A 111,620-nucleotide genomic window follows, 5' to 3' on the forward strand; every position below is an offset into this window, starting at 1 on the left:
CATCTCCAGACAACTGTGTACAAAGCCTCTGCACAGCACTGGGTATAGTGAGCTGCTTGGCACTGCTGCAGGTTTACCCTGGCCATCACACTCCCTGGCCTCTATTCTGCACCTCCTGCCCATAAGCCATTTCATAAGCCTCATGAAAAGGGCTTAAGTTTTCCTGTCAGCCTAGGGGTGAGTGAGCCATTGTGGGAATGATCAGATTCCTCTCCACTCTTTCTGGGGGAGATGTGGGCTCAGTGATTTAGTGTAGGGTGACCTAGACAAAAACAGTGCATTTGTTTTTTAGAAAGAAACATAGAAAGGACATTTTTCTTGAGAAAACCTTTGACTGGAAAGAGTTGTTTTAAACTTTCTGTTTGAATCCCTGCTTGCTGCCCAAATATAGTCACAGGAATGGCAAGTAGGATAAGGGAAGCTTGTTTCTTCTGTTCTTCTGTATTACTACCTAATGAAACATTCACCAAAACACCTGGGGCTGATTGACAAATAAGAATTTGAGTTTTTAAAATAGATATTTAAAATTCTTTTTTTGCTACGCAAATGAAACATTCCAAAATAGTCTATCAAAAAAACTTTACCAAGGGCTTGGGACACCCAGGTTCAGATCACTGATATGGTTTTCCTAGAGCAGAAACTTCAGTGTCATTTTTCTTTATGCATTGACTCCCCATTACAGAACGCTGCCTGTGCTAAAGGCTGCTTTTGCAGTTTGATCAAAAATTCCATCCTGGACCTGAACTTCCTGCTTGGTGTTTCACCTCAACCACTGCACTGTGTGAGGGTGACTCAGTAACACTCAATGCAACATTTTTAGCTGGAAAAGAAAGTAAATGAATTGAAGAGCTCAAAGTGTGAATATTTATTGTGCTGATTTGTTCAATACTATTGTGTCTCTTTTTACACTCCTTTACAGGAAGTCTTATGCACCTGCCTTAGATAAAAAGGCTTTAAGAAGCTCAAAATATTAATCTTAATGAAGTTAAAAGAAAACACCTACAAGAGGGAGAGATTTCTGTTTAATCTGATGATAAAAAAGATTTTAACAGTTCCTAGAACAGAATATAATTCCCTAATGCAATAATTTGCCAAAAGTATGCTGAATTCTCTGTCACTAACAAGTATTTGAGAAGATACCCATCATAACTTTAAAGTAACACTACAGATTAACCATGTACTGTAAGGTTGTTGCAGGAATAACTGTGTTGTCTTGTATAAATTATCATGGTGGTCCCATATGATTTGAAAGCTTTTCTATCTTTAAACCAAAATATGCTTCATATAATGCAAGGTTATATATCCTGCAGGACTCTTTCTCCATTTTTACATGTATCTGGAACTTCCCTTAGAATTTCTGTTCATGAGATTAATTATTTGAGATTATTCCCACCTGACATTTTTTTTCTGACAGTTATACATACACTGGGGGTGTCATGTGAGGGCACATAAGGTGCCTTGCTACAGCTCTGGGTGCAGGCGATCCCAGATCTGCTGCTGTTTTGGATGTCATTGGCCTTAAATTACTCAAGGGACAGAAAGCTTAAAGGTAGAATTTCTTCCACTATTAATACAACAGGACACTTTATAACTATGGAGCCCCAGGCAGAACTGGCATTTAATGGCTCCAAAATTCAGGTGTGCTATGAAGGAGGTTTGGTATTAATTTCCTTAGGGGTCTTACCTCTCTTTCTTTGTTGTATTTTTATGTGCTCACTGGAATCTCTGATGTTTGAATGAGGTGGGTTTACTGAGCACCTGGAAACTGGTTTATGATTTCTGATGCCTTGTATCCTCGTTAATTGACAGTCCACAGCCTTCAGCCCTTCTGGTACCATGTAGTTCTGCCAAGCCACATTAGCTCAGCCTTACATCTCCTGGCCCGTGCCTCCCCTGGGGGACAGAGCGACCTGTTCAGCTCCCAACACTGACAGATGAAGGTAAACATTTTGGGATAAGCAAATCTAATACTCTGTATTTGCATACCTAGGGAAAAATCAAAGTCAGCCATTCATCTCTCCTGTTTGATAAACACAGAAGCTGACCAGGCTGCACTGCATGTGGTTCCCCTGGGGATTGTTTTCATAAGACTTCATGTGAGGATTTTTGTTGCTGTTTTTGAAAACATTTTGTGGTTGGATTGCAAATGTGATGTCCTCATTTACAGCCTTTCCTGAACCATAAATCAAGGCATATGTAATTAAATGAAACAGATAGTCAAAATCTTGCCTAAGCTGTTTATTGAGCCTGGAAGGGAAAGAGATGCTGTGGTTTTACGAAAATCAAATATAAAAATCCACTTATGAAATGTAGTTGTCAGGGTTCAGGTACAGTGGCAGTGATGCATGATAGCAGGTAACATTGTATACTGTCTACTGAAGAAACCCATTTACTCAGGCAAAAAACTGCTTTTGGGACAATTTGCAATTAGAAATGAGAGCTGTTCAACTCGCTTACGTCTGTGAATTTTTTTGGGGGGAGTTTTTTTCCATGACACAAAGTCAAAATTTGTCTTGCCTCCCCCCACCTCCAGCATTTTTTCTAATATTAATTATAAAAGGTGGAAATTTTTTTTTAGAATCAAATTATGTGTCTCATCTTCCAGGCTTCTTTAAACTTGATTTTTATGAAATAAAACTACCTTTCAAGAAGAGTGTTGTTTCTAATTGCAAAAAGTTTGTATGAGAGGAAAATCAAAATGTTAATCTTCTTGCTGCAAATTTTTTTGAAATAGATGTTTGTGAAATGTTTTCACCATACATTTATGTATGTACATAGATATATGTGTCCATGTCTGTTATATTTATTATACAACTATTAATGCAAGTAAATAGGGCTTCCTGAGCTCGTTCTTCCCTGAAGTACTTTTTAACTTTAACCAATCCAGCTTCATCTAGTCCACATTGTGTTCTTTGCAGCTCCTTACATTCCTATTTTGCAAATATATCATGAGCAAACTTCTTAAAATCATGGCAGTGCATCCCAGGATAGGTTTCTTTCTCTTTCCTTGTTCTTGTATGCTTGGACCATGCACACCTCATTACTGTTTGTTGGAATCTGCACATTAACATTAATTCACTACCCTTTTCTTCACCACTGCCTTCTACTTGTTGCTTTTTAAATGAAAAAGGGATTGTTCATAGCAGCTGATGCATTCTGGATTGCCCTTGCTGTGGACATTTCCCCATGCCTTGGCCATCTGTGCTTTCAGCTCTCTTCTGCATCTAAGGAAATCCACACCTTTGTAGCTTCTGGTGCCATTGAGCTGCTCTTTTGTAAAGTTGATCAAGCCCCTCTGTAGCTGTGGATATTGAGATCTCTTTAAGGTTGTGGAGTTTTGAGCAGCTGCAACTTTTACTAAGGTGAAAAATCCTATATGGGTTTGGGGTTGTTTAATAGGTTAGTTGGTTCAGTCGCAAGAATTTCCAAATGCAGGATAGAATCTGAAGTGGCACCTACCACCCCTCAAGGTATATGGAGCTGATCTTTCAAGATTAGCTTTTCCAGAAACCACTGCAGAGATGTAATTGGTGCTGGGGGTAGAAAGATGGGAAGTGTTCACACGAGTCCTCTTTCAAAGAGATGGCAGCAATGAGAGCCAACTCATACTTTGTGTCTCTGGAAGTGCCAGCAATCAACACTTGCTACTATCAGTGAACTCAAGGTATGTTTGGAGAGGTTATATTTTATCATCAGTTCCTTCCACAACAGTGATGTGTAGCTGGAGGATGATGAATGGAAGTTGTCATGATAAAGATTATATGGGAGGGTGTGGGACAGCTGGGGACTTAGCATGGAAGTGGCAAGTGAGTTAGAATGACAAAACTGTTTGTGAAATTTTCCACTGGTGTTCATGCTATTTCAATCTGATTTTTAAATTTGCAATGGATTATAAAACATATCTTTAAAAAGAGACAGTGCTCGAACCTTCTCCTTAATAATCAATAGGATTTTATAAACTTCATCTGATTACTAATGAAAGTTATCAGCTGTCCTCAGATTCCAGCCTTACTTACAAAAGCATGTAAGAATCCTAAAGTTAAAATTTCACACACAAAATTTGTCTAGTTGGTAGCAAGCAAAATTATACACCAATTAAAGCTTGGGGCAGAGGTGTTTTCTAGGTACTGATTAAAAATGAGATACTGTCAGATTTATTTTTTTTTTCCTAAAACTGAGTGCAGCAAAAAGTTCCCTCTAAGATGGAAATTTTGCAGTGATTCTATCCTACTTATCTGTTGGTTTGTGATTAACTAGTATCTAGTAGGCTACATGCTGCCTGACACTATTTATCTGTGGGTACAAGCAGAATTCTAGGCCAGATAATAACTGATGTTTAAAATACAGATATTATTTGGCTTGATTAAAGGTTTTGTTATAACGTATAATTTTTTAGAGATTCAGGCTCTGGTATGAGATATTTTGATTAGTAGAACCTGTGGGTCTTTATGGGAATTAGACAAGCAGATTATGTCTTAGAAATTAAGGAAGTTAAATTTAATTCCCTCAGTGATGAAATTTTTATACAGGAAGGAAATTGCATATACACATGTTTTTTCACACACAAGTGACAAAGGCTAATATAAAATCTGAGTGCTACACAGAAGACTGGCTTGAGGCTTTTTCTTCTAATTCCAGAAAAGTATATTGAAATATATTTTGTGTTCACCTTTCTAAAGATCAAAGTATGCTTGTGAATCACAGCACTACTTGCTCAAAGGCTCAAGGCTTTGCTAGGACAAAATATCATCTCAAGCTCTGCAGGGAGAGTTGAAACACCAGGAAGCCCCCAAGCCCTGTGCTTCATCAGGTACCAGATATCAGATGGTGCACCTCAGAGATCTCCGTGTACATGTCTGGCCAGGAGTGGGTTGTTTCTCTTCATGCATTTACAGTGTGCTTGTAGCACCCCAAAGTGCCAGAGGCTTTAGTGCTCTTGCTGTGATGACAGGTAGGCAAAAGGGCAGCATTCACTGAGGCCATGCCTCAGAGCAGCTGAAAATCCAGCTAAGAATAAAATACTTAGAACTAAGCATATGTTGATGTGTTTTGCTGAACAAAGATTGATTTAAGTAATACATATAAATGTTCCGTTAAACTTGAGCCTCTTGTCCAGGCTAAAAATGATCAAAATAGCAATAATATAAAAAAATATGCCGAGAAGATGGCTTCAAAGAGATGTGAATTGAACTGGCTAGTGATTTTTTACCTATGACCAGCATGTTAACAATGGAGGTAACTGCTAGGAAACTGTGCACAGCCTGCCCAGCTTTTCTGTTTTAGCTCACAGCAGAGGAGGTGTCAGGCTGCCACAGTCACAAGTGCATCATCATACTTCACCAGCTGTTTATATGTAGTGTGTCTGGAGCAGGTTCTTGGACTCCACTGGACTCATTCCAGATCTGCTCTGAGATAGGAATCAGCTTGTACAGGCCAGTAATTAGTAATTTCAGCTTAGTCTGTCTTTTTTGTTTCTTAATTCTGCCCTAAGAACCAAGCCAAAACGCTGTTAGAAAAATATGTGATCAACCTAATTTGTTCCTTAATAATTTTGTGTATGTGGGAGTTTCTGTATTTACCATTTTGTAGGTGACAAGCAGCAAGAAGCACATGGAGTTCTGGCACCATGTTCACATTCAGGAAGGGAAATGCCATAGATGGAGGGAGGAGGTCAGGAAGGGTGGGGAGAGAAGCAGACCACATTCTGAACATCGAATGCCCAGAGGCCATGCAGCAAAGTGGTCCAAAAAATATTTGTTTGTTTGAAATATTTTAATTTTGCTGCAAGTATGGAACCCTTAAGGTAATTTTGAAAAATAACACTTTCAAATGTGAAAAATAAGATTTGTCTTTTCAGTTAAATCTAAACTATCTGAAATGTCTTTTTTCCCTTTCTATATCTATTTCATATTAAACATATCGGTGAATTGAATTTAAATTGCCAGTTTTCTTCTTGTGAACAGAAGTCTCTTCAGGTATCAACTCTTGGTAGTTAATAGGATACCTGACATAACATTTTCATGTGATTCCAGTTCATCACAGATCAGAGCATAACATCTTTTGACCCTCCTGACCTCTAAAAGAAAGCCATTAGATGAACTCTAGATTTGTGGCTTACCTCTATTTTCCCCTGCATAGCCGAAACACTTCCACTGATAGCTATTATCCTTAGCTGGCAGTAAGCAGCTTACTTACTAACTCCTTGAAGATCAATGGCAGGGCCTTTAAGTGGGTCTGTGTTGTACCAATATAGAGCAAGAAGCCCCAGTGCAATGTGTTTTCATCTCTTTTTCCCTTATTCTGAAGGAGGTAACTTGCTGTGCGTTGTTGATTCAGCTGGAGCTCCTGGGTGGCCCAAGTGCAGTTGGTCACAGGTAGATGTATTGCAGCAGTGCAGACAAAATCCTGGATTATTGTGGTATGATTTGTTCCAGGAAAAAAGGTATATCCTACCAGCCAGCACACGATACATAGAAAATATTCTTGGCCATTGGTACTACTTTGATGCCCAGAAATGGGAGAGGACATGACAAAGATGCAATGTGGCAATACTTGAACAAAGAGGAATGTCTCTCCAGCTATTTTCCAAGTCTTTTTCTGTTTTGTTTCTATTCTGGCTGATTCCTGTGCATTTTACCGTAGGATTTATTTTTATCAATTGATGACATGACAATTTAATAGTGTCAAATGTGATACATATGAGCATAGTATCAGGATAGAACTATTACTGTTCTTAATACACTGCTTCCAAGAAAATCTACTGACCTCTGACTTGATGAATTCAACATATCCAAATGGTGGATTAAAATCACCACCTATCAAGGCACGTTACACACTTTACTTCTCTTGTACCTTATCTACTCTAGCTTACCAAAGAATCCCCCATCACTCTTGGACTTTCATCACAGTACTGTGTATACACCTGCAGAACCTGGTCTCACTGTGTGGCAGTCTCATTGTGAAGGTGTTCCATCCTTTTGAGGAGATGAGCACCTCTAGGTTGATATTTGAAAGCTACTATCTAGCATATCAGGCCCTTGGATGTTGTGGGATTCACTTGTAGGGTAGAGCACTCTAGACAAAAACCCCACTATTTCTTACTCCATCGTCTTATTATATGTATTTGTACTGCTCAAAGAGTAGGGAGTTAATATTCAAGAGAAGTCAGTGCTTAATTGCAGCCTTTGGACATTACTAGTCCAAATAGTCTAGAACAATAGAATAATGCAGCCGTCAAAGGAAATAATAGATGTACTTCATTCTGAAGACGCTCCCTAGTACCTACCAAGACAGGAATCCTAACCTGCTCTCTCTGTCTTAGCCGGTAAAACAGCTCCCTCTACTGCAGCCACATCAGAAGTCTTGTCCATAACAACCTGTCTGCCAACAGTACCTTTATGATTTTTTCAAAGAGCAAAATAGCTCTTTCAAGGCCCACTGAGATGTTGAACCGTACAGCTGAACAGGTTTTGTTTTCCACTTGCACCTTATACCAGATTTTGACAGAGATCATTCTCTTGCACAAGAAAATCTGTTATCTCAATGCTTTGATGACAGTAGTTGCCAAATAGCTGACAAATGTTTTTATCTACACACTTGAGATATATCTAAACTTTGTTTTTAAATGTGGCTAAAAGTATCTGAGATAAGGAATTTGAAATATGAAACCTGTTCAAAATAGAAAAGAAAGAATTATGAATGAAATCTGGCCTTGCATTCCAGACAACAGAAATTCAATTTCTGACCCTTGGCTGATTGCTTCATGTCTCCAGGATGCATTCAGTATTCTCTTAGAAAACTGAGTAGTTTGAGAATAATTCCTAATGATTGTAGAAGGCTCAGAAGCATTAGAGAATGTGATTTTGAAAAACAACAGGCCCACAACAACCTGATCTTGTGCCTCGGTGGTAAAATGTTGATGACAATTAGTGCTTGGTCCATTAAAAAATCTCAGACCCTATTGTTGCTTTAATGCTATTGGATTTTCAAGAGTATTCCCTGAAAAAATATATAAGAATTTGCACATGCTAATTCTCTGCAATATAAAAACAGACATTAGTTTTCAAACTGTCTTTAACCTATAATGTGAATCTCCTTGGTCAAATTGGTTTTCCTCTTCTTGATCTTATCTGAAATACTTCATTGCAATTTCACACGCAATGGGATCTGGAATACAGAAGTACACATTACACTATGGAGGTAGATAAATGCTTTGAAATGTTTTGAGACAGTTCCACAAAATAAAATAGTCTGTACTTTTTGCAGAACAAACTCAGAAAGATGATTTTAAAAGATTTTCCAAAATACTGTCATGGAGTAGATCTTTCCTTAAGCTTCCTGTCTGGGTCTCAAGCAAGCAGAGAAGGCAGATCATTCTCTTCCTGCTCCCCTAGCACAGCTGCAACCAGTTCTACTGCCGGACTTGTGATAGGCTTGAACTTGAGCAGACTGGCAGCTGACCCAGGGGAACCTTCATCTGCAGATGTGCTGAAAGGTGTTGAGAGAGCAGAGCCTTTGAAAATAAGTGATGGAAAGCATTAGATGAAATTCTGATACTTCAATTGTTTGTGGGGTGGGAGAGGTTCATGACAGAGACTGATAAAAGAGAAAGAAACAAAAAATATGTGGCTGCTTTTCTATGTCCCTTTCAATCAGCAGAGGTTCTGTGGGAATGCAGAACTAAGCGTGATGCCAGCTCCTTGTCAGTTCTGGAAGGAGCTGGAAACAGATGTGTGTCTATGAGTTGGGACACCTTGTGTTTCCTTACTTTTTAGTCAGTCTAAGTAAAAAGTCTTGCATTCTGGGCCTCACTTACAAATAGTTCCAAATCAGTTTTGCAGGAAATGGCCCCTCAAATGCAGAGTGTAGAGGCAGAAAGAGTGTAAGGAGGGAACGTATATGTGTTCCTCTTCCATCCTGGCAACTGGTTATTAGACAGCTCTTTCCATACACAAATTCTGCAGAAGAAATTTGATGCAGCAGCATCAATCCCCATCACTCAAGAAGGATCACTGGACCTGGGCAGAAAAAACCCAGAATGAGGAGAAAAATGCTGAGATTACACAAAGGATTCTTAGAGCTAGACATGTACAGTGTTATGTGACAGTGGTTGTTGCAACCCCAGGAGCTGAAAAGACCACTGACTGTCAGTGCTGAGCAGGAATGGGAAGACAAGAAAAAAGCTGTTGCTAAAATAGTTTAGGATATAAAACAATGAGAGGAGAAAGTCTTTAAGTGGGAGGAAGGAAACAGAAAATAAATAAAAGATTCTGCACGGGAAGAGTGAATAGAGAGTCTGAGAGGTTAAGAGAGATTAAAAAGGGGATTCCATGCAGAAAGAGCTGTGTGAATATGCAATGCAATCCACTTTTTTTCTCCAGAGTAACTGTTTCCATACCAGTTTCAACTGGCTGACTAAATGCAAATTATGTGCAGCTAGCGCATAAGGCCCCTGCTAGGACCTGCCTTATCAATCAAAGAGCCTCAGTTAGGCCTGTAGCTTAAACTGATAACTCCACAATATTGCTGCACAGACACAAGTCCAGTGTGGGGCAGCTGTGAATAAAAGTCTGAGCTGAGTGTACAATGAAGATTTAATTTGTGCATTTACAGACCATTTATTGCAATGTGACAAAGCTGTCAGCTGGAGCTACGGGCTCCTAATGTATTACAGATAGTACTTAACCGAGAAAAAAGGCTAGAATGATATTGTAGAGCAAGGAGGAATGAAGTGATGTTTTTGTGGTCCTTACAGTAAATAAATGGGTAACAGGCCTTGCACTTCCTGTGCTACTGATTTTGACATGAAGAGTGGCCAGTGAAGCCGTATTTTCTGCTTCAATGCAGGGAACAGATTTGCTGTTGGACTTGCAGAAGGTCATACAATGATGTCAGTGATTCATAGTAGCAGGACAGCGGTCTCCTGAGAGCAGACATGAAATCTGAATTTGCTAACTGGAAATAATGATATTGTGGTGGAAGGCTCTCATCTCTTGCCAAAGACTCTTAGTGGAAGCTTGTTCCAAACCATGTTTACCACAGTTGTCTCTTTTCCTTTTGCTCACCATGATCCTTTCCTGGCACATAAAGATGAGAAGGATCATGCAATTTGCCACTTTACTTGTCCAAACAACAAAAATTCTGGAAATTCTGACTTTACCCAGAAGAGGCTTTGGAAGAAACAAATTAGCTCTGTTCACCTCAGTAGTGATTAAATGTCAGTAAAACTTTTATTTATGTGAAATGAAACTTACTGACAGTTAGACCCTTATTTAAATCTCTTCTGCTGGAGTACATGAGAATTGGAGTGGGGCTCCTTGCTCCTGCAGAGGGAGGTTGTGGAGACATTGTTCGTGATAGACGCATGGAGACAGAGCACAGTTAGGGACTTGAAGGGTTGTATAGCACAGACTTCTCATCTATGCAGCTTTAACAAGATGTTTTACATTTTTATGAGACTTACTTAAGCAAAATCAAATTCAGGGTGCAAAACCTTCAAATGTTTTGAAATGGGAACTGCTCAAAATGTCCCATTTAGTTTGTTTTGATCATTGTTGGAACCTAGCAAGAGGTTGCTGCCTCTGAAGTGATTCAGAGTGATTCAGAACAGATAAATATACTCGATACTCGATAAATATTCCAAATGTTAAAAAAAACCTCCTTTTGTTTCTCTGATGCTTAATAAGGCTTGACATGCCTGCAAGCCTTACTTGGACATCTTTATGACAGTCCTGTTCTTATAAAAAAATCCCTTACTACTTCTTACCTCCTTTAGCAGTTACATGAACTTTGAGAGATTTATTTTTGTTGTGGTTTGGGTTTTGGGGTTTTGGGGCAGCAGTATATTTTGTGTTTGATTTGTTGTATTTTCTGGTTTCTTTTTCCCATGAAAAATGAGAGAACAAAAAAGCTGGGTATTTTATTTACTGGAATGAAAAAGTGAAATCTAGAAAGTTGCTAGTCAAAATGAAAAAAAGTAGGTTAAATTTCTTGAAATGTTTTTTCAGTAGTTTAAAAACATTGCTTCACTTTGATCTTTTAAAATGCCTGCACTTTGTACACAGAAATCAAATTTTCAAAACAAAATTTCACATTGAGAAGAAAAACAAATTTGAAAAGCTTAGTCACACTTGCACATATTTTGATGTTTTCCTCCTCCAAAACCTGTTCTGTGCCAGCAAAGTTAACTTCATTAGAAAAGCAAGAACAACCTTTAGAACATGATATCTGTTTTGTCCTCATTGTTAAAGGAGGATGCCAAGGCTCATCACATTGTATTCTCCTCATTCTTTGTACATTAATGTCTCTTTTAACTATGGTCCTGGAAAATCAGGAAGCCTGCCTAAGGAGCCCAGCAGAAGGCTGTGTGATCTAGAGGGTGTGTTAGTCTGCACGGTTCAGAAAATAATCAGCTCACATCCTGAAGTATGAAATTTGTTAGCTGTGCCACCTGCAGTAGTGAATGCTGCCCTCTGACTTGACATTGCATTGCATACAATAATTTCACTTCAGATTTATGGCACAAGACAGTTTATCAGCTGAATTTCATCTGGATGAAGGCACCACTGGCATACTGGGCAGCCAGTATCTATCTTTTCCCTGCTCTGATATTCCACCACACAGGCTGGAGAATGATTAAGTGGTGAATCCTACAGTTGTGTCAGATTGTGCAACAGTACCGTAACACCATTCACTTCAATGACACAAAAGCTGTATTGTGCTGTTTGAAAAACTTGCTCAAATTCTAATTCATACTTCCCATGTGATTTTATCAATTTCCTTTTTTTTTTTTTTTCCCTAATTATTTTTAAAACTTATTTAAAAATAACTGTGAAACTTAATCACCTAGACAGGTTGTAGAGTCTTCTTGCCTGGAAAAATTCAAAAGCCGTGTAGATACAATTGTGTAAAGTGCTCTGGAAGACCCTGCTTTATCAGGGAGGCTGGACTAGATAAACTCCAGCAATCCTTCCCAACCTTACCCATTTTGTACATCTGTGAAATACAGCTGCATGCATTTCTTTTTTAATTTTTATCTTTTAAAGGTAGAAAAGGCATCAAAAGCTCTTTTAGTACAATATGCATATATGGATTGAGATTATTTAGGAGAGTAATGAAAACATTTTAACTGAGCTGTAAAAGTCACCATGATACAGGAATAGATCTGGTCAGTACTTTATGACTGGCAGACTAACATCTAGTCTGTACCACCTTTCCTTGTGGCTACATTGCAGAATAAAAGATTAAGAGAAAGATTAGGTTTGGATTTCTCAAGGGATACACATGAATACTCTTTAGCAGCATGGAAAATAATCATATTTGCTCTTACTGCAATGAAAGTTAAACATAAATGGACTGTGTTGCCCTCAGAAAAGACAGACATTGTATATCACTTCAGCACTTGTTCTGATCCACTGGCTTGGACAGCTTGCTCATGATCTGCTTTTTTCCAATGCTCAGATTTCTGAAAACAACACAAAAGAAGAGGAGGAGTATTATTTTTAAATGGATCACCTTCCTTGTGTTTTTACACCATTTCAGGTGTTGATCACAATGTAATGTTAAAGTATATATACATGGAGGTATAGGACAAGTATAGCTCTTTTTAAAACTCATCTAGACACAACAGGTGGGTCCTGTCACTGCTCCCACAATATGTAAAATGGGTTGTGTGTGCTTCTGAAGCAAATAAAAAATATGTCAGAACAAAAGAATCCTGAAAGAGAAGTAAGTTCCAGTTGGAAGTCTGAGTTTGTTCTTACAAAATCAAAAGTAAAGCAAAGAGCTGTGGAGGTGTAAACTGGATTATATACAGGATGTGGGCTGTAATGGGGCAGCATTGGCAAACTGTTCTCTCATCCTCTGCCCTCTTATGACCTGTCATTATGAGACATGAACTATATCATGTGTAACTGTATTACTGGGGAAAAGAAAGTCTCTTCACGCTTCTGTTTCACCAACACAAGATTCTGGATTAGGTGTTGTATGTAGGACAGTAAAAGCAGGCTTCAGCAGCAGCATGTGTGTGTCTTATGACAAAGAACAAACTCGACTGTGAGGCCATTCATCATGATCAGTAAACAAGAAATCTGTTGTTATGAAACTGCTTACCAGAATCTAAGAAGCACTGTAAATTTCAAGGCAATCTTTGGCCACATCAGCTTGACTTTTTCTAGGCTTTATGGGGTTAGGCTGCAAGCATGGAAACTCATGCACCGACTATGCAATGGGAGAACTTTCTTATTGTTCCTGGAACACAGCAGAAAAGCATGCTGAGAACTGGAAGAACAACTTAGCAATAAAAAGGTGAATATGACAAGCAGCTCCCAGGGTATGAGCTTTCAGGAAAGGCAAATGAATTCCTCACCCCATCTGGTCTGCAAGTGGTGGGTAAACCTCTAAATGAGTGGAGTTTGGTTAAGAATTCAACAGCTGGAATCTCCCAGCCATCAGAATCATATGTCCATATTTTATCTCCAAAATGCCTATCCTCACAAAACCTGAGAAGCAGAGCTCTCTGTAGAATATTGTATTACATTAATTCCTGAAACCAGAAGTATAGCAATTACAAAAATAAATAAATAATAAAAAAAAATTAACAGCATCTGCTGCAGTCTTCAGGTTGTTTTGGACATTTCCTGTAGCATGCTGAACAAGGTCATGATGATCTTTGCTCCTGAGGTTCAGTTAGACTCCATTCCAGCATGGAAGGCTGGCTTGGCACAGGTATGGCATTTAGTCTTGAACCTGGAGTTACATCTCAGAATGCATCACTGGCAGAAATTATTGGCTGCAGAAAGCAGAAAGGATAAGCAAAAAGATCCTGGTATAAGCAAGTGAAAAATCAGTGTTACTGACTAGAATTACATTTATGAATTAACAGGCTGGAAAAGCCTGACATTTCTCTGGTATGTCTAAGTGGAAAGTTTGCTGCAGATAACCCAAGCTGACACTGATTTGGCCAGAAAATGCCAGACTAGTGTTTTCCTTGTATAGTATAAGCTGCTCCTGAGCTTTTCCTCCAAAGTATTGGCTATGCTTTTCATCAGTATAGGTTGGCATGACTTCTTTTTCCATCTGCTTGGAGGAGGGGGGCAGGATGGAGTAAATATTTTAGCTTCTAAAAATAAGCATCCCAGTTCCACTGCCAAAAAGTTGGAGTCTTTCACTCGACAATAGTATTTAGAGTTTCCATTTGCTTTGGCTTCCTCCTCTAGATGCCAGTGTTGTGGAAGGATATTACCTATAAGAACAGTGCAGGTTTATGTGACTGAAAGTTTATGCCAATCCAGCCAGCCAGCAGAGTGTGGCACCCCAAGGAGAACAAGGTGCAGGAGTTTAAAGAACAGAGTGGGATAGGAGGGGATGCTCTTCTTAAGGCATCGAAAATTCAAGGTGAAAAATTCAAAGAGAAGTAGTTTCTCAGTGCAGCCCCTGTACATCATCGCAAATGCCTGCTCATTGTTTGTGGTGGATTTTTTCAAAGGCTGCTGCTCTGGCAAGTGCATGGATTGGGATGATTGGTGGCATAATGACAATTGCAGTTGTGAGCACTATCATCTGCCACCAACTGAACAGTAATTAATAAGGTCTGCCCTGAACAATTCCACTGGCTTGTTGTATGCTGACATGTGCAACAAATTCTAAAGGGAAGAGACACTCCGTCTGGGGTCCCACCCATCCATTCCCCCTCTTCTCCTTCATCTTCTCACCCTACTTAGAAACAATTTTTTTTTCTTTTCTTTTTCTTTCCACCCTCCTCTCACCCAGCAAAGGTTACATTGTATAAAAAAGACTGCAAAATATTTTTCTTTTTGTTCTATGTTTCCAACAACGTTATGGACTTCATTGGTGTGGTATAGAGCTCCATTAGGATCCCAGAAAATTGGATTTGTTTATGTTGATACTTTGCAGCTATAAGAGTTCAGTGTGTTACTGAAAAATACTGGTTGCTTCGCTTTGTAAGTGCTGCCCTCTTTGCTGGGTAATCACCTTCTTGTATTTTATTACCTAGTTTGAAAGTCTCATTTTACTACAGTTCAAGAGATTATGTACCAGAGATAAAGGAAAATATTTATTTACTTTAATCTGAGGGATTCCTTGTGCTGCTTCTGGGTCAAATTCAGGGAGACATATTTTTTGTTTAAGTAGAGATCCATTAAATTATCACATTTTCAAGATAACTTCAAGGTGTGTTACCTTGTGATTAGTGCCAGATCTATATGCAGTATAATTAATGATTATCATACAAAGGGCTACATCAGGTGAAGAACCTGGAGCTTGGTGTAGTTATCATTTTCAACGAGCCTAAACTGAGATTCCCTACAAATAAACATGATGTTCAAATTCTGAATTCTGCTATAGTATGTATATCTAAATTAATTTGATAACTTATTATCGTCTAATGTCCCAAGTAGACAAATAATTTTATATCTCTACAGATGTGAAACTCAGAACAGTGTTGTGTGTATTTCTCTCATAGCCTTCTGTTCTGCTTTTCTATACCCAAAGCCAGCAACATTTGAGCCAGCTTCAGGAAGCAATAAAGCCATGGAAAAGTGGCACTTAATTAAAATGAAGTTAAAAGTGAGCATGAATGGAATTAAATTTACAACTGTTCTTAATCATGTTGAAGTCATTGTTTTGCATTGATTTTATCAGATGTACCAGGTGTAATTTTATCAGACGAGTCCCATGAAATCACAGATAATGGGTTATTCCATGACTGCTTTGTAGAATTTGGAAACAAGTTCTATTGACCCACTTCCGGGTCAATACTGAATGAGAAGGAAAAGACTACCCCCTTTTCCCCTCAGATAATTTAGGCAGGAATTAACAGTCCTGAATTTGGCTACTTTAAGCAAAAGTGAGAAAGTACAGAGTATCAGTGAGGAAGTGCAGAATATGTTTTATATGCATGTACACATACACGTATATGTGTGTGCATTTTCTTTTTTAGCAGTAGTGACTCATGACAACTGGAAACTTGGCACCTTCGGTTACTCCAGGTCTGGCATTGTGCCCACTCTTTGCATAGAATGACTGAAAAGCTTTTCAATTTCTCCAATCCAATTCAAAATGCAGCAGTTGCACAAGTTGCCACATGTGTGCTCTTAGGAAGTCTCAGTGCAAATGGAAATAGACCTTGCCACGAAACACAGACACTCATCATTGGTGATGCTGAGCTCCCCCACTTGGAGAATGGTTAGCTGTCTTGAAGTTAATTTACAAACTGATCAAAGCTTTGAAATGGGGCTGAGTGGCTAATCCTGTTTATTCCCTCATGCCATTTGAAATTAATTGGAGGAAGATCAAAGGATGAAGATTGTTGACTACTACAGGTAATAAAAAGGCCTCTTGCTCTGAGATTTGTAAATCCCCTTTTCAATAGAATAAATGAGAACTTTTTAAAAGTATTTTGGATTCTCATGGTATATGGATGCAGCATAGCAAAAGCTCCACCAAAACCTGACATTAAATAGTATACTTAAGAGCATCCACTAACTGTATAAAGAATATAAAGGGGAAGACCCTTGGAAGTTCATTATTTCTCATGATATGTAGCATAGTACAAATGGTCGGACTGGCTTTTTGTTTCTTTTTCTGATCTGGACAATGCTGGACACTTGAGTCCCCTGAAGTACTGATGGAGTATGAGCAGGGATTATGCTGGAGATTTGCAGGAGATTGCAAATCTCTGGTTTGAACTAAAGTTTGAGACTTAGAATTATTCACCTCTGAAGATTGTATTGCCATGAAAATAGCAAATGGAGAAATTGAAACCTCCACCAAAAAAAAAAAAAAAGGTTGCAATGTCAATTAGACTGCCAGCTGGAAATCCTTCTTTTAGCAACAGGAAGGGTTATGCTAAGTGAAGCCACCTCATTCCATATGAATTAAATGTTGCTGGGTTTTTTGCTACATCTCTTTTGGTTTTGGTCATTCTTAGAATCAAAGAAAGTGGAAGATAATTTTATTATAAACTTCATAATTATTTGCAGCAGGGGTTTTAGTACTGGATATATCTCCAGAGCAAACATAAATAAAATCATGTTTTACAAATTAATTTTAGAAGGCAAGGACTGCACAGCACCCATTACAATGAAGTCTCAATGCTGGTGAGGACAATTTTCACAGTGAAATCAAGTAATTTTTTGTGATACCAGGCAGAATAATACATACAACAGAGATTCCAGAAATCTTGTCATATTAAGAAAATGTAAGTGGCTTATTCTATATGCCATGAGATAGGAATATTCCATCTGCCTGCACCCAAATGGATGCAGACTCATCTTTCCAGTTCTATTCTACTTGAGACACTGACTGCTCAAATGGCTTCTGTGGCTCATCTTGGCAGCTTGGAAAAGTTTGGTTCAAGGGTCCCATTTTTGTTAACACTGATTCTTTTCATGGATATCTCTGTGGTCCCTAGTTCCAACCAGAGTCTGAGACAGAAGTTGTGTATTAATGTTCCACAGCACAGGCTGGGGTTTTCTAGCCCAGCCAGATGCTGTAAGTCTTGGAAGTCTTGCTAAAGAGCCTTCACATATCTGCCAGCTCAGTTGTTGCTTGGTTGTCTACAACTGTGGAGGACTGGCTGTGAAGGTGTGGATGCCCCTTAGTAGGCCTCTGTTCACACATTCAGATTTAGATGGTTTAGTTAAGATTTAGAGAGAAAGATAAGATTTTTTAGATACTTCCCCAAATTTTAGTATACCCTCTCCACTTAAGATTAGTACTGGTAGGTTGCAGTGTGTCATAAGAGTGGAATGGCACAAAGCTGTAAAGGCCAAGATTGAAAATGGATTGTCAGCTGAAGGGGAAACACTGGCTGTGCTTCATCTCTTTTACCCTATAGCTTGTTTTTAACTTTTAACAACCATTTTTTTCTGGGTAGCTTTTTCTTGTGCCAGATCCTTTATGCTGGTCAGTGCACTGAGAAAACAGAACTCATCTTTTCCATGCCTGGCCCTTTACTCCTATAAGGAGAGGGCTAATGATTGCTGCATTGAGAGTTAAAGAAACTTGAAGTACTTCATTTTTCCCCACTGTTCCAAACAATTGCATAGATAGTATACTGGATTGTGATACTAGCTTGTTACAAAAAATAGTGCTCTTATTTCTTTATTCCAATGTTTTTTGCATCTTGTATCCAGCAGTATGCCTACTGTTAGGCTGCTGCTGCCTGTGAGGGTTGGAGTCTTAAGTGCTGATTTGTCATGTAACACCAAGGATAAATGAGTATGCACTAACAACTATAGATATATGTAGCACTAAATTCTGTGACATAACAGGTGTACACCTTAGAGGAAAGATTAAATGAAGAAAGCAAACATTTTTCCATAACCCAAGTCTAGATGGTAACAGGGAAAAATTGTTTGTGCCAGCCCTTCTTCTCTGCCTGCTTTCATTTTACTGCCACAATTTTAGTACCAAACATAACCCAAACCTTTGGAGTGTTTAAACTATTGGAATAAGATGTTCTTTCATGTTTGGTTTCCATCTGGGTCTGGAGGCAGAAATGCCAGAATACCACAAGACAAGCCTCTTGCATGCTATTTCTGATCATGGATAGGAATCTGGCCTGCCCCCCAGAAGGGCCTAGATGTGTTACAGCATTAGCAGGCACCTCCCAGAGCTCTGGGAAGTAAAGCAGTGTCAGACCAGATCCCTAGACTGTATTTTCTTGGTTACTGGGTACATGCAGACTTTCCTGTGTAAATGTAGGGCAGCACTTGAGGACTTTGCAAACACAGCACTGTGCTGGTCTGTGGCAACTTCTGTAAGCAGATAATGAAAAGTATTGCCCAAAATGCCCAACAAAGGTATGTAGATCTCAGCTGTTCTCAATTGTTGTTCAGTTTATAGCTCCTTCTATGCTGTTGTTAAAGCCAATAAATATATTAATATATGCAAGAGGACACTTCCATGAAAATAAAACCAGCATTTCTGAAAACATGTGCAAATAAGTGGAAGTTTTATGGAGTATGAAGATAATAAGTAAGAACATGTTTTGATGTTGGTTATGTTTGTTAGCTTAAGACCATTCTTTGGGCTTCTGTGTGCAGCAGCAAAATCCCTCAATCTTCCCTTACCCTGACAAAGTGCCCTCATTAAGGGATTAAATATGTTATTGCAATACTATTCATAATGTATACACTTTGCAGCCCCTCACATCTGTTTTCTGCACTATTTATCCAAACCTTGAGACCCTTATTCAAATTTGCCTTGGAGATAACAGGACAGGATACCAAAGGGTTCCTGGGCTGAGAGGAAGTGGCAGAGGGTTGGTGTAATGAACTAATTAAAGACTTCATGCTCAGACTAGAGAAATCCAGAATGCTGTGATGTGGAGAGAATCACAGGATACACAGTTACCCCATTTTTAATGACACAGGCATGATCAAAGCCACCTGAACATTACATTCCAACAAACATGCCTCTGCCTGATCAACCAGCTTCTGATAAGTGGCTGATGTTCTCAGCCACACATTAAGAGAGATGGCAGGTTTTATTTGGATGTGAGGAATGATGAGGAACCCAGGCTGCTTATGAGAGCAGAGAGCTTGCTCTCAGCAAGGTACTGGCAGGCCACATGTGAGTCCATCAGACTTTGCTCTCTTCTTTCTGGCCTCTCAGTTGTTTGATTGTCTTGGCTCAAAGACCTATGATGGCAAGGTAAAATACAGTATGAAGGTGAACTCTGTGTTCTTTTCATTGTGTACTTTTAGATAAAATGCCTTCCCATATCACTTCTAATAAATTGAGCCGAAGAATACTCATATGCATGATTTATTATAGAAGTGAGCTCAACTGCCTAGATCCCTGGGTGTTACTTAGGTTTCATTTCAAAAATTCCAAGAGATAGAAAATTATACAAAATGTCATCGCAGAACAATAAACATACTTTATAAGAAAACAGTTTTAATAATTTCATGTATCTGTTCACCTAGAGATGTGTATGTGCTGTATAAGGTGGCTGAATTTAATACAAACTTTCAAGTCCAAACCTCATTAATTTAAAAGTTGTAATTATGAAATAAGGTTTTCTGGGTACTTTTCAGGTGTTACATTGTTGAAGTCAGTAGATAACAATGAATCTTCTACTGGAAATACTGCATGCAGTTCTATGTGACAGCTAAATATCACTTGTGAAGCATGAGTAAAGTGAAACAGGAAAGACATACAAGGTGAGAGGTAAAGAATAAAGATACATGTAGTAAAAGGAGTTACAAAATGCTGGCTATTTCTGTGGCTAATGTGAAAAGGAATTTGATCATAAAATATAAAAGCTTTTGAGCTGCTAGGCTTAATGAATTAGAGCCATACTCAGAAGGGATGGCTGTAGCAAACTCAGACTCTTTGTGGCCTGACAGTTGGATACTTAAAACAAGTGTGAGGGCATTTCAGCTGTCTAAACATTACCCAGTGTTTTGTACAGATCTTAATGGAAGAGATTTTTATAGAGACATTTGAAGAATTTTAGGGTCACATGCTCTGCTTCTTTGTCTGGCTAATGTCACTAGTAAATCAGTTCTAAACAAATGACTATTTAAGTGTGTATTTAAAGAAATGAGAAGACTTGCCAAAAACAAGAGATTCAAAGTTTGGAAAAAAGTTGGAGCTTCAATCTGCAAGAGTAGATTTACCAGCCTCCAGGCTACTGAAACTTCTCCCTGGCCATCCCTCAGCTGTGCAGTCTAAGTTGTTTTGGCAACCAAGTGCTTTTTCCTATTACAGACCAAAAGACAAAAGGGCATATGATGGGTCCCCTTGGCTCTCACATCCTGTAGCAGAGTATGGGCTGATCTGAGCCTGGGTGTACTTTCTGCATGACCAGAGCTCTTGCACACTCTGCAGTGCTGCTGGCTCTGCTCCTCTGGGGAATATTGGCCTCTGCTCACTCCATGGTCATGGCTGCAGTTGCCTGACAGCCCTTGCCTCCAAAATGTAATAAGGCCATGGAGTGTTTGGGAAGTTCCTGTCTCTGCTTCAGAGCACTCAGAGCACAAATCCATTTTCTGTCACTGTATCAAAAGCTCTGTTTGGTTGTGAATTTAGGGAGTAATATGACCCCAGAGTTCTCTGACTTGGAGATACACTAGAAACAACTGGAATTGGCTGTACCCTGAAGCTTCAGTGGAAAATCCCTTTTGAGTTTGTTCTGAAATTCTGCTTTCTTTCAACTTCTTCCCACACTGTATCTCCTTCATTTGTAGAGGACTGACTCAAATGTCCCTATTTGAATGCTGCTGAACTAACAGAAGTTTGATAGCACAGATGGGAGCAGATCTTCAGACACTTTCCTGTTTTCTGACCTGGGCACTATGAAGTGTTTGACACTTTTCTCACAAAGTGAACCCCAGCATAGTGGCCTGATAAGAATTACCTGAAGGCCAGGGAATGGAATACGCTTAGTTTAGCTGGAATTGGCTATTGTAGCAAACTATAAGCTCTACATTTCTGGGGGGTGGACAAAAGAGACTCAGGGATGAACCCAGAGATGGGCTACCAAACACTCTCACTGCAGTAGGAATTGTAGCTATTTGACTACCTCTAAGTCTCCTGCATATTTCCTGTCAACTGTGCACAGAACCTCTGGAGAAGGTTTACTTCCACTTGTGGAGGAGCACTGATTCTAGTTTGATTTTGATTGTCACAAAAGAACAGTGTATTAGAAGCTGTACAGTTTTCAGTGTGCCAAATGGCATGGCTAGTGTCAAAAAACATTAATTCTGTCCCTGTTTTTGGGGTTTTTTTCCTGGCTTCTCAGGTGACCATGAGAGTTTTGACTTTCCATTTTTTAACCTTTCCTCACATCTGAAGTTGCACCTCCTATGTAAAATACTTTAACCTCTATGGATGAGAAATACAAGACACTGGTTCAAATGTGTAGCATTATAGTCATATTAATATCAAAGATGTTGACATGTGTATAGTCCTCTGTATCTGGACCAAAGAACATTAGGACCTGATCAAAGATGTGGTTAGCTGGGTTTTCACAACCCGCCTAAAGCTTTGTCCATCACTCTCTGATGGACGTAAGACATCGTTGAAGGGTAGGAGGCCACTTCCTTATGTGCTTTTACCACTTAGTGATCTGAGGAGAGACAGTGGCCAGCATGAATGGCCGTGATGAGCAGCACACTCTGCTGCCTGTCACAGTCACAGGTTAATCAGGGTGCACTAATTTGTGAGAACATTAATAAATACAAATCACTCTCTAGAGGGCTGCAATATATTATTTTACCTCTCAACAATAACAGACCTTATTATCTTTCAGGGAGAACCTCCTGTCAGGGCAATCAAGGATGGACACTTTTAATGAAGACAAATGATCTCCTTCAAAGGAGCGGCGAGCCTTGATTTGGTTTAATGGCTCACTAGTACGAAGCATGGATTTAATCAGAGCTCCAGCTCCTGTCACGCATGGGCCTTGAAGTCAGGTAATTGGAGGCAGGTGCTAAGTACAATTTAAATGAAATGTCTAGTTAATAAGGACAGTTTAAAACATGCAATATTTACCCCTCCCCCAAGCCCTAGTCCTCTCAGGGACATGAAGGCAGCCAGCTGTGCTTGGGAACCAAATGACTTCATTTCTCAGCGTCTTTCACGCTCAAAATACTGTGCTGCTACTTTAGGCTTGCCAGATGCCCAAGTTGAAGTGACCTTTCAGACAACATGGGCAACTGAGGGACTGTTAGAGCTCATTATGCTTTGTTTTGTGTCAGAAGAGGTGACTGAACCAAAATCTGGACAGGCATGAGGTCCATAAGATTCTGGCTCTGAAATATCTGAGAGTCCAGTGAGGGAATAAGGATTAGAGTACTTTACCTAAATGGGTATTGCCCCTAGCTGTGGATCTGAATGTTACTTTCCAGGCTGTACTGTGCATTTTAGATGGACACAACTGCTTTTTCAATATTGGAGGTTGTACAACATCCAATGCCTCTCATATTGGAAACTGAGGAACCTTCTAGAGAACATCAAGGCTCCTTTCCTGCATACCAACATGATACATTTCCTTTTGGGAACACAATCACAATTTGTATTGACATTTATCTTTTTCCTTTTTAGTGGTGATAGGGCATGAAGGAAAGCATACCCTCTGAATTTTTAGGTGCCAGCAAGAAACTTCCTACTACTTGTGGCCTATGTGCCATTTCATTTGGAACCATGTAGGAATTGTCAGCATCACTAATTCTGGTGCTTTAAAGAGAAGTGTTTTGCCTTTTTTTTTGTCTTTTTGCGTCTTGAAAACTTGGTCATGGAGTCATCTGCTTATGAAGTAAAAAATTATTGTGGCTGAGGAAGAAAATCTGAACATATAACTTTGAACAATTGGAACACTAAAGAATAAAAAAGAAATGCTTATTTTTTTTCATGACTCCAATTTTCTGAGAATGGCCTCTCTTATTTTCAAGCATTTGATGTCAGCAACACTAAACCTTATAGAGGGTAAAGGGAATTATAGAAAGTTCAGTGAATATCACTAATACATTCTTCATGCTCTAGGTTTACAGACATGGATCAACAAAAATCTGGGCTTTAAATCCTAATTATCAGTTACTTAAAAGTAGGATTTAGAAGGCTAAAGCATAAGAATATAGGTACTACAGGATCTCCTTTGTCTCTTTTAGGTGTTTCTGGTATCCCTTGAAACTAACAGTTAAGAGTAACGAATTCATAACAAACCCAAGATTTTACTTCTAAGGGAGAAAGTAATTAGCCACTGGGTGTGGAAGTATTTTCCATTAGCAATTTTTTAAACCCAGACTGGAATGCAACTAAGCCTGAAGGGACTACATGACTGGGAGAAACCACAAATCTTGACTGCAAGGAGATTTCTGTGATCAACTGCTGTGAGACTCCTTTCTTTGTCAAGGGAGTACATACCGGCAAACAGGGACCATCGATGCAACTAAGGAGTCAGATATTTCTGTGCGCTATCTTGGGATGGCACGTGCTGTTCTGCTTTGCAGGAGGGCAAGGCAACAGGTAGGGCTGCCTGTCTGCAGCAGGACTAAAGTAAGTAAACCTGAGCCATGGTAGGTAGGTGCACTTATTTCTGAAAGCATGAGAAGACAGTGATATTGGAAATTAATTTCTCTCTATTAATACTTCATTACAACAGGACCATTCAAGATAAGTTGGCCTCTAAGGAATCTTTTTTTTTAATGAAGAATTAAAGTAATCTCTGGCTCAAAGTGCTTATTGAAGTGCTTGGAAACAGGAATTGTTCCTGGGGGCCTCTACAGTTTTGTCTAGATTTCAGGAAACCAAAGAAGCTTTGGCTTTTCAGATACATTTTGAAATTCATTGTTGCTTTTTTTTCCCCCCGTTCATTCTTCTTTTCCCTTCATCTGATTTTTTTAATTGGGAAAATCATTTTGAGCAGTAATTAAGAGATGAGAAATAGAGCAATATTGTGAAGGCAAATGGATCAAGAAAAGAGTCAGAAGTAAAATACGGGCTTTTTAGTTTGGAAGTTAGTGTGCAGCTGATCAGATTCCTGCTACCCTTCTGCTTTATGGCTTGAATTCCTCACAATAGCATCAAAGGTGGAAAATTTCCCATCAGTTACAAAACAAATAAAAATGAAAATATTCACATGGCCTTTCAAGTTCATAGCAACATTGTGGTCATGGATCTGACTGCAGCGCAGGCAAGAGAGTTGCCAGCTATTAGAATTACTATGTAGTTGCATTGGGTACCAGAAGCAGTGGACATTCAATAGCATGGGCTGCACCACAAACTGAACAAGGCTGGCTGTTGTGTGAGCAAAGGCATTGTGTCAGTTGTGATCCTGTCTGCCTGTAGTGAAGGAGAAAAGCAATGTTCTGTAAATGGCAGAGGTTTGTGCTTCTAATCCCAGAGTCACATGTGTGTAAGTAGAGTTTGTCATGACAATGGATGCTGATGGGAGGGTGAAAAGAAGGGTAATTTGATTCTGTACTAGATGACAGTGTGTTACACTGTCTACACTGCCTTTTAAATGTTGGCTGTTTCTATGTACCTTTCAAAATGAGATGTCTATGGCAGGAAGAGAAATTACTATTCTGCCCGAAAAGGAAGCATTGTAAATACAATGATATTGTTTTTAGTCATTGTCCCAGCTGAGGAAGAAGTTCCCCGAAGAGGTGTTTGTGATAACTATATAGGTCACTTTAGTTGATGTAGGAAAAAAGAAAAAAAGTGGAGAGAAAGCCCAGGCTGGAATTGTATTTCCCCCCTCCTTCTCAGAAATAAGAATTAGGACCATGTAATCATGAAGTGGTGAATAATTGGTGTGTGTTCCATCTGCAGTCATGAACTTCTCAAAAGATATACACAGCTGTTAGAGACAGCTCACACCTTAGAATGAGGATATTCCAGTTTAGATTGGAAGTTATTTTGATAGGCCAGGAGGAAAATATAACACTGATAGCTGCAGTGGACAGGACACAAGACTAACTAGGGTTACCTGCTGAGTCACAGGAATAGCAGTGCATGAGACTATCTCCTGAGCTGAATCACCCTGTGACCTCTGTCAGTTTATCAGGGCTCCAACAAGTGTACCCAAACTGTTTGTTCTTTTGCATGCCCTTGACTGTGGTGTGCTCTGTAGGGAGCAATGTGCAATCTATTCCCAGCTACAAAGGACAAACAGGCTCTGCTGTTCTTACAGACAATGATTGCTTCAGTACAATGTCATTTGTGAGAGCTGGTGCAAAAAACCAGCTGCCAAGTTTCCCCATTTGCAATGTTTCAGAAATAAGGCACTAGGGCAGTGGTTCATTGATACTGATCAGGATTCACTTTCCCAGCTCTGGGAGCTGTTTACCTTAAGGCTAAATCATTTTGTCTCAATGTGTGCTTCAGTGTCTGTAAAAAGTCCATAAATAATGCTCTCAGAAGTGAAATGATTTGAAGCCCTCCATGAAAAGTTCTATCCAAGCCCAAGCTGCCATAGTCAAACCAGCCCCAACAATACCTCATGGAATGTGTTCCTTTCATGTTTGTTCTGGGACCATGGGGAACAATGTCCTTTCAGGACAATAGATGTCTGCAATTCATGGTGAATTTCCTTTCCTTCTCTCATTAAAATCCATTCATTTTCAGCTCAGCCTCTTCATTCTCAAAAATCCATCTTGGATATTTGTCAACTTCTATTCATCTTACTTAGTCTGTGCATCTAATCTCTTTGAGTCTGAACATTTCCTCTGATGGCAGAGTCTTGAGAGTGCTATTCTGCCAATTGTGATGCATTGAGGAGAGCCTCTTGGCAAGCTGGCTTATTCTTGGGAAATAGACATATTAGAGGAGTGAGACCTCAGGCATTTATACTGTGCAGGACACCACAATGCTCAGCACTCAGTAAAACTCAGAAGAGGACCGCTGCCTAGAAAAGCAAAATGCTTACTGGCAAATGTTTTTTCAAAATGGGTATGGAAAGCTGGCTTCAGTGCCCAGTTTAATTCAGTACTCCCTGTGAAGTCTCAGGCAGGCCATTTCATATGAGTATGTAGTGTGGAAGGCAGTAACACAAGCTTGCTTCTTGTGCATGTTACTGTATCTGCTTCCTGCTCTGACACATGTTTCAGGTAGAGGAGAGCAGAACTGTGAGGGTGCTATTCCCTAGCAGTAAGTGAGAAAAGATTGAATCCTTTCAGATAAAACTGTTCAACAGCAGAAATCGTAACAGCTTAGGCCCACTGGTAATTCAGCAGCGTTTCATCCACTGACAAGGAAAGAGTCCTCAGCTCCTTACCCTGTTCTCTTGAAAGGGGAAAGACACTATACGTGACTGGCACTCAATCAAGAGGCTTCTATTGCCCTAACTCCAGAGATCTTTGAGAGCTTGGTGACATCTGGTGGGAACTGGAAGGATCACAAGCCTTTTTGCAGTGATGACTGCAAAAGAATTTATAAAAACAAATTTTGTAAAACAGGCCCCCCCTCCCCCCAAAGCAAACAATGAAAATTTATTGATTTTATGCTCAGAATCAAAAGAGTACAAAATCTAAACATGATGTTGTAATGATACATTTTGAATGCTGTATAGTTCTGAGATCAAAGGGCTTGAAATGCTGGTGGGACATAGAGCTGAAATACAAGGAATTTGTCACTGGATTTTTGCAAGAATGTAAATGGTCATCTTTTTATCAGTCTAGTCAGAGTATCAGTATAAAACCCAAATTGTGCAGGTCACAAGTGCTCATCATGCAGCTCTAGGCCCTTGTGATATAACCAGTCTCCATCATGTTGAAATTTGCAAAAGAAACATATAGTACCTTAGCCTGGAATGTAAGGTTGTGGATTTGTTCAGCAACGCACTAGTGAGCAGTTAGATATGTGTGTCCAGAGGTAGGATGAGGTGTGAGTCTTGAAATGGGCACAAAACTTGAGTGAAGGGAAAGGCAATGAAATTAAAGTTATATTTAGGCTAATTCTGGTAAGGAAAGAGGAAGGGTTTACATAAAGTTCAAATTAATTATCCTGTTTGATCTGTATGAATATGTATGTGAATGGGTTTTCCCTTTTTTCTGGATCTTTTAAATCCCATAAACATAAGCCCTATTGCCTTTCCTCTCATTTTTGCAAGTGCACTTTTTGGATTTAGCTGTGTAAAGTCTGCAGTTTCCTTTACAAGATGGAGCAAGGAATAACTGGCAAGATTTTCTCCCAGTGTGTTTTAATATTGGAACAGTATGTCCCCTGAAAAACAGAGCATTCCCTGCATCTGCCAGAGGTTTTGTGAGATCTTCGAAAAGGCAGAAAAGTCTGAAATGTTATTAATCAATCTCCTTTTTTTCTTCCTCCTTTTTTAGATTTCTAATGGGAAAGAATGAATTTAGGAGGGAATCAGTAAGATGATGGTCAAAGTTTTCAGGAGCAATTACAAAAGCTACATCATAGATCTAGCTGCAACTGAGAATCCAGAATGTGGATACACATTGAAGGATGCTGAAGAAGGACCTTTCAGACTTTTCTGTTACTGGTAAGTTTAAGCAATTGCAGCCTGTTGCTGCAGCTTATTTATCTTTTCATCCTTTGGTAAGAAAGAGCTAGGTTAGAGGACAAAGCAGGGTGGATTTTCAGCCTATCAAGTCCAAACCAGATGCCCTCTTAACTATGTAGGAGAGAATTTTTATTCTAAAGATTCTGACTGTGTGCTTTGAGCTGTGCACACCTCTCCCTCCCTTCACATGCCAGTTCATCTCTGCAGTGATGTCATGATGTGTAGTATCACTGCTGATAACCTTTTTAGCAGAGCCAGTTGTGCACAAACCTTCATATATGAGGCTGCTTGCCATTGTATGAGCTCTGTCCCTATTGTTTCTGACAGCATGAGGTGACCTAATTCACTCCAGTGGGTCCATCACACATATTCTCACTGGGTGATTTCCCCCTCTGACAGGCCATTGTCAGCACCAGTCCTCCTAGGACTCTGCAAGCCCTTTCCTCTCATGTTCATGCAAGCACAGAGCTCCACACAGATGGGCCCTTGCTGAAAGCTGGTCTGCTGAGTGGGCGTTTGCATGGGCATAGTGAGCACACGGCATGAACCTAAAGCTAGCTGGGAGAACTTAGGCCTTCAACACGGTAGACTGTTTGAAATCTTTGGAGTTTAGAGCTTAGTAAGACCGTGATTTTAGCTTCCCTGACCAGTGCTGGAGCTGGATGAAGTTCTGCTGACAATGAGGAGTTCATGGAACCATTATGACACAGTGGTAAGCTGTTAAATCCATGCACAGAATGCTATATACATGACATCTTTTGGATCAGAAAGATTCTCCTGCCCAGGAAGGAATGAAGGTAAAATCCACACTTCCAAAGTCTCTTCTAGCTGTAAAAGGACACTTGGTTGAATATTTTTGATTCTGTTCTGAAGAAAGCAGTGTCACGTACATGCACTCACATGCAAACACACACATTACTGTGTCTTGAGGACTGAACTGATGTCTGATTTTATTGTAGATTATTCTGTGACTTAGTAGAAGGTGAGAACAAAAAAAAAACAAAACATTGCTGCAAAAAGTTAAAGAAAGGTAGGAATTCTCCCAGCTAGCCTCATTTCCTGCATAATTTGTTGAAAATCTGTATAATTTAGCAGCCTGCTCCCATCGCATCCACACTAATGCAGATGCCCTTCCCAATCTCTTCAGCTTTCTTACATACCAGTATGCATCATGTGTGCTTGTGACATGGGATGAATTTGGAGAGAGTATATTCTAACTCTTACAGAAGTTAAGACAGCAGCAATATACAGGCTTGGTGCCCTCCGCTGTTACAGAAGTAACTGAGAGTCAAAAGCAGATCACTCACATTGCACTCAATGTTCAAAGAACAGCCAGACAGGAAAAGTGCTGGCATTTTAGAGGGTAACTGTGAAGAGAATTGAACATATGTAAACTCTCTGGCTGAAAGCTGTGGAGAGGACAAAGCTCCTCTATGGGGATGTAAACATGGGAGTAATGGGCACATTACCCCCGTCTCTGCTGTGTAATGATTTTGAAGCAAGTTGGACTGAAGCTACAGAGAGCAGCAGCTTTGATAACTGTTCTTCTTTCCTGCCTGAGGCTGTAAAACTTCAGCTGGCTACAGGCCATTGATCAGTGAAGTCCTGACCACCTGGAAGTAGGCTAGCTGCTCTTTGAATTCCTCAAGGACTTTACAAAAAACTGGGAGTCAAGGTGCATGACCAAAAGTGAGGTGTGTAAACCTTTTGCCCTATTAATGGAACTACTAAGAGGGGAGAACTGTTGGCAAAGGAAAAGGAAAGGGATATTTTATTGACTGGATTTTTTTAACATACCTACTTGTGTTCCTAGTTTTTGTTCTTCTCACAACTCCAAGGAAGTAACTGAATTTCATCAGCTGCTTTGATATAGCTCAAAGCAGTGTTATGAAAATCCCAGGAGGATTCCTAGGATAATTGAACCTTTTGGGCCACTGACAAAGTTTGGCAGAAGAGCATAACCCAGCAGTCACCCAGCTCTTTGCAAAGCATTTAAGTGAATGTTGATGAGAGGAGGAATAGGTGGACAAATCTCCGTATCACTGAAAATCTCAGCAGGAGCTGGCATGGAGTGCTCTGGAAAGAGATGCTCTTGCCTAGAGCAATGTTGCTGTGAAGGGGTTGGGTATTTGCATTGAGCTGAGAGGTGTGGTCATCCCAGTGCTGCTGGCATTCCAGGCTTTGTCTGGATTCTATCTTTGGGATCAGTTTTAGGTCTTTTGATCTAAAATTGCTGTCAAGCAAAAAGAATGATGCTGAGTCCATGCTAAGTGACTCAAGTTAGGTGATACTAGCAGAATTTCTAGCTGTGGAATACCACTTCATTCCTACTGAGTTTTCAAATAATACCTTAGCAGAATCCTACTTTTACCTTTAGTGAAATTTTCCCATAATGATTCAGTGCTAATTTTCTAATAATAGAGATAGATATATGCTACATGTATCCTAACTCACACACAGAGGTGAAGGGGAATGTGCGGTAACTGAAAAATGGAGGCATGAAGAATATTTCATGTCTTGTATTGTCTTTTACTTGAATACTCACTCAACACTTCCCAAGCATTACCTGTAACTCATACATCTTCTTTAAGAAAGCAAAGCAATAGACAAAGAAAATGAGGCATGATATTGTTAAGGAACTTGTCTTAAAATGAATTATAAATACGATGAGGAGAAGAGCCCAGGAGTTCTGGAGAAATATGTGTAGTGCTAATCCAAGTTAAATAAACTAACTTTTTATTTCTTATATCAAGTGAAAGTCAAAATTTCCTGTGAGTTATTCTAATATTTCAGCTTAAGGTTAATAAAAAAAAAAAAAGGTCAGAAAGCATTGTCTGTGTTCCTGTTGAATACTCAGCTACAAGTTTTGCCTGCTTTCAGTGGATAAAAAAGGGTGGAAGCAGCATAGGTTAATGAAAGACCAAGGTTCAGTTCCTGCTTCTGGAACAATGGCAGCTTCCTGACCAGCATGAGAGTGTCATCAGGATGGTTCCTTTGATGACATGGTGTTAAACCTGCAGTAAAATCTGGAGCAGTAAAATAAAGAGCTGAGGGAAGTTTGGGATATTCTTACAAAGACTCAGATTTGGGTCTGTTGTTTCATCATTTCTGAAAGTGTGAGCTAAGTTTCTGTCTGCCATAGGGGTGCTTTTGCATGTGTTACCATTTGTGGCAAGACTGTAGGCCAGGCGTGCTTTCTCCTGATGTTGTAGCCCAAGCTCCTGCTTTATCAGCACTTTTGCAAATACAATAACAGCAGTTTACTTGCACTCATGGTGGGGATTTGCTTTGTGAACACTTGTGTTGCTATAGCTACATTTCCCTAATGTTCATTATTTCTCATAGTGTCCTTGTCACTTATCCAAAGGTGCTGGCATTAGGCAAGCTCACAGCATGTTGTTTCTGCCTTGGGAACTATTGATAGGTGTACTGAATGAGCCAAGAGGTACTGCAGCTGGTGCTTTGCCTGGAATAAATCTGCTTCAGCCATGAAGGAAGTGGTAATGGAAGTAGTTAGAAGCTTTTTACAGCAGTTCGATGGGAAAGGAAAGCCTACAGTCATTGGCATGTCTTTCCAAGAGTGTTGAACAGGAAGGAGAAGAAGGGATTGTCATCTCTCAAGAGAACAAATGCAGGGAGGGGAGGCAACCTCACTTAATTGCTAGGTTGTGTAATGAGCTGGGGTGCTGGACAGCTACTGTATAGTCCCCATTGTGTCTGTCGCCTGGTTGGGGGTGTACTGCTCTCAGGCATTTTAACTGCTTTTTGGGGTTTTGTTTTTGAATGGTTTAATGAGAAAGCTAAATAGCTGTATAATTCAGAACAGGATTGCAGAAAGTTCACTGTCCCTCAGGCGTGAATGTGTAACTGGTGCTGTGCAGAAAAGGCAGTGAATTCTGAATAGCCACTTACTTCATATGAGAAGATACTGAACAGTTGAGACTACGTAAAAAAGTAGAGATGATCACTGGCAGATATTTCAGACTGACATCCAATATATGCTCCATACTATGAATCTTTTCTTAATCACCCATATTGTTTTCTCAGCCTCAGTCAGTCCTTAAGTGGTATTAAAACAGCAGCTATCACTTGTCAATAGGCACCAAAAACTCTATCTCCTAATTTCAGTAAGCTGTTGGATGTATCTGTTGGATGGAATTTTATAATGTCTCTAAACCAGTACTTGTATATTAAGGCCACTGTGATGATTAAGAAATTGGAATTAAGAAATGTCTGTTGTGTAAGGAGAAGCTGAGAGAGCTTGGGCTGTTTAGCATGGAGAAGAGAATGCTCAGGGGGATCGTATCGATATGTGCAAATTCCTAAACAGGAGGGAGAAAAGAGATAAAGAAGCAGAAACGGATTCCTCTTAGTGGTATCCAAAGACAGGACAAGATGCTATGGACACAAACTAAAATCCAGGAAATTTTGTTTAAACATCAGGAAAAAAACTTTTTACTCTGATGATGGTCAAATAGAAGAACAAGTTTCAGAGATATATCAAGGAGTGTCCTGCTTATCTTCCGACACCCTCCGGCATCGGGCGCCATCAGGCCGGTCCAGCCGTAGGCACCAGAGTTGCCTCCAGCAGCCCTATTGAGCGCGAGGCGCGCCACCTTCTCACCCTCACTCATTCGCCACGATCCTGGAGATACCCAAAACCCAAGTGAATAGGGTCCTGAGCTCAAGGTGACACTGCTGGGAGTTGGAGGGTTTAGAGTGGGTGGTTCCCAGAGCTTCCTACCAATCTCAGCTGTTCTGAGGTGTGGTTCTAGGATCCAGTGTTAGTTGTTCCATGCTGTTGGGCCTGGAGAAGCATGAATTAGGTATGAGGTTCTGTTACTCCTGGTGTGCACAAAGTGACCAAGAAAAAACCGATTACATCAGTATGGCAATACAGAATACTTCTCTGGTTTCACAAGCTTATTTCTGACCCTACAAAGCTATGCCTGTGCAAGGTAATATGCAAACCACATCTCAGTGTTACATGTCTTTCTAAGTGCTGTGCTCTTCCATCACACACATTACTGGACGTTTAAAAGCTTCATCTAATAGTGGACTCTAACTCTCAGTCTGCTTAGCCTGCAAGGGTGAGCTCTCTTTTCTGTGTAAAGAGCTCAGCTGACTTCTATATTTTGTAGTATTACAATAATATTTAGTCAGGTTTGCAAGCAGTAGGTCGGTAATCTTCATGTTGAGTCCAGTTTTGTGATTTAATAGCTGTGGGAAATACCATTGTCCTTCACTAGTAACTGAGTGTTTTGCAGCTGGAGTTGCTGTTCCTATGTAATTCCAATAAATAAGGCACTCAGATAGTGCAAAGTATCATGTAAAGTACTATTTATTACTGCTAACACTGTACAGGAAGGGAGAATAGTCAGATGTTGGGAACTCTGACTTGTGCAGCACCAAACTGCTGTAATTTCTAACCTAACTGCATTACAACACCAAACAAGCCTCCAGTGTGGATGTAACACAGCCTTCAGACCCTGTCTGTGGAAGGGGAGCCCCATTTTGGTCATTTGTACGATTATGTTGTTTTTTCACAGGAAGACAATTCCATTCCGTATTTCTATTACCCAATAGAAAGAATGTTCCTGAGAGAGCTTCTTGCTGCTTGCAGGTATAGGCAAGAAGTCAGAGTGGCATAATTCCAATTAGCAAGTGGAATCTGCCCACGAGCCCCCTGTTACATTTATCTGGCTGTGTTTATTCTGCAGCTGAGACACGGAGTGGGTCTGTGCCAGGGCAGGAGCTTGCGATCAGCCCTGTCACAGCCGCGATTTGCCCCTAGATGGCAGCGATCGCTGCTCTTTGGCAGGACGAGCCCTCTGCAGCTGCTCTATGAGCTTCATCACAGGAGGGCCTGTTGTTCAAGTGAGGCTATGAACTTCAGCTGAAAAGACCAAAAAAAAAAAAAAAAGAAAAAATTACTGGCTCATATAAGAAAATTAGATTAATTTTCAGGCTTTCTAAAAAAAATTAAAGGAAACATGATTATATTAGGACAAGTTGCTGCTTTTTAAAGTCAATTATTTAAACCTGACAATGCTCTTGTAACAAGACAGTAACATTTTGTCAGGTGTGGGTATTTTCAGGTATCTTTTCTGTTGCAAATGGTTTACTAGAGTACATAGAGACATCAGCATGAAGCAGTTCTGAGTCCATGGAACTCAATGAAGATGTTATATAGAAAAATGTGGGTACCTGTTTTCCCCTACACACATGATTTTGTAACCTTACAGCTATGCAGTGGTTGTCCTTGCTATACTTGCTTTTCAATTGAGATAAAATGGTAGCTGTAAAAAAACTTAACAGCAGTCTCAATGCTGGAAAAACAGTTACTTCTCCAAAATATGATTTTACAAGCTAGTCTGTGGACAGAGCTACTGTCTGAACACAGAATTTGACTGACAAGATTTTGTGCTACAGTAGGAATTTGAAAACTAGCGTATGTTTATTTGTTTGGCTTGTTATGGCAGGCACTGTCTTCAATAATCATGCCTTTTCATTCACATTTGTGCTGCAGTTTGTCCTGATTGGCAACCAGGTGGTAGAGCACAAAGGGTTAGCTCAATGCCACTTCATTCAAGTAAGAAGAGTGGCCAAAGGCACAGACTGAGGTTCTCTACCATAATACATCTCTTGCATATTAGGATGTGCGCAAAGTCCAGTCAGCGCACTTTATATGCTAAATAATATCTCATCAGAAGTCATACAAAGCAGTATGAGTCTCTTTTCTGACTGAGGAAAGATAGTTTTGTGTGTAGGCAAAGAATCAGAGATTTTATCATCTGTGCTTAGTTCCCAAGTTTTTCAAAAGTCTGTAGACCTTGGACAAATCACCAACCACCGCCTCACTTCCCTATGAATGAAGTAGGACAATAGATTTTCCTTCCTTTTCAGTTTATCCTGACTTGTCAAGTAGTGTGAGCTCTTTAAAGAATGGGTTATCTTTTATTCCAAATGAATGTGTATCAGTGAGCCTCAATCTCCAGGGAGTTTTGCATGAATAAAGAACACAGAAGTGGGGCACTAAGTTGTGCTCTGTATGTGTGTGTGTGTGTGTGTGTAAATGCTTATCAGCTGCTGGATGTGGCCAGATTCCACTATACATCATCACAAAATCTGCCTTTAGAGGAAGTTTAAAGATAAGCCCCTACGAATAAAATACTTTCTCTAGAGTTCATATTGGTTAATAGTTAGGTATTGCAGCTGCTTTTTTATTTAAAAAAAATGAAATTAAGCAAATTGTTTTCAGAAATCTTTTTAATATCTCTGCAAAACAGGAAAAAACTTAAGTCAAACAGCAAACACATCTTTCAAACAACTGCAAAGATGATGCAAAAATAGTGACCTATGAGGATTGTCTTCTAAATCCAGAATACTTGTTCTAAGCCACAGAAAAAACACCTTTGCATGAAGTACAGGAATATTTTCACTAGGATGCTTATTAAATTTTTGTGGTACAAAAGAAGAATTGTGCATTCATTACAGTGTAATGCATTGATTGCCTAGTAGTACATGTGCAGTAATTAAAGTCAAAGTGAAAGGCCAAATACCAAATGAAGGTAACAAAGTTATGAAAAAAAAAATGGCTGTTGATATTTGACAAAATTGTGCGAACAGTCCTTTGTATGCAGCGTAAAGATAATAAATGCAGAATGTATGGAGAGTAATGCTTTGAGGAAGGACCAAATTCAATGAATTTAAGAAAAGACATTGAATTCTGCATATGTTTATATCAATATAACTCCAGGGTTACTCCTGGATTAGCATTTAGCATTGCTCTGGAACTTTATTAATATGCTTGAAATTAGCAACTGGGTCACATAATTAATTGCATTTTTATATTTTCCTGCCTCCAGACTATTGAAGGGCAGAAAGAAAAAATGTGTCTTGGCCTTAATTATAACTGTATTACAGTGGCTTTTCCTAAAAGCCATACTTAAATCTTTATTTAATACACCATTCTTTCTGAATTATAAACCTCTAATTTGTAATAGGTAATAAAATAAATAGGTATTTTATTTTTTTGCTTCAACTGCAGTTTTATACCCAATGTCTCTTAATATTTTCTCTTTAGCAGAAACCAAATAAGTTTTAAAATATGTACAATTTAGATTGTTTCCATTTCCTATGTTTACAAGTTACTCTTCTAATGCACATCTAATCACTTCTATATGTCACCTGCTAGATAAGGACTTAGAAGTACTATTATGGAAACAAATACAATCTTACACCTTGAACAGCAGATTTCTGCTCAAATCCACCCACACAAACAGAAACACTTTTTACAAGAAAAATAAACTGTACAGAGAGTTCTTTAACTTAACGATCTGATTCAGCCCCTACTCAGACCAGCAGGATATCCCATATTTCAGATTGTAGGTAAGAATGAAAAGACAGTCAATCATTGTAAAGGATTAGGGAAAGATGAAGTTTATGTGTGTACCACAACACACACATAGTTGTTTCACCTGGCTTAGCATTCCTTTTTCTATGGATGTAGAATGAAAATACTGATGCTATCTACATCTGTTCATATTGCTGGAAAAAATTAGTCTTCCATCCAATTATTAGAACACTCTTCCTTTGTAGAGAACCAGGCTTTAAAGGTATCCTATTTTTTCTGTCAGTTTCTTGATTTAAGATGTCTAGTGATAGTGGTATAAACTCATGGGCTGGAGTAACGACTGGAAATGGTTCTACATTGTTCAAGCAGCCAAAGGTCACCAAATTGAGTCCCTCCATACCAAAGCATAACTGCTGGAGTAAATACTGTTTTGCTGTCCAGAAGCCAATAGTGCACGACAATAGATAAGGGTCAGCTAATCTTCCCCTAACACCAACAGAATCTTAGATCTTTATAGTTGCCCTCTGGATAGTAAAGCTAATTCCAAAGGCTTCTATAGCCTTGCTACAGCCCCAACATATATTCCTAGCAATTAATCTGTTCTTACACAGAATGCAAAAATAGTCCCTAGCAATTTAACACAGCAGTGTTGCAGTGCTGGCTGCCTGTTTCTTCATCCTTTGAGCCAAGAAATACATTACTTATGCAGGACATGTTAAGCAAGGTTTTAAAATTTGAAATCAGGGAATTCTAAAAAAGCATGTAATAACACTTGTCTGCTGGCTTGACATCTCTTTAAAGTAGTTGCTGAGCAGTTCCTGGAGTCCATGTGGAAGAGCAACAGGAAGACTCATATTGTAGGAATCATATTCAGTAGGAATCCATTGCTCGGAGGATCTGAAGGACTTCCAGAACAACTTCATAACAGAATAAATACTCATCCTGTGTGTGGAGACACCGGTGTGAAACACCTGGTTAGAGTCAACATAAATTATAGACAAAGAAGGATGGACTACCTGAAGTTGTATGGTTATATATGCTTATAGCATCAGCGTCTTTGTCATATGGATACAAAACTTACATATTTAAGAGAATCCTTGTTCTTTTTGTTCCATCACTGGTAAAAGTACAGGAACACTGTAATTTAAGCATGTGCTCAACTCTTATTTAGGACAGTGAAGGTTATATATTTGCTTAATTTTAGTTACTGACTCAATCATTACCCTGAAGAAAAATATATCAAAGCATATACTAAAATATTTGCCTATAGGAAGAACTTCTTTTAGTCTTCTCTTGCTTTTATTCTCACCAACTGTTTTCTCTAAGGTGAGTTACCTGCATCTTGTCTTCCTCTGTGTGAAAAATCTTCTCAGGAGTGGGTTTAGCTAGGAGTAGAAGGGTTTAACTTGGTGATGATAACTCAGCAATAGCAAGAATTCAACTGAAAGGTGTAATTTTTCAGGGTAGGGTTTATAATAAATCACTGTTTCTGTGATAGTTGCTTTTCTTCTTGCTTTAGAAAAAGAAAGGGGGGTGCAGTATCTGTCCTATATTGCTGCTTTGCTTTTGTTTCACTTATTTAGTAGGAGACAAATTTTCATATTTAAAACTAGACACCACTTGCCTAGAAGGCCATTACTTTCCTCAAGTGAGAGCACTAAAATGATATTTTAAGCCCCAGATTTATCAATGCATGGGGAATTGTGCCACTGATTGAGGCTTTAAGAAAAATAATAATCTAATTGCATATTTAGAACTTACCTTAGTTTGGATCATGCCAAAACGCTGATCTCTCAAATCTCTCACTATCTGCTTGATGTTGAACTATCAGAAGAGAACAGTTTTTATTTGGTTGACATGCATGTTATAAAGAAAGATTTAAGCATATTCATATGGGCAAGCTGTGACAGTTCTTTTAGAAATAGTATATTTGTAGTTACTTACTTTGTTGTTTAAAACAATGAAAGCTGGTTTATTCTATTTTGTTAGAACAAATTCTTACAGGATCTGTTCTGTTCTAAGAGGTTTCACCATGTTGTTGACATCCATACCAGTTTGTAATACTTAACAATGACCTGTTTGATACTTACACATAAATCTTTTTCTATATGGCTGAGAAGAATTTCAACACACAGCAAAACTCCACTTCTTCCAATGCCAGTGCTACAGTGAGCAACAATAGGTCCTGTCCTGTGAGCTTTTCTCATGTAACAAATAAATTTTACAAGCTGCTCAGCCAGTTTGGAAGTATTGTGCTCTGGCCAAGTGATAAATTGCAAGTGACTTATAATGCGCTTTTCTTCTGTCTGGAAGAGAGAGACCAGAAAGGTTAACAATTATCAGTTCCAAAACTAATTTTCAAGGAATTCCACTAAAAATTTCCTTCAGCCTCATTCTTAAAATTGGTAATTTACAGTTCTTTAGCTTTTCATAATTGACTAAATTAAAGCTTCTTTAGGTTTCAAGAAATGAACTCAGAAACACAAGACTAGAAAATTTATGTCTTATGACTTTGACAAGACACTGCAGTAACTCTGTTGCCTTGAAAGAATGTAGTTATGTCATCTGTTGGTTAGAAAAGAAAAAGAAAAACATATTTTAAATTAGAACCATTGCAATACTCTTTGCTAAAATTGTTTTTGTAGCTAAGTTAAGCTTTACTAATAGAAGAGTAGTAATATGAGAACCACTCTCATATTATCTGATATATCTGTAAATTTATCTGATGGCTATCAGATATAAAATAATAACTTTATATCTGATAAATATCTTATGGCTATCAGATATAAAAGAATAACTTGTGATTAGATTCTCAATATGCAAATCAACTAAAAATGCTTACAAGAATAAATAAAATGTAGATAAAATAAAGAGTTATATTAATTGAATGTTCCTGGGTCATCACTTCTTGTTGCCAGTTCACAAAGTCATGTTAAAATCTGAATGTTAACTACCTGGATTTTTGCAATCAGAAGAATTTGGATGTAAGCATGCATTTATTTTAAAGTGGACCAGTGGCTTTCTTTAGTAGTTTGCTACTAATTCAGTACAAACATAGAAATCTTACATGTTCATTGAAACAATCACATTTGGTGTTCCATCTTGCCATTTTAATAGTCTTTTGAAAAGACTTGTATCAAATGCTTTACAATGCTTCACACTCAGTGACATAAGGTGAATTTCCTCAAATAAAAAAAAAAAATTGTTACCTTGATGGAAAAAGGCACCAAGTTCAGTCTGCCACAGGTTTTTTTAAATTATTCCATCAAATAATATGTCCTACAGATATCTTTGCAAAGCTTTACTTAATATCGAGGCAAGATTGATGGACTTACACCTGCCCTGTTTTCCCTGTTCTTCCACCTGGATTCTGTATTTGTTCAGTTTCTAAAAAATGCTGCGAGATTTGTAGTTTGATGTGTGTTTGTGTCTTTTCATGAACAATAAAAGTATCATCTGTCCTAAATTCTAGGATGAAAGCCACCTTCTTTCCCTCTTTCTATCCAACCATCATTACAGAATTTGAATCCACTCTGGCATGGATGTGATTTGATAAGAACAGTAAACAATTCTGCAAAACACTGAACACACCAGTTCTGTGATTATTAGAGGTCTTGTTTTTGCAAGTTCTTGTCTAAATGTATGTAATATTGGATCCATTGCTTATGTAATGAGCAAAAAAGAAGCACCTTCTTAACCTTAATTTCATGCCTGTTACTCAGATTTTTACTTCCCTAAAAAATACTGAGCACATATTACGGAAGAAGCAAACAATGCTACTTGTATCCACTCACACAAACTACATAATCAATTTAATCATGTATGAAAGTATTAAGTCAACTTACCTGCTTGTTGATAATTTCTATTTTTCTAATTATGTAGTATTCCATAATCTGGTAATTGTGTAGCCTGAGATAGAAATTGGCCAGGTCTTTAGAGTCATAGGGAGATTCAGGCCAGTATCGATGACATTTGACTTGCCCTAACTCCACTTCTTTTGTCATCATGGCAATCACATCTGATTCACTCTCCCAGACCATTTGCCAGAAATCAGCCATAGTGGATGGCAGAGGCCCTTGGGTTATAATATAAAAGTGTTCCTCTTCTCCAACATTCATTCTAATGTAGCTTGCATTAATGTAGCCATTCTTTTCTCCCAGAGGAACCCGTGTCTTATCATCTGTACAGAAACAGAAAGATGCTATTTCAGCTGTGGATCTGAAACAGAGTTCTACCATCTCCAGCACTCAGGATATAGGAAACCTCAGTCTTTTCAGAAAAGTATGCCTCTGGATTTTAGAATACATTTGACTAGTGGTACTAATATTAATCATTGCAAGTAGGAATTCCCACAGATAAATTGCATGGTTCATTGCAGATTTATTTTTCTTAAGGTACTAGTGTAACATTATGAAAGGCCTTCTAATTACTGTAGTATTGTTTGCCAGTTTTCCGAAATAGTGTACCCAATCCTGCTTTTCATGTATTCATAGGAATGTTGTCACTGGATATTGGTGTTGCAAACCAGGAAAACCTTTAAATATATATACACTGCATCACTGATCTATAGAGATGCTACAAATTTTTGCATGTGTTGTCCTCTTGCTGCAGTTTAGAAAGACATCAAGGGTCCAGAAAATTTTCTTGTGTTTCTCTGATGACTTGTTCACCAAATGTATGTTCTCATTTCTGTGCATACTTACATGGAAGGATATCTCGGTATCTGTTTTTGTTTTGGTTTTCTGGTGCTTTGCCAGTCCTGCAGTCATCTGTTGGTTTCACATGTTCTAAAGCCTAGATCAGAAAGAAATAGTCAATCCATGTTGTTCACATCCTCAACAGACAACTTCTACAGTGTCAATGTGAACAAACTTTACTGCTGTATATAACCCAAGACAGGCAAATAGACTTCTTACAGAAGAAAATCAGTACATCATTATGTAAACTTCTAGGCAAGGAATTCAATTTGCTTTGTATTTTCTTTGCCCTGCACAATATTTCTGCATTTTCAAGTGATGTTTCCAACCCTCATCCTCAGACCCCATCATTACAAGTGCTTGTTGTATACTGCTGTATTATAGATGTTTGGAATACTCTCTTGGGCAAATGCCAGCATTTATGGTTGATAACACAATGACTAAAGCACTAACTATTGCACTATTAACAGTGCAATAATGACAGTGAATATTTTTCAGTGATGGAGAAAGGGATGGATATAGGGAACACCACCAATGATATTAAGTGCGAATCATACAGTCATTAAGAACTTCACAGCAAATTTAGGGGATTTGAATGCAGTGTAGTCAGAAGCAGAAATGTGCAAGTTCATTTCATTTATATTTTTCTGTTACCTTGACATTTTTTTATTCTTCTGCCTATTTGCTATGCATTGCACAATGCTCAGCCATCATGCTCTGCCACTATACATTCATATGAAGTACATGTGACAGTTCTTGAACACTTTCATCAGTTACTACTGCTTTTACTCAGATAAAATATCCAATGGCTTTGGTAACCAGCACTTTACTTATTAGATCTATATGTTTTGTGTGCAGATGTGTGGCTCAGCTTACAGTAAGCTATACCTATATCAGTAATGGAATGTAATGAATGGAAATTAATACATGCCCTTGAGCCTTCAGGGAATATCAGCAAATCCTACACACTTGAGCCTGTGGGATTTTGTGCCCAGAAAGTTGGAGATATAAAGGCAAGTGAAATAAACTGATAACATTGCAATTACTACGGAGAAGTGGCAGCAATCCATTTCACTGGTAATGAGCAAGTCCTTTAAAGGAAATCCAGTATACTATGTTGAAGAATTACAGAATAATCTGTTCTTTGGGAATTTGATGATAACTGCATACTCTGTTTATGTTCTGAAACAAGAGATTTTACAAGCCTTCCTAATTTTACAATTTTTTCTTGATTTATATGCAATCAGATATAATTATGTGTTTTCATTATCTATGGAGGTACATTACATTTTCTTTGTAATTTCACTAAGTCTCTGATCATAACAGCATCTTGTGACAATGAGTTCTGTGGATAACTGGAGTGTTCCATTGTGTGGAACATTTTCCTTCCAACTGTTTCTACACTAGTGAAATCTTAGCAGCATGGATTTATTTCTTACGTGCAGCCCCTAGGATAGTTCTTAGGCAGATGTTCAGCAGAGCTGAGGGGTAATAGGAAGAAGTCAATCTAGAAAAGTCATTCCTAACCTACATTATGAATGTTACATTCTTTGTTTTTCTGTCATTCTACATGGGCAGTACCTTTGAACAGGGAACAGTTTAAGGCTGACATGTGTGGAAAGAGACATAAATACTGTACTGTCACCCAAACAGCAGAGTAGAAACCCCATTTTGGCAGGAATAATTGTCAGAGAAAAAGAATTCAGTAAAGATATATAAGCTGAACTCCCATACTGTATGCAGAATGCTATTAAAAGTCACTTTCTTAGCTGTGCTGAACTGTTAGTTCTTAAAAAGTAATCACAGTTTACCATAAACTCCTTTAGCACCTCTTGATTTTCAATCCGCAGCTGAAGGCCTTGAATAAGACCTGTTATGTCAGTCCTTGGATCTATTCCACTCTGTGATGGTTTCAAGTTAATTAACTGAGTCAGTTCATCTCCAGAAGCAAAGGTTCTGTCTATGTATCAACAACAACAAAAAAAAAGCAAACAAAAAACCAAAACACAACAACAAAAAACCAAGAAGTTTTTAATTATTATTGTTCATAGTGCAGAATCTTGGCTTTAAAAACTAGGGAGCTGCTGTATGTGTATATATTTTGTTGCTTATATTATGAAAGTGAAATATGAGAAAATGGAAGAAAATATTTTCAATTTACTTATGTTCACAGCAGAAAGAAGAATAAGTCAACATCATGGATACAACCAGCACTGCATTTCGTGTTGTTTGGAAGCAGATCCAATTATTGCAAGTTATTTCCTCACAGAGTTTCTAAATACAGTCTGTTCTAAATAAACTGTCCTTGCAGAATTGGAAACTTTAATGCTAATTTATAGTGGTATAGGATATTCTGGCCACATCTTCACAGAGAATCATCTTCATGTTTCCAACACTTCCATGACAATTAGTATTGCCACACTACACTGCTAGAAATAATCACAGTAAATTCTTCCTTCCCAAAGTAAGCAAATATATTGTTCTTGTCATCTTAACTTACACTGCCCTTCAAGAACAAGATAGGAACTATCTTTGATGCACCAAAGTCAGGATTCAGTTTTGCTACTTAGCTCATCCTGAAATGTATGTTCTGATCCAGCACCTGACAGATTATGAAAATAGATAAACATTGCATCTCCAGAAATATCACTACTATACTGGAATGATAGAAAAACTTTTGTTCTCATGTTGAGTAAAAACAGTAGTTTGTTATGTAAAAAATAATGGTTTGAGGCAGAGGAATTACGGATTTTTGGGTTTTTAGTCATAGGCTACTGTTTGCAAAGGATAACATACCAGCTGCCTCAAAGAAAAGCTGATGATATGTTCCAGGATGAAGACAAGCAATGTTCTGCTTTCCTCTTGTAAGGTATCATCACTACTCTTAACTAATTTCTGTTACAGTAGAGTTGTGCTTGCTGTGCTTTCGTCTGGGCTATGACTTGCCCCTGCCTTGCCTGAGCTTCTAAAACCTGAGCTTTCTTCTGCATTTCATTCTCTAACCCTTGAAGAGGCTCCTATTATGTAGTTGAGAGTGCCAGTGAAGACAGATCCCCACTCCAGACAGTGTACACTATTTCCCATACACTTCTCCTTCCAGATCAAGTAAGAATTAAAAATCCCCAAACTCTGAGCAGGTAGTAGGTGATAGACTGGCTATAATTTTCTGTTTGCTGGCCAGGAAGGCTTGGTAGTGTGAGGGAGTTACCTGTGTTTTACTTCTAATAAGAGCCATCAGCGACTCATTGCTTTTACCAGGTGAGAAGAAGAAAGGAGAGAGAGCAATCTGTATTTCACAGAGTCTGTGAGATACTGCAGCATCCTCAGTATGATTCCTTTCACAAATTATTCTCTTTTGGAGCAGAAGGAGCTTTATTTCCATAAAGGAATAATTAGGCAGATTCTTTCTGTAAACACTTCTTGTGTCATAGGGGCTTTGGCACCTGAGCTGTGAAAGTGCTTCAGTACATGCTTAAGCACAGTTCTAGGGTTTTTTATGAAATTGCCATGCAGGGTGAAATTCAATGATTTTGGGAACAAAGTCTTGAGAGAGAATTTGACCCTTCATTCTGCATTTTTAAGTGTCCAATTTACTTTTTTTGTGCAGTTGTATAGGAACAGTAAGGGAGAGAGGAGATACCTCATGATGTGTGTCTCCTTTTAGAGTTACAGAAGTTTGGATGGCCTATATATGCATCTGTGGTAAAAACTGTGTCTTGAGTGCCCTGGTCTTTTAGACTGAAAGAGAAAATCTTTAGCTTGTATACAAGGGACTAGTGTTGTTCTCAATGTACATATATGGAGGTGCTGGGCTATGCTGTTGAAGAAACAAGATAAGTTTTTGTGTGATTACTTCTAGGTAGAACAGGAATCCTGTGGGGAATAACATCATCTTCATTGTTCCAGCTTCCTGACTCAGACTGCTGAGTTTCTCTTCTGCAGCTTTCACATTCTGCACATTTCTGTGACCTGTAAAACAACATCAGTTGAACTGGCAGAAGCTTTGATAAGCTGACTCACACAAAGATTTTGTGTTTAATCTGTTTGTGCTCACTTTTCACTTTCTTGAGCAACTATTTTCAAGAATTGGTCAGAACTTTGAGGATCATAAGTTCAAGGAGTTGTAGTAGCATTTTGTATGGAGTGTTGTTTGCAAATATAGCTACTGAAAAATACTATTGTCAGTATGCAATTGTTGTTGGTTTTTTTCAGAGGTAAGAACATACTCTGAATAAAAAGCTGCTCAAAAATGACTGCAAGTAAAGTTTCTCACAGCTAGAGACCACTTTCATGTAGGACATTTTTCAACTGTTAGCCCTTACACCTGGAGGCTTCAATTCTCTTTTCTTAGTAGTTGTGTGGAAGCTGTTTAGCAGCTCTTCCTGCAGGTGGAGCTGCATTCCATAGACCCGTATTTCTATCATTTTCGTACCATATTAGGACAGAGCTGGAAATATAATTTATCCATACTATTTATTTTTATAGTTTTACTTCATTTGAAATACTTACCTTTCTGAAATGTTACTAATGATATCCTTACAGTCTTGTCCAGCCACCTGACCTTGGAGAGATTTGTCTGTTCTTTGTTCATCCTGTAGGTTTCAAATAAGAAAAATCTGTGAAAAATCAGTACACCGAAACATCAAGAATATAGATACTTTCATCAACAGTCTTACTTGTTTCTGACAGAAGTGTATCCTCTGCTCAAGGAGGAAAAGGAAAATATAATAGTTTCCACTTCCAGAAGAAAGTGTGTATTGCAGTAACTAGTTGGAGTTAAAAGACTTATCAGCTGCACTTCTAAGTTTCCAAACAATACAACCTAGAAACACCTTTACATCTCAGCATGCATGACTGAACTTTGAAAAGTTTTTTATATCCTTTCTGATCTCAGAAAGAAAATGGAATCACAGGAATCATGAGTCACACTCTTCCCCTCCCAATTCTTGGCAGCAGGAAGCACCAGCATCTGAGATTGAACTGTTTGTAATAATTTCCTTTTTTTTGTCTTAGACACAACGATGCCAAGGGTAGAAGCAGGGTGCAGCTGCTCTGCAGAAGAAGCACTCAGCTAATGGAGAAGGCAGACCCTTGATGATCCTCCATATGCAATAGAAGCAATAGTATTGGTGGCTGCTTTTCCATCCTAAAGAGTAATAACTAGGTCCTGCATTTAAATAATGTTACAGGATATCTGCTGTTAGCATGTGAAAGTAGCTTCTTCTCAGCTGTAACACTTGACAAATAATTATTTAAATTTTAGTTCAAATTGGTGTTTCTTTTTTCACTGCTTAATATTTCAGATGCACCCAGGAAACACCCTGGCATACTGCACACTTCACATGCTGAATGCCCCAGGGAATCTTAATGGTATCTCCCACTTGTACTTTATTTTCTTACTTTTGTGCATGTATTTCCCCATTAGAATAGGAATGTTTGTAGCTGCTGATTTAAGCATGAATTCATCTACCCAGTTTCTGTACCTATGGATTACATAGATCAGAGACTGCTGTAATGATTTTTGGTTTTGATTTGTGAAGAAAATCTGTTTTACTGCTTCATTTTTCCTTTTTTTTTAGTAGCTTGTCATTTTTAAAGTCTACATCTCTGCTCTATAAAGTAAAGCAGAAATAGTTTCTATTCATAGGAGACAAATAAAGGCAAGCTGGAAATAATGAAGAAGAGGGAGGTTAATGGAACCAATTCAGGGAAAACACTAAGAACATGCTTAAATTTAGGTGTGTGCTAGATAGAATTAACTGCATTGCTTAAAACTAAATGTTTCCCTTAATGCCTTGCTAACTGGGAGATCTGACTGGTCACCTGTAACCTTACTTCTATCTCTTACTTCTCATTGATATTTGTTGGGAGTACTTATTTGTCAGACCGTAGATATGACTTTATTTTGATATTACATTTCATCAGTCTCTAAAAGTTTAGTTCCAACACCCATTCTAACAGCATGCTAAAACTTCCACAAACAATTCCTATTCAAGGTTTTCTCAGTTTATTTATGTCAAGGATTCTTACAATTTTTCTTTTTCTAGTTAAATTATATTACTTGAATCAGAGTTTGGGTTTTTTATTTGTTTTCTGGAGAATAAGAAGATCTAAATTTCTCACATTTACTGAGGAGTTTTACAGTTTTAAATTTAGAAATAATAGATGCTCTGAAATTTAATGTGGAATATTTTGTGGGACTTACTAAGATTCAAAATCATAGCTATGTTTGAAGAAATTTAGATGCATTTGAATTATGAATAGTAGTGAAGATAGCTGAATATAAATCTTTTAATATATATGGTTTAGAGATACTGAAAGAATAGTAAAATGAATAAATTCATTTCAGTATTATAAAGAATCAGAACAAGACTTATGGATGAAACCTTTCTTCCCTCCACCATTTTAGCATCTGTATTATACTTATCATGTGCTGTTATCTCAGTGGAATCCTGACTCACTCAAATGTCATCAGCTCCAGTCATGGAAGCACACTTCCCTCACATTAAATGTTTTTTCATTAAGAAGGTGTGGTTCTTTCCCACATTGCAGCAAACCCATGTTGTAAACAAACAGATGAGTACATTGCCTGATAACTTCTGAAAACTTCTCTGATTTTACCTTGTTGCACATTTGGTTGGAGCTTTCTTCCTTGAAAGTGAAAACAGGCTGAGCTTGCAGGCTTTCTCCACCACTCACTGAATACCAGAAAACAAAAATAAAATCAAATGCATGAAAATATAGGTCCAATTATACCCTGCTGCTTAGACCAAAGGACTTTGACCTCAGATGGGGCACTGAGATACAGTGTCTTAAACTGGCATGGAATCTCTCTCTTGTGAATGCCTGGGAGGGTTAACAGAGCACAAATGCCATATGTCACCACTGTAGAAGCCAGCATAATTCAGACTGCCAGAAGATACACTGAAGTAAAGTGCTGTATCAACAGCAGCTATAAAAAAAACCTGAAACAATTTAAACCTGCCCTCCCTAACCCAGCTCATTCCTTCACACTGCTAAGAGAAAAATACCACAGATTAATTTTGCTGCCAGTACTTCTCTCATACCATTGTGTCTTGCAGGAAAACAGTTGAAACTTTCCAGAAACTATGTAATTCACCAATGTCATATAAGAAGAAAATGGCAATGGCAGTGTCTTCTTGACTAAGAATGCTTGAAACAAAGCCTCCAATTTGTAATCAGCAGGCCAGAAGGAGGAATTCTATATCCTTCCCACTTAGGTTTCTCCACATTATAGGAAATGTTTCAATATTCAAAGAAATAGGAAGTTGAAGACTATAACTATGTAATCTATTGGTAATTTTATATCCTTGCTTTATATCCTTGCTTCCACTCCCAGCTTTAATTAGTGTTTAATTTTTGAGTATTCAGTAAAAAAAAGCATAGAGCACAAAGTTCTTCCATAGTGTTAGTCATGACTCTAAGTACTGCCCCGTGCAAGATGGGTGTGCTCTCAAATGAGTAACGATAGACCTGGGAGCAGAGCTTTCTGGATTTGAGCATGAATAAGCACAGGAGAGGATCTGTCTGCCAGACAGAACAGAAGGTGTAGTGTTTCCAGGAGATAAGTAGGAGTGATGGGATGTGAAGTTTGTGGGAGAAATATTTTAGCAACTGAACCAAAAATGGGCTGTGATTCCATCAGTGAGTTGCATAAAATGGGGTAAAATCAGACCAACGTTCATGACTTAAAAACTTAAACTGAGTTAAAGCATCAATGACGGTCTTACAGCTTTGTTCCTAGATTTAAAAATCACACTTGGGCATTCCTTCCCTGTGGTCCTGTGTCATGAGCAGTTTAGCCAGAGCTGCAAATCAGGGTGAAGAATGTGTTTGTACCTACAGCTATGAAACAGGACTAACTGTAAAATTGACTTGTTTTGCTAATGTCAAAGTTGAATTCAGGCAACACATAACCCACTTCTGTCATATGGTGAGTGGATGTAGCTGCTTACCAGGCTCTGCTTTTGTGTTTGGAGTGGAAGCTCTGTTGCTCTGGTTGCCTGAATAAGCCCAGTGCAAAGCCACGCTTCGGCAGACAGTGAGTTGAACAGTGCCTTGAGCCTTGCGCAGCAAATCTGTAACTGTTTGGCGTGGCAGACCAGACACAAAAGTCTCATTCACCTGAAAAATACAATGATGTGTATTTCCAGATTCCTGTAACACAATGCCTTTTTTAAAATCACATATCCTAGCACTGGGAAATCTTTATAGAACTTCTTTGAACTTCATGTGTCATCATTTTCTCCCATTTGTGGGAGAGAATTCTCTCCTAACTTGCTGTGATCCTTCATCTCTGTGTCTTTATACTATGATTGCCAGGACACCACAAAATTATAGTCTGAGATAGTAAGTGGGCTTTCCCCTATTCTTCATTAAGAAGATGAAGGAGAGATGGAAGTAAATGAAAACCAGAAAATCAAACAATTTTGAAACTCATGGAGGGAGAAGAAAAAATAATTTGGGGTAACAAAAAAGATGATTTATATTAAAAGGTAGTAGGATAGTAAGATTTTAAATAAAGTCTCAAAAGCCCTAATTCCAGTGCTTTTTGTTTGTCTTGATAATACCTAACTGGCACCATGACAGTAGCCTCCTGGTTAGCTGTGACCTGCATGCTTGGCCAGTTAACTCTGGCTTGCCTGAACTTTCTCTGGAATCCTTGCTAGGCACTACAGTCCTGAGTAAGTGCAGTTGGCTGCTTGCTCTGTTATTCTGGTCTGCCTCTGCTGGAGTGTCCAACTACCAGCTCTGGAGAGGGCCTGTCCCACAGGAGCCTGAACTCCAGGGAAGACACAGGGCCCCCAGGACAAGCCTCTAACCACCAGGAGCTGAGAGACAGCACCTCCTACTTGTTACTGTGCAAAGCAGCATCAGGTTTCCAATCTGCACCACCTTTATATTCAACAGATGCTCATTTTAGAGTAAGTAGAGAAAATGTGAGCCAAAGCAATGAAGAACAAACATTACCTTAAGTAAAATGTCACCAACTTGAAGTCTCCCGTCTAGATCTGCACTGCTCTCCGGGCTGATGGCTTTTATTAGGATAGCCCTGCCATTTTTTCCACCCACCAGTGCAAATCCTAGGCTTCCATTTTCTGCCTTTTCCAGCTCAATCTTAATAATGAAGTCCTGCAATAGACAAAGATGCATTCTAAAGTGGAGTTTATTCAGGGCTGTATTTTGTTTGCATTTTTATTACTGAAGATTCCCATTATTCCCATAGTCCTCACTGTCTTATGTGGATTATAGGATATATCCTACTCTTGAATAGATCTATAGAGCTTCCAGGGATCAAGATAACAGCTGCATGTATGTATCAGAATGAAAATAGTACATACTTATTTTCATACTATTTTTAATAATTGCTGCTGGGGAAAATAACCCCTTAAGAGCAAAGAAACATGTACTTATGTAATCCTTTTATAATATATCAGATAAATCACCTTAATTGACAAATAAGGCATTCTTATCTCCAGCATGACAGTGATGCAGTACATAGTTTATTCTCTTATTTTTCTATAATTTAGATCATAATCTTATAATTCCAACATTCCCATCTCTTTCACTTTAGCACTTCATTTGCTTTTAAAATCAGCTGCTTTTTAGGGCCAAGTACTGTGTCAGAAATAGCAGCAAGCTAGAAATGTTTATGACTTGCAGCATGACTAGCACCAATGCAACAAATATCAGCCTTGGAAATTATTTTTGTGAGTTGAAGATATAAACCATCATGGATTAAATCATGCAGAAGATTAGAAGAAGTAATAGTGATGACATAATCAAAAGCAAGAAAATTGTTACATTTTTTTTTGCCAGGTTGGAGGTCCAATTTTAACAAGAGACTGCGTTTGTTTTTTTGCAAACCACAATCAAGAGAAAATTAGTTAATCTATTCACATGAAATATCAGTCCCAATTTGAATAATTTCAATTAACATTACTTTCCATGTGTTTTCACCAACAGAAGTGATGTTTTCACTTGTAAGAATTTTCAAGCATTGTATGCTGAGCATGGAAATAACTTTTTTTTTGCCCCCAACAAAAACACTTGTGTGTATTCAGGAATTCATAATAAATAACTTTAAAAATGCATTACTCTTGCCAAATTCAAACCATATTGGTCTATATCAGTGCTGCATAATACTGCAAAGATTTGGGGTAATTTTACTCTCTTTTTAAGTGTCCATTTGTAAATTGCAGAATGAAACCAATTAATCTGTTTTCAAAGATTGTTGTGGAAAATGTTTCACAATTGCACATATTTTCCCCAGAATCCCATGCTGTGACATTCTGTGTCTTTTTCCTGTGCTACTGTCTTTGTAAGCATTGAAAAACAGCAACAGAAGAGCCTGTCCCCAGGAAGTGCCCAGTGCATTCTACTCTGTGAATGCTGAATACAATTCAAACTTACAGGACACTCTCCAAGTGCATTATATTCACATTCTTTATTTCAAAGAGAGGAAGAAAATATGTTAAATACCACTACTGAAAAAGCCTCACTCCATATAGCTCACTTCACGTGGTGAACCACCTCACACCTCAGAGCGTCACTTACTTTACATTCTGGAGAACCGGGAGTGTTCTGCTGAGCATCACAGTTTGTTTCCTCCAAATGTTTCTCTGTCAAAAAGCAACAAAAAGTTTTAGGTTGTTGTCCTGGTAAAATATTCTGCAGTATAACACTCAAAACCTCATTCAGAGACATAATTAAACATTTTATATTTTATAGGTGAAATACACAATAAATCCTGTGCATTTATGTGGCTTAAAACTCCTGAAATGTGAACCACACTGTGAGTTTTTAGCTCCCTGTGAGAAGGTTCTAAAACAAGCTTTAAGAACTGCGTGCTACAGAGACACCAGATGGACAACAGTGATGTATAAATGTCCTCTGAAACTCTGAGGGAGACAGGTTTTTTATATAGAGTTAATCTTTCCCAGGAAATGCCATTATCATCTATAGACTTATATTCTTTCAAAGAGAAGGCACGCAATTTTACTAACCTTAACTGAAAAATGAAAAGTTCCTTACCATGTCGATGAAGCAGATGCTGTTCCTGAGAGTTCAGGTTTTCATCTGACAAGGAAATATTGGCTTTCTCTGTTTCAGCTGGTGGCCCTAAAAACATACACGTATGTTTGTTCTGACAGGCCTCCTGGTAAACTTCATGTACACATGGAATGTAAACTCCATGCTTAGGTTATAAAGCATCAATATCCAATATTGATACTATATTAAGCAGTGTGAGACCACTGCATGATTAAGTTTGCCAGTTTGCACAGAGATAAAAACATTTCAGTCATGAATTGCAGAGATACTGCATCTTAGCCATTGCTATTTTAAAAATTGTAACAACAGACACCAGACAATCTAGACATGTGGCAGTGATCAGGCAGATGAGGGAACACTCCCACCTCTATCAGCCCACTCCCCCCACCCCAGTTTTATGGTTTTGCTTTACCATTTTGGTGATCTTAGCTGTCTTCCACAAAATACTCTTAATGTGTGAATTATGGAAAATAGTGAATATCCTGTAGTTTAAAAAAAAGCTACCTGTTGCAATTGCAATTTTAGTATGTGTTGTAACTAAGCCTATAAAATCATGACTTGCTTTCTTAATAACGAATTATACAGATTTATCTTTAAATCTATCAGTGATGATAGCAAATGGAACACCAGATAAAAAATTACTATAGGTTTTTCCAAGTGCCTGTAAAAGGGAAGAATCATAAAATCATAGAGTGGTTTGGGTTGGAAAGGACCTTAAAGATCATCTGGTTCCCACCCTCTGCCATGGGCAGGGACACCTTTCACTCGACCAGGTTGCTCAAAGCCCCACCTAGCCTGGACCTGAATATTTTAAAGGATGAGGTGTCCACAACTTCTGGGCAACCTGTTTCAGTGTTGCATCACCCTCGCAGTAAAGAATTTCTCCCTACTATCTAATCTAAACCTTCTCTCTTTCGGTTTGATGCCATTCCCCCATGTCCTACAGCTACACACCTTTCTCTAAAGTTCCTCTCCAGCTCCCTTGTAGCCCCTTTAGGAACTGGAAGGTGCTGTAAGATCTCCCCAGAGTCTTCTCTTGTCCAGCCTGAACAACTCCAACTCTCCCAGCCTGCTTTAATAGGAGAGATGCTGCAGCCCTCTGACCATCTTTATGGCCTCCTCTTTAAATTGCTCCAACAGGTCCAAGTGCTTCTTCTGCTGGGGAGCACAGAGCTGCATGCAGCATTCCAGGTCAGGTCTCACAGAGCAGTGGGGCAGAATCTCCCTCCCTCAACCTGGGGGCCACACTGCTTTTGGTACAGCCCAGGACAGGCTGCCTGGGTGGTGATTGCACATTGCTCAGTCATGTTCAGCTTCTCATCAACCAACACCCTCAAGTCCTTCTCACGGCTGTTATCAATCCATTCTCTGCCCAGCCTGCATTCATGTTTGGGATTGCTCTTACCCATGTGCAGGACCTTACACATCTTGTTTTATGGGAGAGGCATGTAACTGTGCCAGTAGAGAGTTCATAACTCTATCAGAGGTGGATCAGGTACAGTTACCTATCTGAAGGTATCTTGAGAAATCTTGGAATCTGCAAAGCTCACACAAGGCTGTGTAAGCAAGGTTCTACCAGGGTTTACATTTGCTGTGCTTTAGTTCTTTTGTGTTAACTGAGAGCACACATAACTTTCTACATATCTTGTAGAAAATTGCTTCAGTTTATAGAAACAAACGCATGGCTATGTGTGTTAAAGTAGGAAATCATAACTAACTTGATTTGGAATAAGCTTTTCAGGTAACCATATGCCAGTATCCAGATGAGTGTAGGCATGTGAACAGTTGTGGTCCAGGGTTACTTTTTAAGGTTGTCTTTGCATGATTTAAAAAGAAAACAAACATTGAGATATCCAGTCAGGTAAATGAAACTGGGGTTAGGCCTGATTTAGTGCTGCAGCCAAGTGTGCATTGGACAGTACTACTTGTATAACTAACACCCTTTGTATGTGCTGACCTAGATGTGATACCTCTCCTTCCACCTGAGGGTGCAGGTGCAGCCTGTGCTTGCTGAGACTCCTTTTGCTGCTAGAGCAATTCTGGTCAAGTCTTTGTAGAGCAGACGATTACTGAAGTTTTGTATCAGTTAGAGTATCCAGTATCTCCCCTGATAAGAATGCTTTTATATTAACTTAGAGATATTAGTGCTGCCTGCTGATTTTATATAGTTTATTAATAGCAGTTTTAAAAGGTGGTCTAGATGATGAAGTAGTGGCTCATATTAAGTAGTGGCTCAAGAAGTGCTGGAAAACTACTTAGAGAGTAGTTTCAGTCAAAACAGATGTTGACACATGACCATATAAAATTCCTATTCAATAACAAATTAAAAAAATAGAAACTGAATATGTTACAAATTACTTTCTTTACAGAGAACTATACATTTTATTTCTGTCTTTAAACAGCTACCAAATTTTTTTCAGACCCTTAAAATGGGCATAACAGAAATACTGAATGCCAAGTTACAATTTATTAATAACTTAAATGCAATGAATCAATACCTTATGATTATTTTCAAAATCAGAAGCATGTTTTGAACTAAAATCCAAAAACATTAGCCTTACTTACTATTTTCCTGTTCTATAGGAACCACTGGATTGCCATTTCTGGGGGCAGAAAAAGTGAAATATGTGAGCCATTAAGCGCTGCATGCTTTGTAAAGCACATATGAAAATAATTTTTAGAAATTCGGTTGTCTAAATAGTAATTGTCCTTTCATGATTTTGTTAGTGGTGCTTTTCTAAAGAGAATTGATATCAATATATGAAAATATTTGACTGTAGTGAAACATTTTATTTAAATGTGTTGGGGGAAAAAATAAGCATGTTAAATCACCTGGCCCAATACAGAACTGCTTTCTGGTCCATTTTGAATTCAGCTTTGGTTACCCCCTGTATAAAGTGAGAATGCTCTTTTGTAACTTCCTTTACCCTATTTCTGTTTACCTCCTTAGTTTGTAAATTCTGACAATCAGGAGGTGCTGCCTAACTTGTTTTACAGCCAGATGTATAATGAGGTGGCAGTTCCTTCTGTGAGATAAGCACAAATTAATAAAACAGTGATGAAAGTTTGAACTGTATTAAGACAGCTGGTTTGCCATTCTGTCACATGCTCTGGTTATATAACTCAGTTACTCAGCTGCTTTGGGTTAATATTTTACCATTCCTCTGATATCTTTGGAAGCTATTTCTGCATCAGTCCAGGACCTGAGCTAGTGTGGTATCAGACTGCGGAACACAATGAATATATTCATTGTTCATCCATGAACTGATGAGTGAAATCCTTTATAGCCAATTATTGTTCAGGCCTGGAAAGACTTTCTGGTAATGCTGCAGGTTAAATGCTGCATTTTTAGTACCTTTCTAAAATGTTCGGCTGTTGGAATTATCTCAAAATTTCTGGTGATAAGTAATTTCTTGCTTGTAGCTGTGAATTTCAGATTGTAAGGGGAAAGTTGACACTTTGTGATGGAAATATAAATTTTACAAGACATATGAAAATGGTGCTGAGCCTCACTGTTAAAGGCTCCACATTTGGTTTTGGGTGATGAAATTTGATGACTTCTCATTTTTGTTGTATGAGTCTACTTTTACTCGCTGCAGTAGTTGTAATTACAAGTAGTTAAGCTATCTTATGAATGTTAGTTATCAAACAGAAACATTCAGAGCTTTGAGATAAAGTATTTTTCTGGTTTGTGTTGTCTGACTTGTTGATATAAAATTTCGAAACTTGCTTCAGCATTAGGATCAAGTATGCTCAGATTTACCTGGTGGCTTTGATTTGAACATTCTGGGTGGCAGCTTCACACACTCTCACTGCATCATCCAGGCTAATGCCCTCAGTGCACAGTCCACAGATGTAAACAATCTGATCTCGTGGCTGCAAACTGCCTTCCACACTGGCAGGAGAGCCAGGCACTATCTCTAGCACATAAATACCTTGTAACTTGCTTCCAGCTCCTCCTGTCAGCTTCAAGCCTAGAATAATGCAGAGAAAGCATCTTTTGTGGCAGAGTGTTTTGAATTTCACTGTCAGTGACTTAAAGTGGAATAAATGTGAGTCATTGAAAGATAGGCTGAAGAAATCACTGACATTATAAATAACAGTTTTGCTCCACTAAGATGGGGTGTATAAGCTGGACTGAAAAAGTGAAATGCCATTAGATGTTAAAAAAGTATGGAAAATTTTAAATGGTGATGTCCATCTCTGTGTTTCAGTGCTGCTGTAGTGCTTTATTTCACCTGATGTTCAGTAGTCATTGCAATAGGACGCTGCACAGCAGCAGCTCCCTCATTACCAGAATGTTTAAATGCCTTGCAGTCATCAGGGTGCCATTGGCAGTGGAGGCCAATGGAGGCTGAGGAGGTGCCTACACAGTGCAAACGACATTCAAGGAATCTCTGAACAAGCTAGTTCCTACCTGGAAACAGGATGTTGTACAAGAACAAATATAGCTATCCTGAGTCTACAGTTATATCTGTGTGCAGTACTCATAACGTGCTACAGAAATATCAAGATACTCACATTGTGGGGATTTCTTGTATCATTTGTATTGCTCAGTGTAGCTAAATCCTTGTGTCTGTGATGAATCAAAGATTCAAGTGGAGGCTTTTTGAATAGCAAACTGTAGTCTCAACCTGTGGCTCATCCTTCTTAAACTTTACCTTTTCTTCAGTTTTTTTCTTTCCCTCCAAATAGATCTTTATGTGTCTCTACAGGTAGTAGACATTATTTTCCAACTACCCAAAACTTATGTTTATCAGTAACATAAAACTATGAGACTAGAAATCTGGAAACTTCAGTTAATAGGATAGTAATGCAAAGATAATTTTTCCACCTATCTTCATTAGTCTAATAAGAGGTATTTGTCTTCCCTCATAGGTGTTGCCTGAAATAAAGCTCTCATTCCTTGGTCATGGGTGATCATGAAGAGCATAAAGGGGGTTTAAGTCAGTCCAAAAGTCAGTTTGGATCATACTGATTCAAGACCACACTTGCTTATGATTATCTTATGGCGTCATTCAGTCCAAAATAGAAAATACAGCATTTACTACACACCTAGCTGTCCATCGGCACCCTTTGTGAGAGTAATTTCAGGAATCTCATCTGGCCTAACTGGGGGACGTGGGTCACTGTCAGCACGACCAACCACAAGGTGCAGATCTGGAGGAGAACTTTGCAGTAAAGTCAGGACTTCATTGCATGGTAAAGATGTGACATCAGTTCCATTCACCTAAATGATAAACCAGTAAAATCATGTCATAGATCTCATTGACCATCATTTACTTCTCCCTCTACTCTGAACTTTGCATATGAACTGAAATTAGTTTTTACTTCCTTGTTGTTGCTTTGATGTGGTATTTAATATCAGTAAATTAAACAGTTAAGATTGCAGTAATATTTTTTTTTAACTTTCATGTTTCTGAATGCAGAGCTTTAATAAAAGTAGCTTTTTTTCACATTGAATCTCAAGATCTTGTTGAAAAAAAACAAGAGGATCTTATGCAACTTGAACATGAACCAGGCTGAGAAAATGGTTTTATTCTTACATTACAAAGGGCATAGTTCCTGCATCCTTTGTGTGTCACCTATCACCTTATTACATTAATTCAGTTTTTGGCATTTAATTGGGAAGGCATTTAATGTCTCACTTGTCTTGAATTGCTCCTAGATTCATGTTATTTGCCTGGCCATACAATCTATTCAGTCTGAAATTTATCAAACTGAGGTCAGCAGAATTAGATTTATTAGATTATTTATTTACATACCTAAATACGTGATAAATGGGTGATACCAAATGAAGAATGCCAAAACTAAATTAAATTGATCTGCAAATATTTTCTTCTCTGCATGAACTCAAACAAATACTGTACCATAATGATTCTGTCTCCCCTTCTCAATCTTCCATCAGAAAGGGCAGGATCATTCAAGATTTCATCAACGTACAGGCAGGTGTCCATTTTGTTAAGAACTACAGAGAATCCATAACCGTTGTTCTCTGACTTTGTCAAAGTCACAAAGATCTCCATTTCCTATTAAAACAAGCACAGTTGCTTCAGTAACATCTTCCATATTTTTATATGTAGGTAGGAATCAGATCCTCAGATGGTACAAGAGCGTGCAAAAGGTGTTCTGCCATATCCCAGAATTGTGGAGGTTCATGTGGATTGATTTATAGGGCCTAAGAAAGCAGAGAATGCCACCAGGACCTGGGATTAGGCATTTGGAATGTCTGAAGAAAGGCCTGGAGTCCTCTGGGCTGACAAGCATTGCGATAGCAGGGTGCAGAGATTACTGTTGTAACTGCTATGCTGTCCCACTGAAGGAAATGCCTGGAGCTAAATTTTGTCTGCAGTGTTCTCCAATTAGTAGGGACTCAGAGCTCATTAGTGTTGTCGGAATGCAAGATGTTCAGCATTTGGCAGGACTGAACCTTATATTTTGAATAGTAATTAGCACAAGGATCATACTTTCTTATCAGGACATTACAGCAATATCACTGTAACAAAGTGATTTTCTGCATGGCCTTGAAATATGGCAGAAAAAACTCAAGTAGCTGACTTAAATTAATTTTAGAAGCTGCTATAGAGCTTTTAGGCCTTTGTACACTGAGAATAATAATGTAGAATTTTGGAAAGTTGGAGAAATAGTAAGATGTCAAGAAAAAAGAAATAGCCTTAAGGCAAATGGTTAAGAATTCTGGAGAGCCAGGCATAGTGGAAGGTCTGGCTTATTTAAAGATTGTGGGTATTCAGGAAAGTAAAAAAAAAAAAAAAAAAGGCCATGTGGAAAAAGTGTAAATAGCATAGAAAATCAGTTAAAATTAATGTTTAAGACTTTAACATTCTTAAAATTGTCTCTTTTCCCTTGTATTCTACTTGTTGGAAATTTGGTGCCCATCACATACCTGAGCGCAATCTTCATTTTCTTCCTTCGCTTCCTCTGGTTCCTCCAAGTCTTCCCATTCATTGTCACTGCCATGTGGCTCTCTGTCAGGCAGGGATGATGATGATGATGAGGGACCACAAACACGTGGCTGTGGGGTCGCAGTGGTTGCAGAGACTGTCTCAGAGCTTCCTCCTCGTGGAAGTGGGGTCAGAGGCATTGAGCTGACAGTGAGATACTCTTCATCAATAGGGGTTAGAGAGAGAGTTTCAGGCATACATTTTGTGTTCGATTGGTCATCATGACTCTTATTAAATACACGGCTGGAAAATAAAAAGATTGCAGTGCTGGGGTTTTCCTCCATATGCTTTATTAGATGGCCGCTGAAAAGTCCACTGCTTATGTATTACCTTATTTTCATTTGAACTGAATTACTAGTTATGGTATTGACTTGCTGTCTGAATCCTCCAATGGTAGTATAAAAACAAATAAGTAATCAATATTTTGCTAAGCTACTTGAAAGATTGAAATTTTTTCATTATTTACCTTCGCAAAATCTTGTACTTTTTAAATTTTTTAAAGGCATTAATTAGTACTTTGGTTACGTCTCAAAAAGAGTAATTGGACAAAGCCCGGACCATTAATCATTTCATCTTCCATAAAGAAATTAATTAACTTTTCTGGTAAGCAGTATGGACATTAAAATACCACTACAATTTTTATATTAGCATTTTTCTGAAAAAAGGAATGCCAGCCACATTTCTGGTTTCTACAGGTCTTTCCTTGGTAACTGGGTACAAATCAAAAACATGAAATATGAAGTGGTTCCTGTCTCTTCATGAAAAGTAGATGTCCTTACTCCTCCTTGCAAGCTTGACTTTATTCTTATGCCTGCCTTGAAGCATATGAGTTCTCAAAAAAATGTCAATGGACTTATTAAATTAATTGAATTTAAGTTATTGTTGTTTGTATTCCACTATATTGCAGACAAAGTATTCAGCACTTTTGATGTTCAAGCCCAAACAGTAATCATACATGCTGTGTTTAATAGTTTTGACTGTTAGCCTTTATGAACCCTAGTAGACAACTGTGGCATTGTCTCCCAAAAATTTACCATTAAAGCTCATAAAAATGCTGGAAACACATTTTTTTTAAAAGTCTGTTTTCTTCATATCAATCCTTATTGAAATATTGCTAACCTCATGCATCTTAAAAACACCTAAAATGGCATTCATATCTCAGTCAGCCAGGATCTTTTGCTCTTTGATAGAAGTGAACTGTCCATCATCTCCCAAGGAAACACAGACAACTAAAATGAAAACAAATTTCCCATCCTGTATGGGATCACAGAAGATCTCCATAAAAGTCATACCAGAAAATTTATACATCTGCATGAAATGTTTTGAGCAATCTGGAGAAATTTCTTCATTAATCAAAAGGAAGTCTTTTATTAATGCCATTTCCTTTTGTGTGGTTTTAGCTGGAAGGATTTACATTGCGATTGTGTTTAAAATATTGTTTAAAATGCATGGCATCCTAAATTTCTCTGTCTGCCTTTTAAAAATGCAAAAGCGTTTACTAATACTAAATGATACTGAAAATATATCAAACAAAAATATTTCAGAACTTCCTTCTTGGAAAGAATCCAAAACTTTTCTTGAAATTGATATTTTCCCACAATAAACTTAGTTTTGTTGAATCTGTATTATCTCTTGGCAAATATGTTTGCTGCAGACATATTTCTGCTGGTTTAGCTCTCAGAAGCAGAGAAGCAGATAATTAAGTGGAGCATCATTCATGAATCAAGTGAAGCTTCTGCACTCAACAAAGAGAAGCTAAAAGGATGAAATGCCATTGTGATCCCACTTGACCTGCAGTGTCAGGTAGTGCTGTCACTCACCAGACACTGGACTGTTTGGGGATGTGCCTCATGAGTGCCAAAAGTAGCAAAATTGTTTCAAGTGACTGTTTGGAGAAATAAAAATTAGTTTCTCAATAAAATTACTATAGCTGTAAGTTAAAGGCCTCTAGAATACTTTCAATTTGTCATTGCATCAATCCTTTGTGTTCTGATAATTTACACTTTTTTGCACTGGGAAAGAAAATGGAATTGATTGTCTTCTGTGCGACTGTCTGATATATCCAAAGAAGTGTAAAAGGAGACTGAGTCCATTTGCACTATATTTTATTGTGTAATTCCTCTGGCTCAGGGGTTCTATTGGTTTCTTAACACCAGAAAACAGATTTTTTTTTTTTTTTCTCCTTGATCACAGTTTGTCTTCTGAGGTGTTTTTATTTCCTATGAAAAAATTTGAAATTAAGAGATCACACAATAAGAAAAAAATTTGTTGCCTATTTAGGTCAACTGTGAAAAAAAATGAAAGTAAAATCATATAATCATTACAAAATTATTTGTTTCCGGTTTAGGTGAACATTAGTCTTTTCACTCATTTCAAATGGTAACCACCTTCATCTGAACAGCATAAATGATTACAGTGGTGCAGAAGTCTTAGAAGTATCTTGCAATGCAGACTTATGCAAAATTCTAATAAGATGAGAGTGAATAGGGAAAGCAGATTAGGCGAGTCAGAATAAGATGATAAAACAAAATCTTCAGTGATCAGGAGTGATTAGAGGCAGAGAGCCCTGTATTTAAACCTAAGTAATTAACTTTCAAAGTTCTAAGAGTCAAAGGAAAGGCTTCAGAAGAGATTTTGGTATTCCCTACCTTTTGACCTGTCCAAATTCACATGGTGAGTAGCAGTTCTGCTTCACTTCCTCCTCTAGAGAGTGGAAGACTTCAGATCTGGAAGCTTCTTGATGAATCTTCCAAAGATGCTTATAGAAACTCTCTCTGGAAGCTGGGAGTTTCTGTACGGGTTTCTCTTGAAACTCAGCTTCCTGCTCATCGTAAGCTGAGCTGTCGTCCTCAGGAGGCTCACTGAAATCTTCTCCCCCTGGAGAATCGAGGCAGTCTTCGAGGTCTGGAGAGGTGCTACCTTCGTCACTGGTGGATTGATCCATACTGTTTCCTGCCTCTGTGCTGCCTGGCATTTCTGCCACAAAGTCCTTAATTGGAGACGGTGCTGGAGTCTATCAAAAAACCAGAAACATTAGTGTAACTCCTTTTTAATCTCCCATCTTTTTTCTTTCAAGAGCAAAATATTTTGAAAAGGCAATATTAACAAGCTTCTGAATGGGAAAATACAAAATGGTATCTGGAAGGAAGGAGAAATCAAAGGTACTTTCTTACCAAATAACTCTTTTGTCTTAATTCTTATTTTTTATGTCTACAAGAGTTACAATCAAAACTACTACACCAGATCACTTTTCCCAATTAATTAATTGCTAGATGTTATTTTTTAATACTTTTGTTCATATCATGCCTCAATGTTGTGTCTATGTTCTCTTCAATCCACAGAAGTAGCTCCCAGACTTGACTCCTGTCAAGGCTGACCATAGAAATCAGCCAAGGGCACACTGCAGCAGAGCAGCAGGAATCAGTTTGTTATCTGGAGATAGTTATGTCTGTCATTTCTGTCTCCCTGTGGATGGCTATAAATCCCAGTGGGAGGGGAACCATGAGTGGGCTGTACTGAATGGAGCAAGAGTAGTGCAAATGCATATTCCTTCTAAGAGTAGTTGTTATGTGTCCGTGAGTTGTGTTCAAGAAGCAGCAGTAATAATGCTAGTACATCTAATGGCAGTGTTTTAGTCTCTGCAGTGTCTACGGCTTGGGAGAATCTTTTGTTTGTTTGCATTTTATTTTTACTTAGCAGATTCTGCTAAGTATCAATAAGAACCTGAATAACCAGTTGAAATCATTATTTCATTTATGTAACTTCATTAGGAGATAGTCTGGATAGGAAAAATTCTTTATTCTGACTTTGGGGAGTTAAAATAGCTGCATTTGAGAATATTCTGGCTGAGGATCTGGTAGAGCATTTTTAGAAGCACCACTAGAAGACCTGCTTGGGTAAGTGCTGTCTCACTCCAATAATAGTACAGCAACTCAAAAGTTTTTGGACTGGGATAAATATATTTCAGGTCTGCCAGATTTGTATTATTTTGGTTGCTAAGAAAATATCAGTTGAACTCTGCAGGTTGAGTTGAAATCAGGAAGGGAAAGAAATGGAGTAGAGAGGGCCTTGGAGAAGAGGGAAAGTTGCCTTGTTCAAGACTGCATAGAAAATGTAGTAGTGTCTTTCCAGGCTTACAGAAGCAAGTTTCTGTCAGAAGCTTTGCCTTACCAAAGCAGTCTGCTCTATTTCTGGAAGAACACCTTTTGGTGGTCTGCAAAGTAGCAGTGTAACTTCTCGAGGAGCTCCTCTTAACAAATGCAGGACATCCTAAACAGAAAGAAGGAATGTTATATTTCTGATGGAATACAGTATATTATACATGTCATTTTACCAAGTGAGATGGAGAAAACTTTTATTGTGGATGCTACATTTCTGGTATTTGTGCCTCTCAGCAGTGTCTGAAGGCCAATATTCACCACTGAAGGATTGTCATACAAATGGGCCATAGTTTATATGTGAACTTATATCTAAAGTAAAGTCAGTTCTGTTTACAAACTTGTTTCACCATCAGGTACATAGGTTTAGGTTAATTAATTTTCTTTTCTTGAAGAAAAAACCAGAATTTTCAGGCAAATTCATTCAAACCACATGTGGCAGTAACACATCTTTGTTTAATTATTTCAGCATAGCTTCCCAAACTGCCATATTCCAATGAAAAAAATAAATCCACATGTGGGGAATTACCATTTAATTTCTTCATTGAATATGGAATTTCTTATTCCAGGCTAAAAATTTACACAGGACCTACCACTCCTGATAGAAATTTGAATCTGGGGCATTATATTTAGCATGACATTACAAAGCACAAATGACCACAGGGGGAAAATTGTTCCAATCATGCATAACAGCAACAAAGATTCCAACTAATTAACAACTGGTGTGCATCTAACAATAGAATTAATACATTAGTGGTAGAAACTTATAAATTAAATAGCAGAAGAAATTCGCTGTCAGAATTCATTTAGAAAGGAAATTCTACATAGGAGTTCTAGAGAAGAATCCTACATAGAAATCAGATTAATTATATGCAGATTCTGCCTCCCTCTGGTAATAATTAAGTTTCAATGCATTGTCTTTATTAACCTGTTACCCAGATGGAGCCCCAGTAATGATACTTCCTGCTACCTGATACAGGAGCCCTTTGAGAGGTTTCCCATTCACAGTTAAAATGACATCTCCAACTTCAATTTCTCCATTCTCTTCAGCTGGCTGCCCTGGAAACAGTCTTTTGATCCTGACAATAGCTCCTCCAAGGTGTTCACAAGCATCTCCTTCCATCTGCAGAACACTAAATCCAAGGCCTCCAGAGTTCTTGGTTAATTTCACTTCAAATGTGTTATCTGCTCAAATCAGAGATTGGAAGAAAAGTGGGAATGAGTGGTAACCCCTGAGGAGCCAGTATAAACTATACACTCAGAAGATTTTTTCCCTGCATGCTGCAGAGATAGATCTACCGATACTAAAGTCAAAAGAAGGTTTAGGTGTTCCTTTATCTTTGAAGGTCTTTGAAATCTCACAATCAGAAGAGGGAGAACAGGAATCTATTCCACCATGTGTTCATAATCTGGTACAAGCCAGCAAAGGAAAAAGTTTTTTGTACTGACATAAAGAGATTCACATGCTATCTTTTTCTTACATTCTTCTGTAAGTGTTGCATAGATTTTGACTATTATGTAGCTGCCCAGTGTTAGTTTAGGTCTTGCACTAACCAGCCTAAGCTAGAAATAGAGCTACTGCTCTTTCCAAGAATCAAGAATGAGAGATCAGGCCTTTCCCAAACACTATGCTTGTAGTTGAATTCCAGTATAGAGGAGTAACTGCCCCATGGAAAAGCATGGTTCAGACTTAGTGTTTATGAGACAGCCTTCAGTAAAAGATACAGCATTTATTTGTTGGCTAAATTCTGTGTAAGTGATCTCTAAATCTTCTGCTCTTAAGAAATTAAGTGATGGCAGTCTCCAGTTTACTCCAACTTCATCACTGTCACAGCATCAGCAGTTGTGCTGATAAGGCTCTTCTTGGGTAACAGCCTGGCCACATCCACACAGCTGCTTCCTACCCAGCAGTGCTGTGGACTACAGACAGGGGTGTCCCCTTGCCAGTCCAGTCTCACAAAGGCTGAAAGACACAGTATTTATGCCTAGGATAAATTCAGCTATATCTAGCCACTGTGACTTTATGAACATCAGAAGTATTTTGTTCAAAATTGATTTTTGATGATATTAATATTGAACATTATCATTTTATTCAGTATACAGTTTTCCTTCCAACCCACAGAAATTTCATAGAATTATTTTCATTCATTCCTTTCCTGCACATTGTAGGAAGTCACCCTGAGTTTCTTCTTTGTCACTTACCATCTGTCAAAAAGCAGCAGTCCTTGGTACCATCTGTGAGGGGTGTTGCCACAGAAACAACTGCACATTGGTCCTCCTTTCTGCCATTAGCAGTCAAACATGGCTCTGCCAGTTGGTAGTTTCTCCTTTCTAGAACCAGTTTGGCAATCTAAACCAGTGATTAACAGGTTCCAGTTACACAGGACACAGTGAGACCTAAGTCTTTCTACTTTTCTATTTAGAGGAATGGGGTAGGAGCAGAGGCGGGGTGATTCTTTCAGCCAAACTTGGGTACTTGTGCTTCATACTAAATCCAGTTTAGTCTACTGGGTATCTTATGGATCTCTTCTGCTGTACAAACCTGGCCAGATTTCTTAAGGTGTTCCACAGCCTGTTTGTGGGTGATGCCACAGAGGCTGATGCCATCCACTTCCAGCAGACGATCACCTGAGGTAAAAAAAACCAAAGAACAACAAAGAACATCAAGTTGCTTTGATGTTCAGGTTCAGAGGGTGTAAACTTTGAGGCTGCCCATGTTACAACAGATCCTAATGCTTACATGTGTCAAATTAATATTAATTCATAGGAAAGCAATACCGCTTGCTGTACAGCATTCTATAACTAGCAGCTAAAACATTCCAGAGTATTCTGTAAGTTAATGCAGTGATAGCATCTGGTTGTCACAGTAACAATGATGTCAGAATCATTAGCCTGATAGCAGCTACAGAGGGCAACTGTACAATGTTGGTGTGAGGCTTCTGTTTTTTCAGTGGGATCCCTACATGTAGTACAAGGACAGGCTAAGGAATGATGGACAATATATTACATTTCACAGTTATAACATGTCCAATCCTAAATGTGTTTCATTGTCCACACTAACACTGAGTTCTGCAGCTCAGGGTTTTATTGCCAGACATGTTACCTATCTTTATTTGTCCGTCCTTATCTGCTGGTCCCCTGGGAATAATTGACTTCACATATATCCCACCATGACGCACACTGGTGTTAATTCCACCCTGCAAAACATGCCCACATATTAGAGTCTTCATATAATCTTCCTGTGGTAAAAATCAAAGCAATTTACACATGCATTGCAAAGTAACTGCTTCAGGAATTACTTTCTTCTTTAAATATTGGAAAAAAGGGAAAGAGGATATTACTCCAAAACCCAATTTAGTTGTAATATACTTCCATAGGCACAAATCTTATTTTATTTTCTCAGGAAAATGCAATGTATTTCTATGTGACTATATAAAAATATTTACTCAACATTCATACATTTTTTCTTATGCTCACATAAAATGGTCTTGCATCTTTCAGTTATCCTCTAGCCCAGCTTCTAAGCTGTGCAATATCCATTCTTCAATTATTAATCTTTCAGACAACATATCAAGCATGGACCTGAACTTGGACACTCGGAGAAATTCCAGATTAACCTAACAATCATTGTCTGTCCATCTACATCCCCTAGCCAAATTCAGATGAAAAAAATGGCCTTTTTTCTTCTGCAGGCAATGAAATGGCTGTTGCTTCCCATTTCATTTCAGCAAAGACTGTAAAGACATCTCAGTCTGGAGGAATAAATTAAACTTAAATAGCTAGGATAAGGACTTGTTATCCAAATGTGGCAGACATTTTTCATTGTTACCTTCTCTTGTCCTCCCTGACCAAACCCTGCTTTCAGGGGTAGATCTTGTTCCCAAATTGAGTAAGGACAAAAGGGGCTTGTACTGCCAAGTGCTTTGTGCCAGGACACTTCTCTCACAGATGGTGTGGGTAAGAACCAGGGAATGAGTAGAGACAGTACTTCATGCATTCTATGTCAATCAGTTGGACACTTAGGTTTAAAATGTGCCATGATAACAATTTCTGTTATCAGCCTATCTTATGTCTTTGCTCTCAGTCAGGTAACAATTTTACAGGCAATTAAAGATTAACAGTAACACTTGCAGTCACGCTGATTCCAAAAGTCCCATCTTCTTTAACAAGTTCCACTGTGTAGATTTCCTTTGAGTTGGTTTCTGATGAAGATGCTAAGTGGGAAGAATCAGCTGCCTGTCTCAAAAACAAAAACTTTAATGAGATTACAGCATCTTGGTTTAAAAAGAAAGAGTTGGGGGGGGAGGGGGGAGAAGGAATTTAAAAAAAAAAAGAAGACAGCAGGTTTGATCCTACTGTCACTGTAAACCTGGAGTGGTACCTTTTATAGCCCTGAGTTATTGGAAGCTTATGCTAATGCTACTCAAAATGCAATCTCTCTAAATGCACATAACCTAAGTATACGTAGGGAGGATGTCTAAAAGTAGGAAATTAGACATGGCATGTTCTGTGACTGGTTTGAAAACTTAAAGATTGCAAGAAAACATTCATAATTTTGTTCCTCCACTGGAAAAGGAAGGAGAATTTTAAAACATTTTGCAGAACAGTTTCCCCATTTATTCACATATTCCAGACACGTCTATCATTTTGACATTTTCAATGTAATTTATTTAAAGGTTTTCTATTTCTTTTTCTTCACAGTTACCTTTCCTTCTACATGTATCTGGTATGTTGTTATATGCTGTGTGCTCAGTATAACATTACTGAGCAGCATCAAAATCTCAGTTACCTCTACATCCAGGCTATCAGCTGAAGGAACTGGAATCCTAGGGCCCGATTTTGATGCTAAATTCCAAGAGAGAGTCTTCTCAAGTTCGTCTATATTTGTGTCCTGTTCTTTGAGGAGAGCTGTATGACAATCCTGAATCTTTTTTCTCCCATTGTCTACACAGGAGATCTCAGATCCACTAGTGCTGTTTCCTCTTGATAGATTCTTGTCTTCATTTAATCCTTCTTCATACACGTCTGTAAAGCCATACCAAAATAAGACATTGTTGAATACAAATAGCAAGTAAACTTATAGAAAAATATTGTTATAAACCATCACAAGAGGACAAAGTAACTTTCTATTTCAACTGATCGTTAAATCAGATCTATAAAATGAGTTGTCATTGTAAAATGGAGCACTGCTATTGTAAGTGTTCAGAAATGTGTTTGCTTCCTCACTGCAGACCACTATGACTCTCTGTCAGAGAAGGAAATGCCAGAAGTCCTTTAGTGCTCAGCAAGGCAGCCCATAATAGATTTTTTCACACTGATGTAGCAGAGACATCACATGATACCTCCTAGAAGTCGACTATTTTAGTGTATGGTTGTTCTAACTGGCATTCAGTAGCAGGAAGGTAGTACTACATCCCAGTGCCTAACATGAGTGTCCTGAGTTAACTGTTAGCATCCCAGAGCCAGCAGAGGCATTTGCCTTTATACCTTTGGGTTGAGAGATGATGAGCTCCACTTCATCAGGAGAATTCTGTATTATTTTAACTGCAGTATTAAATGAAACACCCTCAAGACTGATATTATTCACAGAGATGAGTCGTCCTCCTTAAAAAAAAAATAAATAAAGGCAAGAGAAAGCACATCTAAATAAGGAAATACATCCAGAGTAGCTAACTTTATATAACATAGCTAAACTATGCAAGTATTTTAATTCTAATTAAAAACTACGGAAAATGACCTGGTTTGATATTTCCAGCTCTGTCTGCAGGTCCCCCAGGGATAATTGAAGCGATAAAGATACCAAGGTCTAATTTTCCTACATTTTCTCCTCCAATAATTACAAAACCTGCAAAAATGAGATAGCATGAGAGTGCAAACAGTGGCAGTATTAAAAAAGATTAATCTTAGGAGCACAAAAGGTTCTTACTCCAATGCAGAAGTTTCGTACATGATCTTAGGGATGGGGAGCTTTGATTTACAGGGAATCAAGGTCTTGACTTGGGAGAGATTTAAACTTATATCATAATTAAAGTGTGCTGGTGTCTCTGGTCACTATTTAGATATAATTTCCCAATAACAATAACAATTTTTTTCCTGGCTTGGTAACCTAACTACTTACTTGCAGGAGTAATGAACTAGATAGACCTGCAGCATTTAACACCCACTAGAACCAGATACAGTGTGATTAAGTTATTAGATAACAAAAATATTATCCAAGTAACAAACCAAAAGTTGAGAAACATTTATGTTAAGCTGGTGTAAACATTTTCTGCCCTCACAGGAACCACCTGTAAGGTCTAAGAGAAATAAAATCTGTACGTGTGTACTTCACAATCAAAACTAAAACCATGTTTCTTTCATTCTACTCTTAGCACTTGGTACCTTTGGTGTCTGTGACCTTAGTTAATCCTCTGAAAATATAATGCTCTTGATTTATGTGCTTAGTTCTTTTCAGTTCTGGAAATTCTGAGTCTTTCACAAAGATTGCTACTCTTACTCTAAATGAACTAAAGGAGTTTACAGTCCTGCTCAGCCTGAATCAGCTAGCATCAGTGTTAACACAAGGATCTGATGGTCCCAGTAACAAACATAATATTTATGTTCATTACTTACCAAATCCATTCTTAGGGTCACGTTTTAGGCTGACACAAATGATTTCTCTTTCTAGACCACTTAGCAAAACTTCCTTTTGCATGGCAGGTGATCCAGGTGCTGCAGAAACAAAACCGCTAGAATAAATGCAGATTGATGCATTTATAGACAGTATATTCCTGTATTATGAAAACTGGAGCTTCAAAAATTAATATATATTTATCCTTGATTTCAACATTACTCTTACTTTTGAATCAATGTAATTCTGGAAGGAAGCTCAAACAAGTGTTCAGAAGTTTTTATTCTTTACAGGGCTGTGCAAGCTCTTCCTACAATGTTCCTTTCTGGGAGAATATATATTTTTCTGCAATGTTTTTATTAAGATTAGAATATTTAAAGAGTCAGGTATGTAGTGTCCACTGAACCTGAGGGTGATTTGGACACAAAATCTTCGGTGGCCTCTAGCCTTAGGCCCTGTGGGCCCTTTTGGCTCTGAAGGTGCAATCCAACCAACATCGATTGCAGTGATGACTATTTAACATTGAGCAATAGTCATAGTGTGTTTTAAGTACTGCTCTAATTTTTAAATAGACTAACCAGATAATCACAGCTTCATATTCCATAGTTTGGCTCCCCATGTGCATGCAGTCTGGCTTCTGATAGAAAACCAGATATCCAGTCCTTATTCCAGGAAGTGTCATGCAAGTGCAAGAGCAGAGGAAAGACCTGGAGCCTATGCTGACTCATTCATTAATTATTGAGTTGTAGATCTCAGTATCAAACCAAACAGTGCCTTTGAGAACGGGGATATTGCTACATGCCAGAGTCTCTGAGTGTGCTGAACTCCATCTCTGTAGAGCATTAGGCACTATAGAGCATTAGAGCATTATAGAATATATATATATATATAGCATATAGAATAATTTTATCACAACATCCCTTACCACTGAACCTGATGCAAAGTGGGAGTTAAGGGGAAGAAAACAGTTTGTCTTGCTGAACTCTGGATTAATTTCCAGGACTATAAAAAAGGATAGTCTTTAATTTATAAGTAAAGTATGTATTGGTCTCCTTCTATTGAAACAATAAACATGGAAGGACACTATCTCTCATTATGATTATTATACTCACCACTGATTGTGTTCTGAGTTGAATGGATTGAGAGGAAGTCATAACTCCTTTGCTTTCCATTCAAATTGATGTGCATTTCTGACTGGGATAGCCCTGATACAGATCTGCATGACAGGAAAGGGACACTGTTACAATAAAAAATCAGCAATGGTATTTAGCACTCTTCATTGTCATTAGTCTGTCAGAGCCAAGTTGGGAACACACGGGTTTATAGCCTTTCAATGAGTGTTCTGATTTCTGGGACATATTTCATTTTAGGGGAGAGGTAGTTTATCCTTGCCAACATTTCCTTCCAAATAACAGCTGTCATTAGACCACTCATGTCATGACTGATGCCTCCTGTGTTTTGCTCTGAGCTGACTGCAAGTATCAAGAAACACTGCATAGCTTCACCATGATTCATTTAACCCTGCTATCCATTTAGACAAAACCATCTCTGAAAGTTTTTCTGGTAGTTCATGTTCTCCTTGACTCTATTCCAACCCTTAGTATTCTAAAAGGCACTAGAATTCATCAAAGGCCTTGAAGCTGTGCAGCTACAGTAACCACCTATACAGGTGAATGCACCGAAACAAAGAGGGTGAAGTTCTTGCACTGTTCCCTATGATTTGCACATTTAGACATGGAGGCCAGCTAAGTAATGATCTCTGCATTCTTGATCAAAACCGGCTTCTGATGGTTTTTTACTTCACATACTGTAATTTCCAGTGAAGATACGCAGACATTAAATATATTACATTTCTTCTCCCTCATTTTTTAGTACCCCATAACCCAATTAGTGGTTTCTTCTTGAGTCTGCTACAAATTTAAATGTCACTCTTTTTCAAGTTCTTCTCTGTTAGCCAATTAACTTGCTGCCTGCATTTGCACTACTACTGGTACTATGGAGCCCCAGACCTTTTGGTGTGACCACAATAAGAACTTAAAAAAAAAAATAAGTTTATGTCTGAGTCTTCTTACACATGTTCAGAGAGAAAAAGCAAACCTACCTGCCAAGATTGATTTTATCTCTAGTCCTGTTGTTGGTTTCCACACTGAGGTTATCACAAGATTTGCTCATCATCCCAGCAGAAAGGTTTTCCAGGTTTGCTCCATAAAGCACATTCTCTGACCGAGACAGTCTCTGAATAAGGGCAAGGTGTTCATGCTGAGCTGCATATGCAGAATTTGATTTGTCTATTTCCAGAAATTTACTGTCCTCTGAATGAGAAGCAGGGGGGAAGAAGAAACAAATACAAATCCATTGATATTATCACATTTTTTTAAGCTCAAAGGAAATTTAAATAAAATATTTTGAATATGCCAGAAAAAAATACTGACACTACAGATGTATTTGTTCTTTTATCCTTGTGGACATCTAGGCCTTGGGGTGAATAGAAGGAGTTTTCTTTCATAAAAAGTATATGCTGCATTTAGGTTTAATTTCTGTGAATTATACTACAAGTGCACTTTCCACAAAGACAGGTGAAATGTGCAACCCTATATAATTTAAACCTGAATATTTCTGTAAAGTGTATTTTGTAAATGATTGGTGTATGAGAAACATCTGTCTTTCAGAGTCTGAATTATCTAGGTTGGTAATTTCTCATCCTTCACAGGCCTTCCACTCCAGTATATTTATATCAAAGACAGGAACTCTAGGAAATATTCTCTCCAAAGTTCAGGGGAACACCAAGGAACTGAGTCATTTGCACAAGTGAAGTCAAATGGAGATCATCTTGGTGGCAATACTTGCTATCCAGTTTTCTACCTTTCTGTGCTTAATGACACCTGGGCTCTGCTATATACAAATCTGTCCTCTTCTGAAACAAGGTGGTGCTGAAAGAGACATTAATTTATTTAGGTTCTCAGTGGGTGGGCTGGAGAGGGGACTTGGAGGATGGAGAGACAGCAGGCAATTGCAGACACACAGGAAAATAAAATCTTGACTTGATACAGGCTAGCATAAACATGAACTTAAATTCTGCTTCTACATTCCAGCTAAAGTGCTGTGTGTTTTTCTAACAAATGGTAGCCTGAATACAACTTTCTAAAACACTACTCTGCAGAATTAAATCTAGGTTCCCTCTTTCCTCAGACTTTGATTAGAGGCATTTCTTAAGGCATCAGAAGGCTTAACTATCCAGAGTATTAGCTCAGCCTGGGAGTTGCCACGGTGATTCTGAAGTAGAGGGTTGCTTCAAGCTTTGAAGTGATGGTGACTATAAATCTGAGCAGTGCATCAAAAGCAGAAACATGCAGAAAGAGTCTCATAATCTCTTACAGACTCACTGTGGTGAGTGGTGGCAAAGGCAGAATTTTGAACTACTGTCTGTCACTGCCTTACTAAGTTTTTTTTCTGGGACAGCAAGCACACCCTGAAGCCCAGAATCTGCAGTCACGTGGCTTGTGTAAGTCTGCCTTGTTTCAGTGACTTGGTGTACTTGTAATCAGCACTTGGGTTATAATTTTCTTAGTTCTCAATAACTGTATTCTGTTATATATGGAATGTAATTTTTTTTTTTTAAGATAAATTACCACAAGCAAATGTGACACAGGCAACTGTAAGATGCACTATTAGCACTCATTTTAATGCAATAAAGAACAATCCCACCAAGTTATGTTAGAAGCTGGAGATGTCAAGCAACAAACATTTAGGTTCAAGATGCCTTGAACCTAAATGCCATCCTATGTCTTTTTTCCATGATAACAATTTAGTGCAAAAATTTCAACTTTCATTAAATAATTTAGTGGTAAGGAGACAATATATCAATCATCCTGTTGGATGTCATGGTAGTATTTGTTGCCAACACTTTTATGGTTTTACTACAGAAAGGAGCATCCCAGAAGATAAGGCATGACATTTGATTCTCCTGCAGTGACTCACCAGGTCAAACACTCAGGGGTTGTAAATGATCATGGTTCTGTTAAAGGCAGTGGATGAGCTAGTGAAAACTCGTGTTGCTCCACTGAAGTAAAGAGTGATGATGGTTGTCAGCTTAGGCTCTTATTTTTTATGTGCCTCAGTTTCCCCATAACAATCCTCACCCATCTTTACAGAACATGCTGACAACTATGGGTGAGATGTGCTATGTACTTGCCCTGGATGGAGCAGCATTTTGTCTTAGAAACTATGGCAAATTTTAAGCCTGAGGAGCTGCCATTCATATCTTCCACAGACATGGCAAAATCTAAGAGCTGCTAGCAGCTATACAGTTAAGTGACTATGACTTACATGCCTTTAGTGGTTTAGTTGTTTTGTCCTGGGACTGAACCATTGGGTTGCATCCCTCTCTTATGCAAAATAACTAAGTTCAGCTCCAGCATGTCTGGGCACTATTATAGTTTTAATTTTTGTGGAACATTTTTCAGGTTACATTTGGGGTAGGTCTGATATATTTCTGCAGAATTTTCAGCAGCAGAATTCTCCTGAAGGGAAGTGAAATCATGCTTATTTCTTTTTTAAATCTGAGTTCAGCTACATAGTTGTTCTAGTCAGAGAATCTCTCTTCACCCCCTCCACATGCCTACTAACATACATATGCCAAATTAGACTTAATCAGACAAATTAGACTCTTCTAACTTTCAGTGTAGTAGGAGAAATTATTTTCTACTGAAGCAGAGTGAAACTGAGGTGGCAGGTTCTAAATCTCAGATTTGGTGCATGTACCTTACCTAAAACATAACCTTGTCCTATGGTACCAGTAAAAAAAGTGCATTTATACATCACCTGATGAAGTTTGCCGAAGTTGCCTAGAATTCATCTGTGCATTGAATTTGTGCTGGGCAGAGCAGAGGTCCAGTAGGTATTTACATGTCTTTGCTGTATCAGTAATGAAGGTGTGTTTCTTGCCACTGAAACTGCTTTCAATCATGAATTTTTTTCTCTGAAGGGGAAATAAAAGCACAGGTTGCTTCATATATCAGTCATTACACTGAGGCACTGGCAGTTCATTTATAATCTTGCTGGTTTGTTCCGGTTGTATTTATGCCTGACTGCATCCCTTTTCCATGCAGTAAATGCCTGTTGTAAATTCAGCACTTGTAAGCCAGGTGTCTGTCATTGGGATCCTCACTCTTCTATGCTGAAAGTCAAGAGCCTTAGGACATTGAATGCATTGACAGCAGGTTGCTGAAACTGCAACATTTGGCCCCACAGATGTTAAAATTATTAAACAAATTTGATATGAAAAGAAACATATCTTCAAGGGAGAGAAGGACTATTTTTGGAGAGCAAACAAGCTGGAAAATTTGTGATCCAGTTTGACACCTAAACTGTACAACAGTACATTGATACACCTCTAATGTCAAAATCTCATTTAGAAATGGGTCACAATCTTGTCACCAATACTAGTTTGTTAGCAGACCTCAATATTCAAGGAGATGAAGATAAGTACAATGAGATCTGGAAAGTGGAAGATATAATCCCATGACCTCATGTAGGCAGAAAAACAGAAGAAAAGAGCAGTAAGGACAAGAGAGGAATGAGTATAGAATATGCTGTAGAGAAATTTGGCATAGTCTCTGTAATAATCAGCACCAGATTATTCAATTTTATAGTAATTTGTCTTTGATCTTGACATAAATACTGCAGAACTATACCTCACAAAGAACTCAGTATCTTCATATCCACATCCCAATCAAGCTTTGATTTTAGACTCTTTTCAGAAAGGACTTGCCCATATAGAGTGATTCTCATTCTCACTCTGAATGCAATAAATTTGTCAAAAAATGGGAAGAAAGGCAGTAAAACAGTAGATATTTTAGAGAGAGATTCAGTTAGTTCCAACTCACATGAGCTGAAATTCTTTCTGTTTCACGCCACTGGAATCTTAAACTGGCAATTCTTGTGTGATTTTTATTCTCATAGACGATGATGCCTTTGGCACAGATTCCAAGGATGATGTCCCCTTCTGTCCCTTTCTTCTCTTGGGATACACGATAGAATAACACTCCATATTCAGGAAGTTGCTGAGTCACCTTGTGGAGAGAAAGTGCTTTTACCATGCCTTACTCAAAAAGATTCATGGGAAGAAAAGCTGGGTAGATGGAGGAGAAAATGCTTTTGAGTGTCTGAGGAGCCAGTGTCTGCCCCTGCCATGCAGGGGATATTCTGAGGAACTCACCCAAAGGTTCTGGGGGTTCATGCTTGTCTTTCTACCGCCTGTACTTGGCCACAAAAGTGTTAAAATGTGACTCAGACACTTTACAGAACTATGGAATATAACTAGGATTTACTGTCTGATCTGCAGACCAATATAAGTTTATCCTAAAACCTTATCTTTCCTTTCTGGGAAGCTACTGTAGAATCCCCAAATGACTTTTCAATTATGAACAGAGATTTTCAGTGACCAAAATAAAACACTTTAAGAAGATCTATTTTTTTAGAAAGTAACCATAGTACAAATGTTCAGGTCCTGAAAACTAGGGCATCTATAATCACTAGCTGAATCTGGGTTTTAATTTTTAATCCCTTTCATATTTGGAATTTACATGCTCTTGCCATGGGGTCTGTCTTTCCCACTTTGTATGATGTGTTTGCTCCTTCTACAGACTTACTGAAACAGATACTAACAAAGCTGCTTTTCTTCATTGGATTTGCCACGCATGATGAGACTGTCATTAAGGCTAAGCTTCAATCTTTTTCTTCAATTGCACTGACAGTGTTAGATGAGGAACTAATAAAATTAAATAGCAGCTGAACTAAAATGCTATGAATAACAGTGTGTGTCACTGCAGCAAAATGACTACTGGTATTTATCCATTATTTAATCCCTGATGTTTTTCATTTGATGGAAAGCAGAGAGGTTTGGGGAGAAGGACAAATTAGCAGGAAAAAGTTTAATCCCACAACATTGTGACACTTTAGAGCCCTAGAGAAGTAGACAAGTGAAAAAATATTTCAGATAACTCCTTCCTCACTTCCAGGGTTCACAGATACTTTCAAACAATCACTACATGTTTAGAAAGTGGCTGAACAGTTGCTGTAATTTCAGAAGTCAAAAAAGTGCTTATTCTCATGTTTTATAATCTTCTGGAGCCCAGACATGTTGGTAACATGCCAAAAATTTACATCAAGCCTTAGAATGCTGCAAATACACCAAAACATGTTATGAAAACTCTCAGTGATAAGTGACAGTATCTACAGCAGAATGAAATACTGAGATTTTTGTTGACTATTCAAATTTTTTCACCATATCCAAAATCTACCATATCAGGCAAGAAGAAAACAGACAAGAGTAACTAGAGAGGGGTTTTCTACCTTTTCTACCAAAATTAATAAATAGTGTTTGAGGTAAGGCAATTTACTTTTAAAAATTCTAGTTCAGCTTCATCCTCAAATAGGGAGCGATTCATACGATGTAATTTAGCAAGCTCTCGCTGTACATATGCCAGGGTCATTCTCTCTATTCGACTTGCTGGAACGTAGTCTTCAACACGAAAATAGCTCTTTCCATGCATCTGTAAGGGAAAAAAAATTGAAAAAAACACCAAAGAGACAGGAGCCTTTTCTTCTTTCTTGACTTTTATTATTCACTGCATTCCATTTTCAGGGTGACCCATATGCAGAAGTCACCCTGCTGAAAAGTGGGGACAGCACCTAGTGTCCTGACAACCAAATTGCCTCTTGCCCCTGTGCTCCGGCAGCTGCTCCAAGCACACACCACTTCTTTGGGCAGAGGGGAGAAAGGAGCTGGGCCTACAGGTGTGTCCTGCACTGCTGACAGCTACAGCTGCATCAGTACAACAGTACATCAGTACAACCTGCATCGCCATGATAGATCTGACCACATGGATCAGACCACTCAGAGTTCACTTAACAGAGCTACACTGATTTACGTAGCTGAAGATACAGAAGACAACATAATTGGGTGTTTTCTATACACTTGAAAACCAGAACAGCTAGTCAGATATACAGAGACATAAAATAGCTGCAAATTCTGAAATGTTCATTTGCTTTTCTCTTCCCTATTTACTAATCTCTTTAAATCCCTCTGCACGTCCAAGCTGGGCCTGTGTTGGAAACTTTCTACAGATTTTCTGGAGTTTCTAGGATATCTTATCAATTATGAAGAACCTAGACTCTCTCATCATTCTGTCATATTTCCTGGGAAATTCACCTGGCTCATTACTATTCCATAATCAGAAAAATTTTGTCATTTTTTTTATTAAGTCTGAAGGACTTATCTGGAGGACTTAACTGAAGTTCTCTGCTATTCACATTTCCTGTTTAAACACTATGTGACAAACAAAAACTGCAAAAGTTGTACAGAGAGACCTCTGAGAAATACTGCATTATTTCTCCACACCTCAGAAACATAATTGCCAAGCTCTGCCTGCAAAGCCAAAGCGCCGAGTTTCAGGGCAGTCTCATCACTGCAATATAATCGCTCCTCCAAAATATCTTTACGAAGCTGCAGGTAAAACTGATGCCTTGTCAAGCCGTGCCTGGAATAGAAAAGGGTTTAGGAACTCAGGAGCAGCTTTGAATGGTATCCCTAAATGCTACTGGTTTTCCTTCCATCAGCAGAATTGTGCACTTACTGAATAACATTGAAGTGGTTGACAAAGAATTTTATTCTTAGAAAGAGTGTGAAATTAATGATGGACATTTTCTTCTTAGGTTGGTCATTCCAGCCATCCGGGGCAACTTTGTAGAGTTTGGTCTCCTCATCCAAAAAGAAGAATTCTTTACCTGAAATGAGAATGTTGGATTCTGTGATAAACCTGGATATATTTCAGCAGCTTAAAGTTCTGCTGTCTTCATTGAGTGCATCACTAGCAATGAAACATAAAATGGATTGGGGATGTCAGCTGAAATTTACTTCTCTGTGTCATGATTTTACTTATTGCTCCTTTGATGGAGAACTTAGGACAGTATATAATTTTGAATTACAAATGTTAGAAGCTGGATTAATATGGTACCTGTGAAATCACTCAAGGATTCATGGGGCTTGCATTCTTCTCACCATTCAGGTTCTGCACCCCTTTGTAATCCTCATGCTCTACACACAGGGTGTGTGCTCTTTCCCAGTGCCTCAGCTGTGCCTGCCATCAGAAGGCATGAGGGGGAAACGTGGGTCTGGTAGATGACATAGCTGAACCTGTATTCCCACTTATATCTAGGAATAAACACAGGCAACCTTTCCCAGTGCACCGCTTCTTGGAATTTCTGCTGGAGCTTCGTGGCTCAGTATTATTTCTGTGCAAGGCTGGGACATTTTCTGCCTGGGAATATCAGCCAGTAAATGTCATATGGCTGTGATGATGCACAGTCCTAGGGCAGACATGCTTTCCATCAGTGCAGTGTAGTTTTAACCAACATACCTTACTTTTGCACAAGCTTTGTATCTGCTTCTACCTAAGGATCTTAAAGGATCTTACTGCAACTCATTGATAAAGTGACTCCAGAGGCACTGAGGGACAGTGCTGTCACTGTACTTAAGTGTCTCATTACCTTTCAGGTAAGCCAAGCCAAAGTAGAAGTGTTCCACCAAGTTTGCATATGCCACCACAGTGTTGAAAACATCTCTTGCCTTGGTCTTGATGTCACATTGCACCTCAAGGCACTGGCCATTGAGTAGAATCACATTAAGATCCCTTTGGGACAAATAGGATTTCCCTTTTTTAGTCTAAGAACACATAAGAAAGAATGAAGAATGAGTGCCAAGTATAAGCAATGGAAGTTCCACAGCATTTTATTACTGAGGCCCACTAGTAGCCTGTCTCTATACAACCTGTTGGAATTGGTCACAACACCATGCTATTCTCTGTCTCCCTTCTCATAAATTAATATCACAAACATTTCTATTTTTTTTTAAAACACAGAGAATCACAACAAAACAGCTGAGCATACTCAAATTGTCCAATCACCAGGGTTATTCTAGACTTGGGGCTAATTCCAAATTTATTTTGCTCTCATTTTTACTGCTGTCTGCTGTCAACTTTCTACCCAATCTTAAGGAAAGGTAAAGTATGTGCTTTCAAGCTGGAGAAGTCCCCCACATTGGAATGTCACATTGCAGATTTGCTGTACAGTCTTTGTCTCAAAAGTCTAGGGCTAAAGTGAGCATTCTTAGCTGAGAAGGATAAATGAAGCTTTTTTTGCAGCAACAGAAGTAACTAAATAGTGCTAAGAATTAATGCATATCCTTTGAAGTCTCAATACCTCTACAGGAACCCTAACTTGTTTTGAGAGGAGGACATGGGAAGAATACTGGGTTGAGACTGAGGCGCTACTTACAAAGAGCCCTGACTAAAATGTCACTGGATTTGTTCAAAATTCTGAATGTTCATACTTACCACAATTGATCCAGGCAGCTGTAAGGTCACTGGTGGTTCACTAGACAAAATAATAAACTCTGGACCTGAAAACTGCAAGGAGGCAATTTAGAAATTTAGTAAGTCTTCTTAATGGAATGAAGATCCCAAACACAAGTACCAATGAAACCTATTTCTATTGATCTGTATGCTGGACCTAATCGACTTCAGTGTCTAATAAGGTGCAAATGCTGACTGATGACTTCTCTCTGTTTGGGGTCTCTCTTATGTAGACTCTCCAGGGTCTAAGTAGGGGTAAGCTCATGCTGAAGCCTTTTCCTCTGTAAAGGCACTTAATCCATTTCCTTTGAAAGGCACCTGTTTTCATGACACAGAAACTTAATTTATTCTGAGACTTTTTCTCATTTGATTCCCAAATTACTCTGAGGACAGTCACAGACATGTAAACACATACATACACACCACTGTGATTGAATAAGCCCAGCTTTCTTAGGAGCTAGACTGAAATACAGTCCTCCCTATAATAAAGGTTGACTGATAGTTCTTATTAGTAGACACTATATTCTTTTGTTTTAACTTCAAATAACTTCAACATTTTTTAAGGTCTTTTTTTCTTGCTGAGCATTCAGCTCAACTAATTGTATATATTGGGTTTTCATCAGATACATCTATGCTTTTAGATCCCTCTTGTCTTCAAGTAATAAGATGTGAATCCTTCTAGCCATTTACCACGACTTATTAACTAGACCCATTCAGATACTTTTAAAAAAATTCAATATTTATTTGATTTAGTAGAATTAGTAGAACTGTCTGGGCACATTCACTTCTGGTCTATGCTTTCTGTCCAGATATGCACTGTAAAAAAAAAATTAAGTCCTTTGAGCACCATTGGCTGGCAAAGGTTTGGGTTAAGTGTCTCTGTAAATTTTTTTTGCTGTTCTGAAGCTGAAGTCAAAGTGGTTGGTGAAAACAGTCCATATGGTGTTTGATGCTTGCAGAAATCACGTGTGGGTCAGAGAGGGTTCAATTATCAGCTTTTGCATAGTCTTTATGGACAATTGGTTTCACTGCCTTCAGTTCTGACAGCACAACTGGATCATGCCTAATTTGGAGTCTGTCAATTTAGAATACTCATCTAATAAGATGACTCAGTAGCTAATATGCACATCACTGTTGAACAAAAGCTAGAGAGACTTCTCTTCAGTGATATTTTGAAATCAGCTTATATGTTTTGCATCATTCACCTTTTCTTTCCTGTGGAACAAACATTTCTGTGATGCAGCAGCTGCTGAGTAGTCCTTTGTAGACACAGAGAAGGTGGAGCCCAAGCTTAGTAGGTTCTGTCGGTTGTTCTTCTGTGTTCCACCCGGGATTTCTTCTACAGCGCTCACCGACCTTCAAAGGAAATGTCATAGTGAGGAAAATATATAACATGCAATCAACACAACACCAACTTGGGGACAGAGAGCTTAAGGTACAGTAACTACTGCAACACTATGAAGTCAAAGACAATGTCTCTTATAAGCTTCTTGATGCTTCTTTACAGAAGAAGAGAAATAATTTAACAGGAGTAATATTACCGGTGCCCTTTATAAATAAATCTAAACTCTGCTTTGATTCAATAGAGTCAGGTTTGTTTCTTTTTTTTTTTTCATTTGGTGAGCCAGGTCCAGTTGGTTTAAATTTGGTGAAGCCAACAGTGTAAGAGTGTATCTCCATTTCCTTCTGGGAATTCTACAGGATGAAGCAAATTCCTCATTTATTATTTTCTCAAGAAAAAAGCTTCAGAAAGCGTTAACATTTGTTGTTACATTATTCAGAATTTTCCAGGAATAGGAATTAAATTATTGAATACTTATTCATTAGGATATATTAATGTCCTTGGGAGCTAAGGGAATTTTCAATTTAATTAAAAAAAGGTGTGTGAAATCTCAGATCAGAAAGCTCTCTTAGTACTGTAGTTTTAATGAAGAAAGTAATGGTGTATTCCATGTGAACAGATGTATATCCTTAGAATAAACTTCAAATATACCCTGTACTCAATGAACAAATAATGATTACGTGGTTCAGAAGGAGGGGTTTCATTCAGGTGGATTTTTGTTAATTACATTTTTTCAACAAATGTCAAAGACACATGGAAACTTTTCCATTATCCCAAAGTTTTATCCTTTTCTTTTGCACATTGCAGATTACTTCAGGAAACCATTCAAGGAATTTCTAAAAATTTTAACAAATTAACTGGAGTAGTTTTTCAGCTCTTGTGCCTAGTATCCAATAACAAGGAACATGGGTGTGGTTCAAAGCTACGTAGATGGGGTTCAGAGAGGATGTTAGGAACCATTTCTTTACTTAGAAGGGGACTAAGTAAAGTTACTTTACTGGAACAGGCTTCCTAGAGAGATGGTCACTAGTCCAAGCCCATCAGTTTTTAAGAGGCGTTTGGGGATGCCCTTAATTAGATGCTTTAATATTTTTGATCAGCCCTTAAGTGGTCAGACAGTTGGACTAGATGATTATTTTGAGTCTTCTCCTCTCTCTCTTCTCTTCTCTTCTCTTCCTTCTCTCTCTCTCCTCTTCTCTTCTCTCTCTCTCTCTCTCTTCTCTTCTCTTCTCTTTCTCTTCTCTTCTCTTCTCTTCTCTTCTCTCTTCTCTTCTCTTCTCTTCTCTTCTCTCTTCTCTTCTCTTCTCTTCTCTTCTCTTCTCTTCTCTTCTCTTCTCTTCTCTTCTCTTCTTCTCTCTCTTCTCTTCTCTTCTCTTCTCTTCTCTTCTCTTCTCTTCTCTTCTCTTCTCTTCTCTTCTCTTTCTTCTCTTCTCTTCTCTTCTCTTCTCTTCTCTTCTCTTCTCTTCTCTCTTCTCTTCTCTTCTCTCGTCTTTCCTATTGTATTTTACATTCCTCTCTCTATAAAGATATCGAGTTTTTTGTTTCTATCATTGCAACCTCATAAAGATCAACATTTATTAACTCAAAATCCAAGATCCTTTTTTAGAAGGCTTCTTTTCCTGTGGAAAAACACTTCCTATTATTACTCCCTGTTAGGTGAGAGATGCCAGATTTGACAGTTGTGGTCTTTTTTAGTTATAGAGCAGAGCCTTACTTACAAGCTTCACTTGTGAGATGTTAAGTATGTTAATTGGCCTGCCTACAGAATGAGCACAATGATATTAGTAAGCCTTATAGATAGTAAACCCATCACTAATTTTTGTGTTGGTTGTACTCCTACATGGAAACTGGTGATTCCCCAAAGTAATTTTAACTCCACTGCTGTCATGGTATTTGTAATTGGACGGTAACTGTTGTAGAAATTCAGTTGCAGATGCTTACAACCAGGAGTGGGATTTACAGTCTGGAAGTTCTGTGGGAAAAACCTTGCTGGAAATTGGAGAACAGGTTCATCTTTCAGCAGAGGAGGGGAACTCATTCGTGGCAGCATGATTTTAGATCAAGCATTTTAAGATTGTATCCAGTTTTAGTCAGAGGTATGGCAATTGCTCAGAAGTACTCAGTAAATAATCCCCTGTTACTCATATAACTGCTAGATACATGATGCATATACAGATGTCTGTGAACGCACATATAATGTATGTGCGTGTAGTTAGACAAGTAGACAGTGACCTTCTTTCATGACAAAGCAGCCACTATCCTTCAACATGCTTGTAGGTCTCTCTTGTTGCAGTTTTACAGACACTGGAATATTTCATATTGCCCAGATTATCATGGTTGATTTATCAGGAAGTTCAAACTGTTTACTTGGGACACATTTAATTTGGAATTGATCTAAATTGAGGATTTCTGTGGGCCTGATTACTCGTGTCATGTCAAAAGCAGAAACTCTGTTTAACTGGGTCAAGAACCCAATTTAAATGGGATGTCTGTAGGATTACATAGGTGCTTAACTATGGATTCTGGTCTTTGTGGTGCCCAGAGGCTGACAGTACTTACATTTCTTTGTTTGGAAACAGTCATGATTATAGCTGCACTGTGCTAACACCCAGTCTAGAAAACTTGTTTGGCAGCAGTGGTGTTAGCCTGGCTTTTGAAAAGGAGTTAGTATCAGTTGTACAATTCTCAGTTTTCTTTGCCAATATCTACAGGGCTGCTGTCCATGCCATGGCTGAAATGAGGCTAATCCTCATGACAGAGCAGAGGTCTTTAGTGCCTGTGTCCCTGGATTACCTGTAACTCTCCAGTAAAGTGGCAGTGTAGGGCTGGATATGACTGACACAAGTGAGAAAAATCAATCTAAGGACAGAGGTGTGTCCTGGTTTTAAAGCAATAACTAATGCAAATGAAAGTTATAGATTGTATACATGGTCTGACATAACCAATCCAGAACACATAAGGTGTGACAGCACTTTAATGTGACAGAGAGCCAAAATCTGAATGTGGACAAATAACAGACAGAATGCCTTGATGGGGAAAATGATGACTGTTCATAGCTTTTCAACAGATTTTCCCTTCATAAAATTATACAATTATTAAGGTTAGAAAAGACTTCTAAGATCATCAAATCCATCTGTGGAGCAGCTTCCCAGTTTTTTCAGTTATAGAGGGCTAGTTCTTCTTCCCTGCCTGGTGGAGACACAGCTGGGGACAGCTGTTCTGGGAGGCCTGTGGCATCTGGCAGGATGCAGTGGTACAGAGTAAATGTGGAAATCCTGAATTTGCTTGTTTTGTATTGATTGTTCAGGGCCCGGGTTCCATTTCACTAGAGCTTTTGGACTGTTCCACTTGGCACCAAATCAAGTCTAGGTGAACATGATTGATTTATTCTACATAATAGAATAATATGTATTTATTAAGTTATTTATTCTATATAAATAGTGTCTATTAGCAAAACAGGCTCAGATGGCAATTCAGGCATTTTCTGATATTGGCATTGCCACACTAGTTGCGGGCTTCACTCGGTTATAAAACAGCTTCCATCTTATTAAAATCTGAATTGAGCTTACCTGTTTATGAAGAGCTTGTAGCTACTTTGTGTCCTTGACCCACTGAGTGTGGTGTCACATGATCTGTGTGTCTCTGGAGTTCTTCCTGCAGTAAATCAAGGAAATTTTAGAATTCAAGTGATAGTAGCAGCACTCAGCATCAGATGTTGGGACAATTGCAACAGGAAAGAAATTTAGACTGGCAACTTCTTCTCTTGTGTCCATGCTTGGATGTGATTAATGGCTATTTAATAAGGTTAATGAATACTACAGCAGCAGTATTCCCAGTTCCCTAGTTATTGTTACTTCCTCTTCAGAACCCTTTATGTGAATGTAATTTGGAAAACAGCTGTGTAGGTACAATGGCTGTCATTTCCATCTGTATCAGGGTAATTTGTGAAACGGCTTTTTCTCTTCAGAAATTATGCCAAATTTTTGTTCTTCTATTTTCAGGCATAAAATGGGTAGAAAAAGCCATGAAACTTCTCTGGCTTAATCAGAGTAGAATATAAAATCAATGAAATTAAAATGATTGAATCTATTCCCCTGGTTACTTGTTATGTTAAATATATTGTGAATGTTTTTACAGCATAAAAACATGGTGGGAGTAGTGGATGGTTTATGGGTCTTTAGCAAATAAGGATTGCATTGTTTTTCACCTTCAATCATCTCTGTTGCTACAGAATGGACGGATGTTGCTTTGTCCAAATACACAAAGGTTGAAATTCAGAGGCAGAGCCAGAGGGTTATGCAAGTTCTATGGATGTCTCTTGTATCAACAGAGATTTTTGAAGTTCTTAGGGAAGGGTGAGAAGGTTAAATTTTTCTTCACTTGAATCATTTCATTGATCCTATTTGAAGAACTGCATATCAAACTATTACATAAGTAGAATGATAGAGGTGGTGAGATAAGCTGTGTGGAAGCAATCATTTAGATAAAACATTCATGCACTACACCCTGAGACTTCACTCTGAATTCCAACATGAGAACGTGACACTGAATTCTAGTGTACCAACCAACCAACTGCAATTTTAAAACCTAGAGCATCTACAGTCGCATTGCTAAAATAAGCATAAACATGTGGGGCTTTTTCAAGCTGCAGATGGTAGTGACAAAATGTGAGATTTGAGATAAGCTAGTTACCAAAGTTAAGATTCAATCCTGTGTTCTTAAACAACATGCTTTTTTGTGAGAAAACCTCTCAAAATTCTCTGCTTGCACTGTGGTTTTCATAAAATTGTATAAATATATTTTGACAAGCACATAAAATTCCCCTTAGTTTTTCCATATCAGCTGTTACAGCAGTGGGACAACTTGGCTACTTTCAGCGGCCAGGCTGCCATGCTTTGATCACAAATCCAGCACACACCTGGCATTAAATTAACATGTATTCTTCAAAGAAGTTGATGCTGTAGATTTACTATATATTAAATGAGCTTCTAATGTATAGTTTTGATAGAGATATTGATCTCCTTTGATAATGGTGCTCTACCAGATGGTAACATTTTTTTTAGAGAAGAATTTTTTTTTTAAATATATTATTTCATGAAAGAATGTCTGTGACAAACAAGTTCTCATATTCTGTGTTTACTCATGTATTTTTAGAGTCTTACAAAAAAGATGTCTTACAAAATCCTGAGTATGAGCAGCTACCAGTGTTTCAGTGGAGATTGAGATATGCACAGTCAATAGAATGAGCCTTTGTCAAGTTTATGACCAAATGTTTTTTAAACTGCTTACAAAACAGGCTTCTGTTGAGTTTACCTTCACTGTGTGTGACTGTGTATGTGGCTGACACGTATGTGTCACTCAGGGAGCAGCTGCAGTCTCAGGTTTTTACTGCTGCTGGGTTTGATTGCAATTTTGGAGCTTCAGAAAAATGTCTTGCAGGAGGAGAGCATGAACATGAGTAACCCCACTTTCCTCTTCCTTGGGCTGAGGGTTTACGGCTGAGAGGCTATGATGTGGTGGGTTTTTTTCTCAGGATGTGCCCAATTTCTGAATTATGTCCTCACAGAACATTCACTCTTAGGCATTGTTTATAGATTCAACTGATTTCAGAGCTGACATCTTGACGCTGCCCACCATATGCATTTGTGGGGTAGCCCCAGCTTTTCTGTATCAAGACCCCATGTGCTAAAAACATGTCAGACTTTGAGATCTACTGAACAGCATTCCCTGGCAAAGGGGGCGTGAAGCAAGAATGAGGTGATGGGGCTACATGGTAACCTGAGAATAGATAGCTTTACAGTAGGACACAAGTGAAAAAAAATCAAATATAAAAGCATCTTTTTTCTCTGGAACTTAGCACAAATATACCTCCCAAGTCACATAACCACAAGTTGCATGGGAGTATCTATCACCTGACACATGGTCAGTCCCACACCTCAGGGGACAAAATAGATGAATATATAATTCACAAACATAATCTTTTATAAAAATCTTACCTCTCCTGTGTCCTCGGTTAGATAGTATCAAAGATGTACTTTCAGAAATACTATTAGAGTCACTATAATCCACAGAGAGTTGTCTGTAATCTTCTGTTGACTGACTATAGTTCATTAATCTGGACCCTTTGTCTGGAAACAGAAAGGAAATGTGGTGAATCATATACTTTGATTATAAATCATTGTATTTGCATGTTAATGTAAACAATATTTGGATAGGCTAATTTTTATATAGTCCACATCCTTCTGTCTTCTAACCCTGAGTCCAAATCCTAAAAGACTGAGGAAGGCTTGGCAACTTCATTCTACTACTTTCATAATCTTACTCTGACCAAAATTGGTTTTCATAGTTCTCAACTATTCCATATAAAACAAATCTAATACATTAATTCTGTTCTGCATGTTTAACTGAAAGGTTGCAAAGTGCAGACAAGCTGCAAAGATCTTATTCCTTGTACTCTGAGGTCCAAAACCTTGAGCTATAACTTCTTTCTGTGTGCAGGATGGACAATGCTCAGAGAGAATCCACCACCAGAGTCAGATACAGAAATTCCATTAAGGGGTCATCCTAATTCATTAGGATGTACATATTTTTCTTGCACACTGACTTCACTTTGTTTGCATTCTGTCTTGCCCTTTTACAGAATCTCTGAAGCATAATTTTCAATTAAAAACAAAGGAAAAAATGGAATGCTGTCTTGCAAAGTGCAGCTCACACATTTTCAATGTAATTGACACCCTAATTCATTGAAGTCCTTCGGCACATGTAAGTCAAATGACCTGAATCACTGGCAAACACAGAGATCACACCAAATACATAATCCCTAGAACCAGTGGAAGGAAACCGGCAGGAATTTGTGGTTAATTTCGGGTTGAAGATGGGTCCATCCCTTTTGGCAGCAGCAGGATTTCTACCTAATTTGGCAAGTGTGAATCTAGAAGCTCAGTTCTTGAGTAAGTGAACCACTATGGCTTGAGGAGTAGTTTGTTTGCGTATTTCCAAAAGAATCCCCTTTTCTTATAACCAGTAATACCTAATAGAAATGTTCCAGATGTATTTAAGTCTGTGTTTGATTCTAGCAGATTTCACAGAGCATATGTGTGATTTTCTGAATTGGAATTTTACTGCTCATATGCCTAATGCTGAGCATATCCAAAAAAAATCCTGTATATCTTGGGGCAGCTTTCCCCTTGCCCCAAAATAAGAGAACTCTGTCAAAGTGAACAGTACAATGTAGACACTAGAAAAAGAGATACAGTTATAGCATTACTCTGTGGGATAATAAATCTTGATCTTAGTCAAAAGAAATAAAAAATTGGTATATACTCGTTTATTTATATAGTGAGCAGGATTTGACCTTGTCTTGAAATCACTCCAGCAATTCATACGTGAATTTACAAGAAGTCTTTTGGATAGAAAATTAAACTAAAATCAAAAAGGGACTACAAATCTTTGCTTGAGTAATCAAATAGGAAAGATGAATATATATTCCTTAATGGCAGGAGGATAACCTCACAGAATCCCACCTTCACAAATACACTGGAGTATACAAAGTACAAAAGCAGTTTTGAAAGTAGAGGAGTTTTATATGCACAGGTTTTATGCAAAGTGCTTTAAGAGTCCAATCTGTGCAAGCTGATTTGTTATCATTGCTTCACAGCCCTGAGACTACTGTCCTTTGTGGAAATAAGGAAAAGAAACCTCACTGACTCTCTTCAGAGTCTTTCCATTATGAAGTAATTTATATGTAAAGCAATAACTATCCTATCCAAGAATACACGTAATCACTACAGCATGAAATTAAACAATCCATCTACCTTGGGAAAGACACAGAAAAGGCTGTCTGTATCCTTATTAGAGAGTTCAGATTATTAATCTTTCTTTACCTTGGTGAAAATTCATCTGGGATGACAGCGCTGAGGTGTCCGATATTTTTTCATGCAGTCTTTTCCTTATCACATGACTTCTGTTCAGCTGGGAGGCTGTGCTGTCTTCGGTGACCACCTGCTCTGTCTAGAAGGCAGTAATATTGAAAGTGAATGTCATATGATATGTGAACTTCAGACTCATAGTGAAGTAATCCTTGTCCTCTGGCTGTCAGAGGCTGCTGATTTGCTTTGTATAAGCAACTTTATTTTCTCAGATTAACACAAAGTGGGACTGAGTATGTTTGCTCCATGCTCTCATGTTAGCTAAGTTTAAGAGGGGTCACCCTTTGTTACAGTAGCATAGAGAGTAAGAAAGAGTGCAAGGGAAAAAATATTCTCAAAATTTTAATGAAAACTGGTTGAAAACAAAAGAATTCTGGTATGTTTTCTTCCACTGTCATTCAGCTTATGAACAAAAATCGTTTTTGATACTCCAAATTTTGAAAAAACTTATGTTATCATATGGTCTGTCTTGATTTCACAGCAAATATTCAGTTCCACTCAAGGACAATGAATTAATTTCATAACATGATGTAAATGAGATTTTTTTAAATTTTGTGAAGAAGGTCTGAAACCAGATTGGCAATGGAGAAATCCTTACTGTTGTATAAAGTCCTTTACTATGGCCAGTATGAGGTCTCTGTAAAAGTTATGACTGTTTCAGTATTAACCAAAGATAGTCTAAGTACAAAAGCTCAATCACTTCCTAGGAGTGTAGATGATACCTTAAGTTTTAGCTTTCATATTTTTCACATTCTGTGCTGCCTAGGTGTGTAGTTTTGAGCTTCATATTAAGTGTTAGTGAGCTCCCTTCACAGATCAGGTAGACAAAACAATTCCTTTTCTAGCTTGATACCAAGGACAATCATTAGAAGTTTCAGGCCCAAAAGCATAAACAACAGTGGATTGAGGAGAGAAAACAAGGATGAGACTTCATAACCTGGAGCTGTAACTGGACAATTAACCCCAATATACAAATGGACCAAAATTTATAAAAATGTGAGACCTTGTGACCAATCCTCCATTTTGTGACCATTTTTAGGTCTATCTTGGACGTAGCCCTGGCCAGGCCCCAAGTGTATCCTTTAAGGCCTTTCAATAAATACCTACCTTACTTCTTAACTGTCTAGCCTGTGTTCTAGGTCAGCCTTCTCAAGGCATCATAGAAGTGGTGTGGAAGACGGCTTCGTTGCTTTATTTGCTTGTACACTTGCCCACACAACTTTCTGCCTAGAAGTTTAGAACCAGATCTCACTTCCTTAATGCATACAGACATTAATTTCAGCAAGCACTCACCGATGTCCCGTGTTGCTGTGCACCTCTCTCACCACAGAAAAGGAGATGGAGTATGAGAGTAGTACCTACCTCACTGACACTTCCCACTGCAAACTGAACCATTTTCTTTATGCAGAATTTTGGTGGTAAGGAAGCAGATTCCTTCTGATGTGCTTCACATGCTTCCAGAATGGATTCAGGAGAAAGTCTTCTATGTGGCAGATCTTCACAGAGTGTCAGCAAGAGCGCATGTAGTTGGTCACTCAGCTGGAGGGACTGCATCAAAATAGAGGTACTGTTAAATGACATCTCCCAGGAGACTGAAATCCTGTGTAAACCGGGACCAGGAATTTCTGTAAGCCTTTTACTCTGGGTGAGAAACATGCACTGAATTCCTTTAGACTTTGGGAAAATTCCAGACAAGCAGCATAACAGCAATGAATGAACCTCTAGTGGGATCCAGGATAGCCTTGGAAGGCATTGACATCTCCCAAGAAAGATCATTGGCCCAATTAGGGGCTTCTTGGTGACAGACAGTTCAGTTTGCTCCAGAGCTGTGTTAATTAGACTGTAATTCAAATATTCGTGGAAGTAAGATATGTGGTAGCATTAACTTCAAAAAGGTAAGGAGTTATACCAGCCAAAACTGTTGTCATAGAGACCAGATACTTATATTTTAAGGCCATTTAGCTTATAAAGCTTTTTCTCTGTGAATGTGGAAGGGAGGTTAAATCTACTGGAAGCCTCTGCTCACCAAACTGAGAACAACCAAAAGCATCAATATAGAAAAGAAGCAAAATGCATGTTACAAGTCTTTGAAAGGATTCTGGGTAATCAAGAAATTAATAATTTCATCTAGCAGAGATACTGATAGAATTTGCTCAGAAATAAGGGGAGTTAATTTTATTCTTCCATCCCATTTTTGAAAAAGCACATAAATGTACACAGCACCACAATCATGCCAACATGATATTTTTGTTTTAGTCCTGTCTATCTTAGAATAACAGAATCATAGAATAATTTAGGTTGAAAAACCTTTAATATCATTTAGTGCAATCATAAACCTGACACTGGCAAGTCCACCACTAAATCGTGTCCCTAAGTGCCACAGCTACACATCTTTTAAATACCTCCAGGCATGAGATTCTACCACTTCCTTGGGTAGCTTGTTCCTAATTATCTTGGAATAAATAATCATCCTTAAAATCAAGGTACAATTCATCTTAATAAGACCAATTCTGTTTTTTGAAGAAACAGAAGGCAAGGCAAGGCAAGGCAAGATGAGCTCCAACTAAATTCCCTGATTATATGAACTGATATTTTTGGTGAAGCTTAGACCTTGACACAAACTCTTCCATTCTTTTCTAGTGGTCCAAAACACAAAGCCCCTCTTAGTGATACTTCAAACTGTGCCTCTCATTCTTTGAACCTACCAGAATTAAAGAAAACAAAAACATTTGTGTTACTGGCCTGGTTTGGAGGAACCTGGTAATCTGCTGACCAATAGAGGGTCATTCCTAAGGAATATACCAGCATCTGTCAAAACAGAAAAGGAAACCCTGTATGAAATCAATAGTTAGTACAGAAAAGCCTCATACTTTTTGTGTCATACAAGACACACCATCTTTTTCTGTCTTTGGTTACAAAATGGCAGAAGACACACAGATGATTTTTTTTTTTTAAATAGACTGAATATATCTAAAAGTAAAATAGTGATTCATAGCTTACGGACTAGGTTGCATGCAATTAGAGATGCCTTTTCCTGGTCTTAAAAATCTGAGAGCCAGGCATGGTTAAGAGATAAGGGTTTTTTATCAGTATTTTAATAAGGATCCTTATGGTGCACCATTTTGCCCAGGTGGAATGCATCGCAATGCACACACACGATAGATCACCTATACAGTTTATAGACCTAGTTAGCATATCTAACAAGGATGTCCCAATGGGAGGCCTGGATGAATGACGTGATATTTCCCCATCCGAGGAATTCCCCCCTGGATGGGCCAGATCTCTAGTGTACAGGATATGTTCTGGAGAAGACCTTGGTTTCCCAAGATAGCACAGCATTTTCTAGCCTCCTACTATGAGGCCTTTAGGATGTTTGACCTCCTGGATTAAAAAATACTAGGGCTGTGCTAAGTTATCAGACTTAAGGAATTACAAGTATGCATGCTAAGAATACTGAGGCTACATAAAAGTTATATGAAAGATATATAAAAGAAAAGGCAAAGAATCATCTTGGCATCATTATTACTGTTCAGCTTGTTGGGATGAGCCAGGCTGCCCTTTGTTCAGTGATGCCAGTAGTAGGGAAAGAAATTTGAACTCCATCCTTAATTTTTAAGGTCTCCCTTTGCTGAGTGAAATTCTTTCCTACCTGTGGGACTGACTAGCTGTTATATGCAGGAAAATAATTACTGGAATAAGGCTGCCTATTCCACAGCTTCATTTTTCTGCCTGGTGTCTAAATGGTCAGTTATGTATGAATCTGAAAATATTGTGTTCTGCCTGAGGGGAGTATGTGGTCTGAGTGGCATTTCAAACTTTCAGGTGCCTGAATGTTGTATCTTACTGTCTTTCCAGAGAGACTCATTTGTCAGAGAGAAGAAAAATAAATTGTTAACAAAGCTGAACATAATTCTGACTTGCTGGGACTGTTTCCACCCTCTGATTGTACAGATACTGCAGTCCTGCTGCTTCTGAGATTACAATTACCACATCTACTTGAACACCGTTTCATAGAAATGTTCTTCATTTCTGTGGGCCTTTACAAATAATACAAACCTGTGGGACTGATGTTCAAAATCAATTTTGATGTTGACATGTATGTTAATCCAATGGCAAGCTGCAAGATATATGTAAATCTTTGTAACTATAGCCTAATTTGATTAGTTTTATTAGAAATGGGATGTGATAGTAGGTGCCTGGTATGTTGCATTAAAACCCACAAGCTTGTCTTCATGAGATGTTGTCAAGATGCACTCTGCAATATACCTCACCTTTGTTAGTCCAAAGTGCTGTTTTTTACTTGGGCTGTGGAACAGTTCTGGTGCACTGAAAGGGGCAACTTCTGCCTGAGATGCATTGCTTTGGAAGAACAAATTTCCTTCAGCAGACAGTAGTACTGACCATGGGCAAATCACATAGATGGCAGGGTCTGAAAAATGTTAAGTAGATAATGTTGAATTCACTGCACCCAGAAAATCATATTTCTGGCATCTCACCTGTATAACCAAACTCATCAGTGGAGATGTACCCAGAATGACTTGGGGACCTTATTGGTCCTGACCCACAGACTGACTTCCCAGCCTGACCTCAGGCTTGCCTTGGCACTGTGACCTTGCCTGGTGCTCGCTGGGCTCTCTGACCGTGGTTGCCTTCAGTTAATGTTCTCTTTTGCTCCTTCCATGTTTTCTGTAGTGTTGTATGCAAATACAAGTCACAAATGCTAGGAAGATTGTCTGTTTTAGGAACAGCCAGCCAGCTTGTACTTCTGCCTTGTGCAGAATACCTGGCCTTCTGTAGTGCTGCCCAGCCTGCCATGTCTGCCAGCCTGCCACAACTGGCATTCCTGCCTAACCTGGCAGTGCCCCAGCACACCGGGAATATTCTATAGCAAGTGATGTTGATCATCATGAGATCAGGCATGATGTATTGCCATGATCATGCACAGCACAGCAAATGTGGCAATATTAGCCTTGAAAATAGCTTTCCTTGCGCTCTAAGAAACTGGAGCACTGTGGATTCAGCTTCAGAATGACTCCAGCTTGGCATCACTTCTGGACCTGAACTCTCTAAAGACAAGCTTTAGCAGCCTTACACTTAGCCTATAGTCCAGCTTGGTTGTATATCCTTACTTCTTCTTGGTTTAGTTTTCATGTTCTGATAACCCAGATTTATCTGGCATAGCATAGGGAATGTAGGCTGATTATTTCTTTTTTTTTTTTAATTTCATTTTGTTAGGTCAGCAATCAGAAGAGCATAATGTCAGCTTAGTGTCTGGCACACAGTCAATAGTTGGACCTGTGCTGAACCTGTCCAGGTGGGTATCTCTGTGCTTCACTCCTTTGCACATTTCTGGTGCTTGTATTTCCTGGGGTGTTCTATCTCCTTGTTACACCAATTAATAGAGAACTGATGGTATAGTCAACCTCCTATAGTGTTCCAGCCCATTAAAAACTAGTTGGTAATGAATTTCTCTTCTCCAGCTACAGTAGAAATAACACATCACTTGTTTTCTGTATTTTGTGCTTTGATTCTACATGCTTATGAGGTAAGAACATGTCTCATCCCTTCTCCCCTCAAAAGGAATACCCATTCACATAAACAGTTCTCCAAATGTGACAGGTTGCTCACTGTGCTCTCATGTTGTTGCTCAGTTGTGCTTTGTGCCCTGTCAAGCTGGCCTGCTTGGCAAGCAATCATCATAATGATCACATTATTATCACCAAGGATAAAAGTCTCTTACTAGCTGAATGGAGAGCCATGTGGATTTGCCTGTCCTTCTCTATCAGTCCATGAAGGACATGAGCCTAGCTGGCACTGCACTTTCTCTGGGTGCATGTTACTCAGACTTTAGGAAGAGCTCTTATGTCTGCATATAGTTGTACTTAGATAAATCACTACCTGATGTTTAATTCAAACAAACAAACAAACAAACAACAAATAAACAAATAAAACGGTGTGAAGACCTTCTATGAAGGTAGGGCAATCTGCACATAATCCCAGCAGCACTGAAAGATTTCTCACTTTTACTAGCAATAGGCTGTTAGTGCCATTAGTATTTTTTGTCTCCACCCCACCCCCACAAACAAAGCAAACAAATTCAAATGAATTAAAATAACTCAAGAATTAATTTCCACAGTAAGAACTCTAAAAGAGATACTTTCTACCTCACCTTTGTGAAGATCCTCCAGAAGCTGCATTGTGGACATGTACAGGAGTGCCCATATTTCCTCTTCCTCCAGAGGGCTTCCTCTTGCCCACAGGACCTCGGCCAATGTCACACAGGAACTGCTCATGCCTGCTGCAGTAGATACTGGGTTTTGGACACGCTAAAGGAGACTGAAATGCTCAAGACAAGCCCTACTGATTATAGCTGTACCCTTCTCTCACACTAAGAAACACTTTGTGAACCACCCTGCTTTTTTTGTTCAGAACAGGTAGGTATTGTTTATTCCTGTGTTAATCTGAATAAATAAAGGGGACTGAATGCTGTAATTTTTTTCAGCTCTTTGACTCATCATTTGAAACCAGTCATAAGATTCTGTGGAGCAAATATATTTTTCAGAAGGTCCTTCATGAATATGTGCTGTTCAGATTTTGTGAATGGTTATTTGAATGATAGGTGATTGAATTTTTCTGCTTAATTGGATGTTCCTGTCTATAAAAATATGACAGGGTTTAGCTAAGAAAAAAAGAAGACAATGCAAAAGATGTTGCAAACAGTGCAACAGAGCAATTAAATTTAATTCATCGCTCAGCAGATTGATCAGTAAAAGCTGGTAGATTCTTACTGAATTCATTGATGTGAGATTTTCTTGCTCACATATCTGAGACTCAGTGCTTGCAGTTTATCCCTGCCAATATACATGTAAACTTGCTTTGTTTCTCTAAAAAAAATTAAAAGATGACTCTTGAACTACTGAATAGCAATTTAGCGGCTCCTAGCTCACTGTCCTATCTGACAGGTATGTAAGACCTGGCCCACTGCAGAAGAATGTGGGTCCACACACCCACCCTGTTTTGTCTCAGTCACAGCACAGCATCAGATCGTTTAGAAAAAGGCACTCTACAATGAATCATAATGTCATGTCCTACCTACTGGAAAAGTATTTTAATAATCCTAGCGAACCGGAAACTGACTTGTGACTTGAAGCATCACAGCTGCTTTTCCTTCAAATGTTTTGTCATGCTCAATATTCTCAAAGAAGGTTTTGCTATTCATAAATGCATCTGAGCTTTCTATCTAATGAGTATTATGTTTCTGTAATTTACTAATCTAGTCAGAGCTGCTCTAGGTCTACACATCAGTAGGGAAAACTGAATCCAAGCTTCAAATTTACTAAAACTTTTTGAACAGCTTTTGCTATTACTCTCCTGTAACAGTCTCACAGGTTCGTTTGGTGCTGTGTAAATAGGGGAATAATGAGAAAAGTTAGAAGTGATCAATTTACTGATTTGAGGTTTTAACATTGTCTGTAGACCAGCAAGTGAGGAAACTATAGTCTGGGTTGGTACTGTCTCGTGTAGGATTGTAAACGTCACTGTAAAATGAGCTCACTCACAGTCTGAGGATAGATCTTTCCCCTCCAAAACTTCTTCACTCTCTGTACACAGCCCACTTAATGCCACCATTTGCTCTCTGCCTGCAGTAGAACTCTTTGTGTCTTACAGCTGATTGCTTTGCCAGCTTCCTGTTCATTATGGAGTCTTCAAGGGTCGCTGCAAGAGCATTACAGTGCCCTGTAGGACCAACTTGTTGCTGATTAATAGATTGCTCAGACTTTGCTTCATGGGGTCTTGTCCTGGCTCACTAGCTTGCAAACAAGGAATCACAACATAGGAAGAATGATCCCTTGTTGCAATCACTACAGGATTATAGACCAACCTAGTGACATTTTAAACGGAACCAGAGTCCTAATTTTAGTCTGTGTAGCTTCAAAGGGCAGTAAAGCTTCTTACAAACCTAACCTTAATTAGAAGAGACAGACAAATCTTCTTAATCTAAGCCATCACCGTTTCTCTTAATAATAAATTACTGTGATAGCATTTCACTTAACCCTGTGGTACTGGGACTAAGCAATCAGTGCAGGTCCCCAGAGCCAGAGTCTGTGTGGCTTCTCCATACAGGTAATCCATCAGATTGTACTTAGTGCTGTTTTATTTGAGACCGTGCTGGGGGATGGAGCAGTGGAGCATCTCTTTTAGATAGAAATGCTTATACCAAGTGATGACAGTGCTGATATTTCTAACTATCTTAAGTAACTCAATAAGCAACTATCCAAAGTGCAGGTTCTACAGCTTTATAGAACCAAAGTGAAATCAACAGTTACGCCAGAGATGCTTAACTTCTGTAGTGAATGTTTTTTTTCTAAGAGTAAAAGTAATGTCTCGAACCAATACTAAGTATGAATTAAATGAATTCTGCTATCAATTATGTGCAAACTTCTTGGAAAAATATTAGATTGTATGGCCATGGGAATCATAATTTCTTTAACAAATTATTGCTTTAAAGCAATGTGGAATTAAGCAATGTGCTATTTTACAAGCAAATTGGCAACTGTTTTTTAAACATACTCAGAATGCCTGTATTTTTAGGCTGTATTTTTGACTTCTGATTTTCCAGACCAACATCATGTGATATTTCACAAAAATCTAACTGCATGAGTGCTTGAGGAAAAAACTATAGCTAGGCTACACTATATATAGTACATATAGTGTATATATATATATATATATATATATAATATACTATGTGTATTATAAGAGAGTAAAAGTGATGGAAAGATACTGTTATCATTGTAGCACTGGCCATGTTCATGGTCTCTCAGTTTAGCAAAACCTGTGATCCAGAACCAAACAAATCCGACCTTCAAACAACCTACAGATCATAAGGAAGACAAATGAGGAGGCAAGAAGGAAAAATTGACAGCAACTTTGCAAAAAAAGGGACTTTTTTCCAGTAGCACTACATATCAGGAAATTATGCTGGATCTAGTTGAGCCTGCAGGGGAAAATTAGAGCAGCAGAATGTAATCACCCACTTTGGAATTTGGCCAGGTTATAGAGGTTAATGTTTTTGTGACTGGAAAAAGCAGTAAAGAGCTTCCAGTGCCAATTTGTGTTTTGAGGTCAAAGGCTGATTTTGCTGATGTCTATGGAAGAAGATAGTACCGTTCAAATTAGCCTAAAATATCCTCCCTGTTCTAATCTTTGCAACACATTTATTCATTACATGGACTCTCTAAAGTCAACAGATTTTTCCCTACTCTTCTTGCATAGATATTAAAGCTTGCATTGGAGTGAGGCTAATCCCTTATTTTGCCAGCAACATCCACCTATTTATCACATTTTTTCCTAAATAATTCAATTTTGGTATATTTTGGTTTATCATATGTGCAAATTTTCATCCATTGAAAGCTGGAATCAATGAAAGAAATTGAATTTATCATGAAAGTAAACGAATTACAGCTTTACATCTGAATTTGACACTTAGAAATACTTGTGCTTTAGTAATTTCATACGCCAAGGTCACTTTATTTGATTTGGCAGTCTTATTTAGTAAAATGTAAAGGAGAAACTTGGCTTTGGTCAATCTTCATCTTTACTTTTGCTATTTTGTTTACTGTTTAAAGAAAGCAAAAGAGGTAAAAACTATTACTTTTATAGGAAAACTGACCTTCCCTTTTCAAATACAGTCAAATGTATTAAATATCCTCAAGAGGAATGGATCAGCTAGATTTCTAACTACCTGACAGCCCTTTTCATTCCCACTTATCGCTTACTGGGGAGTACGTTCAGCTGTACAATAAGTTTTATGGCACGAAAGTCAATCCATTATCTGGATAATGATGAAAAAGATGAAAGGAGATCATAGGACACACCAGTGAAGAAGATGATGAAGACGGAGAAATCACATTTAGTTTTCGAAAATAGGGAGTCGAGTTTGTTTCTGGTCTACTTTTAAAGGCATGAAGCAAGAACAGATTTGTCCCATCTGGACATCCTGAAGAACAACTGGAAATCAGAACTTTGGCAAAATAGTTTGTGTATAAACACAACAGCAATTACAACAACAACAAAGGATTAACCTTGGTAAGAATAAAGTATTCTGTGAACTGGAAAGGCCTCTGTCAAATCAGAAAGTCCTTTCAATTTTTACTGCCTGGAAGCTGTTCATGCAGAGGGGTCTTGTCTTTCGTGTGACTGAACTTCCAGTTCTGCTTCATTGCTCTGTGTGTATATATTGCAAAATACCTATCTGCAAACTTAACCAACTCTTAATTTGCTGGAAGGTGTAAACAAATGTAAATTTTGTAAACAAACCTGTCTGGGAAGGCCTATTTATGGTTTGGACATATATGCCCATCACAGCCCTTCTATTAGAGGTGGCTAATTGATTTTGACAAGAGTGAACCAGAGAGGGACCACTTAAGCAGGTGCTCTGAAAGACCTGAGAGGTGCTAATATTGGCCACTAACTTCACTAGAAGGTTGTAGGTGTGTACTGACAGAAAAGTGAGAGGGACTTGAAGTGTAACTTCTTCCATTTGCACCCCTATATTCTCAATAGGGAAAATTCTCAGCTCATAACAATCCATGGAAGCTGGGGTAAACCCACTACATTTGAAGACGTATGGAGCTGGCTAATACTGATTTTGCTTAATTTACCTGCAATGCCTGAATAACCATCAGTCATTTTTAAGGGCAACTTTAGAGATATGGAATTGCTTCTTGTAGTGTGGCATTGAAGGACACACTGATAAAACTACACACAAGTCTATAAAGAGATGGTCTTTCGGCATCTTTGTCTAGACAGTATTTTCCTCCATAGTCTTCTATCCTTTTCATTTGTTGTACTCCAATTTCTCAGCTATGTTAGCAGTCCCTTTTAGGACTCAGGTGCTACCTGATAGTCTAAAAACACCTTCTGTAAACAAATGACCAAACCCAAGGGAGCTCAATCCTCAGACTAGCCAAAGGCAGAACTTGTATTAGTGGCAGCAAGATTCAGTGGCGGAAAAGAAAACTTTCTGGAAAAAGGGAATTAGCCACAGGACCTCAGGTGCTGATTGACAACACTTCAAGCAATCTGCTTTCAAGACCAGGAAATATGGGAACTTGAAGTCTCACTTTTCTAGGATGTTGGAGGATGATAATTACTGAAAAGGGGTCTATAGAGACAGATTAACAAGACAGACTTGCTAATTCTGACAGATCTTTTAAAATAAAAGTTACAAGGAAAATGTGGTTTTAGTCAGCATCCTTTTACGTGACCTGAGTGCTGGATAGTGGGTTAATTACATATGTGATGTAATTTCTGACCATACCTAGGTGAGGACCTTGACCAAGATAAAATCACTCTGGCTATCCTATCTCTTGTTTATTCTCTGTGATTCTCCCCATCAAAGATTAATAACTGACAGTAACACATTGTTTTGAAGTGCCTTATATTTAAGAGCAGGGATAAATTTGTATCTTTATATCTTTATGACAGAAAAGTTCAGGAAATTCATCAAAAAGGGCTGAAAATTCATGGAGGAATAGATGTAAATTAAAACACAAATCATATCTCAATAAGGGAAGAAAAATAATTGTTTAATATCAAGTGTCCAAAGTACACTAAGAAAAGTTTTTGCAGCCTTTCTCAAGTCTGGCTGCATAATAAATCAAATTTGGAATACAAAATTAGGGGAATTAAAAATAGGATAAAAATGGGATTGAGCTATAGTTTTGAAATAATTTGCATTTATTTCAAAGTAAATTTACAGAATTTATTTTTAACAACCTGTCCTGAGTCTTCTGTAGTCACCAATAGAGAAGGAATGTTACATCAATCTCACTGCCTCTAACTTCTCTGAGTAATGGTGGTAAGAGCAGCATTTGAATTTAGTAGGAGGTATCTCCAGGAAAATACTTCACAGATTTTCTTTGTGCCCTTAAAAATCGTATAGTTATAAAAATGAATGTATAGACAGTTTTGAAATTTAAAATTATCCTAGTGTGCATGCAGATTAAATGTTTGATATAGATAATAATTTATGAATTAAAATGGAAAGATACGACTTGCTTTTTATAAAGGCACAAGGTTATTCCATGGTACATATGTATTAATCTAGTTCTGGGTCTCCACAGACAGTTTGGGATCAGTGAAATAATTTTGCTACACTCCAGTTGTCTACACTGAAATATTCTTAAATGAACAATTTTCACATGAGGATCACAATTCTTTGTTACTCAAGGCTTCATAAAGCTTCTTAAAAAAACTCCAAACACAACCCAAATCCTGTAAATTCAAATACTGCATTGAGAGTCTGAGAGATGTTGGTCTCCAAAATATTTAGGACTAGGTGGTTAGAAGATCCTGAAGAATCAATGAAAGCTGTGACCAGACTACAAGTGACAGCTCTACATCTTCATAACAACCCACAAAACTGTAACATGCGAGATGAAACAAGACCACCTCAGCCTGTAACCATGAGCTTTGAATAGGGTCTGATTACATCTATTATGTTGATTGATTGATCTGATTTAATACTTCAGAATACTTTGTATTCTGTTCTTGAAGAACAGTATTCTTCTGTAAGAAAAATCAAAGTTATAAAAATATAGTGTAGAAATAATTTACTAAGAAATTAGACTTACAGGCAATATTCATCTAGAGCATGTAAAATTGAAAACCCAAGTAAATTCTTAAAATATATTTAAATATAGTTCAAATTGAATTAAGGTATTTCAATTGGTTGTTGCTGTCACGAAATTCTTACTCATAATCTTAGGGGAAATACAGAAAAACTGTATTGAAAATAAATGTAATATCTTAAGTATCCCAGTCATAAATGTATGCAAATTTTAGAGAAATAAAAAGGGAAAGACTGGGGACAGAAGATGCCTGCCTTGTGTACTTTAGACTTTCTTAAATGTCTACATTAGACTCTTCTATACTAACTCTTATATAATACATGTTGGGCCAAATCCAGTAACCCTTTTATATATTTAAAGGGTTCTGGATACATGCTATCATTCATGATATTATGGTCTTTATCTTGATACATAAGCATAGTCAAATATATAAATGGATAGAAAAGCTGAATATTTTCTAATTTCATTACTTAAGTACAACCTTCCATCAAATGACAAAAAAATTTACCTATATGAAGTTTGAAAAAACTGAAAAGAGCACATTTTTTGAAAATTATAGTTTAAAATTAATTTACATCATAACCTCATTTATTCACATATATTCACATATACAAATTTTATACTCTGACTCACTGTAAACTTGTTGTTACAATTTTGGAGAGAATGCACTATATTCCTCATACCAGAGAGATGAATCTCATTAACTATGAAATGTAACTCTCTGAAATATGGGCTGGAAATATGTGGGTTTATAATAGGAGTAAACACTTAAAATGCTGTTAAAAACTTCTGTTCAAGTAAAGTACAGGCAAAGCCAAATCTGCAAATAATGACAAGTCAGTGAGGGAGTTGCGTTGTTGCTAAAGCATGACCTTACCTTAGAAGGATTGTTTTCCAGAAATTATAGCTGAAGTGAAACAGCCTTCATATTTTTTCACTCTCTATTGTAAATTATTTTATTTCCTTTCTAGAAACATGTACTTAAATCAATAGGAGAATTAACCAGACTGTTGCAATTTATTCAGCACTGAAAGGGGATAAAAATTTCACTGCTACAGTGAAGAGATGAATTTCTTTTCTAGGAAATAATAAACTTCATATGAGGTGGGCCAGTCTCTAAACAGTCTAATCTTCGAGGGAGAGAGTTGAAATCCAGTTCCTGAATAGTGTAGTGTCTCTCTGTAGGGAATTTCATGAGCTGGATGGTAAGGGTGCTAAAAGTTTGACTTTATTACAAGACCTATGGACATTGTTCCTTGAAGATATAAAATGTTACTGATACCAAAAGAAAATTTAGAAAAATTCAGCATCCTACAAAATCAGACTTACAGGGTCAAATTCCTGTTTCCTCTCTACTTCAAAAGGATCCTACCAGTGAATTTCAGAGGAAAATATTGCACTGACTGCAGTGAGTTAGCAGCTAGATATTCTTTCAATAGAAGTACCTAAAAACATGGCACTGGATAACTGCAATCAAAAGAAAGTTTTGCTGTGTTCATTCTTGTTAAGTTTATATGCCCTTTCTCCTCTGTCCTGGCTGAAGCCAAATGCTAAGGACCTCATAGAATATCTGTCTATAATAGACAGCTACTGCCTCTAAAGTAGCTAGTGCTACTTTTCTTTGCTTTTTTTTTCATGCACCTTTCATAAAAGCTCATTCCACATGAGAATAAACCAGACTGGTGGCCCAGAACTAAATCTAATACATCTAACACATTATCTACATTATTCTAGCACGTCAGAGATTGAAGCTTCAAAGCCATGTTCTCTGCTGCTGCAGTGCCAGAAATAGTAGGACAGTAGAACTGAAGCAGCATGGTAATATTTGTCTTTTATATTTATTGATTTATGTCCTTTTTTAAGACATTATGTAATTCTCTGAAATGAGGCAGCCTCATGACAGAAATAAGGAATAGGGAATGAAGGGTCAAATGATATGCTGATGCTGAGGTTAATAAGTACCGCCACAACACAGGTAAAAGAACCTGAGCAGGCTGTACACCAGCTTCTTCAGGTACCAAAGAAAAATTTAGTCCTAAATGAAAGATGAAGAGCTAAGATTTTAGCTTGTATTGTCCAGTCTTCCCAAAGTGTCTCTGTAGCTTCTCACAGCTAATCCTATTGTAGTCACTACTGATGGTTTGCTAATTGTTAAAGCTAGTTCTTGAGTTCTGACAATGCCATAGTTACACCTTTGCTTGCAGAAGAGAGATTTTCAAAGCTTCTGATCTTGATTCTGATGCTGACTGGTTCTGTTACTTGAGAAAGACTCGATCTCTTATTTTACCACATCATTGAGGATGAAGCGGTTTCCCATCATTAATTACACTTTAGATGTAAATAGTAAATTATCAGTATTTGTATTCCTCTGGAATCTATATTTATAAATTTCTAGATCAGTAATGATTATAAGCCTATGCAAAAATTTCTATAAAATGAGGTTGCTTTTCTTTTAGAAACTGCAACCTGTAAAGTAGGGACTTGCTAAAAACATTGGAAAGCAGTAGAGAAGAAAATAGGAAAGCAGTTTCTTAATTGAGAGTCTTTAGTCACAGATTGTAATCACTAGTAATCTTTCTGCTGTTTGGAGGTCAGTGCTCTTTCTGAAATGTGTTTAGTACAAACCCATGAAAAAATAATATACTTAAATGTGTTTTCTAGAATCATGTCAACTGTGTTATTCAAACAAAGACTTATCCCTGCCATAAGAACAGGAACACTTTGGTGCCTTCTACTTCTCTGCCTTCAATAGGAAACAAGACAATGCTGAGGTATCCTGATTTTTTAACAGTGAAATTCTGTTTTAGGTGAGTGTTTCTATCTCCCAAAGAAGGCAGGAGGGGCTGAGCACTGATATTCTGAATGACAATCCAGGCAGCTCTCTATTATCATTTGTCCTACAAACAAGCAGCCTTTTAATCAGAATTAGCTAATGATTGAAGAGAAATGAAATAAGGTTTAATGTAAAAAACCCGAACAACAAGGTAAATAATAGATACTGCTGTACAAAACCAAGAAGATGAGTGATTTAATACTTATTTAATTGATAATGAGATTAAGATAAATACGTAAGAACCTACCTGTACAAGTTGGACAGATGCTGCATCCAGAATGGTCTGTAATCGTCTATATTTTTGCCCAATAATGATTGTTTAGACAATAATAGTTGTAAATATAACATTAAACATATTCAGGTCTTGTTTGGACTTCTGTTTATTGGTTTTTTCTCTCTTTTTCTTCCTTATCTTCTGTCTTCTCTTTCTTTCCCCCTTTCTTCCTTCCTTTCTACTGCTTTGTTTGTATCTTGTAACTAAGCACTGTGTGGTCTGGCAAGTGGCTAAGCAAAACCAGTGAGGTTCCTTCTCTTGCAAGCCAAACCTGGCAGCTCCTGGTTTGAAGGCAACGTCATGTCTGCTAAAGCTGTTTACACTCCTTCCTTTTGTTTTTTTTTCTTTCTTTCTTTTTTTTTTTTTTATTTTTATTTTTTTTCCCCCTGGTAGTTCACTTGCCAGGTAATGAGAGTCAGCTTTTAGGAAGTGGCTCAGTACAAATCTTTGTGTCCGTCGACTTACAAGGACTCAATTGGATTACCTGACGCACACGGGAGCATTAGATCTAAACCCCCATAGACTGATGTCACTTTCAGCCCCCGGCCAATCCAGGGAGCAACAGCACAACCAAAGCAGAGACTGATGGTCTGAGGGGTGAGTGTGTCTTTTATGAGCAGCAAAATCCTTCAGACTCAATAAACAATGCTGATAAGATTTTGATGGGTCTACCTGGCAGGAAAATAAACCAACTCAAAACTGAAGGAAGGAAATCTGATCATTTTTTTAGTATTGTCTAGTCTGAAAATTTTTGTTAATTATAGCAGGGTGTAGATGTGCTCAGAGCAGGGCAGAGGGAGCTCTTGGGATGCTGCAGGGCAAGTATGAGCTGGGTGTAAGAAAGTGAAGGGAACGTAACCTTAGTAAAACAGGAGAGGTCTATTAGACTTATTCGGTAAGCTCTTCACATTAGTTATTCCTCCATTTTTCCCAGCTCTATTTCTCTTTAATTCTATTTTTTTTAGTTTTTGTGTAAGTCCAAAAATCTTCATTTGTTTAATCATCCTCACTATATTTTGTCCCTGAACAATGGGATTTGCAAATGCATTTTCTTCTACAATCCTTATGGCAATACCTCGCAGATTACTGTACTGTAGGTTTCTCTGTTCAGGTCAAAATGAAAATCTTGGATTTCTTTCATTGCTTAACTTCTGGCAATGAAATTAATCATTTAAGTTCAACATGGAAAAAAAAAAGATCAAACCAGCCTCATATTTCCTTTTTTCTTTCTCAGTCACTGTGAATATTGCCACTGTTGTCCCTAGCTCACACTCTGGATTTCACATGCAGTTCAGTCAACCCTTCCAGTGTATGAGTGTTGACACGTGCTTTTGAGGAAAATATACAAGCTATGGTCTTTCTTTATTTATCTTCAAAGCAAATTTATTCAGGTTTTCATCATCTGAATGGCTGTAAATCCCTCTCTTTTGTCACTTGGAAGTGCAATATTGCCTTATCCAAAATGTCACAGAAAACATATATTTTGCTGAATTCTCCCACTGGGTACATCACCCATCCTTTCATATCCTTCTCTGGTCCCTTTAGTTTGTAACAGCAAAATAAAACTATCTTTTATCAATTCTGGCTTGGTACAGAAGTCATAAATATGATCTGACAGGAAGTCTGACAGGATTGCAGGCAAGAATAAAACTAGATAGAAAGGTCTCACATATGAGATGCCCCAAACAGAACATGCTGGAGTTTGCATACCAACGTTTATTGATAAACCTAACCAACTGTGCAAAAGAAACTATTTGTTGCCTTCTCCTGTGATCATTAGGCTTATACTACTCTTCATTTTTTGAATTTATGGATTCCGATACCAACAGATCGGCAAAAGGCTATTAATGAAAAAAAATCCATTGGAGTATTGATGCAGCTCAGGAACCATTTTGCTTATTGTCCTATACAGTCACACTAGCAGGACAAAAGCAACACAGAAGTTTGTGACTGCTCCTTCCCCAGGTAATGAGTAGGGAAGAGATAGGAAGTTATTTTTAGTGGTGCATTTGTAGCTACCAGACTTAAGTTGGTGTGTGTATAATGCTGTTCGTGGAGGTAACAGGGTGTGTGGCTTGTTAAATTACTTTGCTAGACATAATGTGTTGTATGAACATGCTCCTGTTAAAAATCAGGCAGAAATGCTGATTTGATTAACTAATCTAAGTTTCTAAAGACTTTTTGTTCTATTGCTTTAAGAAAAGACTTGATTCTCCTCATGAAAACATGCAATTGCACACCTGTGGTAGTTCTGTTGGTGTAAGCAGCAGTTCCAGATTTGTGAGATCAAATTTTCACCCATGGTTCCTTCTTTATTCTAAATAGTCATTGAAAGCAGCCATTTTAGAAAATCACTCACAACCTACTGATTTGAACCAAAGCAGTATTTCAGAGTCATAAACCCAAAATATACAGTATGATAACAACACTTCAATTCCTTACGTTCATTTATTGAATCCTCACTGTGTACAGGTGACATGTATGTAATTGCAGCAAAGTTTATGTAACTAGATCACTATGAAAGAAGGTTAACAAGATGAAAGACTATTTATCCCAGTGAAGGAACTGCTGGATGGAGGCTTAGGATCTCCCTTATGTCCCTTCCAGCTTTCTGAGAACCGGCAATGGCTAGAATCCAATTATTCTCTGACATTAATGCCTTTTTATCCCATAGAAGCTGAAGTGTGGGAAGCTCTTAAAGTTTACATAAAGGTGAAGATTACTATTTACTTCTCAGCTGATGGTGGTACAAGCAAGCTGTCAAAATTACAACCACAGCTCAGGCCTGTGGTTTCTGTTAAACAGAGAAGACTTCTAGTGCTTTTGTTAAGTTTTAATTAGTTATGGTTTGGAGTCCCATGGAGCAGATCATAGACTGCTTGAGCTGTCAGAGCTTGAGCTTTCAGAAAAATCAGGGAATCCCCCTTTCTGTTTTGGATCTTCTCAAGTCATACAACAGGACCTAACCATGTCTGATAGTGCACTTCCATGCATAATCCCTATGTCTACTAGATGTGCAAATTAAAGTTTAATTTCTATCATGGTTTCTAAGCAGATTGGAATTTGTCCAGTCATCTATATTTAGCTTAGCAAAGTAATAAAGGGAGGTGAGTCTATGCTCTTGTTCTGGTCTTTGCTGTCAGGGGTGTTTCACAGCAGTACAGCAGTATCTTCGGGAGAATCGCATTTGATTTGTCTAACCCTAAGCTCAATTAAAAAAATAAAAAAAATTCAAAAAATACAAGAGGCCAGTATCTGAACAGCCTGTTTCCCTTTAAGAAATAATTCCTAAGGTAACTTAAAAAATACCATTAAACTGGGAGTGGAGGTGTATTGGAGTTTGTTTCTAAATTTGTGCTTGAAGTGCAGGAAGGCAGCATAACTCTTTTTGCCACTCATGACAGTAACCAGTTTTCCTTAACAATAGCTGGAAAAGTCTGGCTTAAACCTCTGGGAGTTTCTAAATCTGTAGAAAGTTCTATGAATGGATGACACCAAATTAAAATACCACTTTTAGTTCAGTATGTTTAATTTCCTTTTGCTTCTTACACTGCTTTTGAGATGTGATGTGAGGTAAGAAAGCATTATTGAACAAATAGCTCCTGTTTGTGACACCTGATTACAGCTCTGCTGATCCCAGAAGTAATTAAATGGGAGGCCAGTATTCCTATGATACATCCTTCAGTGCATCCATCCAGGGTACAAGAAGAGAGGCTGTGAAGTGATTACTATTTAATGCCAAACGCTCTTAGACTGTTATGGAACCACTTTCTAAATTACAAAAGTTCAGGCCATTAATCTGAGAAAGAAAGACTGAAGCTTTAAAGGTTTCTGGGATATGGGATGGAGTTCCATGTATATCTGGGATGGAATTCCTCAATGCATAGTTTCATGAAAAATAGCCATTTTACCCAGCAAAGACATGGATGATGGCTGTAAGGGGGGAAAAAAAAATAATCCTTTCTCTTTTTTGGAATGGAGATTTTGTGTTCGTTATGCTCTTTGTCACCACAATGAAACCTGTGTACATTAACATGTACTTCTGTATATCAGATTAACACTTTACTTACAGACTGAAAATATTTTTTCTTTACAATAGCTGAAGTGATCAAAATATATCTTCATTTCAAAATCCTAGAATGAGTGGGCATAAGTCCATAAGTTCCACAGGGTGCTGTTCCATAAGGCAGAGATGTGTGCAGGCACCATACTAGCATAAAGAGGTACAGTTCCACCCACAGGGGATCATTTGCTATTGAAATTATCCTCCTTATTCAGCCTAATGTGGTTCACTGAGTGCTAAGTCAGGTTTTGTGCAGTATAGACTTAACACACGCTATTAAGTATCTTCAAAATGCTTTGGTAAAATCGTAAGTCAAAAGGGATTAAGTTGGCCATGTTCCTCCTCTACCTGCCATTTAGCTCACTGTTACTTGTTTTTCAAAGCTACTTTCTGAAGTTACTAGGTTTTGTGTTGAAATTGTTATGTGCAGTGCTAGATTCAACTAGCATTTAGACACGATGTACAATAATTGGTGTTGGCCAATTTAATTTTCCAGTTCTTTTCAGAGATAATGAATGACACCTTATCTAACCTAGAATGGGTGTTTGCATTTAGGAGTTAAAATTTTAAAACTTTGACAAGAATTGGTGCTCTCCTGGGAAATCTTTTTTTTTTTTTTATCCGGAAGGGCAAGTTTGGGGATGAAGAACCCTGGTTCTGGTTGGAGAGACCTTTACTGAAAGTTTCCCTTCAGTATCCCCTGTGTGCAATGCCAGAGTCATCAATGGTGTTGTTCTGGGTAAGGTCACTAAAATTTGGTCAACTTACGATGGTCTTGTGTAGTAGAAACCATGAAGAGAGAATGGTACAGGAGCTTTTCCAATTATGATCACTTTGTAATTATGAGGAAGAAAAAGCTGATATAAAATTCCCTATGGCCTTGTTCTGAATCCTGAAAATGCTCTTTGCTCTGGAATTGTTCTTATAAAGCCAAATACTAAGTCTTCATCGATAAAGGTGCAGGAAGGGATTCCACTATGTAATTTAGAAAGGTAATACCAAACCCCAAGAACTTATGTTGAATTTGCCTATGAAAAATTTCCTCTTAATAGTAGTATAGATAAAGAACACCCTATGCTGTGTTAATATCAGTGTGTAGAAATATGAGGTATGTGACCACATAAACACTGTTTTCTAACAGTTAACCTACACATCCCTCCACAAACAATTTCCAGTTGACTGGGTATGTCTAATGATTGCACATTGCTGCCTATTTACTCAGTCTAACAATTTATATAAATTGCCTGTACATGGAATTATGGCAGCTGAGGAAGAACTTCTCAGGAACAACAAAGAAGGGATTAACAACATTAATTATATTTGAGAGAGCAAAGTTTCTTGACTAGATGTGCAGAAATGTCTGAGCTTCAGTATCAGCCGTGAGCATGGCCCCACCTTCCTGTTCCCATCCATAACCTGTCGCATGGTGCCCCATGGTGGCTGCTTGCCTCCTCTTGTATTTGCTCAAGCCAGCAAGTGTTCCAATTTGGTTACTACTAAAGAAAAATATTCGCTCCAGTTCATCATTATTTGCCAATAGTCAGAATTCAAGTGTATAACTGCCTTTTGCAACTACTGTGTGTTTCTAGTTCCATTTGAAGAGGGAATACAGGTCCCTCTGGGTGGTTGCTTGGAGTTGATTTCACAGTGCTTTGCAAACAGAAGTAATTTTTAAAATCTGGCTGTTACAATGTTTCTTTCATTAGGTAATTTTCATTTTAAAAGGAAACATTTTAACAGCTATATTCATCAGCAATTGGTGTGTGGGTATTTTGTACACCTTTCTGGGCTGTAATGTAGCTATTAATTTGGGGTTTTGCTAGCAAATTTCCATTTCACTTTCTTATGTGAAATGCAGCTTCTTTGCCACAACCAATGGCGAAAAATATGTTTCAGAAAAATATTATTACCAAAAGTGCTTTATTTATTTCTATTTGTATTACTTCCAGAATTTTCTAAAAAATTTCATAGTTGGTATTGTATTTCCACATGTATCTATCTTCCTCAACAAACTATATTTATCAATCTGTTTGCACAAGAGAATGGGGATGTTGATCCTGGCTGTGGCTTCTCAAACCCTAGCTTGGAAATACTGGGCCCCCTGAGTACCCACAGTTCCTATTGATCTCTTCTTGATGAAGTGGCTCTTTCAAACACCTTCCCTTTGACCGAGAGGACTGATGAAAAAACTTGCTTGTGCTCCAGATTCCCTTAATGCTGCTCCCAGGGCTCTCTAGTGCCTCTCCATGCTCCTCAGACTGTTCCTAGCTGTACCAGA

General features: G+C 38.2%; 1 protein-coding gene across 1 annotated transcript; it reads right to left on the bottom strand.

Moving 5' to 3' along the window:
• Window positions 1-35,296: 35,296 nt before the first annotated feature.
• FRMPD2 (FERM and PDZ domain containing 2) lies at window positions 35,297-105,320 on the bottom strand. Its single transcript, XM_058841390.1, has 45 exons — window positions 105,253-105,320; window positions 95,707-95,835; window positions 93,809-93,966; window positions 92,280-92,345; window positions 90,896-91,085; window positions 89,493-89,615; window positions 87,606-87,737; window positions 85,179-85,263; window positions 81,473-81,623; window positions 80,250-80,321; window positions 79,405-79,579; window positions 78,492-78,642; window positions 78,257-78,395; window positions 77,256-77,408; window positions 75,741-75,926; window positions 74,677-74,833; window positions 71,957-72,167; window positions 70,968-71,071; window positions 69,858-69,956; window positions 68,983-69,090; window positions 68,733-68,849; window positions 68,035-68,270; window positions 67,377-67,481; window positions 66,349-66,442; window positions 65,788-65,873; window positions 65,448-65,595; window positions 64,216-64,430; window positions 63,259-63,357; window positions 61,737-62,101; window positions 59,031-59,232; window positions 57,997-58,155; window positions 57,182-57,356; window positions 52,109-52,195; window positions 51,632-51,696; window positions 50,045-50,206; window positions 49,030-49,198; window positions 47,675-47,751; window positions 45,563-45,645; window positions 44,907-45,022; window positions 42,865-43,013; window positions 41,060-41,150; window positions 40,202-40,536; window positions 38,447-38,662; window positions 38,118-38,180; window positions 35,297-37,298 (listed from the first exon to the last, which is right to left on the bottom strand). Exons 2-45 carry the CDS (start codon window positions 95,828-95,830, stop codon window positions 37,227-37,229), a joined length of 6,270 nt encoding a protein of 2,089 aa, XP_058697373.1. The 5' UTR covers window positions 95,831-95,835; window positions 105,253-105,320; the 3' UTR covers window positions 35,297-37,226.
• Between the last annotated feature and the right edge of the window lie 6,300 nt (window positions 105,321-111,620).

This window comes from Poecile atricapillus, chromosome 6, assembly GCF_030490865.1.
Source record: "Poecile atricapillus isolate bPoeAtr1 chromosome 6, bPoeAtr1.hap1, whole genome shotgun sequence".
Lineage (NCBI taxonomy): Eukaryota > Metazoa > Chordata > Aves > Passeriformes > Paridae > Poecile > Poecile atricapillus.

Excerpts from the sequence above, each read along its gene's own strand:
- FRMPD2 (XM_058841390.1), bottom strand. The coding sequence starts at position 95,830 with ATGAGCAGTTCCTGTGTGACATTGGCCGAGGTCCTGTGGGCAAGAGGA. Across the intron at positions 85,264-87,605 it reads TAACCGAGGACACAGGAGAG|GAAGAACTCCAGAGACACAC; the intron begins GTAAGATTTTTA and ends GATTTACTGCAG. Across the intron at positions 81,624-85,178 it reads TACAAGCTCTTCATAAACAG|GTCGGTGAGCGCTGTAGAAG; the intron begins GTAAGCTCAATT and ends TTTCCTTTGAAG.